Genomic DNA, 143,674 nt, shown 5'->3' with positions numbered 1-143,674 from the left:
AATCAGTGAAATCATCCCAAGTAAACTAAACAGGAAGGCTTGCCGAGAACTGGGCAGTTTTTGGAACCAAGCTGATATAGGGTCAACTGACAGTGCATCAATGACAGAGATATGAGTGTCTAAAGCTTTCATAGACTGGGTAATATTAAGTATACTGTCCAGAACATACACACAACATTCGGTTTTGAATAAAGCACAAGTTTCCCCTCAGGCTGCTGTTAAAATTCCAAAGTCATATAATTTTGTAAGGTCACCTGCCTAATCTGAGAAGTTTCCTAAGTTAGGAAGGTAAGGCATGGTAAGTATTATTGAAAGTTGCAGCCATGTGCTTGGCTAGGGCTTCGACTTGCAGCTCAATATCCATCATGGCACCTGTGAGGAAAATATAGCCTACAGGTAGAACCACAAAAATGCCCATTTTTGTCACGTATGCCGAGCCTTTACAATTTTCCAGTCAGATGAGAGAGAGTTCAATTTGGTGAGGATATGTCCTGGGAGATAAGGATGACCCCACATACACTGTCCAGTCCAATTATAAGGTAAGTATGGCCAGCCATGGGTTCCACAAGCCCATAACCATCCCCAAGGGGAAGGGTAGGCACCCATTTTTGGTGAATTATGTTGCCATCCCAACCAAATACAGTCTGTTAAAAGAAGGGTCTGGTTACATTGTTGAGGCGGCAACCATCCGATATCATGTGTTCCAGTGTGGTGGTGACTATTATTGCACCTTTCAAAACATAGAGATCCTTTGCCTGATACCAGTACTTTAACAGCTGTCATCTGCCTAAGTCCATCATGTACAGTATAACCTAAAGTTGGGGTGGAGTTTAGCTGTTCCCTAATGACATGAAAAAGTGCCTTTTTTTTCTCTCCATAGGAGAGGAAAGTACTAAGGTCTGTGTGGCTATGGTACATGGGAAAAGAGAGAATATGTTTACAATATTCAGTTTCCCAATCATAATAAAGTCCCCATAAACTTAGGTTGGCCAGTTGAATATGCAAGGGCAAACCAGAAGTAGAGGAAAGTGGCAATTCTCCACATACCCAACAGTTTGTCCAATTATGTAGAGAAATTAAAGTCTGTGCCCACTCAGCAAATAAGTTACTCTCTGTGTGATTCCAACTCATACCCAAAAGTAGGATGCCAATCCCTGTCTTTGTGTTACCAGTCCCTTTTGTTTATTTTGAACAGGAGCCAGAGGTCACGGGTTGATTCACGGGAGTAAGTGGTGTTAGTGTCTTGTGTTCGGTCGACCTGTGGGACGTCATAAGAAACAAGTTTAATTCAAGATAAGTGGACCCCGTTGTTTATTCCTAGAAGTTTAACTGCAGTTGGGATACTAAGAAGAACTTGCTAGGGTCCCTTCCATTTGGGGGAAAGTTGATCTGCTGGGGATCCTTCCTCCCAAGTTTTTAATGGGATACAGCTGGGTTATAATACGATTCTCTTCCTTAGTTGGGGAAGGAGTCTTTGGTTTCCATATCCAAGGAGTGTCTTTTGCACCTGTCCTGAGTTGATTACATAACTTTTTAGCGTGAAAGTATCTATCAGGAAGTCCGTAGTTAAGAAAGGCCTTCCATACATTATTTCAAAAGGACTGAGCTGCAGATTTCCCTTGGGGGGGGCCATTGGAACCTGTAACAAGGCTACAGGCAATAAAGACAGCCAGGTTGCTGATGTTTCCTGTTATAGTTTAGAAAGAGTCCTTTTTAGCGTTTGATTGGGCTCTTTCTACTTTCCCTGAAAACTGTGGCCTCCACACTAAATGAAGGCAGTACTGATTCCTAGGCCTGAAGATACATTTTGGAGTATTGTCACTGTGAAAGATGGGCCATTATCACTCTGCAATCTCATAGGCAAGACAAATCTAGGAATTGTTTCCTTCAATAGCAGTTTAGAAACCTCAATTGTCGGGAGCAAGATGGCCGAATAGGAACAGCTCCAGTCTCCAACTCCCAGCACGAGCGACACAGAAGACCGGTGATTTCTGCATTTTCAACTGAGGTACTGGGGTCATCTCACTAGGGAGTGCCGGACAATCGGTGCTGGTCAGCTGCTGCAGCCTGACCAGCGAGAGCTGAAGCAGGGCGAGGCATCGCCTCACCTGGAAGCGCAAGGGGGAAGGGGATCCGTTTTCCTAGCCAGGGGAACTGAGACACACAACACCTGGAAAATCGGGTAACTCCCACCCCAATACTGCGCTGTAAGCATACAGGCACACCAGGAGAATATATCCCAATCCTGGCCGGGAGGGTCCCACGCCCACGAAGCCTCCCTCACTGCTAACACAGCAGTCTGCCGCGATCTATCCACAAGGCAGCAGCGAGGCTGGGGGAGGGGCGCCCGCCATTGCTGAGGCTTAACTAGGTAAACAAAGCCGCTGGGAAGCTCGAACTGGGTGGAGCTCACAGCAGCTCAAGGAAGCCTGCCTGTCTCTGGAGTCTCCACCTCTGGGGACAGCGCACAGCTGAAGACCAACAGGGGAAGTAGCGGGAGCCGGTGCAGACGCGAACGACTCTGTCTGACAGCTTTGGGGAGAGCCGTGGATCTCCCAACGCGGAGGTTGAGATCTGAGAACGGACAGACTGCCTGCTCAGGTGTGTCTCTGACCCCTGAGTAGCCTAGCTGGGAGAAATCCCCCACTAGGGGCAGTCTGACACCCCACACCTCACAGGGTGGAGTACACCCCTGAGAGGAAACTTCCAAAGGAAGAATCAGACAGGTACACTCGCTGTTCAGCAATACTCTATCTTCGGCAACCTCTGCTGCTGATACCCAGGCAAACAGGGTCTGGAGTGGACCTCAAGCAATCTCCAACAGACCAACAGACAGTCCTTCTGACTGTCAGAAGGAAAACTATCAAACAGGAAGGACACCTATACCAAAACCCCATCAGTACGTCACCACCATCAAAGACCAGAGACAGATAAAACCACAAAGATGGGGAAGAAGCAGGACAGAAAAGCTGGAAATTCAAAAAATAAGAGCGCATCTCCCCCTGCAAAGGAGCACAGCCTATCGCCAGCAACGGATCAAAGCTGGTCAGAGAATGACTTTGACGAGAGGAGAGAAGAAGGCTTCAGTACATCAAAATTCTCAGAGCTAAAGGAGGAATTACGTACCCAGTGCAAAGAAACTAAAAATCTTGAAGAAAGAGTGGAAGAATTGACAGCTAGACTAATTAATGCAGAGAAGATCATAAACGAAATGACAGAGATGAAAACCATGACACGAGAAATACGTGACAAATGCACAAGCTTCAGTAACCGACTCGATCAACTGGAAGAAAGAGTATCAGCGATTGAGGATCAAATGAATGAAATGAAGCGAGAAGAGAAACCAAAAGAAAAAAGAAGAAAAAGAAATGAGCAAAGCCTGCAAGAAGTATGGGATTACGTAAAAAGACCAAATCTACGTCTGATTGGGGTGCCTGAAAGTGAGGGGGAAAATGGAACCAAGTTGGAAAACACTCTTCAGGATATCATCCAGGAGAACTTCCCCAACCTAGTAGGGCAGGACAACATTCAAATTCAGGAAATACAGAGAACGCCACAAAGATACTCCTCCAGAAGAGCAACTCCAAGACACATCATTGCCAGATTCACCAAAGTTGAAATGAAGGAAAAAATCTTAAGGGCAGCCAGAGAGAAAGGTCGGGTAACCCACAAAGGGAAGCCCATCAGACTAACAGCAGATCTCTCGGCAGAAACTCTACAAGCCAGAAGAGAGTGGGGGCCAATATTCAACGTTCTTAAAGAAAAGAATTTTCAACCCAGAATTTCATATCCAGCCAAACTAAGTTTCATAAGTGAAGGAGAAATAAAATCCTTTACAGATAAGCAAATGCTTAGAGATTTTGTCACCACCAGGCCTGCCTTACAAGAGACCCTGAAGGAAGCCCTAAACATGGAAAGGAACAACCGGTACCAGCCATCACAAAAACATGCCAAAATGTAAAGACCATCGAGGCTAGGAAGAAACTGCATCGACTAACGAGCAAAATAACCAGTTAATATCATAATGACAGGATCAAGTTCACACATAACAATATTAACCTTAAATGTTAATGGACTAAATGCTCCAATTAAAAGACACAGACTGGCAAACTGGATAAAGAGTCAAGACCCATCAGTCTGCTGTATTCAGGAGACCCATCTCACATGCAGAGACATACATAGGCTCAAAATAAAGGGATGGAGGAAGATCTACCAAGCAAATGGAGAACAAAAAAAAGCAGGGGTTGCAATCCTTGTCTCTGATAAAACAGACTTTAAACCATCAAATATCAAAAGAGACAAAGAAGGCCATTACATAATGGTAAAGGGATCAATTCAACAGGAAGAGCTAACTCTCCTAAATATATATGCACCCAATACAGGAGCACCCAGATTCATAAAGCAAGTCCTTAGAGACTTACAAAGAGACTTAGACTCCCATACAATAATAATGGGAGACTTCAACACTCCGCTGTCAACATTAGACAGATCAACGAGACAGAAAGTTAACAAGGATATCCAGGAATTGAACTCATCTCTGCACCAAGCGGACCTAATAGACATCTATAGAACTCTCCACCCCAAATCAACAGAATATACATTCTTCTCAGCACCACATCGCACTTATTCCAAAATTGACCACATAATTGGAAGTAAAGCACTCCTCAGCAAATGTAAAAGAACAGAAATTATAACAAACTGTCTCTCAGACCACAGTGCAATCAAACTAGAACTCAGGACTAAGAAACTCAATCAAAACCGCTCAACTACATGGAAACTGAACAACCTGCTCCTGAATGACTACTGGGTACATAACGAAATGAAAGCGGAAATAAAGATGTTCTTTGAAACCAATGAGAACAAAGATACAACATACCAGAATCTCTGGGACACATTTAAAGCAGTGTGTAGAGGGAAATTTATAGCACTAAATGCCCACAAGAGAAAGCAGGAAAGATCTAAAATTGACACTCTAACATCACAATTAAAAGAACTGGAGAGGCAAGAGCAAACACATTCAAAAGCTAGCAGAAGGCAAGAAATAACTAAGATCAGAGCCGAACTGAAGGAGATAGAGACACAAAAAACCCTCCAAAAAATCAATGAATCCAGGAGTTGGTTTTTTGAAAAGATCAACAAAATTGACAGACCGCTAGCAAGGCTAATAAAGAAGAAAAGAGAGAGGAATCAAATAGATGCAATAAAAAATGATAAAGGGGATATCACCACTGACCCCACAGAAATACAAACTACCATCAGAGAATACTATAAACGCCTCTACGCAAATCAACTAGAAAATCTAGAAGAAATGGATAATTTCCTGGACACTTACACTCTCCCAAGGCTAAACCAGGAAGAAGTTGAATCCCTGAATAGACCAATAGCAGGCTCTGAAATTGAGGCAACAATTAATAGCCTACCCACCAAAAAAAGTCCAGGACCAGATGGATTCACAGCTGAATTCTACCAGAGGTACAAGGAGGAGCTGGTACCATTCCTTCTGAAACTATTCCAATCAATAGAAAAAGAGGGAATCCTCCCTAACTCATTTTATGAGGCCAACATCATCCTGATACCAAAGCCTGGCAGAGACACAACAATAAAAGAGAATTTTAGACCAATATCCCTGATGAACATTGATGCAAAAATTCTCAATAAAATACTGGCAAACCGGATTCAGCAGCACATCAAAAAGCTTATCCACCATGATCAAGTGGGCTTCATCCCTGGGATGCAAGGCTGGTTCAACATTCACAAATCAATAAACGTAATCCAGCATATAAACAGAACCAAAGACAAGAACCACATGATTGTCTCAATAGATGCAGAAAAGGCTTTTGACAAAATTCAACAGCCCTTCATGCTAAAAACGCTCAATAAATTCGGTATTGATGGAACGTACCTCAAAATAATAAGAGCTATTTATGACAAACCCACAGCTAATATCATACTGAATGGGCAAAAACTGGAAAAATTCCCTTTGAAAACTGGCACAAGACAGGGATGCCCTCTCTCACCACTCCTATTCAACATAGTGCTGGAAGTTCTGGCTAGGGCAATCAGGCAAGAGAAAGAAATCAAGGGTATTCAGTCAGGAAAGGAAGAAGTCAAATTGTCCCTGTTTGCAGATGACATGATTGTATATTTAGAAAACCCCATCGTCTCAGCCCAAAATCTCCTTAAGCTGATAAGCAACTTCAGCAAAGTCTCAGGATACAAAATTAATGTGCAAAAATCACAAGCATTCTTATACACCAGTAACAGACAAGCAGAGAGCCAAATCAGGAATGAACTTCCATTCACAATTGCTTCAAAGAGAATAAAATACATAGGAATCCAGCTTACAAGGGATGTAAAGGACCTCTTCAAGGAGAACTACAAACCACTGCTCAGTGAAATAAAAGAGGACACAAACAAATGGAAGAACATACCATGCTCATGGATAGGAAGAATCAATATCGTGAAAATGGCCATACTGCCCAAGGTTATTTATAGATTCAATGCCATCCCCATCAAGCTACCAATGAGTTTCTTCACAGAATTGGAAAAAACTGCTTTAAAGTTCATATGGAACCAAAAAAGGGCCCGCATTGCCAAGACAATCCTAAGTCAAAAGGACAAAGCTGGAGGCGTCACGCTACCTGACTTCAAACTATACTACAAGGCTACAGTCACCAAAACAGCATGGTACTGGTACCAAAACAGAGATATAGATCAATGGAACAGAACAGAGTCCTCAGAAATAATACCACACATCTACAGCCATCTGATCTTTGACAAACCTGAGAGAAACAAGAAATGGGGAAAGGATTCCCTATTTAATAAATGGTGCTGGGAAAATTGGCTAGCCATAAGTAGAAAGCTGAAACTGGATCCTTTCCTTACCCCTTATACGAAGATTAATTCAAGATGGATTAGAGACTTAAATGTTAGACCTAATACCATAAAAACCCTAGAAGAAAATCTAGGTAGTACCATTCAGGACATAGGCATGGGCAAGGACTTCATGTCTAAAACACCAAAAGCAACGGCAGCAAAAGCAAAAATTGACAAATGGGATCTCATTAAACTAAAGAGCTTTTGCACAGCAAAAGAAACTACCATCAGAGTGAACAGGCAACCTACAGAATGGGAGAAAATTTTTGCAACCTACTCATCTGACAAAGGGCTAATATCCAGAATCTACAAAGAACTCAAACAAATATACAAGAAAAAAACAAACAACCCCATCAAAAAGTGGGGAAAGGATATGAACAGACATTTCTCAAAAGAAGATATTCATACAGCCAACAGACACATGAAAAAATGCTCATCATCACTCGCCATCAGAGAAATGCAAATCAAAACCACAATGAGATACCATCTCACACCAGTTAGAATGGCAATCATTAAGAAGTCAGGAAACAACAGGTGTTGGAGAGGATGTGGAGAAATAGGAACACTTTTACACTGTTGGTGGAATTGTAAACTAGTTCAACCATTATGGAAAACAGTATGGCAATTCCTCAAGGATCTAGAACTAGATGTACCTTATGACCCAGCCATCCCACTACTGGGTATATACCCAAAGGATTATAAATTATTCTACTACAAAGACACATGCACACGTATGTTTATTGCGGCACTATTCACAATAGCAAAGACTTGGAATCAACCCAAATGTCCATCTGTGACAGATTGGATTAAGAAAATGTGGCACATATACACCATGGAATACTATGCAGCCATAAAAAAGGACGAGTTTGCGTCCTTTGTAGGGACATGGATGCAGCTGGAAACCATCATTCTTAGCAAACTATCACAAGAACAGAAAACCAAACACCGCATGTTCTCACTCATAGGTGGGAACTGAACAATGAGATCACTTGGACTCGGGAAGGGGAACATCACGCACTGGGGCCTATCATGGGGAGGGGGGAGGGTGAGAAGGGAGGGATTGCATTGGGGAGTTATACATGATATAAATGATGAATTGATGGGTGCTGACGAGTTGATGGGTGCAGCACACCAACATGGCATAAGTATACATATGTAACAAACCTGCACGTTATGCACATGTACCCTAGAACTTAAAGTATAATAAAAAAAAAAAAAAAAAAAAAAAAAAAAAAGAAACCTCAATTGTCTTTTCAGACCAGGTAGGGAAAGCCTCAATCCTACTGGTAAAGGTGTCGATGAATAACTAAATATTAAACCCTTTACATGGGATAATCTGAGTATAGTCTACTTGCCAATCTTCACTGGGGTATGTTCCCCTAAGCTGAACAAGCCTTACTGAAGAAGGAGGTAAAGATTGGTTATTCAGATTATTCTGGGCACAGAGTTTACAGGCCCAAGTTACCTGCTTTACTGTTTTAAATAAACCTTTTACTTAAAAAAGATGAGACATTAACTGAAATTGAGAATCTCTTCCCAAATGAGTAGAATCATGCAAATGCTTAACTATTTCCCACTGGTTAGCACCCAGGATCAACAGTTTGTTGTCACTGATTACCCAGTCAGAAGAATCTTGAATTAAACTCTGACCTTTAGCCCATTCTTATTTCTCTCAGTATATCTCGGTTCTGTCATTACTGGGCTGGTAGGCACTAATATGCCTACAAGTCCAACTGGCTCCATTAACGCAGCGGCCTTAGCTGCAGCATCTGCAAAGGAGTTTCCCTTTGTCACACTACAGTCTCATTTTTGATGCCTTCTGAAACAGATTACACCTACTTCTTGGGCAGCAAAACAACATCTAATAGATTTAAATTTTCCAAGTGATGCTGCACAGAGGAGCCCTTAGCAGTTCCTCCCAGATAACAGCATCAGCATGAAGTACCAGGAAGTGTAAATGTTGATTCTTAAGTCCTTTTCCAGTTGCAGGGCTCTAATAAGAGCTACTAATTCTGCTTTTTGAGCCAAAGTAGAAGCTGGTAAGGCTTCTATTCAATTACCTCATGTTGACTGACAACTGCATACCCAGCTTTTCTGTTTCCCTGGTGCACAAAGCTACTTCCATCTGTAAGACATTCTACTTCAGGATTATCTAGAGGCTTAGCCTTTCAATTTGGCCAGCTGGAATAAATTTGCTCCGTAACTTGTTTACAAGAATGATTGGCAGGGTGCGGTGGCTCACACCTGTAATTCCAGCACTTTGGGAGGCCGAGGTAGGCAGATCACCTGAGGTCAGGGGTTCAAGACCAGCCTGGCCAATATGGTGAAACCCCAATCTCTACTAAAAATATAAAAATTAGCTGGGCATGGTGGTAGGCGCCTGTAATCCCAGCTATTCAGGAGGCTGAGGAAGGAGAATCACTTGAATCCGGCAGGCGGAGGTTGCAGTGAGCCGAGATCATGCCATTGCACTCCAGCCTGGGGAACAAGAGCAAGACTTCATCTCAAAAAAAAAAAAAAATGATATAGGGTGCCTGTGGGTTCAGGCAGATAGGCAGCTGGATTTAAAGTCTGGCATACTTAACAGTTACATAATGACTCAGACTCATCTATGAATTTTCCTGAATTTTTCAGAAAAATGGCCAAACTTCACTTTACATAGAGCCACATCAGACATAGAAAAGGGGACATGTGCTCTTATAGTGCCTTCTTCTCTGTTTGCCACTTGTCTAAGTGGACAAAGATTTCCCTTTGGAGATTAAAAAGAGGCTTCACTACATGTAGTACCTGCAAGGCTAGATTCTTCAGGAAGTGGTGGGTATAAAGTAGGACTAGACAAGTAAGGGGAAGGGGATGAAGGGGTTTCAATACAACTTCCAGGTGGACTAAAAGGAGAAGAGGCCAATGCACTGAATATTCAGAGCTGACAGAGGAGGTTCTGCTCCACCCAAAAATGCCCGCTGAACTTGGGGGGCTTGCATCAAGGGATCATCTATTATCCTAGTTTTTTTTCTTCCTTTCCTCTCATCAAACATGCACATGCCTGCTGCAGGGTTTTCTCCTGACTGAGCAACAAAAATACTTGAACATGTGGCATTTCATCCCATTTTCCCTTCCCTCTTACAAAACAAATCGAGTGGAAGTATAGTATTCAAGGCTGTAGTTCCAGTAGGTGGCCATTTTTCTTGTTTTTCCAAATAATATCAAGGTCAAATAGTATTATATGGAAGCATCAATTTCCTCTTCTTAAGCCCATTTAATTTAAACTGGTCCCAACATTCAAGAATACATTCTAACATTGAGTTGTTTGGAATCAACAGCATGGGTCCCATGAAGGAGGCAGGTGATGTTGGAAGAAAAGCTCCAAATCTACAAGACTGTTTTGCCACTGGCCAAGTTCCACTGAAAAGGATAAGAGAGGTCTTAAGGCCAGTTGCATTAATGATGAGATCCCTGCTGAAAACCGAATTCTCTTATTCACACAAGCCAAATAATATAGATGAGCTAAGCCATGTATCTTAAATAAACCATAACATGAAATCTGACAAAATAAATGTCAAATAAGGCAAACAAAATGAAGAGGATTTAGATGGGGATGACCAGAACAAGCGTGTTCTGGGCAACAATGGTAGCATGGATTGGACAAGCAAAGCCAATTTACCTGAATCCAAGAAAGGAAAGAATTTTTTTAGTGTGCAAATGAAACAGAAAAGCAAGGAGAAAAGTCCCCTGATTTCTATCTGTTTTAGTCTGTTCTCATGCTGCTAATAAAGACATCCCTGTGACTGGGTAATTTATAAAGGAAAGAGGCTTAATTGACTCACAGTTCAGCAGTGCTGAGGAGACCTCAGGAAACTTACAATCATGGCAGAAGGAGAAGCAAACACATCCTTCTTCACATGGTGGCAGCAAGAAGTGCCGAGCAAAAGCAAAAGTGGGGAAAGCCCCTTATAAAACCATCAGATCTGGTGAGAACTCATTATCATAAAAACAGCATGAGTGTAAACTGCCTCCATGATTAAATTACCTCCCACTGATTCCCTCCCATGACATGTGGGAATTATGAGAACTACAATTTAAGATGAGATCTGGGTGGGGACACAGCCAAACCATATCAATAAAGTGCTTCTTTATTACAACTAGTGGGCATAGCTGCAGCAAAACATAACCACATCTGTCTAATCTTATTGCTCATACCTGTTAAATACCAAATCTCAATCAGCAATTTTAGAGATGGGACCTTAGCAGCTAGGGTCTTAAAATAAGCCAAATATAATAAAACCAAATCCTGCAATGCCTTTTGTTCCCAATGTTTCAAAAGCAAGTGGACAGAAATCAGGAGGTACACAAAGGAAGAGAAAGTTCAAATCCCTAAGACCAGTTAAATGAAGTTTCCTGAAAATGACAGTGAAACTGAGACAGCAACCAAGAAATTGATCCATGCAGCAAAAAGGACAAGGCAGATTAATACAAAGAACATAGCAGTTAACATCCCATGGTGCCAAACCCATTTTTAGCCAAGAGGGATTTTACTGAATGGGGCCTCAACCCCCTAAATCTTGGGAGGGACTCTAATCTTCCTAAGTTGGGCCTTGAACCCAAGTTCGGCCAAGTGTCTTTGACTTTTATTAAGGGGGTCTTTAACCTTCTCTGTCTTAGGAGAGAGTTAAGTTGGGCCTCTAACCTAATCCCATCCTCTACCTAGGTAAACGCACTCCACTTACCCAAAGTTGGCCACTTGGTGTAGTGCACAGATTATTTTCCTTTGGGTCAGGGGTCTCTTCAGTATAATACCTTTGTGGTTCACCAGAAAAATGTTACTGGAAAGGGGTCCCAATCCAGACCCCAAGAGAGGATTCTTGGATCTTGCACAAGAAATAATTTAGGGTGAGTCCACAGTGCAAAGTGAAAGTAAAGTTTATTTAAAAAGTAAAGGAGTGAAAGAGTAGCTACTCCATAGAGCAGGGCATTCTCGAAAGTAGGAGGAGGAATGCACCCACCCTAAGTACAATACTTGTTTATGTATAGGATAACAAAAACAAAATCACAGGGATATATGCTCGACTACAGGGTTTGTGATAAAGGATTAATTTTCTTAATTATTATATTTTATAAGAATCAATATTATCTTTAAAGCAAAATTAGGAATGCTTTTGTTCTCAAGATATGGGGATATCAGGACATTCCTGGGCCTGGATCTGTTTAGTAAACATTATTAATCTGTTTCCTTAACCATAAACATCTAGAAGCTAGGAATGCCTAACCTCCTGGGAATGCAGCCTAGGGCCGCATTGAATGACAGCTTTTTCCTAGTCCTCATTCAAGACGAAGTCTCTCTGGTTTGAATGCCTCTGACATGCCCAAGAAACTCTGCTATGGCTTGCCTGTATCCCCACCCAAATCTCATCTTGAATTGTAGCTCCCATAACTCCCACGTGTTGTGGGAGGGAGGTGGTGGGAGATAATTGAATCATGGGTTAGTTTCCTCCATACTATTCTCGTGGTAGTAAATAAGTCTCACGAGATCTGATGGTTTTATAAGGGGTTTCCCTTTTTTCTTGGTTCTCATTCTGTTTTGTCTGCTGCCATGTAAGAATGCCTTTCTCCTTCCTCCATGAGTGTGAGGCCTCCCCAGCCACGTGGAACTGTAAGTCTCTTAAACCTCTTTTTCTTTATAAATTACCCAGTCTCGGGTATGCCTTTATCAGCAGCATGAGAATAGACTAATACAACCTCTGATCCAAATTTCTCCAAAGCTATCAACTTGGCTTTTTTAGTATGTAAACCTTCTTAAAGTTTCAAAATGAGGACTGAAGGAAATCAAAATATTTCACCCCAAAATGTATTTATCTGACATATTTTGCCATGGCTGTTCAGAGGGTCTGCAAATGAAGTATCCCTGCAAAGCTGTCTTTTGTGGGGAAGAGCTGCATCTGTAGAGAAAATCTGTATTGATGCAGCCAGGTTCTTTCTGAGGCCTTCCATTGTCTATATCAAGAAAAGATTAACTGAGAGTCTAACGACTTTAAAGGTCTGAAAGGCCGGGCGCGGTGGCTCAAGCCTGTAATCCCAGCACTTTGGGAGGCCGAGGCGGGCGGATCACGAGGTCAGGAGATCGAGACCATCCTGGCTAACACGGTGAAACCCTGTCTCTACTAAAAAATACCAAAAAAACTAGCCGGGCGAGGTGGCGGGCGTTGTAGTCCCAGCTACTCGGGAGGCTGAGGCAGGAGAATGGTGTAAACCCGGGAGGCGGAGCTTGCAGTGAGCTGAGATCCGGCCACTGCACTCCAGCCTGGGCGACAGAGCCAGACTCCATCTCAAAAAAAAAAAAAGAAAAAGAAAAAAAGGTCTGAAAAAGTATTCGCCATCTAGCCTCTCTGAGGTCTGCTACCTGTTAAGTTTCATCTATATAACAAGACCACCTTTGCTAGCCAGGCTTCCTCTTATCTCTCTCTTCCATAACAATATTTTGCCATTGTAACCTGTTTTGTCACAATCTAAGCCCCCATTCTTCCTGTAATCTCAATATGGTATATAAGCTTCTGAATCCTATTAGGGGTTGGAGTGATCACTCTGTGGTTCTCCCTTATGTACATGTTAAGAAATTTGTATGTCTTTTCTCCAATTAGTCTGCCTTTTGTCAGCAAATTTTTCAGTGAAACTTCAGAGGACAAAGCAGAAACTTTCCTTGGCATGTACCCCTAAATCTGTTTCCTTTTGGTATTTTCCATCTTACAGGCTGAGGCACCAAAGCCAGAATCCTGGAAGTCACCCTGATCTCTGGCCTCTCACTAATGCCTCACACACAATCTGTCAACTTCTTCCTAAACATCTCTTCAGTGTGGCCTTTCTCTCCAACCCCACTACCACTACCTTTCTAGACACCATCATTTCTCACCAGAATTTCCGCAATAGCCACTGAACTTGTTTTCCTGCTTCACGTCTCATATGCCTCAAACCTAGTAATCTCACACCCCTGCATATCCTCAGCACCTGGAACAGTGCTGGCACGAAGTAGACACAAAATCAATATTCGTTGAATTAACAAGTGAATGAATGAATTGCTATTGTAGGGAACAAATAAAAACTTCCCCTTTGCTCTCTCAAGTTTTACTGAAAAATCAACTGACAAAAGGTATATTAATAGAAATGACTTTCAGGCCGGGCGTGGTGGTTCACGCCTGTAATCCCAGCACTTTGGGAGGCCGAGGTGGGTGGATCACAAGGTCAGGAGTTCGAGACCAGCCTGGCCAATATGGTGAAACCCCGTTTCCACTAAAAATACAAAAATTAGCTGGACGTGGTGACATGTGCCTGTAATCCCAGCCACTTGGGAGGCTGAGGCAGGAGAATCGCTGAACCCAGGGAGGCGGAGGTTGCAGTGGGCCGAAATCGTGCCACTGCACTCCAGCCTGGGTGACAGAGCAAGACTCCATCTCCAAAAAAAAAAAAAGAAAGAAAAAAGAAATGACTGTGCTCAGAGAGGAGAGTCACAAAGTAATTACCCAAATGGGGTACAGAAGCTGATATACTTACTATCTTGAAGTTACAGAAAGAGTGGAAGCTCAGCACATAGCCAAAAACAGATTATGGTGTTAAATCGGTTATAGTAGCAAGACAGGGTGAGGGAGAGAGAGAGAAGAGGAGAACTGGCTAGCAAAGGTGGTCTTATTATGTAGATGAAATCTCACAGGTAGCAGTCCTCAGAGAGAATGTTTATAAACCTTTAAAGGTATCAGAGTCTCGGTTAATCTTTCCTAGACGGGACAAGTGAGGGTCTCAGAGAAAGCCTCACTGCATCAATGCAGATTTTCCTCTACAGATTCAATCTTCCCCACAAAAGGCAGGTTTTTAACTATTCTTATATGTTTAGCCCATCCAAATAACCATCTTGAACTATGTCAAGGAAATATATTTTGGGGTGAAATATTTTGGTTTCCTTCATTAGCCTCATGGAATTCACAGTACAGCTAAGAGATCAACGTCAAACAAGTATCAGTAGATATTAAGGGGGGTCCAAGCAGCATTCCTGGCTATCTTAGACTCTAAGATGAATTGGGGCCCTAATCCAGATGGAAGTCTCAAGAGTTGACTGCCTAGGGTTATGTTTAATAGTGGCCAGAGGAAAATAATTTATACAGATGAGACACACGAGGACAAATGTATCAGCTAACCTTTTTCTCTCTTAATGATGACCCCACTCATTTATAATGATATGTAAGTTGCTATGATGATTTGTGCAGAAAGGAATTAACTGAACTAGCTAGCAGAGAATTAGGTGTGATGGAATAAGATGGAACGAAGTTTATTTATATGTTAGATTTCTAAAACTTAATTGTAGATTCACATGCAAGTGTAAGAAATAATGCAGAGAGATCTTGTTTACTCTTCACCTTGTTTCCCCCAATAGTAACATCTTGTATAACTATAAGTGATACAGTTCACCAACCTTAGTTTTACATGCACACGTGTGTATGTATGTGTGCGCACTTATTTCTATGGAATGTTATCACATGTATAGATTCATGTGACCATCATTACAGTCAAGAACAAAATAGTTCCATCACAAGGTTTTTCTCATACTACCTACTATTTTAATAACGACATCTTCTTGCCTCTAAATTCCACTCCCTCCTTAATCCCTGGCAACCACAAATCTGCTCTCCATCTTTGTAATTTTGTCATAAACTGAATCACACAATTACTCTTGAGATAGATATTTTGTGTTCAGCATAATTCCCTTGAGATCCATCAACATTCTTATACTATTAGTTGTTCCTTTTTTTGCTGAGTAGTATTCCGTGGTATGAATGTACCACAGTTAAACTATTTATTCATCAAAGGATATTTGGGTTCTTTCTAATTTGGGGCTATTAATAATGCCACTCTAAAATTTGGGTGCAGGATTTTATGTGAATATACATCTTAATTTCTCTGTGAGAAATGTCCAGTAGTGCAATTGCTGGGTCATACAGTACTTAATATGTATAGTTTTTTAAAGAAACTATCAAACTGTTTTCTAGAGTGACTACAGCATTTTACATTTTCACCAGCAACGTATGAACAACACAGTTCCTAGTTTCTCTACATTCTTGAATTTGCGTTGTCACTATTATATATTTGAGCTATTCGAATAAGTAGGTAGTGAAATCTCAGTGGTTTTTAAAACATTTTCCTACTGGCTAATTATGTTGAACATTTTTCATAGGCTTATGCTATCTGTATATTCCCTTCAGTGAAGTGTTCTTTCATTTATGTTTGGCCCTTTTCTAACTGAATTGTCCTTTTACAGTTGATTTGGGTTTTTTTGTTTGTTTGGGTTTTTTTCAGGTGGAGTCACGCTCAACCCAGGCTGGAGTGCAGTGGTGCGATCTCGGCTTACTGAAACTTCTTCCTCCTGGGTTCAAGCGATTCCCCTGCCTCAGCCTCCCAAGTAGCTGGGATTACAAGCACGCATCACCATACCTGGCTAATTTTTGTATTTTTAGTAGAGATGGGGTTTCATATGTTGTCCAGGCTGGTCTCGAACTCCTGACCTCAGGTAATCTGCCCGCCTCAGCCTCCCATAGTGCTGGGATCGCACCTGGCTACAGTATTCTCAATACAGTTGAGTTCTGAGGGTACTTTATATATTCTAGATACAAGTCTTTTGTCAAATGTGTGGTGCCTTCATCCATTTTTGTTGCTATAAAAGAATAGCTGAGGCTGGGTAACTTATAAAGAAAAGGGTTTTATTTGGCTCACTATTCTGCAGGCTGTACTAGAAGCATGGCACCAACATCTGCTTCTGGTGAGGGCTTCAGGCTGCTTCTATGCATGGCAGAAAGGGAAGGGGAGCCACTGTGCTGAGATCACATGACAAGAGAGGAAGTATGAGAGAGGGGGAGGGTGCCAGGCTCTTTTCAACAACCAGCTCTTGAGGAAACTCCTTGGGAACTAGTAAAACCATAACTCATTCATTACTGTGAGAATGGCACCATGCCATTCATGAGGAATCTGCCACCATGACCTAAACACCTCCCATTAGGCCCCACCTCCAACATTCAGGATCAAGTTTCAACACGAGGCTTGGAGGGTCAAATATACAAACTATACCATGTGGTTTGCAAATATTTCCTCTTGCATATTTATGAAAATTTTCTCCTGGTAGCTGGTCTTGAAAGGCTGCATTGTCTACTCCCACAAGGTCTAATGATGATCCTGAGGTCAATAAGTTCTAAAAAACAGTGTTGTTGTTGTTGTTGTTGTTTTTTACCATCACTAGACTGGTGACCTAGGAAAAGGCAGGACCATTGCAGGTGAGTCCTATTTCTGTTAAAAGCTTATTATGGACTAAGTACTGGGTTAGGACCTAAAGGATTAAAAGGCATCCTCTGTCTTCAGAGGGCTAGTTTAGGGAAGGAGACATTTAAATAAACCAAATACTAACAATAACAATTTGGCATGCTAACTACTAAGATACTTTCCCCAGGATACACTTATCACAAGGGAGAGAATCTAAGATTAGGCAGCTTGGGAAGTCTTACTGGAGAAAGGCTTTCAAGTACAGTTTAAGGAAACATTTTTTCATAGTTCACAGCAGGTCCTTTTCCCATATTACAACATATTTTCCAACCTGTCCAAATTTAGTTCTACTCTCCGTTCACCATAAATTAATAAGAAAGGCATACATGTGGATGATGAGCACTCTGATGATTCTCTTTAGGGAGTTCCACATGGTGCTCACACGTTAATGTGTTTCTGTGTATGCATTTTGCAATACCTGCCAGTTAGCTCTAAAACAGTCCCAAGATGGATCTGAGCCCATGTGGTATCTTGGCACCTTTTCTGTAAAATGAAGATATTGGAATGTCTATCTCACAGGATATGAGGATAAAATAAAATGATAAAAGCTCTTGAAAGGTGACTGACACATAATAAATATTAGATATTTTTATTATCATGATGCAAAATCCATTCATGTTATCTCCAAGTCCACCATCCACACATTATAAGAATAGGGCAAAAGTTATATAGTAACAAACACGGAGAAGGCAAAGGATATCTTACCTAACTTTCCTAACAAGAGGGTGTGAAGATGTCATGACATCACCATGGATGCAGTAATGGCCTTATCTTCACATAGGAAAGTCCCAGGTGTTAGAAAAGGTGCTATTCATCATAAAGGTTTTAAGGGGAAGTGAAAGGGTAGTGAGTGCAAACAAAAGCTTGGGGCAGAATTGGGGCATCTACTTCAGTGGAGCATAACTCACTGTTAGTTTTCTAGCATAGTTTATGGGTCTTTCCTATATGATAGAAAAGTCCAGGCCGGGCGCGGTGGCTCAAGCCTGTAATCCCAGCACTTTGGGAGGCCGAGACGGGCGGATCACGAGGTCAGGAGATCGAGACCATCCTGGCTAATACGGTGAAACCCCGTCTCTACTAAAAAATACAAAAAACTAGCCGGGCGACGAGGCGGGCGCCTGTAGTCCCAGCTACTCGGGAGGCTGAGACAGGAGAATGGCGTGAACCCGGGAGGCGGAGCTTGCAGTGAGCTGAGATCCGGCCACTGCACTCCAGCCTGGGTGGCAGAGCAAGACTCCGTCTCAAAAAAAAAAAAAAAAAAAAAAAAAAAGAAAAGTCCAGACAAGAAGTGACTGGTGACCACATACAATAATGAATGCTAAAATTGTAATTTTTAAAATTGTAATCTTGTCTCTGTAATATATGGTCAGTGTTACAACACAATTATTATTTTACAGATGAGGAAAGTGAGGCTCAGAGAAGCTAAACCCCTTACTTATTCAAAATCACACAGCCAGTAATAGTCAAGGCTGGAATCCCAACTAAGCTCTGGCAGACTGAATCCTATACTTTCCCTACACCAAAGAGCCACAGGTACTGCTGGCTTCCTTCCCTGACTTCATTATTTTTGCCTAATATCAGTAGCATGGATCATTTATTCATGATTGCCCTCGGTAAAGCCATTTTCTTATTCATTTAGGGTAAGACATTGTTTTCTTTATTAATCAGAAGAGAAAATGGTTAACAAAAGTTTGTGTTCCTAATTGAAATGATTCTTAAGATGAAAAGATAGAAAAACATGAAACCCTGCTTAAAACACAAGGCTAAAATCAGAATTTGTGGAGATGGATCAATCCAACAGTAAAGAAATCAATTTTTCCTTCCTTGTCGTTACTCATGTTCATCCATCCTTTCGTTGGCATTAACACTGTTAGGCCTGACAAAAACAACAATTTACATATTAATAAAGTCTACAATTGTGCTGTGCAACGCAGTAGCCACTAGCCACATGTGGCTCTTGAACCCTTGAAATGTGCCAATCCTGACTAAGATGTGCCCTAAGTGTAAAATGTACACTGGATTCCAACTAGTATCTAAAAAACAGAGAAAATATTTAATATTTTAAATCACATATTAAAATACTATTTTTAACATAATGGATTAAGTAAATTTAAATTAATTTCACCTGGGTTTTTTTTGTTGTTTTTGCTTTTTTGAGACGGAGTTTCGCTCTTATTGCCCAGGCTGGAGTACAATAGTACGATCTCGGCTCACTGCAACCTCTGCCTCCTGCATTCAAGCGATTCTCCTGCCTCAGCCTCCCGAATAGCTAGGATTACAGGCATGTGCCACCACGCCCGGCTAATTTTGTATTTTTAGTAGAGACAGAGTTTCTCCATGTTGGTCAGGCTGGTCTCCAACTCCCTGCCTCAGATGATCCGCCCGCCTCGGCCTGCGAAAGTGCTGGGATTACAGGCGTGAACCACCGCGCCTGGCCTCACCTGTTTCTTTTCACTCATTTAATGTGGCTTCTCGAAAATGTAAAATTACATAAGTGGTTTGCATTTGTGGCTCCCATCATATTTTCATTGGACAGCACTGATACAAGATGAAAAAGAGGGGAGAGTTACATTGAAAGGTAGCACATTTTCTTGAAATTTCTGGAGGGGAAGGTTAAAGGGGAGAAAACGGAGCTTGTTAGCAGTAGGTGTGACCTACTGCGGTAAACACCTAGTGTGAATTAAAAAGGGGGGGTCACATATTTTGATTCTGTTTCTACTCCCTTCCCCCGATGCTAACGGAACAGGTGGCAGTCTCCCAGGGACCAGTCCTCAGCAGTCCGCGGGTCTCGGCCGGAGCCGAGTCGCTGAACACACCTGTGCGCCAGCGAACCCTGGCGCAGGGTCCACGCCCCCTCCCCCCGTGTTTTTATTTTCCGGGCGTCAACTGTCAGTCTCGCACGTCTCTCCTAAGAACTACCGAGTAGGCCGGGCCTGCCTGTGGTAAGCGTCCCCCTCACCCCTCATCCCCCCAGCCTGGCCCCGGGAACCCAGATGCCCCTGCCCGAGCCTGGCTGCGGGCCGACTGGTGGCCGAGACGCCACTGGGCGGGCGGCCTGCAGGGCTTGGGGGCCCGCCAGCAGCGAACGGGAGGAGCCGCGGGCGCGTCCCGGGCCTCCGGGCCGCAGGGGGCCGCTGTGACCCGCCTGCGCCCCTGCCGCGCCGAAAGGCGGGGAGCCGGGTTTTGGGGGAGAATTGGAAAGCCGAGGGTAGCCTCGGGGGGCGGGCGCTCTGGAGTGGCGGGTGCTCGGGCTGCCTTCCGCTCAGTCAGAAGCACTGAGCAGCCGAGCCGCCAAGCCAGGCCCGCCGCCCTCCTCCTCCATGAGGCCCGAGTGAGGCGCGGCGGCTACAGCCGACCCGCGGCGCCTTCCCCCCCACCCCGCGTCCTATCGCGAGCGCAGCGGCCCCTGGAGGAGGAGGCGGAGGAGGAGGAGCATGTCGGACGGTTTCGATCGGGCCCCAGGTGCTGGTCGGGGCCGGAGCCGGGGCCTGGGCCGCGGAGGGGGCGGGCCTGAGGGCGGCGGTTTCCCGAACGGAGCGGGGCCTGCTGAGCGGGCGCGGCACCAGCCGCCGCCGCAACCCAAAGCCCCGGGCTTCCTGCAGCCACCGCCGCTGCGCCAGCCCAGGACGGCCCCGCCGCCAGGGGCCCAGTGCGAGGTCCCCGTCAGCCCCCAGCGGCCTTCCCGGCCCGGGGCGCTCCCAGGTACGGAGCAGCTCTAAGGGCCCCAGTCCTTGGCGAACGCTTCCCCACGGCCTTCAACGCGTGCCGAGGCCCGACGTTGTCTGCGGTCCCCACCCCCGGTTCCCCGAAAGCATTTCCCGAGAGGGCCGCGTGACCGGGTAGGGACGGGCCCGGAACCGGGTTTGGAAGGTGTCTGCTGGAATCCTTTGTGCGCCCGGCTGGGGGAGGGGCCGGGTGCGCGGTCTAGGAGTTCGCCGTCCCGGGAGGAAGTAAAAATCGCCTCCCCTCAGCAGCCCTCTAAAGCGAGACCCTAGCAACCAACCACCTCTTTTTCACCGACCCCTTTAAAAAGACAGAGAGGGAAAAAGCTTGCAAGCACTCATTTAGAGGCAGGTATGCCCATAAATGAGTCACAGCAAGTCTATTGTTCCTTTTTGTAGGCTATCTGTACACATCTCGGCGATAACCATAAATTTCATGACGGTTCCTATTTAACGCTTAAAAACAGACGCTTTTCAGATGGTTTTTCAGTATATAGCAAGTTGTTGTATAAAGGAAGGAAAGCATCTAACGCCCCGTTTTTTTCTTTCTCAGAGCAAACGAGGCCCCTGAGAGCTCCACCTAGTTCACAGGATAAAATCCCACAGCAGAACTCGGAGTCAGCAATGGCTAAGCCCCAGGTGGTTGTAGCTCCTGTATTAATGTCTAAGCTGTCTGTGAATGCCCCTGAATTTTACCCTTCGGGTTATTCTTCCAATTACACAGTAAGTACCCCCTTTTTCCTACAACTCTGGGTTAATTTACTGGAATAATGTGATTATTTGTTAATCAGAGTATGTTTGTGCTTTCTGTACTACACCTAAAAAATTTTTTTATTGTGAATGTTTTGAATTATTGAACTCAGAATGAAGCAAAGCTGATTCAGGAATATATTTTGTAGTTATATTCAAGGTATTAGAATGTAAGCTTGAGAGTACACATCTGTGTTCTTTGTTTCTAGTGATTATTCCATTATGTTAAAATAGACATAGTTTTGGTCCTAATTATTGTATGCAGAAATGTCCTACGGGGTTGTGATAAAGTACTTACATAGGTATAAAGAACGTTTAAACTTTCAGTTTTTCTTTGTAACTTATATAACAACTTTAAAAAATAGTCACTTTTCTTAAATAGTCGTACAAAGCACAGTTGGAATATGTAGAAAGGAATTTGTTGTACTGGATAAACCCAGATGAGTAAATGCATAGGGATTAATTGTAGAGAAGTGGGAGGGAATCATTGAAGAAATGATTGATGATGCTTTAGCTTAAGTCCTGTCTTTCCTGTCTTCTTAGTTTTATTGAAGTATAGCAGAGAATACTGTACTTAAGTGTTAGCTCAGTTTCATAGAGTGAACACTCAACTAACCAGCATCACAGTCAGGAAATAGAACATTATCAACATCCCAAAAATTCCCTCTGTCTCCTTCCAGTTGTTCCTGATGTCCAAGTATAACCACTATTTTAACTTCATAGGATAGTTTTGCCTGTGTTCAAAGTTTATATAAATGAAGTCATATAGAATATTTTGTTTCTCACTTTCACTCAGTATCAAGATTACTCCATATTGTAGCATATAATTGGAGGTGACTTATTTTTATAACATTACATTTCATGAATATATCCCATTTGTCTGATGAACGTTGGTAGCTTTCACTCTTGGGTTATTATGAATAGGGCACATTCTGTGTCTTGCTGGCTGTATGCCTTTATTTCTGTTTGGTATATACCAAGGAGTGGAGTTGCTGGGACTTAGGGTAGCCAGCTTTAGTAGAGACCGCCAAGTAGTTTTCCAGAGATTGTTCCACTGTACATTCCGAGTAGTGTATGATTTACAGTTGCTCTACTTCCTGGTCGGCACTTGGTATTTTCTATTTAAGTTTAACCTTTCTGGTGGGCGTAGAGTATCTAGTTGTGTTTTTAATTTGTATTTCCCTTACAACTGATAATGGCACACCTTTTTTATTACCTCTTTTTGGTTCTCCTTCCATATTTTACAGTAAAAGTATAGAAAAGCTATGTTCCATGTTTTAGATACTCCATGATTCTTACACTGTATAGGAAAAAGCTTTGGGATTGGAAAGAAAAAGATATAACAGGAAAAGCAATTGATATAGGGTGCAAAAGGCCATCTATCGTGTGAGGTAGGAATGAGAGCATCTTGAGACTTGCCAGAAAATTGTATTTAGCTCACAGAGGAGAAGAACTATTAGAGCGCTATAAGTAGTTGAATAAACTCTTAAGGATGCTTGTTCTAGCAGCCACAAGCAGGTTCCCGTTTATTTTCTTCCCTATTGACTTGGGCTATTTTATGATAGCAGGGGTGTGTTTGTAACAATCGTGTATCAACTATCTTGACATGGTTCAAGTGACTTTGGGGCTGTAGAGCAGTATATAAAGTCATGTTAGTCCACTTACTTTGAGCCACTGCATCTTTTAGGCATTCCTTGCCATCCTCTTATAGATGAGCACCTCCTGTGCTCAATTTGCCAAAACAGATTGCAGCCTGGCACCTGGAAATCTGTGTGGCCTGCAGGTGTCTTCTCTAGCCCTGAATGGGTTTGTTTTTTCTTTTAGTTGTTTTAATTAATTACCAATACCTAAATTGGATATTAGAAACTTGAATCATAAAATCTGGCCTTAGTGGACTGGCATTGTGATACAGCAAAAATTGGTTGTAGCTGAGTAGAGGCATTCTCTTTAGATGGAGTCTGTGAGCTCTAATTTGCTTTCTGGCTTATTTCATTCATTTGTAATCTACCTGAATTCTACAGGCATTCAGGCTTACTACCCCTATTCTGGTATATTCTCTAGCCTTACTAGTTTACCCTAATCTTTACTGATAGTTAAGGCTAAAAGAGTTTTTCTCAATCCAATTAGTCACAGAACAGCAGAATCCTTTTTTCCCCCTGACTCTTAGGATGAGCTCTTGTTGCAAAGTAAATGTATTCTTGCGGTGGCCATAATCCAAAGTTAGCTACGTTCACTCACTTGTTCAACAGATAGTCAAGTACTTATCATGAGTCAAGCACCGGTGATATAGCAACAAACAAAATGGACAGAAATTCCTGTCTTCATGGAGTCTCTATTCTAGTAATCTCCTGTCTCAGTTTCCAGACATTTATTGAGTCTGCTTTTGTTCTACACATGAAAATCTGTTTCCTGGTATCCTTTTTCTAACAGCCTTTATGGTAGTCTTCTGCTGTGCTTTCTTAACTCCTTCAAGGCACCAAGCCCTTATATCTTCAGTTCTTCCTCTAATCCTGCTGCTAGAATTTCCTACTTTCCATACCTTCTTACCAGTGAGTTGCTATATCCATTTATTCCTGGCCATTGTTTCTTCTCAGACAAACCATTATGCCTTGAATATTTCATCACAGTTCACTTACCAGAGCCAAAAATTTAACAGGAATTCATAAAGCATTGATTAAGAGACAAGTTCCCTCCCTCCCCTGCAAAACGAGCTTTCTTTCTAAGAGAATCCCTCTTCAAGTTACTTCCCAGTTTTTCTTCTGCCTTGCAGTAGTATCATTCTCCAATAGGTAAAATTATTCACTGTCTCTCACTGTTCAAACCTCTGCAGTCTGATCTCCCTAATTATATTGATACTATTTTTGTGACTGATGTTCTTCTGATTTTTAAATTTATCCTCCTAAATCTCATTTTAAAACTTGGAGCACGGTAGGATCTCTTCAGTTTATAAGTCCCCATGTGCCAGGTCCTGTGCTAGGTGCAAAGGTACCTTTTTAGTCTATCAGAAGCTCCCTCTCATTTTTATAAGAACTAAATATTTAAGGTATAAATTTTGTTCTCTCTCTGAGCATAATCTCCTTCATTCCCAAGACTCAGCAATGATTATCCTCTTCCAGATTTCAACCTATGAATTTATTCTGTAGCATTTGTTGTTGTGAGCACCTCTTCTCCCCTACCTCTTTGGCTTCTGTGGCAGGGCTTTCTTTATCCTCCCAATTTGCAGATTATTCCTTTTCCCCTCAGATGACTGTTGGTGATGTTCTTTCTTCCATTTTATTACCTCCTCTGCTAATCCCACCTATTCCCTAGAATTTATCACTTATGTGCTAATAACCCTGACATCTTATTCTTCCTTTGAACTCGAGGCATACATTTTCATTTGTTTGACCACTTCCTGAGGACCTCACATTCAAATGCAAGTATAAAATCTATACACAGTATAAAAGTTATTTTTCTCATGCGAATCTCTTCTTTCTAACTAGCTGCTTACGTTAAGAGCTTGGTGGCATATTGACTCACCTCTCCTGCACACCCTTGCCTTAGTTCAATCCAGCTAGCTAAAGTAGTCTTGACTGTATTCACTCTCTGTAGTGTCTGATCAGTTTTCTTTTATTCCCACTGTTTTGTAATAGGTTCTCATCTCTTGACGATGTATATAGAGTACCTACCATGAAAAAGTACATTTTCTAATTGATACTGCTCCCAATCTCCCATAGAATTCTAAGAAAAATAAAACTTGAAAATATCCCTGTTTGGAAGCCATTTGATTCCACATTGAAGACTGAAGAAATTTGTGGCTTTAAAAAATCTGGTGCTAGAGAAGTAATGCAGGCTTTGATTCAAACACGTTGGAGTGCCTGTCTGTTCCAAATACTCTATCCTTCCTTTTTTGCTTAAAATGGCAGGCTCTGGATCCTCTGTTCTGCTATATTCAGAGCAGTTCTACTTTCTTCTTTTACTTATCAGATTTTACATTTTCTTAAAAGAGAGTTCTGTTGATTTAAAAAAAAAAAAAAAAAAAAGGATTGCAAATCAGTGTTCTAAGCGGCATTTTTGCCACAAAGAATGACATTTGATGGAAACAGGAAATTAGTACCTTCAGCTGGGACCCCTACCTTTGCCTTTCTCCTATTCCTTGTCATTAATAGTGGTAGGGTACTACAAGTCTATAAAACTAACAACTGTATATCAAAAACTTAAGACTAGTTTTTAGTTATGAAATTCCCACATGTATGTAGTTAACATTAAGTATATGAATGTGTACAATTATGCCTAACTGCTTTCACAATTTTATACTGTCAGTATTTATAATGGGAACATTTTCTCACTCTAGAGGTAAGTACTGTTGTCTCTTGTTTTCTTAAATGGCCATATGATATTCCATTATATAGATACATGATAATGTATTTAACCAATTCCTTGTTAATGGATTGTTACATGGATTTTTTGGCAATGAACATCTTTGTACATAAAGTCAAAATTGGGTTTTAAGCTTTTGTCATTTATTTTGAGTTTCACATAGAAGTTAAAAGTATAGGCTTTGTTCTGCCCCCAATTCTAACTTGTTTTGTGACCAAGCACAGTCACTTAAGTTGGTGCATGGTCCTTCCTTGCTCAAACCCTCTCCCCCATCCTGTTTTTCCTACTCCCTTAAGAACCAGTTTCCTTAATTTGGCCCCCAAAGCCCTCTAAGATCTCTCTCCTTATCTGCTTCATTGACCTCATTAGTTACCACCCTTCCTTAGCTTCTGTATTCTAGTTATTGTCTTTGTTTTTCAAAGCTATTAGGCCTCCTTGGGGCCTGTGTGCTTTTTATGCCCTTGGAAAGACAGAGAATGTCTTTCCTTAGATATTTGTATGGCTGGATCTTTTTTTCGTTCTCAGTTTATATATTAACTCTAAGAATCTTTCCTTGGCTTTTTGCTTTTTAATCATTTATTTTTATTTTATTTTTTATTTTTTTGTAGTACATTTCAACTTCTAAATATGTCTTCCATCATGGGTGATGAGCTCCATGAGAGGGGAGCCTTGTCTGCTTTATTCATGTCATGGCAGTATCCCATCCCAAAACAGTCTTTGGCACTTAATAGGCACTCAGCAGCCACACCATTTTGAATGAATAACCAAAATGACTTAACTACTCTGCCTGTTTCTTCTGTGAAGGGAGGAGGATAATGCTTACCTCAAAATTTTGTAGGTTAAACAAGAGGCAGGCAAAGCCCTTATGGTGTCTATCACATATCTTATATGCAGCTGGTGGCTATTAGCTTATTAATTGGAGTACCATCCTAGGTGCCAAGAAATACAGCTTTGTATCATTCTTTTTGGATGCTTTTTATACTTTAGCCCATTTATGTATGAATATATGGTTGTTGCGTTTGGAATATGACTCAGTATTCTCCTAGAAATTTAAAATGTAATTCATTTGTTGAACACTTTGTGCTTTACTATGTGATCTTCACCAGTCTAGGCAAATTTGATTAATTCACTTAATCCTCAGAGTCATAGCTATAATATCTATGATTAGTAAATAATTTCATCAATATTAATACCTCCTATTATAGTAGAGTGTTTAACTTGGGTTCAAATGTGTGACAAAAATTTAATGTAGTAGAGTTTATCTATCCTTCTATTCAATGAACACTGTACGTGAATGAAAAAGGCACACGAATCTGCTATTTCTACAGCTGGTTTTACTTCCTGAGTGCCTCTTATAGTACATGCAACTTTTGCTAAGTATCCCTTCAGTCTCTAAAGATACATAGGCCGGGCATAGTGACTCTCACCTGTAATCCCAGTGCTTTGGGAGGCCAAGGTAGGTGGATCATTTGAGGTCAGGAGTTCGAGACCATCCTGATCAACTGGTGAAACCCCATCTCTACTAAAAATGAAAAACAAAAAATAGCTGGGCCTCGTGGTGCATTCCTGTAGTCCCAGTTACTCCGGGAGGCTGAGGCAGGAGAATCGCTTGAACCTGGGAGGCAGAGGTTGCAGTGAGCCAGATCTTGCCACTGTACTCCAGCCTCGGCAAAATAAATAAAGCAAAAAATAAAGATACATAAAAAGTGTACGACATGACCTCCAAATGGTGGTCATTTGAAGTGGTAGCACTATAGTGGTCCGTTTTCATGCTGCTGACAGAGACATACCCGAGACTGGGAAGAAAAAGAAGTTTATTTGGACTTACAGTTCCACAAGTCTGGGGAAGTCTCAGAATCATGGCGGAGGTGAAAGGCACATCTTACATAGAGCAGCAAGAGAAAAATGAGGAAGAAGCAAAAGCAGAAACCCCTGATAAACCCACAGATATCTTGAGACTTACTCACTATGACAAGAATAGCACGGGAAAGACTGGCCCCATTGATTCAATTACCTCCCCCTGGGTTTCTCCCACAACACATGGCAATTCTGGGAGATACAATTCAAGTTGAGATTCAGGTGGGGACACAGCCATACCATACCAAGCACCAACAGTAGAGGAACAACTGGACAATTGGCAGTGTTGGTCTTTCTCCTAAGACCGTGTCCTGGGCCAGGCGCGGTGGCTCACACCTGTAATCCCAGCACTTTGGGAGGCCGAGGTGGGCGACACCTGAAGTCAGGAGTTTGAGACCAGCCTGGCCAACATGGTGAAACCTTGTCTCTACTAAAAATACAAAAATTAGCTGGGCGTGGTGGCACATGCCTGTAATCCCAGCTACTTGGGAGGTTGAGGTACAAGAATAGCTTGAACCCCGGAGGTAGAGGTTGCAGTGAGCCAAGATCGCACCACTGCACTCCAGCCTGGGCGACAGAACAAGACTCTGTCTCAAAAAAAAAAAAAAAAAAGACTTTCTCCGACATGGAATGTTTCTAAGGGTGTTTTGACCACATATGACTTTTTTTTTCCTCTGTGTACTCACTGACTTTAGAACTTAACCCCTTCACAAAATGCTTCTGTTTTGTAGTCATAACTTTTTTATGCCATTCTCCTGCCTCAGCCTCCCGAGTAGCTGGGACTACAGGAGCCCGCCACCTTGCCTGGCTAGTTTTTTTGTATTTTTTAGTAGAGACGAGGTTTCACCGTGTTAGCCAGGATGGTCGTGATCTCCTGACCTCGTGATCCGCCCGTCTCGGCCTCCCAAAGTGCTGGGATTACAGGCTTGAGCCACCGTGTCCAGCCGATGTGACTTTTCATTTGACTCTGTTTGGAGAAGGTTAAATTTCATCAAGCAATATAGTTATTATTAGATTTTAACTGTTTGGTAAAGTTTAAAGCGCTTTGGGTGGTGTTCCAGGCATTGAGATGTGAAAGTTGCTGCCGAAGTCTATTATCTTTTGTAAAACTCACCCACTCAGCCTCCTGCCATTAATGAAAAGGTTGGGAACTGCCAAAGGTGACGGTGGAAACAACATTAGCTGGAAACTACTGCTGCTATCAAGGTTTTGTTAGAAGCCTGGATGTAGCAGCCAAAAGGTCTCCTTCCATTTACACCATAATGAAATTTTAGTTACTCGAGCAACTTTGTGCATTTATTTGCCCTTGGGGATTAACAGATGATAAAACTTATTAGGTTTTTGGTTTCTTCCCCCCCAATAAAAAAGTTGTCAAACATCTGCAGAAATACAGAGTATTTGGTATAATGAATCCTCATGGCCTCAACAGTAAGCTACATGTGGCCATTCTTGTTTTTATATCCCTAGTCCATACTTCCCCTTCCATTTTGAAGCAAATCCTAGATCTTATTTCATTCGTAAATAGATCAGATTCTTAATTTTTATATTGGCACTGTAGTGATATATTGGTTTAAACTTTATTTCTCAGCCGTCTTAGAAGTTGACCTAGAATGAGAAGACAATTCCCTATTCGGCTAAACAGAACCTTTCTGCTGTTAATATTATAACATTTCAGCTTTTAGGCAAGGAAGAAAAATAGCTCAATTGACAATTTCATTGATGAACATAAATTTTTATCATGTGAAGGATCTTTAAAAAAGCATTTGTGCTAGAGACATACCACTTTGTGTGTTTCAGCCAGTTGCATAGATTAAAATTTTTTTTTCATTTTTGATCCATAGGAATCCTATGAGGATGGTTGTGAGGATTATCCTACTCTGTCAGAATATGTTCAGGATTTTTTGAATCATCTTACAGAGCAGCCTGGCAGTTTTGAAACTGAAATTGAACAGTTTGCAGAGACCCTGAATGGTTGCGTTACAACAGATGATGCTTTGCAAGAACTTGTGGAACTCATCTATCAACAGGTATGTTGGCTTATAGCATGGAATGACCTTCAGATAGCTTCCTTGAAGCCCAAGGATAGTGGCTACTCCTTGAGGGAGACCAGATTCATGATCACCTGCCTCCACACTTAACTCTTTATAGTTTCTGGGAGTTCTAAGTCTGTCTTGTATAAAATTCCTGTAGTTAGGGATCGAAGGGCAGAGCCAGACTGGATTGCAAGTTCAACTGTGTAGTCAAGGTTCTATAGGCAGTATTCACCTGTTTGGCCAAAGCTCTATACAGGCAGTATAGTATAGAAGGTGATATGGGCACTGAAAAGGAAGACTACATAAGTGCCACCCACCCACCCAAACCCTGCCCCTTGTTTTGCAGGCTCTGAGATTAGCAGTACCAGAAAAGACTGCAATTCTTTTCCCCTATGTGTCGAATTGAATAGTAGTATTAGAGTAGGGGAGGAAAAAATTAAGAGAATTTGCTTGCCTCATAAATAAGTCTTTAAAAAAAGAAAGTCAGACCATAAAACGTCCTGTCTTGAGTCTTAACATTTCTACTTGACTTTGCTTTCTTTTAAAATTTAAGGATTTCATCTTAATTCCTTGAAAATCTAATTTAGTCAGTTGAAATTGTTTCATTATACAATATTTAGTTTTGATCCCAGCATATTGGTCATTAATATATTAACACTTTTTTTTTTTTTTTTTTGGATGTGGAGCCTTGCCCTGTCTCCCAGGCTGGAGTGCAGTGGCGCAATCTCAGCTCCCTGCAACCTCCACCTCCTGGGTTCAAGTGATTCTCCTGCCTCAGCCTCCCAGGTAGCTGAGATTACAGGTGTGCACCCCCATGCCCAGCTAATTTTTGTATTTTTGATAGAGACAGGATTCCACCATGTTGACCAGGCTGGTCTCGAACTCCTGACCTCAAGTGATCAGCTTGCCTTGGTCTCCCAAAATGATGGGATTATAGACATGAGCCACACCTGGCCTCATTAATGCTATTTTTAAAGTGAAAAATACAGTAGACAACACTGGCTTAACAAACTTTCTTAGTGTGAGACTGGTCAAAAAAAATGGGCCATGATCAGAAATGTAAACTTTAGGTTCTTTAATTCATTGCTACAAGAGCAACTCAAATTTGGAATATATGGAAGGTAGATTATAATGCAAATTAATGATTATTTTCTATCCTAATGTTTCATTTGGCCGCTTTTCCAAGTTATTCTGGATGGTTACTGGACCCCAGGACTACCTAGCCAACTGTCAGGTTTGAGGAAGTACCTGAGATGTTAGGAAGACAGAACTGCACTGTTTGTTCTCATTTCTGCTTTTTGCCGATAAATGGATTGAAAAGGAATATGAGATAAGAAAATGAAACAAATATATTTATTTCTTGTTGCCTTTCTGGCTTCCTCCACTATTCAGTTTCAGTTACTCAGTAGTCTGCATTATACTTATTCAGGGCTGAACAAAGGGTCGGTAACCTGAGATAAGCTTCAACTGTTTCTCTGATTGTCAAATATGTAGTCAATATATTTAATGTTTTAATATTCTATGATCAATGATGCATAGGTTTATCAATAGCTGCTAAGTTTCATTGAGGTAATTTATGGAAATGTACTCATAGCCACCAACAACAAGGACGTATTATAAAAGATGACAGATTAAACACACATTCAGCTTTGATATCTCCCAAACACCACTAAAATGACACTATGGGGATTTTTAGAAGGCGGAAGCACATAAGGACAGAGAAGAGGAAAAGAAAAGCACTAGTTTTGAAGACTAGAAAGCAGGTGGGTGAGTGGTACCTGACTTGGCAGATCCAAGCCAGTGGTGGTAAAGCTGAGAATCACCCTGATTTGCAGTGCAAAACCTAAGAGGTTCTAGAATAAGGATGGAATGAGGCTAAAAGGATTGCTTGAGAATCTAAAAAGTTAGACCATCTAGATCTTTTTACACTGACCAGCCAGTTTGAAATTTTGTTGTAACCCTTCTTATGAAATTAACAAAGGAGGTACTCTGTCAAAAAGAGGAATTATGCCACAGATGAAGACATGGGAACTAGGAAAAGGAACTTTACAGGAGAGACTAAGTGAGCTGTCCAGATGATGGTTTAAAGGAGATCTCAAAACAACGGCATACATAGTAGGTCTGAAGCAGCCAGGCTTCACTGGACTAGGTCAGAAGAATCCAGGAAAGACTTCCATAATAAGATGAGCACACCTGCTGTAAGATATGAGAAGAAATTTACAGACTAGTAGTTTAGGGATAAATCAATGAGAAGAATATAAAAATGTAGGAAAAACTGAGTCTAGGGAAAACAAAGTTGTGCAAAAAAAAGTAAAAGCAGTGTAATGCAAGGTTCAGCTATAAATGAAAACACAGCAAATGAATAAAATCATAACCATACTGTGATAGTAGGAAACAGTAGAGTGGGGTGAAATTAAGCAGAGTGAAAGCTAAAAGCTCATCTTCCATGATGGGAAATTATAAGTCGAGTATCCCTTATCTGAAATGCTTGGGATTTCAAGCGTTTCAGATGTTGGGTTTTTTTAGATTTAGCATATACAGTATATAATGAGACACCTCAGGGAGGGTACCTAAGTATATTACAGCTGAAGGGGGTTGACAGGGTCTTTTTTCCTTTGGGGATGCTGAATAAATTATGTGTTGTACACCTGTGTTTTGACTGACCTGTCACATGAGGTCAGGTGTGGAATTTTCCACTTTTGGCATTATGTGGGCACTCACATTTTCTGATTTTGGAGGATTTTGGATTTTTGAACTAGGGATGCTCCAGTTGCGGTAAGAAATAAAAAAGCTAAAATATCTAAACTGAAAAAGTATGTAGTGTGGAGATAACGCGGGTTAAAATATTTTTAGCTGAAGGAGTCAAAAGTGGTTGTCTTTGGGAGTAAAACTGGTGTGTAAGTAGGGATGCAGGAAACTGTTGAATGACAAGCCTTGTGGAACTTGTCTTTAAATCATGTGTTATAACATTAAAAAGAAGCTAAAGGAAAACATGTAGTGCCAATAATGAGAAAAGTGTAAGTATGAACTTTAAGTCTTGGGTACCAGCTAAACACATGTCAGGAGAAATCACTCTTTCTCCCTTAATGTGACATGTACTGGCCCCATGTGAGCAAGGAAATAATTAAAAATAAAAATTACTAAGTAGACCCAACATAGGGTCAGAGGGGCAGCAGGACATTTGTTAGATCTCGATTCTATGTTCGATTACCTTTGTGGCCAAGTCCCGTAACTTTTTCTTTTTTTCTTCTTTTTTTTTTTTAAAGACGGGGCTTTGTTTTGTCACGCAGACTAGAGTGCAGTGGCGTGACCACAGCTCACTGCAGCCTTGAACTCCTGCACTCAAGTGATCATTCCACCTCATCCTCCAGTGTAGCTGGGACTACAGTGCATGCTACCGTACCCAGCTAATTTTTAAAAATTTTTATAGAGATGGTAGTCACACTGTGTTGACTAGACTGGTCTTAAACTCATGGCCTCAAGCAATCCTCTGACCTTGGCCTTCCAGAGTACTAGGATTACAGGCATGAGCCACTGTCCCCGGCTTCTTAACCTTTTAATGTGTGTTTTCTTACCTTATATTAGATTGTGAACTATGTTCTCTACTATTCTTTAGAAATTGCTATTAAACTTGCTGAACACTGCTTCGGTTATATCACACAGTCTTTGATGTGTAGTGTTTTCTTACTTTTTTTTTTTTTCTTTTTTTAAGTAGCTTAGCTGTTTTCATTTCCTCTTTACCCAATCATTCTTGGAGTGTTAAGTGTCAGTTGCTTGTGCCAGGTACCATTAATCACCTCTTTAAAGTCTAACTGAAGCTCAGAAAGGTTTATTGATATCCAAAGTCATGAAGAAGAATGCCAGGGAATCTTGTCCTGGAGTGCCAAACACTAAAGTCTGTGCTTTCCTGCCTCAAGAAGCCCCACTGCTCAACAGTTAGGCAATATTCTCATTCATAATTGTCACTGTGCAGTTGCGGCCATGTACAGATTTTCTGCAAAAAAAAAAAATGGGTTAGCACAGGAGACATTGTCTCTTTGCTTTCTGGTAGCCTCAGGTAACAGATGGGCTTTTTCCCTTTTTTTTGGAATTATTGTGGTTCTTGCTGTAAAGTTGGGAGGGAAAGTGAACTTAATTTCCTTAAGCCTAACAATGACAAAAGGCTTGTATATATGGTCAGTTTGGGGAGTCAATTTTTTCCTCTTTAGAATGTTGCTGTTAAGTATTCGCATTAATAATGATGTACCTATGTCATATTTCTTTTCTTCTTTTTAAAAGGCCACGTCTATCCCAAATTTCTCTTATATGGGAGCTCGCCTGTGTAATTACCTGTCCCATCATCTGACAATTAGCCCACAGAGTGGCAACTTCCGCCAATTGCTACTTCAAAGGTCAGTGTAAATGTGAAATTAAAGGAAAACTACTAACTATACTAGACTTTAACCATTCCTCAGACCATATATTATAGAAAGCTGCAGGAAAGAATAGGGCAGCCCATTCTTATGTGCATTATATTTGAAGTTTATAGTTCAATACACCAGTCTTTTTTCTGTAATGGTCTGTGAATTTGATTTTATGTTTAGAAAGGCCTTCCTTTTTCAAGATCTTAAAAATAAACACCTATGTAATTCTTATTACTGTGGTAGCTTTGGTTTGAATAAGGATTTAATTTTATTTAGATTAGAATAAAAGTGAATAATCCATTTTTCCTTGTTGATTTGAACTGCCACTTTTATCACACTGCATTATTTGGGTTTTGATTCTGGATTTTCATTCCATTTATCACTTATTCTGTTCCTTTTTATTACCATACAATCGCTATTAAAAAGCTTTTCTTTTTTTTTTTTTTTTTTTTTTTTTTTTTTTGACACAGAGTCTCACTTTGTCTCTCAGCCTGGAGTGCAGTGGCACAATCTCGGCTCACTACAACCTCTGCCTCCCGGGTTCAAGTGATTATTGTGCCCCATCCTACCCAGTAGCTGGGGCTACAGGCACCCACCACCATGCCCAGCTAATTTTTGTATTTTTAGTAGAGATGGGATTTCACCATGTTGGTCAGGCTGGTCTCAAACTCCTGACCTCAGGTGATCCACCCGCCTTGTCCTTCCCAAGTACTGGGATTACAGATGTGAGCCACCCCACCCTGCCAAAAGCTATAATTTTTAAAAACATCTTAGGGTAATTAGTGTTTTGTTCATTTTGTGGAATTTCTCTCCCCCCCCCCCGCCGAGACCGAGTCATGCTCTGTCACCCAGGCTGGAGTGCAGTGGCTCAATCTTGGCTCACTGCAACCTCTACCTCTGAGACTCAAGCGATTCTCGTGCCTCGGCCTCCCAAGTAGCTAGGATGATAAGTGCGTACCACCATGCCCAGCTAATTTTTGTATTTTTAGTAGAGATGGGGTTCACCATGTTGGCCAGGCTGGTCTCGAACTCCTGACCTCAAGTACTCATCCACCTCAGCCTCTCAAAGTGCTGGGATTACAGGCATGAGCCACCATGCCCAGCCTGTCGAATATTCTTTGCTATGCTTGTTTCGTCCAATGAACTTTAGAATCAGTGTTTGAAATTACACAAGTCTTGTTAGTATATGTTAGATATTTTGGAGATAATACTCAATTTATAAGCTAATTTAGGGAAAACTAGTTTTCTTATAATTTGATGTCTTCAATAACAAGGTTATCTTCAAATTTATTAGAGTTTGTCCATTCGTTTTTTTAAGTTACTTTTAATGGTTGCAAAGCATTCCATTGTGTGGTTAAACTGCACTGGAACAGAATAAAGATTCTAGAAGTAGACCCCAGAGACCTTTGAAACTTCAAGCTGTTGATAAAAAGATAAATTGTGCTGGTAGCATAACTGGATAGTCCTTTGGGAAAAAAAGATGAGTTCCTGTGTCACTCTCTGTGCTAAAATCCTAAATATGTCAGAGACTTAAAGTGAAATGATAAGCCGGGTGCAGTGGCTCACGCCTGTAATCCCAGCACTTTGGGAGGCTGAGGCGGGTGGATCACAAGATCAGGAGATTGAGGCCATCCAGGCTAACATGGTGAAACCCCGTCTCTACTAAAAATACAAAAAAAAAACCCAAAAAACTAAAAATACAAAAAAATGTATATATATTAGCTGGGTGTGGTGGCGGGCACCTGTGGCCCAGCTACACGAGAGACTGAGGCAGGACAAAGGCGTGAACTTGGGAGGCAGAGCTTGCAGTGAGCCAAGATGGCGCCACTGCACTCCAGCCTGGGCGACAGAGCCAGACTCCGTCTCAAAAATAATAATAATAATAATAATAATAATAATAATAAAAATACTTTGAATGGCCCAAAACAGTTTCAAAAAATACAAATGACAAAGTTATAAAAAGATATCTAACCATACTTATAATTAAAGAAACACAAATTGTAGCTTCTGTAAAGATTCAAAGTGGATACTTGTAGGCGGTGGGACACCAGGAATGCTCACTCATGTTTTTCAGTGCTTCTCACCCCCCGCTGTGCCTTAACGTTACCTGGATACTTAAAGCCGAGATCCTGTCTGAACCCTTTGAAATTCTGGTGTAATTAGATGATGTGGAGCTAGGGCATGGTTTTTTTTTTTTTTTTTTTTTTTTTGAGACGGAGTCTCGCTCTCGCCCGGGCTGGAGTGCCAGATCTCAGCTCACTGCAAACTCTGCCTCCCGGGTTTACGCCATTCTCCTGCCTCAGCCTCCGGAGTAGCTGGGACTACAGGCGCCCGCCACCTCGCCCGGCTAGTTTTTTGTATTTTTTAGTAGAGACGGGGTTTCACCGTGTTAGCCAGGATGGTCTCGATCTCCTGACCTCGTGATCCGCCCGTCTCGGCCTCCCAAAGTGCTGGGATTACAGGCTTGAGCCACCGCGCCCGGCCTAGGGCATGGTTTTTTAAAGCTTCCCAAGTGATTCTACTGTATAGCTATGATTGAGACCCACTCTTCTATTCTCGTTGACTGTTAACCACCATATGTGCTTCTGTAGTACTGTAATCCTGTCAAAGATAATAATGTAAAGAAAGCAGAGCATAGTTCTGCTACCTCTTTAAAAAATATATACGTACTTTGAAAAAGATGGAATGGAAGTTACCTTCACAGCAGTTATCTCTTGTTTTTAGTGATATTACAGGTGACTTTGTTCTTTATACTTTTTCTGTTTTAACCTTTCCAAAATAAACATACGTTGCTTTTATAATTGAAAATCTTTAGCTTAAAACGTTTGACTTTTCACCTAGTCAATTATGTAGGTATTTATGTTTGCATGTACATAATCGTTTCCTAACATACAATGTCATAGCATTTTATGAAAAAAGTTATTTCATCAACTCTTGCCAACAAAGTTGTAACAGAAAGAAAAGCAGCCAACAGGTGTTTTTACATAACTGATTTGGCATTAATTAACAGATCTCTTCCATTATTAACCAGAATGTACTACCTATAAATATCCCAACTTTTTTCTGATGAGGAATTTAATATGTACAAGGTAACAAATATCTTACCACTTTTGACTCAAACAGAAGATGTTGCTCAGTTAATATACCTTGTAAACATTGGAATTGGCCACATAAGCACAGTAAGCTGTGCTGGGGTTTTGTGGTTGACAAACTGACCCAGAGTCAATTACTGAACAAGAGGTAGTTTATGTTTTCTTTATTAAAAATTTTTTACAAAGTCAGCCTAAACTGGCTGCATGGAAACCATTCAGTACCCATAGCTTTTCCCTTTGTCTTTAAAAGGAAAACTGTCAAAACCAGTTTTATAAAACAAGTTACTTTCCCAGAGTTTTCTCACCTTATCAATAAAGATTAAAAATACTTAATAACAAAATGATAAACTTTTACAGTCCATTTTTAAAATCTATTTTAGTAACAATATCTGACACCATAATTCACTTATGAAGGCAGTGACAGGGTTATTGTGCCTAGTTACCTTATAGGAACTATGACTGACAATAAGCTCCAAGAAGAGGATTTCTTCTTTTTGTCATCTGTGTGAAGCAAATGGGTCAAGTTAGGGGCAAACAGAACAAAGAAAAATCAGTTATTTGAAGCTGTCAGTCTCATTGGAAATAGAGAACAAGTCCGGTGCTTTCTAATTTTGGTTTTTGTTTTTGTTTTTTGAGGCGGAGTCTCGCTCTGTCGCCCGGACTGGAGTGCAGTGGCCAGATCTCAGCTCACTGCAAGCTCCGCCTCCCGGGTTTACGCCATTCTCCTGCCTCAGCCTCCCGAGTAGCTGGGGACTACAGGCGCCCGCCACCTCGCCCGTCTAGTTTTTGTATTTTTTAGTAGAGACAGGGTTTCACCGTGTTAGCCAGGATGGTCTCGATCTCCTGACCTCGCGATCCGCCCGTCTCGGCCTCCCAAAGTGCTGGGATCACAGGCTTGAGCCACCGCGCCCGGCCTCTAATTTTGGTTTTAATAGGGGAATTTTTTCCTCACATGAATACTTCTCTGATACGTATAATAGAAATTACAAGAATAATGGACTTAATTCATTTTATTTTCAGTTGGAGGCTGTGTGCATGTGTGTGTGTGTGTGTGTGTCTGTATTTAAAGATCCTTTTCAAAGTTGTAGTGTAAAAAAAATTTACAGAGACATGTAAAATCAGTGCTTTCTTAGTAAAAAACCTGTAAGACAAATAAGGTGAGGCTCCCTCTCCTCTCTTTGGTGCTGCCAGTATGCTGTGAATCTGATTATACCTGTGTTGCTTAAACATATTACAAATTTGATAAAAATAGTTGAAAATAAAACTATCAGTTTTTTCAAACTGGGAGTCTTAGTACAAAAAGATGGTGTGTAATCTAGCCTCTTCAATAAGCAGGAACAGTTTCTTTATTGTAGAAAGAGCATTGGGACATTGTCCTTGCCTCTTGCTGTGGACAACCAAACTGACAAATGGTTATCTTGTTTGACTATTTAAAAAGCAAAGCAATGTGAGATTATAAAAGATATGTCTTTAATTAGATGTCGCACTGAATATGAAGTTAAAGATCAAGCTGCAAAAGGGGATGAAGTTACTCGAAAACGATTTCATGCATTTGTACTCTTTCTGGGAGAACTTTATCTTAACCTGGAGGTGAGAAGTTTTTCTTTTGTTAAGTACTAACAAGGCCTGAGAACATAAGTTGATCTCAATGAGGAATTTGTGTTCATATTGTACCTTTACAACATGAAGAGTGAAATGAAGGAGGAAAGAAAACATGTTTCAGCACCTACGTTTACTGGACCGTCTGTCCATAACATTTGCTCATGGGCAGGATGTTGGGAAATAATTACTGAGGTAAAAGTCTGCATACTTTAGGAAGCTGTGGTTTACATGCAAATTTAAGTTCTTGAGATATCAACAGTAATACCTTTTTGAATTCTTGCATCTTATATGTTAATACGTTTAGTATGTTGACTTTTAGATGGTGGTTCAAAGCAATTTACTCTGCAGAACTCTGAGTGAAAAGAGAGACTAGAGTCTCTAGGCTTTTCACTCTAATTCACCCAAATAGTTTTTTTAAAAATATTTATTTTTTTAATTGACAAATTATCTTTATGGTACATAACACTTTGATATATGTATACGTTGTAGAATGGCTAAATCAAGCTATTTAACATGTATTTACATTTTTTGTGTGTTAAGAACACTTAAAATTTTTAGCAGTTTTCATGTATACAATATATTGTTAACTATAGTCATCATGGATGTACAAGAGATCTCTTGAACTTATTCCCCCTAACTGAAATTTTGTTTCCTTTGACCAACATCTCCCCAATCCCCCAACCCCTAAGAATAGTTATTTTTTGTCCTATTTTATATATTAATCCTCCACATAAAAATGCATTTGTGCAAAGTCTACAGCTAAACATATTTATAAATTTGGGTGGTATACTTAAGTATGTGCTTGTTAGTAGGCAATAGAAGTGCTGCATTCAGCACAGCATTATTACTGTGTAATGGATTTGCCTGAATTCTTTTTTTTTTGGCGGGGACAGAGTCTCGCTCTGTTGCCCAGGCTGGAGTGCAGTGACATGATCTCGGCTCACTACAACCTCCGCCTCCCAGGTTCAAGTGGTTCTCCTGCTTCAGCCTTCTGAGCAGCTGGGATTACAGGCACGTAACACCACGCCTGGCTGATGTTTATATTTTTAGTAGAGTTGGGGTTTCACCATGTTGGCTAGGCTGGTCTCAAACTCCTGACCTCAGGTACTGCCCGCCTTAGCCTCCCGGAGTGCTGGGATTACAGGCATGAGCCACCACGCCCAGCTTCTGCTTGATTTTTTAAATTAGTGAATTTCAGATATAAGCTTATACCTTCTTATACTCTGATTTGAGAACCTAAGATCATAAATGCCATAATATCAGAAACATCATAAAACAATGTGAATCTATCAAATGTGCATCTCAGTCATTGTATCTAAAAGGTCTATGTCCAGTCCAGAGCCTTACTATGCCTTTTTATCACAGGTGGACTTAGTTTTTTGAAAATCTTATGCCATGTTCTTTTTCAGTCTAATTTTTGTTTAAGCCAAAATATGAACAGCAGTCTAAAATAAGAATACTGTTGAGCATTTTCTATATGGAGGTAATGATGCTAGGTCTATGGGGGATGTAAAGGTAAGGTTTAGTTCCTGCACCTAAAATTCTTCTACCCAGTGATACAAAATACATATACCACTCTGATGCAAAATAGAATATTTTAAAATATTTTAAAAGCAGAATAAAATGCTGTGTGTTCAAAAAAAAGTGGTTGTTGAACAAACTAGAGAAAGCTTTATGAAGCAGTAACATCAAAGTGGGCTTAAATTATGCTGACTCTGTGATAAATGGATATTAAATTTTACCCATAGCTTACCAGTTTTATTAGAGGTCTTAGTTACATATAAAGTAATTCTAAGTCTGTGAAGATATCAGAGTGTGTTCCGATGACTTTTGTCATTTAGCTAAAACACTTATTTTGCCAATGCCTTGTTCATTTTTGTATCTGTATTATATTTTTGGCATCATTCCTTTTGTTTTTTTCTCTCTTTTTTTTTGGTCCCAAAAGATCAAGGGAACAAATGGACAGGTTACAAGAGCAGATATTCTTCAGGTTGGTCTTCGAGAATTGCTGAATGCCCTCTTTTCTAATCCTATGGATGACAATTTAATTTGTGCAGTAAAATTATTGAAGGTAGGTTTTTTTTTTTTATTTAACTAATTTACCTCTTATGATTTAGAGGAAGGGGAGTCTGTATAGTATACAAATGAATTCAAGATTAAGTTATTACTTTAAGGTAAATACTGACATTTTACTTTTTTCCAATTATTTTGAAAAAGCAAGATATACTTATTATGTAATATATGAAGCAAGTTCAGAAGTGAAAAATGGAAGTCCTTTACACCATTTCCATGTGCAAATTCTGTCTTCTTCCCTTCTTATCTCTGTATATGTGCTCTTATTAAATAAGATCTTACTCTTTTTGGCTTTTTTTTTTTGTTTTTGCCACCTAATGAAACATCTTAAATTTTTCCATGGCACACACAATAAAAGAGGTATCTTTTATTGAATAACTTCCTAGTATTCTGTCATATGCATATGCATTGTTTATCCATTCCATAACATTTATCAGTGTTTATTGATGAATATTTGGATTATCTTCAGTTTAGCCACTGCAAGATTGCTTGTAATATTTCCTCTTGTCTTTATATGTGCAGATACTTTTGTAGGTTAAATTCTTAAACACAGATTTGGTGGGTCGATGAGCATACGTACTTTACGACAAATAATGGCTAATTTGCCTTCCAAATGCTGAACCAGAGTATAGCCCTATCAGCAGAATGAGTATATCTCTTCCTACATCCTTGTAGTGATGGATATAATCAATCTTGGTTTTTGTTTTGTCATAGATGATTCTAAGCATTTCTTCATGTTTGTTAGCCATTTGCTTATTACTTTCTATAAATTACCTGTTTAAATTCTTAACTCATTTATTTCCTGATGAAATGAGTGTTTGTGTTTTTTTTTAATTCAAAGCTTCTATGTTTGTTGCATGTTGTATATTTCAAAAAAGTGATATGTTCATTAAAATCTAATAGCCTATCTTAGTCATACAGGGAATATAAAAGTCGTTGACATAAAACCCATGATTAAAGTTCTGCTATCGTTTATTTTTTTAGTTTCCCTCAGTGAAGAGAAATATAGAGGGCGGTAGAGATCACTGAATATTAGATGGTAGAGAAGAATTAGGAATATTAAACTCGCTAAATTCATCTTGTTTAGGGAATGCTTGAACTGTTACTGATACCTTTTTAGAATTTCTGTAATACGCTATGGAATTTCTTATTTTACTGACACCTGCTTTTTTAGTTGACAGGATCAGTTTTGGAAGATGCTTGGAAGGAAAAAGGAAAGATGGATATGGAAGAAATTATTCAGAGAATTGAAAATGTTGTCCTAGATGCAAACTGCAGTAGGTAGGAAAAGAAGTAATGTAAATAGCCAGTACATCTCAATGTCTTGCTTTTTCTTTGGAGATTGTTTTTTAATTTGCTGTACTTCAGCAGGGTAGTTGATGGCTAATGGATATGCAAAAATACTTTCTTTAAAGGAATAATATTTTACCTGTACTTTCTGCTCACTAGACATTTTTGTGATAGACGTGTCAGACATTTTTGCTCAGAAGTTGAAAAAGCTAATTTTCTTACGTTAAAATATGAATTAAATGAAAAATAAAATCCAGATATTAACTGTCCAACAAATAAAAGTACTACTGTAAGTAGAGTAGGACACATAAAAATGTTGTTTGAAGGATAGCCACTGCCTTTAAGGTCCATACAGTTATAGTTACATGGAACATAATTCAAGACTGTTTTTTTAAATGAATTTATGTCATATAGGAAATGTCTAGAAAATCAAGGCCTCAGATATACATGTTAAATTAAGGAAATAAAGTTTTAGGAATTTGAGATATTTTAGGGTCTGACAGCCCTTATGGTGTATACACTAACTCATTTTCAACTTTTTTCTACAGAGATGTAAAACAGATGCTCTTGAAGCTTGTAGAACTCCGGTCAAGTAACTGGGGTAGAGTCCATGCAACTTCAACATATAGAGAAGCAACACCAGAAAATGATCCTAACTACTTTATGGTATGCCACTGTTTGTATTTTAAGTTTTGCTTATTGCTTGAATTCAGTTTTGGAAATTAGCAGATCTACATAAAGCTGTTCTCAGAATTCAGTGCCTAATAACTGTCTTCACTGGCTTTGAGTGACATGGCAACCATCAGACTGGGTAAAAAAGAGAAGAGACCTAGAATTCTCCAGTGAAAGGGTGGACTAGAGAAAGATCTATCCAGTGGCAAGAGAGATTGACGAGGCTTGGACTTGAGCACAGGGATGCCAGGAAGCAGCTTTTCCAGAGAATTCATAACCAAGGACCTGCATCTCAGACTTTTACTTTGCATGTTGTAGTAAAGAAAAATAATATAAAAATGGTTGGCCAGGCGTGGTGGCTCACGCCTATAATCCCAGCACTTTGGGAGGCCGAGGCAGGCGGATTACCTGAGGTCAGGAGTTCGAGACCAGCCTGACCAACATGGAGAAACCCCATCTCTACTAAAAATACAAAATTAGCCGGGCGTGGTGGTACCGGCCGGTAATCCCAGCTACTCGGGAGGCAGAGGCAGGAGAATTGCTTGAAGCTGGGAGGCAGAGGTGGTGGTGAGCTGAAATCATGCCATTGCACTCCAGCCCAGGCAACAAGAGCGCAACTCCATCTCAAAAGAAAAGGTTACTAGGCCAATGATGCCCCGAAGCGCCTGACATGAACAAACGAAGCAGCTGTGGAGGAATGTTCCTCCAACCCTGGTCTTGGAAATTCTTTAAAAAAAGAAATGGTGGGGTTGGAGGAAACCACAGCTAAAAATGCACTGACGCTAAATGGCAATACACAACAGAACAGTTCACTGAAAGACAATAGACAGCACTGTTAGAACCACAAGAAATTGAGATAATAGAATGGAAATCTGAAAACCATAGACTTTCTCAGTGAAATGAAAATGGCTACTAGGAAGTTAGGTTCTTTTGCTTGTTCTTGCATTATCAGGTGCAGACGAGTTGACATCAGCCATGCTTCATTATTGTACTTATAAAAATCAATTCTGAAATGATTACATATTTTTATCACTTTGATTCATCCTAGAATGAACCAACATTTTATACATCTGATGGTGTTCCTTTCACTGCAGCTGATCCAGGTATGTTGTCTCACAGTCATTCCCTCCTCCCAATTGTGTTGGTAAAGTAGTAAATTTACGGAAAACCACATCCTCACCAGCACAAAATTATAACTTTTTGATGTCTTCACATCATTCTAAAATACCAGTGTAATCGTTGGTCTAATATAGAATGCTCTTCATAGTGACCACTTGAACCATTTCAAATGAAAGTCTGATTCCACATATAATGTTTTGTCACCTTACAACAGAGGATGGGAAGGATTCTCAATTAAATGCAACTATTTTAATTTTATATTTCCTCTGACATTTTTTTATAATCTTAAATTTTCAGGTGATTAGATGTAGGGGAAAGACGGTTCTAGTTCACCGCATAGTCAGCAACATATATTAATATGGGTTAATACTTGTTGACACGAGGAATTACACATTTCATTAATACTTGGTGTGTGAGAATTAATTAAAATCGAAATCTCTGCACATTTCCTCTTCTGGAAAAGGATCATTTATAGAAAGATTGCCTTAGTTGTAATAGATGGGACTGTAGAGTGAGGAAGAGAAATTTTTCCCATTTGGTACAAACTGCAACCAGCTTATGGTTGGAATTTTTTCATTTGTTTCCACCGGATTCCAAGCATTGACTGTCCTGTGTCTCTAGCACAAAGAAGTTTCTTTAGGGCACGGAGTAGAATTAAGTTACACGTTACGGGCATGTTAAACTTCACTAAATGTTACTAAATTGTTTTCCAGCATGATTATGCCACTTAACATTCCCATCAGCAGCACATGAGGGTTCCTGCTCCTCATCTTTGGCAATACTTTTTATTAAACTTAATTTGTATCCATCAGATTGTATGAAATTCTATCTTGCTGATATTTTATTTTCCTGACAAGTTATATTGAAGTTTTCTTGTTCCCGTTGACCTTTTTGATTTCTTTCTTTGAGAATTGCCTGCTTATGCTCTTTGCTCATATTTCTGTTGGATCATTTGTCTTACTGCTTTGTAATTACTTGTGTAGTCTAGAAAAAAGTGATTCTTAGCTGAGGGTTTCGGTTACCTTCTTTCTCTTAGTATTTGTCTGTCTTTGCATTTTGTTTGTAATGTCTTGTCATGTAGAACCTTTGAGTTTTAATGTAAACAAAATTTCAGTCTTGTTTGTACTTTCTGTGGTTTAAGAAAGTTCCCTTACCACTTCTATTTGCTTCTAAAAATCATTGTTGCTTTTTATATTTAGGTCTTTAATCTACCAGTGCAATTTTTATATAGGAGGATATCATAGGAATTAAGTATCTTTTCCATTGCCTGTTGTCTCAACAATAGGTATTAAGCCATCCTTCCTTTCCTAGTTAAGCCCCCTTTGTTGTATACCATGTAACTCTTCTATAAAATTGTGTGTCTTATTCCTGTGTTTGTGTGAATCTTTTTTTCTGTTAATCTCTTTCTATGCCAATACTACACTTAGTTATTTTTACCTTACTGTGAATCTTGCTGTCTGGTAAGACAAATCTTTCCTCTTATTCTTAAAAATTACCTTGATTTATTTTGATTGTTTTTGTCTAACCTGTTTGTTTCTAGTACTGTTTGATTTACAGAAATTCAGTTTGGTTTTTCAGTTTCTTTTCAAGGAAAAGAAGTAATGTAGACAGCCAATAGATCTGTTTCTTTTTCTTAAGGGTTTTTAAATCTCCTGTACTTCATGAAAGTAAATGAAATCTTAGTTTTACATAAAAATCAAGCTGAATTTTATTTCTGCATTTTGTTCAAATAATCTTGACCTTTTCTCAGTTTCAAGTTAATTTTTCTCATTCTAAACATGCTTACTTCTGTTTTATATTTTTGTTTTATCATCTTAATTATAACCCTTGTTATTTCTGATCATCACACATAAAATTTTTGCCTTAACTGTCTTTCTTAAACTTTTAGTTGGAAATGATTTCAAACTTACAGAAAAGTTACAAAAGTAAAATTGTACAAGGAATACCTTTTACCCAGGTGTACTTTTTGTTAACAGTTATTTGCTTTATCATTTGTGCTCTTTCCACACACTTTTTTTTTCTTTTGTTTTTTAGAGACGGAGTCTCACTCTGTTACCCAGGCTGGGGTGCAGTGACGTGACCTCGGCTCACTGCAACCTCCACCTCCTGGGTTCAGGCGATTCTCCTGCCTCAGCCTCCCAAGTAGCTGGGATTCAGGTGTGCACCACCACACCTGGCTAATTTTGTATTTTTTTTTAGTAGAGACGGGGTTTCACCATGTTGGTCAGGCTGGTCATGAATTCCTGACCTTGTCCACACATTTTTTTTTCTTAAACCATTTGAAGTTTCATATTAATATGACCCTGACTGAATGCTTCAGTGCTTTGTCTTTTTTTTTTTTTCTCATGAAAAATACTATGACTTGGATTATAGGAACCTCTATCCAAAATGGTTTTACATTTGCTTCTGCCAGGAGCCACAGAGTAGGTATCACTGACTTGGACAAATTTTTTATTTTCTTGTCATAGGGGTTCTTTATGTAGGTAGTAGGAATTTGAGGTGCAGGCCCATTGTTAAAAATTCTCTGGGGAACCAATTTCTACAAAGTGCCCTGTCCCTACTCCAAACCCAGGCAGAGACGACCAAGCTTTCCTGCTGTCTCGCTTAGATAAAACAGCACTGAGATATTTTTGGGGTTTTTTTCCTGATTCTCCTTTTGTTTAAGTTACCAGCCTTTTGAGGGCCCCAGGTTTGTGCAGGTGAGGTAGGCATGGAGCATGGATTTCATCTTCCTGTTTCACATGGGGCCCAAGACCTTGCTTTCTGACTTTCTGTGGGTTTTAAAATCCAAGCCCCTTAGTTGCTGAGACGAACATCACCTGTCAGCCTCCCAGCTGCAGCAGCTGCAGTTTATGTATGGCTTTCAGTTCCTTCTTCATTTATGACCTGGTGACTTGGTTCTTCTTTTCTGTCAACTCATCCATACATTTAAAAGAATGTCTTAGCTAGTACCTGAAGCATTTGTAGCAGGAAGGTTTTATTGTTAAAACTGTCTCTAAATTGTCAAAATTGAGTATCAGCATGTCCCTAGCCCTTGAAGCTGGATTTAGAGTTTTATACAGACTGACACAGTCTTGGAAAAACATGGCTTTTACACAGTCTAATATAATTGCAAAATTTCCATTGGCTTCTGTTCATAAGAAACTAATTATAAGATAACTAGTCTTAATATATACGGATTCATTTTTTTTTTTATTCAGAGGTTAGGACTTCATAAAGAAATACTTTCCTTAAAAGGTACCCAGTAACTCTTCCTAAGACAATTGGCAGATAGCTGTGATATCACCGGTATTACTTTGGAGGATCCAATGAAGGGAAAGTTGGCAGAGCTGAAACATTTACCAGGTAGCTGCCTTCCCCATCTCTCTGGGAAGAAAGGGAAGGAAAATCCCCCATTGTCAAAACTTTTGGTAGGTTAACCTCATCTGAGCAACAGACCATTTGTTGTTACCTGCTTACTTTACCAGATAGCTTTCTTTACTTCCTTGTGGAGGAGTTCAGGGGGAGCTGGAAACCAGTAGTATTTGATTAATATCTTTCCAATGAAAGGAAAAACAGGAGTATGGAAAGACTGTTCTTTCCCAACAGTTATATAACCATTATTCTGTCTGATGGAAAGCAGCAGTAGAGAATGTAAACAGTACACATTGGCCATGAATGTACATCACCTACAATGGTTGTGATTTCCAACTTATATTTATAGTACTTTATGTAATTACTTTAAGATTTCTGAGCATGCAGGGGGGCAAAAGTCATAATATTAAAAAACATTTAGGGATGATTGGTCATCTCATGTGATTTTTTCAGCATTTAGTTTTTCTCCTATGTTGTCTTACAGATTACCAAGAGAAATACCAAGAATTACTTGAAAGAGAGGACTTTTTTCCAGATTATGAAGAAAATGGAACAGATTTATCCGGGGCTGGTGATCCGTAAGTTTTCTTTACTTACTAACTTCATGAAATTTCCGTGTCTGATTTGTAGGTGGAAATTAGACGAAGCAGCTCGTGAAAGAATGGTGTTTGGAGCCAGGCGCAGTCGCTCACGCCTGTAATCGCAACATTTTGGGAGGCTGAGGAGGGCGGATCACTTGAGGCCAGTTTAAGACCAGCCTGGCCAACATGGCGAAACCCTGTCTCTACTAAAAATACAAAAATTAGGCAGGATCACAGAATCACAGCTACTTGGGAGGCTGAGGCATGAGAATTGCTCGAACTTGGGAGGCAGAGGTTGCAGTGAGCTGAGATCTTGCCACTGCACACTCCAGCTTGGGAGACAGAGCTAGACTGTGTCTCAAAAAAAAAAAAAAAGGCATTTTGATATTTTGATTTGATAGTGCTATGTGGTAGTGGTTATGTGTTAAAAAGTTTCAGAAAATTGTATTAACTCACAGACTAGTTCTGAAAAATGTATAGTTGAGGAAAATAACCATTAAAATATAGTATGCCTAAGCATAATTTTTTAAAAATAGATTCTATTGTATCTAGACTTTAAGAAGCTCTAAAACGTACTGTAAGATCTTGGGCAACTTCTGTGTCTGCTTCTCCATCTATAAAAGAAGAATAGTAGTACCTGTCCTTGAGCCTTTTTTTTTTTTTTTTTTTTTTTTTTTTTTTTTTTTTTTTTTTTGAAAACTACATGAGAATATGTAAATACTTAGCCTTCTGGCACACAGTAGATGGCTCAAATCTTAGCTATTAAAGGATAAGAGTACAGAAAACAGATTACTATGTAAAAATGTTTAAACTGATAAGATGTTAATTATAGGACTGTTTTTACATCTGTTTCTTCACCTGCCACTCTTTAAAGATCCCTTGGCCGGGCGCGGTGGCTTAAGCCTGTAATCCCAGCACTTTGGGAGGCCGAGGCGGGCGGATCACAAGGTCAGGAGATCGAGACCCTCCTGGCTAACACGGTGAAACCCCGTCTCTACTAAAAATACAAAAAACTAGCCGGGTGTGGTGGCGGGCGCCTGTAGTCCCAGCTACTCGGAGGCTGAGGCGGGAGAATGGCGGGAACCCGGGAGGCAGAGCTTGCAGTGAGCTGAGATCTGGCCACTGCACTCCAGCCCGGGCGACAGAGCGAGACTCCGTCTCAAAAAAAAAGAAAAAAAAAGATCCCTTTAACATATTACTCAATTACCATCAGATTGCACTACATTTTCTTATAGAAGGACCAGGAACTTGTGAGGTTTAGTCCCAATTCCATTAACAAGTTGTGTATATTTGGACAAGCTACTTAGTTTCTTTTCTTCCTAAGTAGGAGATGAGAATAAATTGTATCTTGAACTTTTTTTTTTTTTTATATCTCATCTCCTATGTTGTAGATTTTTTTAAAAAATGAACCTCTTTTATTCTAGTGATTTTTTTTTTTTTTTGAGACGGAGTCTCACTCTGTAGCCCAGGCTGGAGTGCAGTGGCCGGATCTCAGCTCACTGCAAGCTCCGCCTCCCGGGTTCACGCCATTCTCCTGCCTCAACCTCCCGAGTAGCTGGGACTACAGGCGCCCGCCGCCTCGCCCAGCTAGTTTTTTGTATTTTTTAGTAGAGACGGGGTTTCACCGTGTTAGCCAGGATGGTCTCGATCTCCTGACCTCGTGATCCGCCCATCTCGGCCTCCCAAAGTGCTGGGATTACAGGCTTGAGCCACCGCGCCCAGCCTTCTAGTGATATTTTATTTATGGGTCAGTTTGAGATCTAGAAATACAATTGTTGCCATACTTCTATATCCTAGTTTAATAGAAAACAAAAAAATACAGGGATTTAAGGACCCAGGCATAACTAGGAAAGTTCCGTCTACCTGGGTATACCGCTAGAAGATAAAAGTTGTTCTTGGCATTGAACTTCAGGTTATCCTCTTAAGTTTGTTTGGTAAGCATCATATTCTCTTGCCCTAATGAGCTCATGGTTATTTAAACACATTGCCCTGTATTAGAAATGGGGAAGAAACAGAAAAGAACTCATCAGCAGTTGGTAGGATTGGCAAGATTGTTTTTTCATGCTTGTAGGTGGAAGGGATTGGATTATTGGAGGGGTGGGGAAGGTGTAGATAGAATCATGTTGTGGAGGAAAAGTGTAGAAAAGGGGGTAAGACCTGGAGTCAAATTCTGGCCCCGCCACACACTTAAAATTTTACATTGTTCATTTAACCTTCCAGAGTCTCTCTATTCTCCATCTCCAAAATGAAGATGATCGTAACGCATATCTTTTTAAGATGGCTATGGACATTCAGTAAGAATGTGTAGATTAAATCCTTCATTGTACACTTTAAATCTTTCCCCCCGTAATTAACTATGGGAAACCTTGCTTTCCACCATTTTAAACTACCTAATAGTTGGAAAAAAATCTGGAATAGATGATCTCAAAAGTAGCTTCCTATGAAAATCTGATTCCAAATCAACGGGAATGTGACTAAATTGTCATCATGGGAATAACCCAGCAGAAATCATAGCAGGAATAGCACTTTCTGTTATTAAGTAGACATAAAATATTAGTGCATCACTAGAGGTGAATGGCATATTTGAAATTATGTTCTATTAATAGTTATATTCTAATTGTTTATTGGTAAGGTACATTTATTAATATCAATCTTGAGCCCCAAGTTTATATGTCAAGCCTTTGATTAACTTTCAAGTTATAGAATTTAACTTATGTCTGAAAGTATATATATGCTTTACTGTAATTTCAGATACAAGGGACTCAGAATCTGTAAATTTTTACCTATCAAATTAAGCATTTGGTTGTCCGAAGACTGCTATTAATGTAATTCTAAAGTTAGGCTTGTGTTCTATTATAACTCAGTCTAGGAAAGTTGTATTACATTCTTTTCTTCATGATTTAGCATCTTATTTTCTGAATTGAAAAACCTTACACTCTTATGAATCATCTTTGCTTTTACAGATACTTGGATGATATTGATGATGAGATGGACCCAGAGATAGAAGAAGCTTATGAAAAGTTTTGTTTGGAATCAGAGCGTAAGCGAAAACAGTAAAGTTAAATTTCAGCATATCAGTTTTATAAAGCAGTTTAGGTATGGTGATTTAGCAGAACACAGGAGAGCAAGAAAATGTGTAACACCTATACCAAATTAAGGATGTTGAGTTATGTTACTAACGTATGCAACTTTAATTTTGTTTAACACTATCTGCCAAAATAAACTTTATTCCCTATAACTTAAAATGTGTATATATATATAATAGTTTATTATGTACAGTTAATTCTACTGTTTTGGCTGCAATAAAATCGATTTTGAAATAAATGAAATGTTGAAAATTTTGCTAGTTGGTTAGATGCTTATCCTTTAAATTCTACTTTTCTTGAGGGGAAAAAGTCTTCGTCTGGAAATACATATTACTGCAAAAATGTAGCATCCTTTTTTAGGTAGGAGTATTATGGCTTTCATTTTAGTTTTTACGTTTAGTGTCCCAATGAATTGAATTTCCAATATGAATCATAATCTTGAAAATCTTTAGCACTAAAGTCTTGGAATATATCAACAACTGACTTACATATGCAGATGCTATTTGATACCAGGGGCTTTTTAAATGTCATGGGGCGGGGTGGGGGAAAAACCCTAACTTGGTGAACTCCCAACTAAACAACCAAGACTTCACTGAAGATTTATTCCAATTCTAGAATTGTTCTTTTTTTTTTTTTTCCAACTGACTAACTTCATTACTTTAAAGCCTAGAACATTATTCTGCTTTATTTATATGGCTTTCTCACTTTTATTTTGTAGCATGGGTTGCATCAACTTTTTACTAGAGAATTTTACTAGATATTTGTCATTCAAGTTTTCATCTGCTTTATAATTGATACACCTTGAGGGTCACTTTTCTAATACTTTTACTATAATGTGGTACCACCTCAGCCCTAATAAATAATATTTTTACCTAATGTCAGCTCTTTTTCCAGCTAACTAAAAACTATGTATAAAAGGATTGCTTGTAAATATGCATGTAAATAGTTCTGTTAATAACGCACTGTTTTACATTTGGTACATCTGTGTCTGCTAATACAGTTAGCTTTCTCACTTTTCTGCTTGTTTGTTCAGTCTGAATTAAAATTAGACTTTGAAAATAAAGCTTAAATAGTTCTGTTTCCTCTAAATTTTGAAGTAGCATCTGGTATTTTAAATAATTTGCTTTTGAACTTGTTTATATGACATAATGAATTTACTTAATGGTTTGAAATCAAATCAGAAGATATTTTATTCATTCTCTGAATAAGAATTCATTAACAAGTCTACCTTGAAAAACTAGCAAATATAAGACATTAAAACTTTAAAATTCCTTCTGTAAAGGAAATATGTATGTAATTGTGGTTTTCGGAAGTTGTAGTAATAAATATTTTTTTCAAAATGGCTCCTGTAACATGGCAGCTATTAACATAATCTGCAGTTCTCTAAAGATAGCACTGACTCTAATATTGGAGGGAGAGGACGTGTAGAGAAGGGGTGGTACCTTAGACCAGGGACAAGGAATGCTAACTGCATATACTTGAAACTTCTAGCAGCTGCTCTGTGAGTCACCATCCAGTATTTGCTCTACTCACAGTAGCTACCAACAAGATCAATATCTGTTCCCGGTATTACTCACGCTTAATTTTTAAAAAAGCACAGAAACCTAGCGTCTTAAAACAATCGTTTTATTATGCTCATGGACTTACATGGTTCAGGAACTTGGAGAGAGTACAATGGGGATGGCTTTTCTCTATTCTATGATGTCTGAAGGCCTAGGCAAGGAAAACTAAGGGCTGAGGGTAATTTGAACATCTGAGAGCTATAATCATCTGGATTCATGGTACTGAGATGACTTAAAGCCAAGACTAGATTGGAATGGTTCACCAGAACTGTCTACACTTGTCCATGTAGCTTGGACTTCTAACAGCATGTTGCCTGGATTCTGAAGGGCCATTTCAAAAGACCCAGAAAGCAGCTGCATTTGGAAGTTATACGGCATTAGTTTCATTATATTCTCTTGGTCCTAAGGGACTCACTAAAACCATATCAGATAAGAGGCCATCAAGGAGCATGTGGCCATATTTTAAAACTGATGGCTTGAGCCTGGTGGTCTTTGGTTGACCAGACTTTGCATAATTGACTACAACAGTACATAATGAAGAGTTGCCCCCGTCCAAAATTTTTGGGCTTTAGAATTGTCATGCCTTAAACAGAAACGTGTCAGTAAGTCTTGAGGAAAGATCATTTTTCAATGAGCAAGGACACAGAGCTGCTAGTAAATATAATTTTGTGTCTGGCAACAAAACGCAAATATTGGTCTTAACCTAGAAGTCATGTCATCAACTCTGACCCTCTGTCTTTATGTTGTTAATGCTCTCCAGCCATAGACTACCAGGAACACACCTGTACCTGAACATGTTGAGCTTATTGGGTTTTGTTTTTGTTTGCTTTTTGTTTGTTTGTTTTTTGAGGCAGAGTATTGTTCTTGTTGCCCAGGCTGGAGTGCAGTGGTGTGATCTCAGCTCACCTCAAACTCCACCTACCGGGTTCAAGCAATTCTCCTGCCTCAGCCTCTCAAGTAGCTGGGATTACAGGCACGCACTACCATGCCCAGCTAATTTTGTATTTTTAGTAGAGACTGGGTTTCTCTAGGTTGGCCAGGTTGGCCTCGAACTGCCAGCCTCAGATGATTCGCCCATCTGGACCTCCCAAAGTGCTGGGATTACAGGCGTGAGCCACCTCGCCCAGCCTGAGCTTATTTTTGCAGTGAAGAACATACACCTTGTGGGAGTTGTGGGGTGCATCAGTAAGAGTGTGTTAGAAAGAACCTGTGATAGGATTTGGGCTTTGGTTTGGTGATTTAGGGGATGGTCTAAGAAACTTAAGGTTCATTCTAGGCTGAGTCTTGCCAGAAAGCAAGCTTAATTCTATAATTAGGTACTTTATTAAATCTTTAGGGAGGACAGATGCATATGGATTAAGTTGTACTTTAGGGGGAAAAATCATTCACATTTAATGAGAGGAGGATGTTTGGTATGAAAGTAAACTTTAGGACTCAAAGTGGCTTAAACTGAAAAAAAAAAAAGCTCCACCACTGACTGTAAGGGGGACAGGCAGATAAAGGCAGCTGCAAAGTTAACATGAAGTTGTTGGGTCCTGCGGCAGCTATAAAATACCATCATGACTCCCTCCTTATGTGACCACTGCTTTGTTGTCTATGACACCCTTAGACTTACTTTGCTATAACCCATCTACTACTGGATACCCAGTTGCTAAACTTGTCCTCACCTCATTGCAGCACCCTAGTTAATTCTCACATCTAATCTTGCTACAGAAATAGCATCCAACCCAGAACTGGTCTCCTTTCCCTTATAGCTTGCTCAGAACCCTACATTGGGAACCCAAACCTTACCAAAGATGGCACCCCCTGCCCTTTTGTGGAATGCACCATCATTGCTGCTTCTGGTTCCCTGCTTGCAAATCAATAAATGGTTTTGTCAGAAGACAGGCTTGAGCCTGGTGATGTTTGGCGGACTAGACTTCAGCAGATGTAAATAAGCTCACGTATGCTGCTGCTGTATTGTGTCAGCCTGGCAAAATACCAGCCCTGGATGAACCCAACACTCCTTCTGCATCCTTGCAGCTGGAGGTCATGTTTCTGGTAGGTTTTTATCACTGTAAATTCATGTTCAGCACATTGAGTTAGGCTATCAGTACTGCCAACAATCTTAATGTGCTTCTCTTCAATCCTTCTGTAACTATTTCAAATCCTTTTCACTCTAAAGGCCCTTTCACCCCCTAACTAATTACTTCGCAGGGAAAAAACAAAACAAAAAAAATGTGATACCTATGTACACAAATGCATCTGCATTCACTTCATCCCTCCTCTTCCTGTACAGGAAGAATCCCTCCTCTTATTAAAGGCCAGTTACTCAACATGTGCTGGAATCCTATCTCCTCGCGTTCTCTCATGGAGTCTATTGTTACTTGGTCTGTATTTTTCCTCTCTTTCTCCATTCGCTCTTTGCATGGATTGTTGAACACGCCCTTCTCATCAGAAGAAATCTGCTTCTCATATTTCTCTCCAACCACAGTCCTATCTCTGCTTCACAGTCGGACTTCTCAAGTGTCTTCCCATGTTTTCCATGTCCTTGCCTCCTATTTGCGCTTAAAACCCACTATGGCTCCTGCCCCCAGTATATACAGTGGCCCTCACTAGAGTCACCAGTGACCTCTATGTCACCAAGTTCTGGAGAGACTTCACTCTTAGCTTATCCTATGGCAACATGTGACATTGTTAAGTGACACTAAAATTGAAAACCTCAGGCCGGGCATGGTGGCTCACACCTGTAATCCCAGCACTTTAGGGGGCTGAAGGCCAAGGCAGGTGGATCATGAGGTCAGGAGATCGAGACCATCCTGGCTAACACGGTGAAACCCCATCTCTACTAAAAATACAAAAAATTAGCCGGGCGTGGTTGGGGACACCTGTAGTCCCAGCTACTCAGGAAGCTGAGGCAGGAGAATGGCGTGAATCTGGGAGGCGGAGCTTGCAGTGAGCCGAGATTGCACCACTGCACTCTAGCCTGGGTGACAGAGTGAGACTCTGTCTCAAAAAAGAAAAAGAAAAAACCTCTAGGCATTTAGGACATAGTTAACTTGCTTTCTATCTTTATGCTGTTCCTCATCAATGCTTTTGTGGGCTTCTCTTCCTTTACCTAATCTGTACCTACTAGTGTTCTTCAAAGTTCAGTCCTAAACATTATTTTCTCGTGTCACAATAGTCTTGGACTATGTCATCTTCTCCTGTAGCTTCAGTTAGCAGCTATCAGCCAGTGACCTCCAGATTTGTTTCTATCTCCTGATTGCAGACCTTTACTAATTCACCATTTCCACCAGGTGAACTAACAAAATTTAAATCATGCTACCACTAAATTTGCTCTTCCTTTTAACATCCCCCTTATCAGTAGCACTGCCATCTATCCACTTGTCCCAACCAGAAACCCTGGCATTGCCTGTGACTCCTACCCCTCCCTTAGCCCCAAAGTGCAACCATCACCAAATATAGAGTCAGTCTCCTAAATATTTCTTGGAGCTGTGCTCGTCATCTTCACTGCCCAGGTCCTGCGTCCAAGCTGCCATGATCTCTACTGTTGCTTTTTCAAAAGCCTTCTACTGAGCTATCCATATCAACCCTTGCATCCTATAATCCTTTCTCCACTTCGCAGTTCCAAGAATCTTTCTAATGTACAAATAGCATCACAAAACTCTGCAGTAGACAGGATTTCTATATAGGAGGTTCTTAGACATTGGAAGGTAAAAGGTGGGGGTGGGAAAGGACCTAAGTTAGCATTATCTAATACAAACTGATGTTACAGGTCAATGAAAATGTGATCATCTAAGGATGCCTTTATTTACACTTCATGTAAGATATCAATTTGCATATCAGCCTTTTTAAAATGGAGGTAAATTAGGGGTTTAGGTTGCCCCCATCCTGTGGTGCTGCCACGTTTGCTTAAACACCTTGTTTTTTTGTTCCGTTTTGTTTTGTTTTGAGATGGAGTCTTGCTCTGTTGCCCAGGCTGGAATGCAGTGGCATGATCTTGGCTCACTGCAACCTCCCCCTTCCAGGTTCAAGCAGTTCTCCTGCCTCAGCCTCCTGAGTCGCTGAGATTACAGGTGCCTGCCACCATGCCCAGCTAATTTTTGTATTTTTAGTAGAGATGGGTTTTCACCATGTTGGCCAGGCTGGTCTCAAACTACTGACCTCAGGTGGTCCGCCTGCCTTGGCCTCCCAAAGTGCTGGGATTACAGGTGTGAACCACCAGGCCCGGCCTACTTAAACACCTTGTGATAAACAATTATACCTCAATAAAGCTGTTTAAAAACAAACACAAAACACTACTTGGCCAAAAATAGAGACCTCTTTTTTTCCTAATTTGGTGTCAGAGAATATAAATTTTGAGTCCATAAATCCCTAATGTTCTGTAGTCTGCCTGCCTACCTCTATATCCCACTCCAGGAATCCCTCCCATTCAGGCCTGTTTCCTCCCTAACTATGCTTAAACCACACTTGCTTTCTTTCAGTCCTTTTAAAGGGAAAGCTCTTTTCCCTTGGGCCTCACAGCCTTAACACAGGGACCTTAACCTCTGCTTGAAATACTTTTCCGCCTGCTTTACCTGACTAACACGTACTTAAATTTCAAACTTCAGTGGAAATATTTTCTAAGCTTAGGTTAAATCTGCTCATTACAGGTATACCATGGAGATATTGCTAGTTCCGTTCCAGACTACCACAATAAAGCAAATATTGCAATAAAGTAAGTTAGGAATTCTTTGGTTTCCCAGTACATATAAAAGTTTTGTTTATACAATACTGTAGCCTATTAACTGTGCAAAAGCATATTTTTAAATGTACATACCTTAATTTAAAAATTCTTTATTGCTAGAAAATACAAATGATCATATGAGTCTTCAGTGAATTGTAATCTTCTTGCTGGTGGAGGGTCTTGCCCCAATGTTGATGGCTATTGACTGATTCGGGTGGTGGTTGCTGAAGGTTGGGACAGCTGTGGCAATTTCTTAAAATAAGCCAACAATGAGGTTTGCCTCTTCCTTTCAAGAAAGATTTATCTAGCATGCAATGCTGTGTGATAGCATTTTAATCACAGTAGAACTTCTTTAAAAATTTGAGTCAATCATCTTAAACCCTGCTGCTGTTTTATCACCAAAGTTTATGTAATATTCAAAATCCTTCGTTGTCAACAATACTCAGCATCTTCACTAGGAGTAGTTTCCATTTCAAGAAATCACTTTCTTTGCTAACCCATAAGAAGCAACTCAGGCAGGGCGCCGTGGCTCATGCCTGTAATCCCAACACTTTGGGAGGCTGAGGCAGGTGGGTCACAAGGTCAGGAGTTCGAGACCAGCCTGGACAGCATGGTGAAACCCCGTCTCTACCAAAAATACAAAAAATTAGCCGGGCATGGTGGTGCATGCCTACAGTTCCAGCTGCTCGGGAGGTTGAGACAGGAGAATTGCTTGAACCCAGCAGGCAGAGGTTGCAGTGAGCTGAGATTGTGCCACTGCACTCCAGCCTGGATGACAGAGCAAGACTCCATCTCAAACAAAAAAGCAACTCATCCATTCAAAGTTTATCAGGAGATTGCAGCAATTCAGTCACATCTTCAGGCTCCTCATTCTAGTTCTCTTGCTGTTTCCATCACATCTGCAGTCACTTCCTTCACTAAAGACCTGAACCCCTCAAACTCAACCATGAGGATTGGAATAAACTTCTTCCAAACTCCTCTTAATGTGATATTTTGACCTCCTCCCATGAAGCACAAGTGTTCTTAATGGCATCTAGAATGGTGAATTTTTTTCCAAAGGTTTTCAATTGATTTTGCCCAGATCCATTAGAGAAATCACTGTATGGCAGCTGTAGTCGCACGAAATGTATTTTTTAAATAATCAGACTTGAAAATCAAAATTACTTCTTGACTCATAGGCTGCAAAATGGATGCTGTGTTAGCAGGCATGAAAACAACATAAACCTTGTACATTCTCATCAGAGCTCTTAGGTGACCAGGTGCATTGTCAATAAGTAGCAATATTTTAAAAGAAATCTATTATTCTGAACGTCATTTTCAACAGTGGGCTTAAACTATTCAGTAAATCATACTGTAAACAGATGTGCTGTCATCCAGGCTCTGTTGTTTCTTCAGCACAGGCAGAGTAGATTTAACATAATTCTTAAGGGCCTTAGGATTTTGAAATGGGAAATGAGCATTGGTTTCAACTTCCAGTCACCAGCTGCATTAGACCTTCACAAGACAATCTGCCTGTCCTTTGAAGCTTTGAAACCAGGCATTAATTTCTCTCTGGCTATGAAAGTCCTGGATGACATCTCCCACTAGAAGGTTGTTGCATCTACATTAAAAATCTGCTGTTTAGTTTGGCCACCTTCATCACCGATCTTCGTTAGATCTTCTGGATAACTTGCTGCAGCTTCTACATCAGCACTTGTGGTTCACCTTGCCCTTTTATGTTACAGAGATGGCTTCTTTCCTTAAACTTCATGAACCAACTACTGATAGCTTTAAACTTTTCTTCAGCTCCCTCACCTTTCTCAGCCTTTGAAGAGAGTTAGGGCTTTGTTCTGGATTAGGCTTTGGTTTAAGGGAATGTTGTAGCTGGTTTGATCTTCTATCCAGACCATTCAAACTTCCTCCCTATCAGTAATAAGGCTGTTTTGCTTTTTCTTATTATTCACATGTTCACTGGAGTAGTACTTCTAATTTCCTTTAAGAATTTTTTCTTTATATTCACAACTTGGCTGTTTGACAAAAGAGGCTTAAGCTTTCAGCCTATCCTGGCTTTCAACATGCCTTCCTTACAGGCTTAATCATGCATTTCTAGCTTTTGATTTAAAGTGAGAGACATACAACCCTCTCACTGCTTTTGCGTGGGACACCGGAAATAAAAATCAAAGAGAAGCCCAAGGGATTCCCCACAAGGAACCACCCCTCCCGTTCCTACACTTCTTCCTGCTCCACCCTTCGCAGGAAGCGCGGAGAGGGCAGTCCCCGGAATGGAGGGGCGGGACTTCCGGTCTTCCCTGCAGCAGAGCGGTGAAGCGGCTCCTGCTAGTGCTGATTTTGAAAGGCTTTTGTGCTGTTTGCGTTTTCTCTTAATGTTGGTGCTGTCTCTGCTTTCCTTTTACCTGGCGGGGGTCTTGGTCAAAACACTCCCTGCGACCTTACTCTTCTAGGGTTGTGATTTTTTTCTCTCATCAAGAAATATCACTTGGTAATTTGTCAAACTCAAGAAACCCCTGGAAAAGCAGTCGTGGGCAGGCGCAGAGGGTACGGCTTCCAGAGCATTTTGGCAAATCAAAGCCAGGGACCGTTGCTGGGCCTCATTTCCTCAACTTTTCGGCTCCGAACTGCTGTGAGTGGAAGACTTTGGGTGGTTGTTTTGATAAGGTTCCTTCTGTAACTAGAGACTATAGCATTTTGAAAGAAATGAGATTCTCATTCATGTCAAGAACAGACTTGTGGATTTTTGAGTGTTAAACATACCCTGAGGTAATGTGGTGGGTGGTGAGAACGCAAACGGGAACGAGACAGTAGAGATGAGAATGGCCGTGTGGGTTGGAGCCCGGTTATACTTTCTTAAGGTATGCCAAGAACCTTAGTCATTACATTGTTTTCTTGTGTATGCTTGATTAAACTTAGAAAACCGCCTCAATAAAGCTGTTAAAAAAAGAAAAGAAACGAAAAAACATTTGGCCAAAGATAGACTTTCTTTTTCCCAAATTGGAATCAGAAAATGTCTTCCACCTATGTATCAACACCCGTTTTTTCCCCTAAAATACCAAGTAGATATATCCGATATATACGTGTGTGTTTATATATATCTGTAATCTATATTGCCATTTGATAAGTACGTAAACAAGTGATGTAAAGCAGTTGGTATGGTCTGACTTGTGGAAAGTTACCTGTGACATCAATACTGGAGATGGATTGGAGAGAGAAGAAATTTCAGACAGTTGCAGGAGTTGAAGGGAGAGTCTATGGCCTGAAAAAGAAAAAGAGGTAGAGAGAGCCAGGTTCCAAAGACAGAAAATCAACAGGACTTGTTTACAGGGGCATGGAGTGGAAAGTCAAGTTTTAGAATATTGGCTACTAGCAGTGAGACAGCATTAATTCAAATTGCAAATTCAGGAGGAGCAATTTACTTACTTTTCGTCGTTCAAATATTTATCGTGCCGTTACTATTTGCCTAATACTTTTTTTTTTTTTTTTGAAACGGAGTCTCGCTCTGTCGTGCAGTGGCGCCAACTTGACTCACTGCAAGCTCCGCCTCCCGGGTTCACGCCATTCTCCTGCCTCAGCCTCCCGAGTAGCTGGGACTACAGGCGCCCGCCACCATGCCCGGCTAATTTTTGTATATTTAGTGGAGACGGGGTTTCACCATGTTAACCCAGATGGTCTGGATCTCCTGACCTCGTGATCCACCCGCCTTGGCCTCCCAAAGTTCAGGGATTACAGGCGTGAGCCACCGCACCCGGCCCTTTGCCTAATACTATTTTAGATGCCAGAGATACTGTTGCATATAAGACAGATAAGGTGCCTGCTTCAGTTGAGTTTATATCCTAGTGAGAGAAAACAAAAAGCAAGTAAATAAATAATCAATTTTGATGATAAATTCTGTGAAGAAAAAACTTGAAGAGGGATGACAAATGATTGGGAGATGTTTGGGAGTAACTTTAACTTAGTTGATTGTTAGGCGCTTGTAGGAGTTACATTTGTGCTGAAACCTTGATGATGATAAAGAACCAGTCTTGTGATGAGCCAAGGAAAAGACAAGGCAGGCAGAAAGAACAGTGCAAAGATTCTAAGATGGGAAAGAGCTTGTTTAAAGAACATTAAAAATGCCAGTGTATCTAAAGTGCCCTGTAGAAGTAGGAGAGAGTTGAGAAATGACATTTGGAGAGGTAGATAGGACCAGATTGTGTGACCTTTGTAGGCCATAGTTTTAGGAGTTTGGATTTTATTCTAAGTGGAAATGGAAGGTATTAGTGGGCTTTAAGCCACAAAGTGATAGATGTGATTTTCATTTTAAAAGATCCCTCTGAGTACTACTGTATGCAGACTGGATTTGAGGGAAGAGATGAGAGTGAAAGTGCAATTAGGGTATATTAGGAGTGATTAAGTTCCATTTTAGTTACGTTGAGTTTGATTTATCTATGGGACAGGGACATAGAGAGCAGTCTAGCAGGCAGCCACCTGAAAGCTCTGTGAGAAGTCAGTTACATTTAGAAGTTCTCTAGAGAAAGAAAATAATTAAAAGTTCTGTGAATCTCCTCAGGAGAGACCATGTGGTTAAATATTTACTTATATCCTGTCATATCCTCAGAAGATTACAGATGATATCACCTACAGCTGATTACATACATTAAAGGGGTAAGGTTAAAAAAAGACAAGGTGGGCCGGGTGCGGTGACTCACGTCTGTAATCCCAGCACTTTGGGAGGCCAAGACGGGCGGATCACGAGGTCTGGAGTTCGAGACCATTCTGGCTAACATGTTGAAAACCTGTCTCTACTAAAAATACAAAAAATGAGCCAAGCGTGGTGGCATGCGCCTATAGTCCCAGCTACTCAGGAGGCTGAGGCAGGAGAATCACTTGAACCCAGAAGACAGAGGTTGCAGTGAGCCCAGATCGCACCCCTGTACTCCACCAGCCTGGCAACAGAGTGAGACTCTGTCTCAAAAAAAAAAAAAAGACAAAGTGGGGCATAAAAATGACATGAGTCTTATGTTAAGAAGAGATATATGTGGACTAAGGTCAGGTCTTGAAGAATCCTTGATTTAAGGGAATAGTGAAGAAGAATGATTAAAAACAGGTAGAAGTGAAGAAGAAAACTGTGGCAGCCCAATGTTGGGGGGAAAGAGTTTGGCGCAAGGGAATATAGGCAATGCTGTTACACGTTGATGAGGTTTAGTAGGATGAAGACTAAAGTCATTGGGTGTAAGAAGACATTGGTGACCATTGCAAAACAATGTTAGTAAAGAGATAGAGGTGAAAGCTGGATTGCAATGGATTGAAGATAGATAGGAGAGAAGGTTGGTAGGGAGTGAATACTACACTTGACCTGTTTATAAGTAGGAAATACGGATAAAGTGGTGGAAGTGTTTTCTATAGAAAGTTATTTTTTTTTCTGGCAGGTAAAACTTGGGATTACCTGGGTAGTAGAAGGGGTAACGTAGAAGGGGATGGGGTTAGTCTTAGAAAGGAATAAAATCGTTTCATAAGATTGATGGAGTGCCTGCAAGGCAGCATCCACAGTGCTAGTTACTGTCATATTTGTTTTCTAATTTAATCCACACAACAGTCCCGTTACTACTACCATTTTACAAATGAGAAACAACCTGAGACTTACGGCTAGCTAGTAAATGGTAAGATGTGAATGAAACCCAACTCTTTCATTCCCCTTCTGTCACTGCTATATGGAGAGCATAGGTGAAGACAGAGTATTTTAGAGGTAGAGAAGAGGAAATTGAATGCAGTTAAATAAGGACAAATCCAAGACAATAGGAGATTAAGTTGCTCGTTAGTAATAAAGAGCTATTTCTTTAATGCTAGGGTAGAGACAGGTTTCCAGGTATTTGGATTTCTTCTTCAGGGTCCTTTTCCCATAGGCCTAATAGTTACCTTCTGCCCGTCTTTTGAATTTGTATTACAATTTGCTGCATTCTTACCGCAAAGGTGGAATTTGCTTACTATTTCAAATTTGAAATGAGATAATGAGCATATAATTTATAGAAATTAAATTTCTTTAGGCCAGGCACAGTGGCTCATGTCTGTAATCCCAGCACTTTGGGAGGCTGAGGCAGGCAGATCACAAGGTCAGGAGTTCCAGACCAGCCTGACCAATATGGTGAAACCCCGTCTCTACTAAATTACAAAAATTAGCCAGGCATGGTGGCATGTACCTGTAATCCCAGCTACTCAGGAGGCTGAGACAGGAGAATCACTTGAACCCGAGAGGTGGAGGTTGCAGTGAGCCAAGATCACGCCACTGCACTCTAGCCTGAGCAACAGAGCAAGACTCCATCTCAAAAAAATAAAATAAAATAAATTTCTTCTTGGTTGTGTTCCTGCATTGGAGTAAACTTCTAGAAATTATAAGCTTCTAAATGGTAAGCATATAATTTACAAAATTTAAATTTCAGTGTAAGTGAAGCTATTAAAATTATAAAGACAGTTATCGCTTTATCTCTTCTTGGTTATGTTCCTCCATTGGAGTAAACTTCTAGGGGTTAATTAAGGCATTTTGTTAAGGATGTTAATTTCAGATGTATCAAGTGTAGTTAGTATTTTTCTAACAAAAATAAATGCAATGGCAATGTCATCTTCTTAGAAAATGCAACCATTTATTTTGATAAAACTTTTGTACATTAAGAGAACTATTTGTGCTATTGTGTTTCCTATTTCATTCAGTCTTTGACTTAGAAGGACATCTTATTCTGCCATAGTAATGGCAGCCGAACTGCGAATGATACTTTATGAAGATGATTCAGTACAAGTACAATATGTTGATGGTTCCACGTTGCAACTTTCTCCCTGTGGCTCTGAATTTTTATTTGAAAAGTCACCTCCTGTTTCAGCACATCCTTTAGAACAACCAGAAAGAATTCGTCAGAGGACACATTTTGTCATTAGCACTTACAGAGTAAGTAAAGATATCACATAAACAAATTTTTTGTTTTTACAGACAGGTTTTTGCTCTGTCACCCAGGCTAGAGTGCAGTGGCACTACCATAGCTCACTGCAGCCTCAAACACCTAGGCTCAAGTGATTCTCCTGCCTCAACCTCCTTTTATAAGCAAGTTACTCTAGGACTACAGGTGTGCACTATCACACCTGGCTAATTTTTAAGTTTTTTGTAGAGCATTGTCTAGCTATGTTGCACAAGCTGGTCTCACACTCCTGGCCTCAAGTAATCCTCCCATCTCAGCCTCCCAATGTGCCAGGATTACAGGTGTGAACCACCATGCCTGGCCAAAACTACTCTTTGAATACCAAAATACTGTTGATGTGTCTAGAATATGAAAAGTAATTAGTGTCATAGATTATACTGTACTGTCATTTTTAATTGATTTTCAAATCATTTTACATTAAGGTTACATTTTATATTTCTTTTCATAGGAGCAACTACAGCGAGCCCTAGATTTTCGAAACTCTTCAGCTACTTGCCCTTTTTTATCTGAAACCATCATACCTTCTGAAAGAAAAAAGGTGATTTTTTTAACTTCATTTTTGTTAGTATTATTTGAGGACAAGTAACTAGAAACAGGTAATTTAATGTTTAGCCTTTTTTTCTTTTTCAGGACACTTGGGGATACATTTTTATAAAACATTGAAGTTACATAGTTTATCCCCTTGCCATTTTCTTTGTATCCAAGGATTATAATCAGAATCTTTTAGATTGGTGACTTTTTCATTCTCAGAGGTCTCAAAATTAAGAAATTATGTGACCATTTTCAGTAACAGTGTGGTATTTGTTAATGTATAGTAGAGATCTGTAACTATGGGTATGACCTTTATTATTTTGCTTATATAGTATTTTATTTGGACTTTTAGGAATAATAATAACAACTGTAATTTACTGAGGGTTTACTATGTCCATCAACTGTGAATAATACTGGAAATATTTAATAACACCATACTGATCAAAATGGATGTCCATCCAATCAAAACAGGTATATTGGCTAGATCGCAGCTTTTTTTTATAGGCAAGGAAATCATGTCTCAGAGAGTTTACCTCATTTGTCTATGGCAGTTTTCTAAGTGGCAAAGTCAGGATTTGAACCTAGTCTATCTGACTCTGTAAACTCTGTTTCTCAACTACTTTCTGCTGTCTTTCTATGCTGTCAAGATGCTTGCCTGCCGACTGAGTAATTTTATATTGTCTTGTGGCAAAGGAGCCATAAAAAATTATAAGTTGTAACTTAGTCTAGAAGGGTAATTTTCCATTGTGTCTTTTGAGTCACTTTATTCACTGAAACTGCCTAGCTTGTTGCTGATGCTGCAGCAGGATTATTAGATAGTCTAATTCTAAAAGAGGACTTTGATGACTGGATCCTTACAAACCAGCTTTGCTGCCAATAAATACAGCAATTTTAGTGTCCTAACATTGTACACATAGATAGCATGGTAAATTTAGGAAACTTTCTTGACAATAGTTTGTGTAAATGTAAGGTTTTACATAAATGGAATTAAAATGCTAAATGCTTGGCAAAATTAATTCAGTAAAAATCTCTCATGCAGTATCTACTATTTATATCTTATATGAAAAGACACAACCAACACTGTTACTTGTTATGAGTCTGTTATTAGTCAGGATCAATTTTTCTTTGAGTAATTAAACTTTTTTAAAGTTTCCTCTAAGCCTCCTGAAATTTATTTTAGTGTATGGTGTGCCAGGTACTACCTAGGATGGGTACTTTATACATGTTGCCTTATTTAGTCCATGTGATAACCCTGCAAGACAGAATTCCCCAAATGCTGTTCAGTAATTCTAGTACTAGTTTAAATAATTTTCTCTTTTCCCTCTTGCTCTGAAAAACTTCTGTTATCGCATATAACATTTTAAGATATGATTGAGTTTGTTTTTGAATTTTCTGAGTTGTTCTGTCAATAATTTTTATGCTAGTCCCATACCATTTAAGCTATGGTTGCTTTTTTTAATTTCTTTTATTTAAAACTTAAATATTTTTAGCTAACATTGCTTTTAATATAATATATCATAGTGCTGGTCTTCCCTTATGTCTAGTTTTTTTCAGAGTAAACTTTTGCAGGGTGAGAGGAGGGGTACAAATCTGTTTATCTCTAATTCATTGTACATTTAAAACCAAAATACATTGAACACTAAATATGATCATTTCTCTCATTTTGTGTCTGTGTGTTTTACATCTCTTTTTTTTAAGGGAGATAATCTTAACAATATCAGATATTCTCTGGAAAATCATATATAGGCTGAGATCTGGCCCTCCATTTTTTCATTCTCTCTAGATAGTAAAAGACAAATATTTAAGAGCTTTATTACACAATACTTAAATATCAAATGTATGGAAAAATTGGACTGTTAACAGAAAATACTCACCATCTCTTTTTCCCCCCTCGTTTCAGTATATCTTCATTGACATCACAGAAGTGAGATGGCCCAGTCTTGATACAGATAGTACCATGATATGTATGGAGAGTGGCATTGTGAAGATAACATCTTTAGATGGTCATGCATACCTCTGCCTGTCCAGATCTCAGCATGAATTTACAGTACATTTTTTGTGTAAAGTTAGCCAGAAGTCAGACTCATTTGCAGTGTTGTCAGAAACAAATAATAAAGCCCCAAAAGATAAACTAGTTGAAAAAGCTGGCAAAATCTGTATACATGGAAATTTATCAGGACAGAGACTGAAGAATAAAGAAAATGAGCTTCATTGCCAGATCATGAAATCCAAAGAAACTTTAAAGAAGATGAGTTGTGTAAATGGAACTGAAGGGAGGGAAGAGCTGCCTTTGCCTGGTATGAAGCACACATGTGTATACACATGGGTCAAGCAGTGCTGGTCTGTGGCTGCCTGTCCAGAGGAATGGAAATATCCTTTGTCTTTAGCACTTCATTTTCATAATAAAATCAACAGTATGTCTAAAATTGATGCACATATAACTCAGAGTAGATGTTTAACTTCTGATATTTCAGAGGAAAGAGGAAAAGTGGTTTCCGTTCTTCCCAGGGCACTGCCACTCAGCTGTCCAGTTCCACACCTGCACAGGTAATGCAATAATGGCTATTAGTCATGAAGCTTTTATCAGAACCAGTCTTTACCTGGATAATTTTATCTGATACCATTCATAAGGGAAGTTTATCTCATCCAAAATTTTGCTTTTAACTGATAGTAAATAATTTCCCTAGCAAATGTGTTGCTTATGTTTCTTACTCTGTGTCCATGTATTGAATGTAGAAGGCTGAGTCTACATTAGATACTGTGCTAAGTCCAGTGACTGCAGAGATGACTAAGACACAGGCCCTGCTTTATAGCAACTTAGAATCTAGTGGAGGTCACTGTATCTAAAAAGATTATTAAAGTATGCTAAATGGTGAGACAGGAGTCTGCACAGGGCTCTGTGGGCCCAGGGGAGCACCTGCTGCTGCTCACTGGAGCCCGTGACCTTGCTTGCTGGAGTGTGGATCTGACACAGTTCTTTTGTCCATACCTAGCTTCAGAGGCTACCCCTCTCTTTGGTTCACTGACTATAAATATGTTATTTTCAAAATGGGTACACATGGAGCAGCTTCTGTAAGGCTAAGTATAAAACTTTTACCTCCACTAAGGATTGTAGATTTGTAACATCAACTTTGTAACATCAACTTTGCATAAATAGTGCAGTAATAATGATAATAACTAACACTTACAAAACACTCATGTGCCAGGTACTGTTGGACTTTACCCGTTTGATTCTCAAAGCAACCCCGTGAAGTTAAAAAACGTATCATCCCTATATGTGGAGGAACTTGAGACACAGAAATGTTAAATAACTTGAGGAAAGGTACACAGCTAGTACTTGTAAAATTGAGATTTGATACCAGGCAATCTCTGAGTATACATTTGTTATTTAAAACAAAAATATGGGAATGACTGTTAGGCTTGTCATGATTATCTGGTTAAAATGAGAAAAGTATTATGAGTACACATCAAAAGGGAATTATGCTTCAAAAGTAATGATTTTTCAATAACTTATCACTATGTTTAGGTTGAAACCTATGATCCTTCACATAGCTTACCAGGTCTTTTGTGATCTGGTCCCTTCCTATATCTGTAATCCTCAACTCTTTCACTTCTCTTGCCCTTGCTTTCTCTATTCTTGCTAAGCTGGACTTCAGCAATCCCTAAAATGCTTGCTCAAGCACTCTCTGACCACTGCACCTACTCTTTACTCTGCAGGAGCACTCTCCCTTTCTCTCTCTCAACTGTCTAACTTGTGCTCATTTCCAGGTTTCAGCTAAAACCTAACTTCTTTAGAGTGGTTTTCCTGAAGACCCTAAACAAGTTAAGTCCTATATAATTCCATAGCATACAGTACTTGCCTTTTCTTTATACTCAATGTTTATTATTTAATGTCCCTGCTGAGGGCAGGGACCATGTCTCCTTTTTTTGATTGTTATATCCACAGTGTGTATAGCATAGTGCTTGGCCCACCATAGATATTTTAGTAATTTTTTTTTTTTTTTTTTTTTGAGATGGAGTCTCACTCTGTCGCCCAGGCTGGCATGATATTGGCTCACTGCAACCTCCGCCTCCCAGGTTCAAGCGATTCTTCTGCCTCAGCCTCTTGAGTAGCTGGGATTATAGGCACATGCTACCACGCCTAACTAATTTTTGTATTTTTAGTAGAGATGGGGTTTCACCATGTTGGTCAGGCTGATCTCGAACTCCTGACCTCGTGATCTGCCCGCCTCGGCCTCCCAAAGTGCTGGGGTTACAGGCATGAGCCACCGTGCCTAGGGAATCCAGGCTAAATTGTAAATGTTAGTTAAACTGTTGATTTATGTAATTGTGCTGAGATTCAATAATAAGATCATTGAAAATCCTGAAAAAACGTGGAAAAAGAAGACTTGCTTTTACATTTCATTAATATACCTTCATATTAATTTTTATTTTTTGATCTAGTGAGTTAAACAAGAAATTAATCCTGTTACAGTAGCACCATTTTGTTGACTTCTAAAGGCAATTATATTGAGCAACCAGAAGTAATAGCTTGTATTTTATCCTTCACAGGTGGAATTTTTGGGATTCACTTTTACAGAGACAATCCGATGAATATTCCTATCCTGAGCAAGTAAAAATGGTTTGGTACAAAGGTGTTACATATAGGTAAGGCACCTATGTTGGCTCCTGTGTTGGAGTTAGAGCTGTTTATTGATGTCACAGAGAAGATTGGACTAGCCTTGTAGATAGGCTCTCAGAAGAGGACACAGTTCTGCTGGGGCAACTGTGTTCCTGTATTTGATCCTGAGTTTTACAGGTCTCAAAACTAATGTTATTAGTGCACATGAGGGTCTTGTGACTCACTCACATTAACCATTTTTATAAGACTTACATGGTACCTCCAAAGCCAATGAGGGATCGGTTTGCTAGTGAATGTAACATTCATATCAATTATTTAGGATACCCCTTCCAAGCACTGGAGGATCAAGTTGTTTAAAATAGTCAAAACAGAATTGCTTGAGCATGGAATTACAGAAGGTAGATCACGTAAGGGAGATTTTTAGCCTTCATTCACAAAGCAAATGCTCATTGAGTGGCCGCTCTGTGCCAGCACTGTTCCATTGAATTATCCCTACCCCACAACAAAGGACACCCTTCTGGTGACTAGAATACTAGTGTTAGCCAGATTGAGAGTTTCACTTCCATGAATAATGCTAGAAGAGCACTGCTAAATTTTTGAAGAGTGAGGGGGCTCTCCTTTTCTATGTGAAGACCTATTCCTTCTAACAACATATTCTAACATATATGTTAATAAAATTAACTTGGATTAAGTTTCTATGTGTTATATACCCAGTACCTTGATTTTACCTGGCTGCTCCAGGTACAGCCACCTTTTCTTAGGGATAGCCCCTTGTACAGATGGCTAATCTTATCCATAAAATATTGATTCCACTAGTTTCATTAATCTATGTATTTTCAGGCTCTGGAAATGTTGTATTTAACTCCTATGCAATAGACTTTGCTTTGGTGACCCTTATATGCCAGCCTTGTGATTAGCAGTGGGGATATCAAGAAGATGATAAGACAAAATGCCTGAATTCCAGAAGCTCTTAGTTTAGTTATTGAAATAAATGCATAAACCAATTCTATTTATCTTTTTGTGAAAAAGTTAACTTAGCTGGTTGGGTTCAGAATATGAAATTATCTGCTTCATTGGACAGGGAAAAAGACTGTGCTTCTTTGCTTAGATTTTGTTGTTTCTGTTTTTTGATGGCTATCTTCATGCATGTTTTAATCTCAAGTGGAAAAAAATTTTAATGGTTATTTCTCTTTCTTAGACTTACCCATCAAAATATGAACTCAATAGAGATTTATCCTGGAGATGGATCTGTTTTCAAATCAGAAGGGGCTTATTTTGGGAAATATTTTACATATTATTCCATTCAAGAAGGATCAGAAGAGGTAAGCCAACAATGAACTCAACTCAAGAAGAGTTTTGCTGTATAGCTCTTTCTAAATAATTCCAAATATGTATGGGAAATTTGGTCATTATATAACATTGCTTGCTACTCCCCAGTCAATATAATCTTACTGCCAGCATTGGTACAGTAATTATTAACCACCTTATTTTTACTGTATTTTCACCTGCTATCTCCATTTGCCTAAGCAGTTCGCATTTAAATCAGAAACTTTCTTTTGTCATAGACTTTATCGATGGAAAATGCTGAAACCAGGAGCATTACTTTGAGTTAATACACTACTTTGAATTAATATTTGTACATTAAAAAGCAAAAGAACATTCTTTTTTCCCCACCATGTAATTGTGTATTTTAAGCACCTCTTAACTTCTAAATCTTTATGTACAACTAGACAGTTGAACGAGATTGTTCTCTGTTGCTGAAAACAGTGAAACATAATATGATATAATTACCAGATCATAGTCATAATAACGTCAATATTTTATTAATGAGTTTTAATTTGCTTATTGCCACTTAGATATTTGACATCCACCCTTGCATAGCAATCACTATAGTATCACACTACTTTGCATGCTAGAACAAAATAAGTATGTTTTCTCTCTTCATTACAGAGTGGAATATTTAAATACTAATCAGATTATTAGAATCCCTAGGGAGTACAGTTAAAAATTGAGATTTTTTTAAACTATGGAAATTTCAAACATATATAAAAGTAGACAAATATAATGGACCTCTATGTACCCATCACCCATCTTGTTCATTTATACTTCCTGCTGCTCCCTCCACTCCCTGTTTATTTTTAAGTAAATCCCAACCAAATATTGTTTTATTCATAAATACTTTAGTATATATTGGAACAGATTCCTAACTGGGGCCTATCTCTAGGAAAGTATTTAGTAAATAAATAGTAATTGAACAGTAACTCTTTGGCAGGCACTCCAGTAAGCACTGACGAAGATGAAGATGAAGAAGAGTTCCTGCCCTAAAGAGTTCACAGTCTTGTGTTCAGTTAGAGAAGCAAACAAGCAAATGAGATACAAGTGTGCCTAGTAACATGTATATGTATATATGTGTATATGTGTGTGTATATAGTACATCAGACAATCTAGTGAGCAAGAAACAGAGTAGGTATGCATAGTCACATTGCTGACTGCTGTATATCAGGGGTTTGCAAAATTGCAAGATAAGAGGAGTGTATCTTCCTGGAGCTTCAATACTACTCAAAGCTGTTGTGGGAGGGGGTGATAGTTTTTATACTAAAGCAAATATATCGAGTAGAAGTGTGAACTTTTGAGTTAAAATGCGTTTGTGGTGGACTGCCTTGGGCTTCACTCTCCAACCTCTGTGTGCAACACATTCACCCTTCTCTGTCTGCTTTAGTGCAAAGATTTAGAAACAATTGACACTCTTTTGGGGATAAAGTTGTTTGCTCCTTACTTTAACCCAGACTCCAAAATAAATTCCAGATGAATTAAAGAGCTAAATGTAAGAAACCAAACTTTGTAAGTGTTAGAAGAAAATATAGAAGAACAATGTTTAAAATCTCTGGGTAAAGGAGTTTCTTCTTAAGTAGAATACAGAAAACCAGAAGGCATAAAAGAAAAGTTTGACAAGCTTGAAATCTTCAAACTTATGTTAAATTATAAATATTTAGGGTGGGCACAATGGCTTATGCCTGTAATCACAGCATTTTGAGAGGACAAGGCTGGTGGATCACATGAGGCCAGGAGTTCGAGACAAGCCCAGCCAACATGGCAAAACTTCGTCTCTACTAAAAATACAAAAATTAGCTGGGCATGGTGGTGCATGTGTGTAATCCCAGCTACTTGTGAAAGCGAGGCATGAGAATCGCTTGAACCTGGGAGGCGGAGATTGCAGTGAGCCAAGATCACACCACCGCACTCCAGCCTAGGAGACAGAGCAAGAATCTGTCTCAACAAATTTTTTTTAATTAAAAAAAAAATTTTGAATTTCTGTTAAAAAGATAAGCAAAGGCCTGGAAGATATTCCACACTGTAAATCAGTAATAGACAAAAAAAAAAACCCAAAATATCCTAATAGAAAAATGGGCAAGGGGTAAAAATGGATTTAGCCGTAGAAAAGATAATGTAAATTAAAAAGTCATAATATTTGAAAACATATTCAACTTTACTACTTGCATCAGGGAAATGCAAAAAATCAATGACATACATTTTTCCCTTACCAAATTGTCAATAACTAAAAAGACTGATTGCATCTTCTGCTGGGAAGGGTGTGGGAAAAGGGGTGCTTTCATAGTGTTGGTTGGAGTGGTAATTGGTTCGGCTTTCTTAAAGGACAATTTGATAACATCAAATGAAACTGATGAGAAATTCTGCTTCTCAGTATCTAGCCTAGAAAAATATTTGCACATGTGTTCAAAGAAGCATGGCCAAGGGTGTGTATTGTGGCATTATTTGTAGCAACAAAAAATCAGAAGCAACCTAAATAAATGTTCATTAATAGGGAAATGGTGAAGTGTTATTATCAAATTATGGGAATGGTGTGCAGTAGTTGAAAAGAATGAGGTAGATGTTGATGCATAGAGTAATAGATTCTGGAAGATCTCAAAGATATTGTTGAGTGAATAAAGAAACTTGCGTTAGAACACGTACAATGATATCTTTTGTGTAAAGAACAAAAAATAAACCCCATACCTGTATAGTACTTTCTGTAATACACATGCACAAGCACAAGAAAGGATCCTGGGCAAATACACACTGAAGTAGCTACCTTTGGGAAGGAGTCTGGGATTTTGTGAGGGAGGAGAAGTCTGAGAGGACTCAATTTTCATACTTTTTGAGCTTTTTTTTTTTTTTTTAACAAAAATGTAATATATTATTTATTGTGTAATTAAAAATTGAAATAGGAAAGATTGACAAGTACTCACAGTGTAAGTACTTCCATAGAGACAAGAACTTGGTGCTTTGGGACCACGTAAGAAAGGGCACCTGACCCAGCATTTGAGGCTCCAGAAACAACTCCTGAAGGAAGACTTGGCTAAGCTAGGATCTGTAATTCCAAAGGAGGAGTTGTACAAAAGACAAATGGAGGTAGGAGGAGCATATAGCTAAGGGAACAATTTAACTCTTTGCATGGCTGGCTTCTTGTCACTCAGATTTCTATATAAATGTCATCTCCTCACAGAGGCTTTTCCTGACTATTCAAGTTAAAGAAGCTACCCAAGACACTCCCTATCATGACATCCTCATCTTTTTTCTTCAAAGCACTGAATATTGGGTGACATTTTCTTAATGATGTATGTTCATTGTCAGCCACACTAGAGTTAAGCCCTGTCTTGCTCAACACATTATTATTGCTGGTTCTTAGAACAGTTTATAAATGGCACCGAACTGGACAAAAGAGCCTGGGGCAAGTGTGGAGTGTTGAAGGAAGTGAAAATGTTGTGGTTTGGTAGGCCAAAACATAGATGGGATGCTAGGGGAAATGTCCAGAGAAGAAGCCAGATTACTAAGATGGCCAGCTCATAACTGGAGCATAAGAAACCTCACTGCATTTGGGGAATCACTGAAGGATTTCAAGTAGGGAAGTGACATCAGATTTTTGTTAGATTATTTCAGAGGAAGATGAACTGGGTGGGAAAGAGGTAAAACTTGAAGCTGTAGAATCAGTCAGAAGACATGTATAATAGTTCAAGTGAAGGCCAGGCAGTGGTAGGGAAAATGGAAAGAAATATTAAGGAGACAGAACTGATTGCTGACTGGACACTGAGGATGAGGAAGGAGTTGAAAGCGATGCCAAATTATTAATAAACCAGTGAATGGTGGTGCAATTTTTGGTGTGAAACCAACATTTTTATCAAATCTAAATTTTTTTGATGATGGCTTTTTTTTCTTTTGAGCCTACCATGAGATGTCAGGTAACGAAGGATTTGAGATTATTAAAATTCAACTGTGTCTCAACCCCACCTGCCTAATAGATTATAAGACACTCTTAATTGTAAGATGGATCCAGATTTCAGAGAGGTTAAATTGTGAAAAATAAACATTTTAGAGTTGATGAAATAGGGTCATGGAAATAAGAACCCAGAGGGAACTCAATATCTAGTAGAGAAAGACATAAATAATTAAAATGTGGTATTCTGAGTGCCTCCCATGTGCTAAGCACTCTGCTAATAAATGACGATGATACAGACATGAGCAAAACAGACACAGCCCCTTCCTTCATGGAGCTGTATTCTAACGGGGAAAACAGACATTAAGTAAAAAACTATTAAACTGAAGTTGTAATTAAGACCAAGAGGCAGGATTAGAGGGAACTGTGCTTGTGGACATAACTAGGGGATTTATTCTAGCCTATGGGACCTCTGCAATAGCTTCCCTGAGATGGAAGGAAAAACAGGTGTTAGCCAGGCAAACGGAGGTGCTGGAGGAAGGAACTGAGTTCTAGATAGAGGGAACAACGTGATAAATGACATACCAAAGGTAAATACAGCATAAAGAAAGTGAAAGTGCAAATTTTGAAATAACACTAATTCCAGTTTTAACATGGTGATGTTGAGATGTCTGTTTTGATAGCCAAAAGAGAAGCCCAATAGAGATTTAGATAGTCAGATAAAAGGACAGAGACTTTTGTTTGGAACATATTATATGCTAAATTCTGTCCCAGGAACTTTATATGTGTATTATATCATTAATCCTCAGATAAATCTGGATGGTAGGCAGTATCCCCATTTCACAGGCTGCAGGCACTGAGGCTTACAAAAGGTTGTATAGCCTGCCCATCATTATAGTTGGTAAGAGGCAGACCTGTGATTTGAATCCACATCTGTCTGACTTTGAAGCCTATCTTCTTCCCCTAATGGTAAAGAGTATGAGCTGCACTCTCTTGGTGGTTTAAATCAGATCTCTACTGTTTCTTAGCCCTCAGTCTCAGTTTTCTCATCTGAAAAACAAGCATTAATAGTTATCTCAGAATTATTTTAAGAAATAAAGGAGATAATCTGTGTAAAGTGAGTAGGATAGTGCCTAGTACATAGCATCTACTCCACAAATGTTAGCTGTTGCTATTATGATATTTTATGTGAACACAGCTTTGGACCCTTTTAGGATTATCTAAAAAGAAATCAACAAGTTGGAAGAGAAGGCTGGAGACAGAGTCCTGGAAAACACTAACAAGTCTGAGGAAGAGGAAATTCAGAAAGAATTTTAAAATAACAATTTTTTTCTAATTTCAGTAACCTCAGCCTGTAAATAATTTTTTCTTCCACAAACTATAGCAATAGTTCTTCCATTAATGTAGCAAAATGGTATATTCATTCAATTAAAATAGTATTTTTTTAATCTATATAGCCATTTCTTTTTGTCTTAAGGGAAAGGGGTGGCTCATGATAAATTTCCTGCTAATGTGTAGGAAAATTAGTTTGGTTACCATGTTAATGTAAATATAGCTAATATTTAAATTGCATAATAAGTTATAAGTTGTTAGAATTTAATTTTTGGGCTAGGCATAGTGGCTTATGCCTGTAATCTCAGCACTTTGGGATCCCTTGAGCTCAAGAGTTTGAGACTCATCTGGATAATATAGTAAGACCTCGCGTCTACAAAAAACTTAAAAAATTAGCCCGGCATGGTGGCATGTGCCTGTGGTCCCAGCTACTCAGGAGGCTGAGGTGGGAAGGCTTCTTGAGCCACAGAGGCTGCAGTGAGCTGTAATCGCACCATGGTACTCCAGCCTGGGCAACAGAGTAAGACCCTGTCTCAAAAATAAATAAATAAAATAAAATAATAACTTTCGAATGAATAGGAGTAATTCTATATTTTTAAAAAATGGGAAAATGAAAAAGCATCATAAAATACCATGGTTTTATGGGCTTCAGTTTGTTAAAGTAACTACTCGTCACTATTGTAAAAACATATTTCAAGGAAAAACAGCTAAGTAATAAAGGCAAAAATGTATTATTAATGAAATTTTTCATTTTAACTAATTTTCAGAGAGAAGAGAAAACTTACTCAGTAAATAACCTTCCTCCAGATAGACCAGGAAGTCCATTCTCTGTTGGTTCTCTAATTAAACAGGCAACAAGGTAAGTTCTTCCCATTCAATTGAATCAAATGTTATGTGTCTAAATATCTTGGCACATTTTCTTGTGATTAAGGATGAGATTAAGAATTGGCAGGTACAATGGAAATATATGCCTTCGGTAAAATTTGTCAACTTTTTTGGTGTCATAACTTATAAAATAAGGTAATTTTTATGTCATTTATTAAGAGTACTTCCGGCTTTGTAATTTAAATACGGAGAAATATCCATATATAGTGAGCAAGTGCTGAGAGGAAGGAAGTGCTCTTTCTCTGCATAAGTGTGGCATCATTATTGTTCCTTGAAATCAAGTTGGAGATTTGATGATATATTTAATATGTTTATACTTCTTTATTATCTTCAGAGTAATGGATTTCTGAGAGTATGATAAAGCATAGATTGGTTCTTTGGTTCATGTTTGTAAAATTCTCTCAATCTGTGACACCCAGAAGAATGCAAGTGGACTGTTGTATTGTTTCTTTTTATAAATTTATGTACGAGCAATTTCCAAAATAGATTTGAAGAAGCATATTCTATAATTTGATTTCCTAGGGATAGTTGATTCACATCCCTACCATTTTTAGGCTATGTGAAACTTTCCAGGTGGTGTGAATCTATCACCTCTTAAAAAGGAGTTTCTGAAAATTCTGTCCATGGAATCATTTCATTGCTAAAAATTAGAGGAATAGCCTTAAGGAGGTAAGATTATCACAAAGGGAAGCAACAGTAGTTCCCTTCTAGGGTCTTAAGGATTTCTTGAGAAAAAAGAGTTCCCAACACATTTCAGTGGAAATGATTTATGGATCATCTAAAATGTTGTATGGCAGTGAAAATGGGTTGCTAGAATTGGAAAATGTCATTTGCAAATGTTTAAGTAGTAGTTTTCGTGTTCACAGAATTCTTCAACATTGTGTGAAGATGAGACTTTCTTTAAGCCATAACTATCATATATGCTGCTGGAAAATGGTATGTTAAAATTATTTTAAAAGCAAGATATTTTTAAATTGTTTTATTGTTTGTATCCATACTTCTGAGTTCAAACAGCTTTCCTCTAAATTATGTGAGAAATTCTTTGTAACATTAATGTTGGTTTGTTCAGAAAAATACCTACCTAGTAGACAAACACTGAAAGTTCAGGCTTTAATGTTATAGTTTTATTGTATATGGTTTGTTTTTGTTTTTCATGAAGAGGAAAGGATAGGGGAACTGACTGGATTTGAAGTATGTAAAAATCATTATAAACCATGATATTATAGTGTTCTATATTTTCATAGCTGTAGAAATAAATTCCTTAATGCTGACTTGGAGGAAGTGATTCTCAGACTTTGATTTCTGTATATATATTTAATTACAAATCTATAAGCTCCTAATTTTTTTCTATATTGGATATAAAGTTCAGAGCAGAACAGTGACTTTACAAAGATATTAGAACTTAATCTGCTTGAAAAAAAGACTGTTTTTGGTATTCACTTCTGGAAAAGTTAAAATATAAGGATTTTACAGTATTCGACTTCTGAATAAGTACCCGAAATTGCCTCAGAGTCATTAATATTCATTTAAATCTTGTTCTTAGATAACTCTATTTCCTGCTATTTTTATTTACTTGGTTTTAGGTACCTGTTATAAATGATAGCAATATACTGCCTTTGGTTTTGAAAGAGTCACTCATACCCAGCGTGGGAAGATTTCTTGCCTACTCTGATGACAAAGTACATGCTATCTTTTTAGATGGCATTACTCTAACCCTAAATTGGAATTTTAGCTCTCCTATTGAGAAGAGACAGGTGGGTATACTTCAGACTGAAATCTATTTTTTACTGGTTATCTGTGGAAAAGAGAACAAAGAAAATAAAGTACCACACTATTTCAGTTCATTTTTTGAAGTATAAAATCTGTCAAGAAGCTTTACTGATCTCTTTGGATTTCCTAGCAAATATCAGAATGATTTGACAAGTTTTCTAAAGATAACTGATTATAGAGAAAGGGATTAGTATTTTCATTTGCTTTGATAATTACCTATATGAGTGGTGGTTAAATAACACCCATATCTCATGTAAACAACATTTAAATTGTTGCATCTTTAATGATTCCTCTACTTATTTCTTTAAGTTAATGAAGTTAGAATAGGTTGTTTATGTTTTTGTTTTCAGTTCTAAAATGATAAAACTTATCTTTCCACTTCTTAAGGTAAATCAAGGTCTTAACTTGGGTTGGTGTAAGTTAACTTTTCCTGATGGACAAGATCAGTTAATTCAAATTGAACACCCTGAACCATATGAAAGGTACTGAAAAGCAATTTTAAAAATTATTTTTACGTTTTACTTTTAACTAACAGAGAAGAAGCAATAAACATTATTTAAATGTTATATATATTTTTAGTTTTTCCATGTGGATAATAATGAAGGCATTTCAGTCATTTCAGAGTTGAGAGTTGTACTTGTGTTTAGTGTAACTAAATAGATCAAGTCAGCTTTTTTTTTTTTTTTTTGAGACAGAGTTTTGCTCTTGTGGCCCAGGCTAGAGTACAATGGCACGATCTCGGCTCACCGCAACCTCCGCTTCCTGGGTTCAAGTGATTCTTCTGCCTCCGCCTCCTGAGTAGCTGGGATCACAGCCATGTGCCACCATGCCCGGCTAATTTTTGTATTTTTAGTAGAAATGGGGTTTCTCCATGTTGATCAGGCTTGTCTTGAACTCCCGACCTCAGGTGATCTGCCCGCCTTGGCCTCCCAAAGTGCTGGGATTACAGGCATGAGCCACCATGCCCAGCCTTCAAGTCAGCTTTAATCATTTCATTTGTATTCAAGTAACTTTTCAAAATGAAATGTGTTATAGACATACTGATTTGCTGTGGAGGTTAGATATGGTCAGCTATGTTAACAATTAACTAATCCTCTAACCAATATGAAATAAGGTTTGCAACCACAAATAACTAAAATTGTGTATATTTCTATAAAGTGGATAAAATTACCCAATGATTATTCTTAAAATGGGGAAGATTCTTCAGCTTTTTATGAATTTTTTTTTCTTTTGGTTTATCTGTTACAGTAATTCTACTTGTGATAGTCTTGACATTTTAGTGATTCTACTTGAGAATATTCACAAAAGAATTGTTTTTTATTACCTCTTGAATGTATTTTTCTGTTGGGTTTTATTGTGTTTCAGTCTAAGTGCTCATTCATTGGTATTAATGATTTGCCTCAAAAAAGATAGTTTCTTTAGCAAACATTTCTGTTGATTCAGCCAATCATTTCAGATCATTCATTTCATTAAACTTGATACTTGTTTTAGATACCTAGTAAGTTATATATAATTATACATATGCGTACAAGCATATGTGTGTATGCATTAGCGGGCATTTTTTGGTTTAAATTTTAGTAAGCAATTGCTCACTTAGTCATATCATATGTCGACATTTTTTGATAAAACTTAAACACATTTTACTTTGAAAAACTAAAAGAATTAGAACATTTAAAATTGAACTTTAAATGAAATTCAAATATCACCTTTATTTTGATTCTTAAATGTCATTTTTATTAATCAAAAATATAAGTAAATTATTTTATTCTTAATGAATAATGGAAAAAACTTGGCTTTTCTATGACCAGTGAAAAGTATTTTGTGAATTGCCCAGTAAATGCTTCACTTTAACATTTTTTCTTTATCCTTTTTTCCCAAATTGTCTTAATGACTTTACATTTGTTTATAACTTTATAATGTATTCAAGTTCATTTTTCAAGTATTTCTTTTAATGTATTCACTTTAGATATGTGACAACAGTAACATCATGGTGCAGGAGACTGACCCAGACTACTCCCAGAGAGATGCCCACTCATTCGTCATCTTCTGTTCTCCAAGAAAATTGGTATTTTTATTTTAAACTTAATCTGTTTAGAAGAGCCAATACTTTAAAAAAATTAAAGTGTCAAATGGTAAACTGAGACTTTTTTCAGACTAGTCCCAGAGAGAAACCCACTCATTTGTCATCGTCTGTTCTCCAAGAAAATTGGTATTTTTCTTTTAAGCTGAATCTGTTTAGAAGACCTAATACTTTTAAAAAATTAAAATTGTCAAATGGTAAACAGAGTTTTTTCCCCAAAAAATTTTTCGTAGTTTTGAATATGTTTAACTCCTAAAGTATTTTTGATAGCCTAAGCTTGAAAATAATTTATTTCTAATCAGACTTCTAATTTATTACATTTCATCATATTCTGTTTTACCTAAAGGTAAGAAAACCTTTCTTTAAAAACTTAACATGAAAATGAGTGGCTCTTTTTATGTGACAAATTCATCCTGAAAACTTCATGGAAAAATTTAAAGGGGATTCTTAAATTTTTAGTAATGTTAAAGGAAATAAAAGGTTTAATAACATAAGCTTTCAGAAAAAAATTGATTTTTAAATAATTTCTGTCATATTAGTTACTTCCCCCAAATTAACTGGCAGATCAAATAAAGCAAGTATTTTAGTTCCTCCTGTGTGCTTTTCAGTGTGCAGGGTACTAGAACTGGGCTTCATAGAAACTTTTTGTGAAAATATAGAAAATAGAGGAAGAAAGGTCATTAGAAGATTAGTGTCACTGAGAGTCTAACCTGAATATATTGGAAGACAGGGATACCAGGAACAATTTAGGAAGCTTTTTAAGTAAGTTTTGTGAGGTGACCTAACATAGTGTAGTGAAACAAAACGTAAACATTAAGCCTATTTTTGTTACCTTTTCCTAAGTCATTTCTTAGAACAAATCATATCAGTAAGTGTTATTTGAATATCTCAGGTATCTAAGGATCCAGCTTTGCGGATCCCTCATCCTTTAGCTGTAGCCTGTTTGGAAGTAGAAAACGTGCTAAAGTAACTAGCAAAAAACAGTTGTGATGGAAGGAAAATTGTACTTGTCTATAAAACTGGTCCCTTTGCCATTGCTTAGCTCACAATTTGTAAAATATCATCAGCCTTTTTATATGAAAGCTGAGAAGAGGCTGTCAATACACACTAAAAACTGCAAGTAGAGATTGGTGATAGCAGCTAAAGGTGAAAGCAACTAGGAACAGCAGAGGCAAGATAAAGAAATTGAGGAGTAGCTCCATTCCCCTTATAAAGCCTTAGGTATCTCCACCTTGGTTTTTCTTATCAAAGAGGGTAGCTTGAAGGAAGAAACAAGATTGTACAATAAAAAGCTACCTAAGTTGTATTCTAGTATTTTTTTCCACCACACCCTCCATTATTAGCTTATTAATTCAACTTTTTAGTCAACAAATAGTACATGTTTCATAAAAAGTTCATTATGTGAGCAACAATATTAAAGGTTGTATTGTTTCTTACACCCAGAAAAATGTGTCTTGGGTTTTAAAAAAAAAAAAAGATATTTTGCAATAATGAACAATCAGCTGACTGTTGGAGTAAGTTGTATCCAAGTTTTTTGCCACAGATGTTTAAAATTATGAAATATTTCTTTTCATTCTCCATCCATAGGCTGGAGTACAAGGGAAAAGAGTACAAGCTGACAAGGAGGTGCATGTGATCTGTTTTAGTAAAACCAATAAAGCAGACAAGTCACACACCCTACTATGAACTGTGAAGATTTTTCTAGTGACTTGAATATTTTAGACTAATGTCTTCATTAATTTTGCAGAGAACTAGTCAAGTTACAGTTTGTAGTTGTATGCCATTGCTCATATTTCATTCTAACTTGATAAGAAAAAGGATAAAGAGGCCAGGCGTGGTGGCTCACGCCTGTAATCCCAGCACTTTGGGAGGCCAAGGCGGGCAGATCACGAGGTCAGGAGATCGAGACCATCCTGGCTAACACAGTGAAACCCTGTCTCTACTAAAAATACAAAAAATTAGCCAGGCATGGTGGCAGGTGCCTGTAGTCCCAGCTACTCGGGAGGCTGAGGCAGGAGAATGGCGTGAACCCGGGAGGCGGAGCTTGCAGTGAGCCGAGATCTCACCACTGCACTCCAGCCTGGGTGACAGAGCGAGACTCGGTCTCAAAAAAAAAAAAAGAAAGAAAGAAAAAGGAAAAGGATAAGGAACACACACTGAGGAGTTCCGCTGGAGATGTATACATTCGCCCTCTACTCCATACCAGTTGCCCCACTATCTTTCCATAGAACATAGTAAAAGCTAATGTTCATCATGTTAACCCTCTGTGCTTAAAAAAAAAAATGAAATAAGTAGGTAGTCTACTCCAGAAAGAATTTAATTAAAAATGGTTGTTTTAACACATAATTCAACTATTTAAAAACTTGGATCTCCCATACGATCCATTCCCAAAGAGTTCCATATAAACGAGGTATTAATATATGCACAAGTACAGAAAAATAAAAAATCCTTTCTTCTGAGAGAAACAATCTAGGTAGGAAAAGCAGGAAGTTAAATAGTTCAAGAGAAAAGATTACAATTAAGTATGTGATTAATTAATATGTTTAGGAATTCAAGGAAGGAGAAAGCACTTCTTTCACAGAAGGAATGGGATTTTAATAGGTTTTTAAAGTTTGAGTAAACTTTAGGGAGGAAAGTAGAGTATATGGTAGGTTAGTACTAAGAAGTAGCAGGAAGGCCCATTATCTTCAAACGTCAATATTTGATTATAAATTACTTGAAGTGGATTTACAAGAGGTAGACTTTTATTCACTTAGCTTTAAAGGCACTCACTCAGTAAGTATCAGTTGAGTCAAGTTGATTTGTTGCTAAATAAAGGTAACATAAAAAGAATTCTTCTGGCCGGGCACGGTGGCTCAAGCCTGTAATCCCAGCACTTTGGGAGGCCGAGACGGGCGGATCACGAGGTCAGGAAATCGAGACCATCCCGGCTAACACTGTGAAACCCCGTCTCTACTAAAAAAATACAAAAAATTAGCCGGGCGAGATGGCGGGCGCCTGTAGTCCCAGCTACTCGGGAGGCTGAGGCGAGAGAATGGCGTAAACCCGGGAGGCGGAGCTTGCAGTGAGCTGAGATCCGGCCACTGCACCCCAGCGTGGGCGACAGAGCGAGACTCCGTCTCAAAAAAAAAAAAAAAAAAAGAATTCTTCTGTGTTCTTCCATTTAAAATTCTACCTTTATGAAAAAGAAAAAGTCAGGTATGCTTATTTGAAATATCATGAATACAAAGGAATCAGACAACTGAATGAATTTTTTTTTTTCCTTGGACAGGTCTGTTGCTTCTGAACTTGAAAAGATACAGAAGTTTAACTGTATCCTTTAAACAGAATGCACTGTCCTACATAATTACTCTCTTTCATTCTAGGCTTAATTCATGACTTCAGTACTTTGTGAATATTAATCTATACTTAATATATTGCTAACCTTTATTGAGTCAGCAAATACTTAAGATTGTAATTTAAGATGGATCTTGTCCATAGAAGGTATAGCATGTTAACATTTATACTTTTCTTTGAGTTTAAATTGGGTAAAGAACAGTTAATTAGGGTTAAGGTCTCCTTTGGAAACTTTTTCACTTACATAATTATAAAATTATAGCTGTATAAGACCTCTTTTTTTAATGAAATATTTCGTTCTGTACATTCTCACCCAATTCATCTAAATTTGTTTTCTCTTGTGATTTTTCTCTAATCTTATTCAAATAAGTTCTGTAGTGAACAGGTTTTTCACTCTAAATCTTTTAAAATTAAAAATAGACACTACACAGATTCCTTATAATCCTATCATCCTACTCTTTAATTCCCATATCATTTCTTCATTTAAAGAAATGTTACTGAGATTTTCATTATTTCCTCCTTACCACCAAACCTCCACCCAGACACACACATACACACTCTGTTCTCTTTCCCCCTCCTTTATACTCTAACTAGTTTCTTCATTTACAAGGAGCAGACTTGATAAGCCTTGCAGTTCTATTATGAATCCAAGAGGTCTTCCAGCTGAGAAATATTTAATATGAAGGGTATGCTTTCTGAATATAAAGATATTTATATAATGAAACATGGGGAAAACCCCCTTAACTAAGCAACTTAGTGCTACTAGAGAATAGTGGTATCCTAAACCAGATTTCTAACAAGAAAAATGAGCCGTCTTCTGATCATTATAAACCAGGATCTTCAGAAACCTTGCTAGGAGAAGTTAATGAAAACAGAGTATCAATAGCATTGAAAAAAACCTCTGAAATCCTTCACGATATTGACTGTCTTCTATCAAACTCTAAAAAGTGAAAAATGGAATTATTACAACATATTATTAAAAGTTTTAAGCATGTTGTTTCAAGTGACTGGTATAAAATTACTAGTAAGCCAAGATATTGTATGTATTACCCCTACACAATGATTGTGAAAGAACTGACATTTAACTTTGAAGGTATTATTTAACTTGTACATTTTTAAAATATGTATTTGTATTTTATTAATAAATATCTTGAAGTTTTGAACTGTTTCACAATTTATGAGAAAAAAATTTGTAATGTTATGAAGTTGTTGCTGTTTTTATCTTGTGGAGCATTCACTATTAATCTTCAGATTGTTCATTTTGTTTGCTTTTATTGTTGACATATGGTCTTGCTCTGTCACCCAGGCTGCAATGCAGTGGTGCAATCATAGCTCACTGCAGCCTTGAACTTGTGGGCTCATGGGATCTTCCCACCCAGCCTCTCGAGTAGCTGGAACCACAGACATGCACCACCACACCTGGCTAATTTTTAAAAATATTCTTTGTAGAGACAGGAATCTCCCTATCTTGCCCAGGCTGGTCTTGAACTCATGGCTTCAAACTATCCTCCTACCTCCATTTCCCAAAATGACAGGATTACAGGTGTGAGCCACTGGACCCGGCCTCTTTTTTTTTTAATATGCAGAATTGTGCGTTTTTTCACTTGCTATTTGGCCCCTTTACTCCAAGTATTTTTCAGTAGAGCTATGAGACTAGAACCAGATCTGAAAAAAATGGAGACAAGCAACATTGTAAACTAAAAATCAAGCACTTTGGCAAAGACTGTATCTAAACTGTCTCATGAACCAGATACTTTCTTTTGAACACAGGAAAAGATTTATGCTGTAAAGTGTTTAACAGAAATGAGCTCACCAAAAGTGCTATTTATTATAAGCTTGTCTATTAGGAAAGAACAAAACCACATATCTATAAAGACGTCAAGATTACACCAAACACAACCAGAAATGTTCTAATTTTCTGATTTGTATAAAAGACCTGGCGTTTCAAATGAAAGGGAAGCAGTAACAGAGAAAACAAGAAAAATGGGGAGAAGAGTGTAGATCAGGAATGATAATGTCACTAAGTTAAAGGGGCACAATGCCTTTTTTTAGTTCCTCTGACACTGGATTCCTTCACATTTCAATTCTCAAGTACCATTTCCTCATAAGGGCCTCCCATACTACCTGACCGAAGTTAGCGTCTCCCAAGTCTATTATATCACCCCACTTACTTCCTTTACAGTACTTATTACAATCTGTCTACCTTGTTTCCTTATGGCTCACACCCTCCACTAGAACTTGAGCTCCATAATCATTCTGTGGCACACTGAGAACACTGTTTGTATAAATGAATCAGTAAGCTGGGCACAGTGGCTCACGCCTGTAATCCCAACACTTTGAGAAGCCAGGGAGGGGGTATCACTTGAGACCAGGACTTCAACACCAGCCTGGGCAACATAAGCGAGATGCCCATCTCTACAAAAAACTTAATTACTTTCACAAGGGCATGTGCCTGTGGTCCCACCTACTCCAGAGGCTGAGGCTGGAGAATCCCTGGAGCCCAGGAGGACAGGGCTGCAGTGCGCTATGATTGCACCACTACACTCCAGCCTGGCTGACAGGGGAGACCCTATCTCAAAAAAAACAAAAAAGAAAGAAATGAATAAGCATCTACAAGCAGTAGACTGACTACAGAGAAAAGAACTATTATTAATTACATTGTCTGAGTTTGCATGAAGCCATCTACTTTGTTCCTCAATAGCTCTGTAAGGCCTAGATTGTAAGACTTGTACCACACTGCCAAAAGGGTAATGCCAAATTACTGCATTAAGAAAGAGAAAATTTGTCCTTAACATGGCTAAAAGCACTCAAAATTGTAAATACATTTGCTGAGAGATATTTTAAATTCTCATTTAAGGTATGTGGGGGTTAAAATATGTTTAATTTTCCCTGTCAGTTGGGTCTTTTACATTGGCTAAGAACCAAGAGTGTGACAAGAAATGAGTTCTATGATTGAGAAACTCTGAGATTCTGGGGGTGGCCTAGGAGTTTGCTTTGAGATTGAAGTTTATTTTCTATGGTCAACTATATAATTACGATGATACCACCCCTTGCTTTCCATCTGACACTTGGTTTGAGAAACTGTAAGTAGGAAAGGGAAAGAAGAATGTCCCTCCTTGGGCCTCTTCTTTTGGGCCCGTGCTTTCTAGAGTCAAACGTCAAGCTGGTATTTCCTTGGTGCTAAGAGAGCAACCACCACTCTGAGGCAGAGACGGGATGGGACCTAGCCAAAGTCCCAATAAACAAACTGTATCTTGTAAGCGCGATTTAATTAGGGTCAAACTACTCTGTATGGACTTGCTTTTTCGACTTCTAAGGATTTAGTAGTCATGATTAAGTGTTCTAGTCACGCTACTGCGGTCTACAAACAGCTCCACAACATCCGCCCACATCGTGGCAAAGAATCATCAAGAAATCCCCAAGGGGGCGCTGAGGCGCTACCGAGGAGCGGCCGGTCAGCCAGGTCGCGAGGTCCCAGTCTGGTGAAAAGCTCCGTTGCCCACCCTGAGGGGTTCGCGGAAGGAAGCTGGCAGTATCGCTGCACCTTCGAGACGCGACGGCCGAGGCTCCTAGCTCAAGCTTCTGGCAGTAAGGCCTGTGTGCCTTGCATTCGGGGAGGCCACTTCTCAGTCACCAGCTTCCTGGCCACCACTTGGGGGCGTCGTAGGGATGTCGGCAGCTACGTTTGCCGCACGGCTCCGACTAAACTGAAAAACGAATCCTCAAATTTGACAAAAGTTAACTAAGAAGGCACTTTCCTCCTCTCACCCTGACGTCTCAAAAGTTTCCTTTTTAGGGGTCAGGGCCTACAGTGGGCGAGGAGAAACGAGGTATCTACCCACTGCACCAAACAGTACTCCTACGTCACCGCCTTTCGACTTGGAGCTGGCTAGTATCCCGGCGTCCTCTCGGCCGACGCTGCGGTCTGAAGCCACTCTGGCCTGCAGCCGACGTCTCTATGGTTTCGACCGAGGGGAGGAGGAGAGGGGCGGGGCCGCTGTTCGAGCTGCTGCTTGTTTGAACTCAAAGAGACCCCGGGGTGGGTACGGCTGAGCCGCTGCGAGGGACTGAGGGGAGGGGGTGGGGTGGACGCCGCGGAACTGCGTCCTGAGGTGGGAGACCGGAGGTGGAGACCACCGAGTCTGATGTCTGGAGGGTCTGGTTGCGGGTCGGAGGGCGTGCTGGAACAGCCGGCACGCGGGAGCCAGGAGCCTGCTGGGTGCGTGTGACCCACGAGCTGGCACTGTCCCGCGGCCCTGGGGTCTGCGAGGAGCCCTGGCGCCGCCCTCCGGCTTCGCTCTTTTTCTAGATACCTAGAACCCCAGCCCGCCGCCTTGGCTCCTCGCCCCTGGCCTTTTTCTGGCCCAGAGTTGGTTTCCGCGAGTCTTGCAGGAAGAGCCCATTGCGGTCCTTAAGCGGTTGTAAGAGCCTTTCGCGCCCCGGAGCCCTTGAGGCTTGAATGCTGAAAGTGTGATATGGTGCTTTCCCTGCAGCCTGGCCCATTTTTTAAAATGATATTTAAAAAATTATTCCATCACACCAGACTCAGAAAAGGATGTCTGGGAACTTCTGAGGCTTGAAACATGTTGAAATATAGAATTTCGTTTTATTCGTAATGGGCATAGGAACTAAACATTTTAAGTGCAGACATCTAATGGCTATAAAAAGTTTCAGTGAAAGTAAGCAATATTTGTGTTTCCTTTCTTTGTCAGTTGCATCAGATTTGGCATCTGCTTTTGATATTTTTCCATTAAAGAAATTAAATATATTAAGTTTACAACTACAGTTAAGTGAAGAGGTCTTACTGGTAAAGCATAATAAAGGCGGTTTCTAGAATTTGGACCGTGTTTTGACCTTAGGTTTTTGCATATAACGTGTAAGGTTGGTGGGGAGGAGGGAAAGTTAAAACAGATGACATTTACTTAGAGAATGTATCAGCTCTTACTTGTTTTGACAGAAATAATGTCTCAGATTATTAGCAAACAATACATGATATCGTATAATTAAAGTGACCAGCTAATCATATGTTTGTGGAATTCAGGAAGGAGAAAAGTATTGCTATGTATACTCTGAAGGCCCCAAAGTTAGTGGTATTTGCTATATGGGGGATGGGGTGTGACAAAGTTTGGCCATTGCAGAAAGTGGCTTCTGCGAGTCATAAGGAGGAATTTATAATATGTCAGTTATGTCAGAGAAGCCATCCCAAACAGTATATTTAGTTCATAGGCTGAGGATTTATTATGTGATTACCCCTTGTATTAGTAAAATGGAATATTTATTAAATACCTTGAGCACATTGGATTTTAAGCATGACAAGTTTAAAAGAGATCACTACTCTTAAGGAACCTTCTCCACAAAAGTGAATATGTAAAATAAACTTAAAGCTTATGAATTTAGGAGGTTCGGGAGTCCGTTTTATTTGTAGGGGGAGGAATAGGAAGTGGAAAAGGAAAAAGTTTAAGAAGAAAAATGGGTACGCTTAGGTGTATATTTCAGAGACAATAAGTAATACAGGAAGAACGCTTAGTAAATTTCTCTTTTTCTAATACTCAGAATCTAAGCCAGATGCTAAATATCTGCACCAAAAGTTGTAGTAGAATAGATGCCAGAAATGTGGGGTTCTGGAGCTGCAATTATACCTTCCTTAAAAATAGAAATAGTACTCTTCTACATATCTCTTCTGTAATAAATTACACCAAAACGTAGAGGCTTAAAACAGTAGAAAATAGGGGCCGGCTCACGCCTGTAATCCCAGCACTTTGGGAGGCAGAGGCGGGCAGATCACGAGGTCAGGAGATCGAGACCATCCTGGCTAACACGGTGAAACCCCATCTCTACTAAAAATACAAAAAATTAGCCGGGGAGGTGGCGGGCGCCTGTAGTCCCAGCTACTCGGGAGGCTGAGGCAGGAGAATGGCGTGAACACGGGAGGCAGAGCTTGCAGTGAGCCGAGATCATGCCACTGCACTCCAGCCTGTGTGACAGAGCCAGACTCCATCTCACCAAAAAGAAAAAAAAGTGGACAATAATTTTATTCTTTCTGCGGGGTCAAGACTTAGCTGGCAGTTCTGGCCCAGGGTCTCATGAAGTTGCAGTCAGGATGTCGGCAGGGGCTGCAGACATCTGAAGGGTTGACTGGGGCTGAAGGATCTGCTTCCAACTTCACTGTGAGCTTCTTCCTTCCTCTTTCATCAGCAAGCTGTTTTGTACTTTCCATTGATAAAATGCATTCACATTATACACATTATGTATAATATATGTGTTCCTATTTGTAAATCGTGATACAGTTATTTGTAAACAGTAAATTTTGCTTGTTGAGGTCGCTTTAAATTTGGATCATCATGTAAATACTTCAAGTAATCTTTTGATTTTTCGCTTTGCTCATGACACTTTATTAGCAAACTAATCCTTTTAAAATCTGAACTCATCATGTAAAATGTAGGGTTAGTAGGTTCAGTGTGGTAGTTTATGCCTATAGTCCCAGCACTTTGGGAGGCCAAGGTGGAAGGATCACTTGAGGCCAGGAGTTGAAGACCAGCCCAGGCAACACAGTGAGACCCCATCTCTACAAAACACTTTAAAAACAAAAATTTAGCCAAGTATAGTTGTGCATTTCTATAGTCCTAGCTACACAGGAGGCTGAAGCAGGAGCCCATGAATTCAAGGTTACAGTGAGCTATGATCATGTCACTATGCTTCAGCTTGGGCAACAGAGATACCTTGTCAAAAAAAAGAAAAAAAGTAAGGTTATTAACATTTAAATATATGTTGTGATTATTAAAAATTGCTTCATGAGGGAAAGAAAATATAATGCACTGGCTTTATAAGGACGTCATGAAATTTGCAGTTAAGCGGATATTGGCTTTTTGTTTTTGTCTTCCTTCTGGAATGAGGGTTGAAAATAAATTGGTAATTAGGTCAGGCTCAGTGGCTCACTCCTGTAATCCCAGTGCTTTGGGATGCTGAGACAGGAGGAACACTTGAGACTAGGAGTTTGAGACCAGCCTGGACAACGTAGAGGGACCCTGTCTCTTCAAAAAAAGAAAAAATTGCCCAAGCTTGGTGGCACTTGCCTGTAGTCCCAGCTACTCGGGAGGCTGAGTCAGAAGAATTGCTTGAGCCTTGGAGTTAGAGGCTAAAGTGAGGTACGACCTCACTCACTCCAGCCTGGGCGACAGAGCAAGACTTTGTCTCTGAAAAAAGAAAAGAAAATTTGTGATTACATATAAACAAAGGTTGAGTGGCAGCAGAGCTTTTGTGTTAGGCATCTGTATAGTCTGTGCCCAGCCTAGGTTTTTCTCATACCTGAATGGCCTTCTTTCTCCTTAGGGCTGACTTACAGGCCATACTTTACTGAAGGAGGGGAATATTGCTGCTGCTGCTGCTGCTGCTCTGGGTTGGCCATTAATTCAAGTTTTCAGTATCCCACTTTCAGTCCAGCTAAGTGGATAAGGGCATTTATTTTTAGTTGAAAGGGACATTTTATCAACTTTAAAGTTATATGCATTAAATATTTAAATATGTTGACTTCTTTCTCCATTCAGGTGTTGAATGTTTGTTTTCTAAAGGAGACAATGATTCATAATTTGTGACACTATAAATCCTGAGGTTTATAGAAAGGATTCATGACTTTGTAATGGAGGTGTCTTTTGCATTTTTTGTATTTTGGTCACATCTCTTGGTTGAGAGTACCTGGAAATCATTATTTCCAGATTCTGGAAGAATCTGTAGAAAATAATCCATCTTAATGCTTTAGAGAACAATTTTCATTATTGCAAATAATCAAGAATGAGCATCGTTGTAGACTCCATTATCATTTAAAAAATAGTTGTTATCTGCAAAGTAAGTATGCTTCACATAAGGAATCTGCGTAAGTTATTTCTTGTGTCCATTATTACATAACTGAACAAATTGTTTTTATATTATACAATAAATTTGATTTATGCGATTGGATGTAATTTTATTAATACCAATTAGTGTTATATATTTAATGTATTTATTAATATATATACTGTTATAAATTTTTAATTAACTTTTTAAACTTACACTTTTAAGAGGCTGACTTTAACGATCAAATATGAGTTGTTGGCCAGGCGCCGTGGCTCAAGCCTGTAATCCCAGCACTTTGGGAGGCCGAGACGGGCGGATCACGAGGTCAGGAGATCGAGACCATCCTGGCCAAAATGGTGAAACCCCGTCTCTACTAAAAAAAAAAATACAAAACCTAGCTGGGCGAGGTGGCGGGCGCCTGTAGTCCCAGCTACTTGGGAGGCTGAGGCAGGAGAATGGCGTGAATCCAGGAGGCGGAGCTTGCAGTGAGCTGAGATCCGGCCACTGCACTCCAGCCTGGGCGACAGAGCGAGACTCCGTCTCAAAAAAAAACAAATATGAGTTGTTTAATTACTTCTGGCTTTAACTTTTCAAAGTAGCTTTATTGGTTTTATGGTCATAAGACATTGAAATTTTTCAAAAATTCAAAAAAGGAAAAAAAGTAATGATTACATTTGTAAGCCCACCACTGAGAAACAAACCAAATGAACAGCCTTCCAGATTTTTTAATAGACCCGTACATATATTTTTTAAGAAAAATGTAATTTTTTACATATTATTTTATAGGCTATCTTTTAAAATTTAATACTTACTGAACATCTTTCTGTGTCAGTAAATATGAGAATAAGTATTTTTAATGGCTGCATATTTGTGGAATTTATTTAACTAGAGCCATATTTCAAACATATATATTGTTTTAAATTTTTTCTTGTAAACAGTGCTATGCTGAACATTCATATGTAGTTGTTTGTATTAATCTAATTATTTCCTTATTTTCCTAGAATTGGAAATGTAGCATCAAAAGTGTTTGCTTATTTTTTGTGGTTTTTGATACATAGTCAAATTGACCACTAGAAAGGTTATATCGATTTACACTCTTGCCAATAATCTTTGAGAGTGATCATTATTTCCCGACTCCTATCACAGAGTATTAGTAATCTTTTGTCAGTCTTACACTGAAATCTCATTGTTATAATTTGAATTCAACTGATTACTAATAAAATTGAAATCTTTTCATATTTTTTGACCATTTTGTATTTCTTTTCCAAATTGTCTTTTCATGTACATTGCCCACATTATTATTGGGATGCTTATATCTGTATTAATTTTAAGAGCCCTTAATACATTAGGGCTACTAATCTTTCTCGGTCATAAATGTTCTAAATTTCCTCCATTTATTTGTCTTTAACTTTGCCATGCAGAAACTTTATTGTGTAGTCATGCCTATCAGATTTTTAAAAATAATTTTGAGCTCTTCTAGCTAAAAGCTTTACATTATTGTGTAGTCATGCCTATCAGATTTTTAAAAATAATTTTGAGCTCCTCTAGCTAGCTGGACTATGTATAATTCTGTTTACAAATTCATATAAATGTCCTACATTTGATAACCCAGTTGATTACAAAAGCTACCTAACCATGAAAGTTTTCCAGGCAGCTAGTCAACCACACTGATTCCCTTTCTTAATTTAATCAGAGAAATGGTCTATATTGTAAAACATATGGGTGTGACATTTTAAAATCTAAAGTTGTTTATATAAAATTACATTATACAGACTGAAAGTTGATTATCCAGTCTAGGTTTTGTCTGATGATTGATTTTCTTCAGTGGTATTTAGTAATTATAGGCTTTTCTACCTACTGATTACCAGTATGGACAGGTCATTTCCTGTTCAATGTAATATATTTGGGAGGTTCCTCTTCCAATCCATTGTGAAGGAAGATAGAACCCATGTTCTTCTATATAGATGTTCTTTTACTTATGATGGTGTCCATATCCTGATAAACCCGTCGTAAGTCAAAAATTTCATAAGTTGAAAATACATTAATGCCCACAAACCCACTGTAGAGTCAAAAAATAATAAATTGAACCATCGTAGGTTGAAACCATCTGTATATACTGAAAAGGCCACATACTGTACAGTCTTCTCCAGTCTTGCAGCTTGAGTGTGGTCATATGACCTAGATTTAGCCAATCAGACACATACCTTACCCCGCTCCGAATTTTGTATTGAGAGCAAGGAAACAAATACTGCCAAGAATCTTTTATAGCAGCAGTAGACAGGGCAGCACTGGCAGCAATGCCATTGGTAATATCTGCTGACAGGAGTTTGGGCAGTGTAAGCTGGGCTTCGTGGCAGGGAGATCTTCATCAGACCAGTTTGTCTGGTGTCATTTTAACTGAAGTTCTTGAGGGATAGTTTTGAAGCCTGGTTTTCAAAACCTGACAAGTCTGTGATTTCCCAGTTTCCTTATTTGTTGTTGTTTTTCAGACAGGGTCTCACCCTGTCACTTAGACTGGAGTGCAGTACGGCGATCGTAGTTCTTTTTTTTTTTTTTTTTTTTTTTTTTTGAGACGGAGCCCCCCTCTGTCGCCCAGGCTGGAGTGCAGGGGCCAGATCTCAGCTCACTGCAAGCTCCGCCTCCCGGGTTCACGCCATTCTCCTGCCTCAGCCTCCCGATTAGCTGGGACTACAGGCGCCCGCCACCTCGCCCGGCTAGTTTTTTGTACTTTTTAGTAGAGACGGGGTTTCACCGTGTTAGCCAGGATGGTCTCGATCTCCTGACCTTGTGATCTGTCCACCTCGGCCTCCCAAAGTGCTGGGATTACAGGCTTGAGCCACCGCGCCCGGCCGCGATCGTAGTTCTTTACTGCAGCTTCAAACTCCTGGACGCATGTGATCCTTTTACCTTAGCCTCCCAAGGAACTAGGACTAGGGTGTACACCACCACACCTAGCTATTTTTTTTATTTCTAGTACAGACAGTCTGTGTTGCCCAGGCTGGTTTCAAACTCCTGGCCTCAAGCAATCCTCCTGCCTTGGCCTCCCAACGTGCTGGGATTACGGGTGGTAGCTACCACACTTGGCCCCAAAAATTTTAATAAATTTTTTTTTTTTACTTATAAAAAAACTGTTTTTGTTCTTCCTTGCACTTAGAACCATAGCTGATAATGAGATCTGGGTCAAATATTACATCATTCCTCTACCAATTTGGAATTATGTACACATTTCTCCCCACCGTATACATACTGGGTCTGGTTCTCAATTTCATATTCACCTTTCTGTACTCACATCATGCTACTTTTTTTTCAAAAGTTTATTAGCATGTGCTCTTTCAAATGAAATTTAAATTTTGTGAAGTTCCTAGAAGAAAATCCCTTTATAATTTTGATTAAAATTGCATTAAATTTATAGATTAATTTGGAGAGAATAACACCATCAGTGTTGTCTTCTTTTTTTTTTTTTTTGAGACGGAGTCTTGCTCTGCCGCCCAGGCTGGAGTGCAGTGGCCAGATCTCAGCTCACTGCAAGCTCCACCTCCCGGGTTCACGCCATTCTCCTGTCTCAGCCTCCCGAGTAGCTGGGACTACAGGCGCCCGCCTCGTCGCCCGGCTAGTTTTTTGTATTTTTTAGTAGAGACGGGGTTTCACCGTATTAGCCAGGATGGTCTCGATCTCCTGACCTCATGATCCGCCCGTCTCGGCCTCCCAACGTGCTGGGATTACAGGCTTGAGCCACCGCGCCCGGCCCAGTGTTGTCTTCTTATACAAAAAAAAAAAAAAAAAAAAAAAAAAAAAAAAAAAAAAAAAAAAAAAAAAAAAAAAAAAGGTCTGGCTTGTGTATCAGTTAGGATCCATCAAAGAAGCAGAACTACTTTGTGAGCTAAAGACCTATGGAATTGTGGGAGGTGGTAGAGCAGGCTGCAGACTTGCCTCTGAGTCTCTTGTTCTGCCTGATGTTGCTGCAGATCAACTAGACTGGCAGTCAGGCAGGGATACTGGATGTGGATGAGAGAAAGGACAAACTGAAACCCTTGGGGACAAAGTGGAATCTGCATCAGCCTCTCACAAACCCTAGTTTTGATGCTTGAGTAACCTGCAGGAGAGGATGACACTTTCAATGTCAGAGCTACACTTGTGGGCCCAGGATTTGGAGAAGTGGACAGAAGGTCTGATGGGAGTTGAAGGAGCTGCAGGTCCAGCTTCTTCTGCATGCCAGCAAGGTGAGCTAACAGATTAGCAGCACATACAGGCTTCACAGTGTGCTCTGCATTGACCTTTACAGTGTAAAAAATATGACTGTTGCTTCATTTGTGACTTCTGTATAATGTCTCCTATAGCCAACAGTACCCAGAACTATATAAGGAAGGGAATTCTGGGAAATGTTTTTAATCCGAGTTGGCTGAGTTGATACAGTACAAAGCCATTAGAGCTCTAGTTAACTGATCTTTTTCATCTTTTAATAACGTTTTGTCATTTCATTCTTGCTATTTTAATTCTTGGCATTTTGAGTTGCTGCTATGAATGTTCATTTTCCCATCTTTCTTATGATTATTGCTATTATGTTGAAAAATGTGGTTACTTCTATGAACTAAAACAATTTTTCAATTTAAATTCCAACAGTTTTCTGTTGGTTCTCTTGGGTAGGCAGTCATTTCACCTGCAAACCAATGTAATTATCTTTTTCTTCCTGATAATGTAATGATACATTTTCTTCCCTCCATCTCTCGCCTTTATTCTTTTTCCTCATTACATTGATTAAAACTGCCGGAACAATCTTATAGTAGCTATACTGTTTCTGACTTTTTTTTTTTAAGTTCTGGAGTACATGTGCAGGACGTGCAGGTTTGTTACATAGGTATACAAGTGCCATGGTAGTTTGCTGCACCCATCAACCTGTCATCTACATTAGGTATTTCTCCTAATGCTATCCCTCCCCTAGCCCCCCACCTACCAACAGGCTCTGGTGTTCCCCTCTCTGTGTACCCTCCCTGTGTCCGTGTGTTCTCATTGTTCAACTCCCACTTATGACTGAGAACATGCAGTGTTTGGCTTTCTGTTCTTGTGTTGGTTTGTTGAGAATGGTTTCCAGCTTCATCCATGTCCCTGCAAAGGACATGAGCTCATTCTTTTTTATGGTTGCATAGTATTCTGTGGTATATATGTGCCACATTTTCTTTATCCAGTCTATCGTTGATGGGCATTTGGTTCCAAGCCTTTGCTATTGTAAACAGTGCCACAGTAAACATACTTGTGCGTAAGTCTTTATAGTAGAATGATTTATAATCCTTTGGGTATATACCCAGTAATGGGATCACTGGGTCAAATGGTATTTCTAGTTCTAGATCCTTGAGGAATCGCCACACTGTCTTCCACAATGGTTGAACTAATTTACATTCCCACCAACAGTGTAAAAGTGTTCCTATTCCTCCACATCCTCTCCAGCATCTGTTGTTTCTTGACTTTTTAATGATCCCCATGTTAACTGGCATGAGATGTGGTTTTGATTTGTATATCTCTAATGACCAGTGATTATGAGCCTTTTTTCATATGTTTGTTGGCTGCATAAATGTCTTTTTTTCTTTTTTGAGACATAGTTTTGCTCTTGTTGCCCAGGCTGGAGTGCAATGGCGCAATCTTGGCTCACCACAACTTCTGCCTGCTGGGTTCAAGCGATTCTCCTGCCTCATCCTCCCAAGTATCTGCGATTACAAGCATGCGCCCCCACACTTGGCTAATTTTGTATTTTTAGTAGAGATGGGGTTTCTCCATGTTGGTCAGGCTGGTCTCGAACTCCTGACCTCAGGTGATCCGCCTGCCTCAGCCTCCCAAAGTGCTGGGATTATAGGTGTGAGCCACCACACCCGGCAAATGTCTTCTTTTGAGAAGTGTCTGTTCATATCCTTTGCCCACTTTTTGATGGGGTTGTTTGCTTTTTTCTTGTATATTTTTTTCTCTGTAGATTCTAGATATTAGCCCTTTTTCAGATGGATAGATTGCAAAAACTTTCTCCCATTCTGTAGGTTGCCTGTTCACTCTGATGATAGTTTCTTTTGCTGTATAGAAGCTCTTTAGTTTAATTAGATCTCATTTGTGTATTTTGGCTTTTGTTGCCATTGCTTCTGATGTGTTACTCATGAAGTCTTTGCCCATGCCTATGTCCTGAATTGCCTAGGTTTTCTTCTAGGGTTTTTATGGTTTTATGTCTTATGTTTAAGTCTTTAATCCATCTTGAGTTAATTTTTGTATAAGGTGTAAGGAAGGGATCCAGTTTCAGCTTTCTGCATATGGCTAGTGAGTTTTCCCAACACCATTTATTAACTAGGAAATCCTTTCCCTTTCCCCATTGCTTGTTTTTGTCAGGTTTGTCAAAGATCAGATGGTTGTAGATGTGTGGTGTTATTTCTGAGGGCTCTGTTCTGTTCCATTGGTCTGTATATCCGTTTTGGTACCAGTACCATGCTGTTTTTGTTACTGTAGCCTTGTAGTATAGATTGAAGTCAGGTTGCGTGATGCCTCCACCTTTGTTCCTTTTGCTTAGGATTGTCTTGTCTATCTATGTGGGCTCTTTTTGGTTCCATATGCATATGAACTTTAAAGTAGTTTTTTCCAATTCTGTGAAGTCAGTGGTAGCTTGATAAGGATAGCATTGAATCTGTAAATTACTTTGGGCAGTATGGCCATTTTCATGAATGATTGTTCCTATCCATGAGCATGGAATGTTTTTCCATTTGTTTGTGTCCTCTCTTATTTCCTTGATCAGTGAGTGGTTTGTAGCTCTCCTTGAAGAGGTCCTTCATATCCCTTGTAAGTTGTATTCCTAGGTATTTTATTCTCCTTGTAGCAATTGTGAATGGGAGTTCACTCATGATTTGGCTCTCTGTTTGTCTGTTATTGGTGTACAGGAATGCTTGTAATTTTTGCACATTGATTTTATATCCTGAGACTTTGCTGAAGTTGCTTATCAGCTTAAGGAGATTTTGGGCTGAGACAATGGGGTTTTCTAATTATACAATCATGTCATCTGCAAACAGAGACAATTTGACTTCCTCTTTTCCTAATTGAATACCCTTTTTTTCTTTCTCTTGCCTGATTGCCCTGGCCAGAACTGTGTTGAATGTAAAATTAAGTTATTATTGACTGTATAACTGTAGTTACCCTGTTGTGCTATCAAGTAGTAGGTCTTACTCATTCTTTTTTTTTTTTTTTTTTTTTTTTTTTTGAGATGGAATCTTGGTCTGTCGCCCAGGCTGGAGTGCAGTGGCGTAATCTCAGCTCACTGCAACCTCCGTCTCCTTGGTTTGAGTGATTCTCCTGCCTCAGCCTCCCAAGTAGCTGGGATTACAGGCATGTGCCACCACACCTGGCTAATTTTTGTATTTTTTGTAGAGACGGAGTTTCACTGTGGTGGTCAGGCTGGTCTTGAACTCCTGACCTTGTGTCTGCCCACTTCATCCTCCCAAAGTGCTGGGATTACAGGTGTGAGCCACTGCACCCAGCCCTCTTTTTTTTTTTTTTTGTACCCATTAACCATCCCCACCTCTCCCTATTGCCCTCCCACCACCCTTCACAGCCTCTGGTAATGATCCTTCTACTCTCTAGATCCATGAGTTCAATTGTTTTGATATTTAGATCCCACAAATAAGTGAGAACATGTGATGTTTGTGTTTCTGTGCCTGGCTTATTTCACTTAGCAAAATGTTCTCCAGTTCCATCCATGTTGTTGCAAATAACTGGATCTCATTCTTCCTGGCTAAATGATAGTCCATTGTGTATATTCACCACATTTTCTTTATCCATTCATATGTTGATAGACACTTAGGTTGCTTCCAGATCTTAGCTATTGTAAACAATGCTGCAACAAACCCAGGAGTGTATATATCTGTTTAATATACTGATTTCCTTTCTTCTGGGTATATACCCAGCAGTGGGATTGCTGAATCATGTGGTAGTTCAATTTTTAGTTTTTTGAGGAACCTTCACATTGTTCTCCATAGTGGCTGTACTAATTTACATTCCCACCAACAGAGTACAAGGGTTCCCTTTTCTGCATATCCTCATCATCATTTGTTTTTGCTTGTCTTTTGGATAGAATCCATTTTAAATGAGGGAGATGATATCTCATTATAGTTTTGATTTGCATTTCTCTGATGATCAAAAATATTGAGCACCTTTACATATGCCTGTTTGCCATTTCTGTGTCTTCATTTGAGAAATGTCTATTCAAATTTTTGGCCCATTTTTTTGATTAGGTCATTGTATTTTTTTCCTGTAGAACAGTTTGAGTTCCTTATGCATTCTGGTTATTATTCCTTTGTCAGATGGATAATTTGCAAATTTTTTTTCCCATTCTCTGTGTTTTTTTTCTTCACTTTACTGCTTGTAACCTTTGCTGTACAGAAGCATTTTAACCTGATGAGATCCCATTTGTCCATTTTTGTTTTAGTTACCTGTGTTTGAGGGATGTTGCTAAAGAAATTTTTGCCCACACCAATGTCCTGGAGATTTTCCCCAATGTTTTCTTGTAGTAGTTTAATAGTTTGAAGTATAGATTTAAGTTTTTTAATCCATTTTGATTTGATTTTTGTATATGGTGTGAGATAGGGGTCTGCTTTCATTCTTCTGCATATAGATATCTAGTTTTCCCTAGTATAGTACTAGGGAAATAGTACTAAATATCTAGTACCATTTGTTGAATAGACTGTCTTTTGCCCAGTGTATGTTCTTGGCACCTTTGTCGAAAATTAGTTCACTGTAGGTGTGCAGATTTGTTTCTGGGTTCTCTATTCTGTCTCATAGACTGATGTGTCTGTTTTTATGTCAGAACCATGCTATTTTAGTTACTAGCTCTGTAGTATAATTTGAAATCAGGTAATATGATTCTTCTCATTTTGTTCTTTTTTGCTTAGGGTAGCTTTGGCTATTCTGGGCCTTTTGTAGGTCCATATAAATTTTATGATTTTTTTTTTCTGTTTCTGTGAATAATACCATTAGTATTTTGATAGTGATTGCATTGAATCTATAGATTGCTTTGGGTAGTATGGACATTTTAACAATATTGATTCCTCCAGTCCATGAACATGGATTGTTTTTCCATTTTTTGGTGCCCTCTTCAATTTCTTTCTTCACTGTTTTATACTTTTCATTATAGAGATCTTTCACTTCTTTGGTTACTTCCTAGATATTTAATTTTATGTGTGGCTATTATAAATGGAATTACTTTAAAAATTTCTGTTTCAGATTGTTCACTTTGTCATATTGAAATGCTAGTGATTTTTGTATGTTGCTTTTGTATCCTGCAACTTTACTGAAGTTGTTTATCTTCTCTCATTTATCTTCCCTCTTTTTTTCTTAGTCTGGCTAAAGTTTTGCCAATTTTGTTTAACTTTTCAAAAAACCAACCTTGTGTTTCATTGATCTTTTGTATTTTTTTATTTCAATTTTTTTAATTCTCTGATCTTTATTATTTCTTTTATTCTACTAATTTTGGGCTTGGTTTGCTCATGCTTTTCTAGTTTAATAGTTTTAATAGTTTTCTTGTCATGTCTTTAGGTTTTTCCAAATATAGGATCATATCATCTGCAAACAAGGCTAATTTGACTTCATCCTTTCCAATTTGGATGCCTTTTATATCTTCCTCTTATCCGATTGCTCTAGCTAGGATGTCTGTTACTGCTGAATAACAGTGATGACAATGGGCATCATCCTTATCTTGTTCCAGATCTCAGAGGAAAAGCTTTCAATTTTCCCCCATTTGGTGTTGTGAGCGCAAAATATCTGAGACAGGTCTCAATCAGTTTAGAAAGTTTATTTTGTCAAGGTTAAGGATGTGCCCGTGACACAGCCTCAACAGTCTGTGATAGCATGTGCCCAAAGTGGTCAGGGTACAGCTTGCTTTTATACATTTTGGGAGTCATGAGACATCAATCAGTTATGTGTAAGATGTATGTTGGGGCCAGGCGCAGTGGCTCACACCTGTAGTCCCAGCACTTTGGGAGGCTGAAGCGGTGGATCACTTGAGATCAGGAGTTCAAGGCCAGCCTGGCCAACATGGTGAAACCTCATCTCTTCTAAAAATACAAAAATTAGCTGGGCATGGTGGCGTGCGCCTGTAATCCCAGCTACTTGGGAGGCTGAGGCACAAGAATCGCTTGAACCTGGGAGGTGGAGGTTGCAGTGAGCTGAGATTGCACCACTGCACTCCAGCCTTGGCAGGGCAGAGCGAGACGCCATCTGAAAAAAACAAAACAAAAAAGACATATGTTGGTTCCTTCTGGAAAGGCAGGACAACTCAAAGGGAAGACTTCCAGGTTGTAGGTAGATAAGAGACAAAAGGTTGCATTATTTTGGGTCCTGGCCCAGCCTTTTACTGAATACACAATTTTGTCTGACTCACTGAATCTACCTTTTTACATAAACAGGGCAAAGGAAGCAATCAGATATCCATTTGTCTCAGGGGGATGATTTACTGCCCTGCACCTGTGAAGATAAACCATCAGTTTACATTGCCAGGGTGAAATTCTGTGGAACTGTTTCGGGGTAAAGATCTTGAGATCCACAAGGAATTTCCTTCTGAGCAAATTGTGAGGGAGGTATGTAGCTTTTTATCTTTGTAGCTATCTCATTTGGGAATAAAATGGGAGGCAGGTTTACCTGACATAATTCCCAAGTTTACTTTTCTCTTGACTTAGTGATTTTGGGGTCCCGAGATTTATTTTCCTTTCACAGTATGATACTAGCTATGGATCTGTCATGTACAGCTTTTATTATGTTGAGGTATGTTCCTTCCATACCCAGCTATTTTTAAGGTTTTTAAAACAAGTAAATGTTGAATTTTACCTAGCCCTTTTTCAGCGTCAATTGAAATGATATATGGTTTTTGTCCTTCATTCTGTTGATATGATGTATCACACTGATTGATTTGCATATGTTGTTGCATCCCAGGGATAAAGCCCACTTAGTCATGATGAATGATCTTTCTAATGTATTGGTGAATTCAGTTTGCTAGTATTTTATTGAGAATTTTTGCATCAATATTCATCAGAGATATTGGCCTGTAGTATTCTTTTTTTGATGTGTCTTTGTTTAACTTTTCCAAAAAACAACCTTGTGTTTCATTAATCTTTTGCATTTTTTAATTTCAATTTCATTTATTTCTTCTCTGATCTTTATTATTTATTTTGTTCTACTAATTTTAGGCTTGCTTTGCTCTTGCTTTTCTAGTTAAGATGCACTGTTAAATTGTTCATACGAAGTTCCTCTTTTTTGATGTCGGCATTTATAGCTGTAGACTTACCTGAGTACTGCTTTTGCCATATCCCATAGGTTTTGGTATATTATGTTTCCATTATTATTTGTTTCAAGAAATTTTTAAATTTCCTTCTTAATGTCTTCATTGACGCACTGGTCATTCAGGAGAATATTGTTTTATTTCCATGTATTTGTATAGTTTCCAAAATTCCTCGTTATTAATTTCTAGTTTTATTCCACTGTGGTCAGGGAAGATGCTTGATACTAATTCAATTTTTTTTCATGTTTTAAGACTTGTTTTGAATAGTCTATCCCTGAGAATATCCGTGTGCTGAGGAAAAGAATGTATATTCTGCAGCTCTTAGATGACATGTTCTGTAAATATTTATTAGATCGATTTGGTCTATATTGCAGATTTAGTCTTGTGAACCCCAAAAATTTGAGACAGGTTTCAGTTAATTTAGAAAGTTTATTTTGCCAAGGTTGATGATGCACCCATGACACAGCCTCAGGAAGTCCTGATGATGTGCCTAAGGTGGTCAGGGCACAGCTTGGTTTTCTACATTTTAGGGAGACATGAGACATCAATCAATATGTAAGAAGTACATTAGTTCCATCCAGAAAGGCAGATACAGCTCAAAGTAAGGCCCCCCCATGGAGAGCTTCCAGGTCACAGGTACGTGAGAGACAGATGGTTGCATTCTTTTGAGTTTCTGATAAGTCTTTCCCAAGAAGGCAATCAGAATATGTATCTATCTCTGTGAGCAAAGGGATGACTTGAAAAGAACGAGAAGCAGGTTTGCCCTGAATGATTCCAGCTTGAAACGACCCAAGATATTTTCCTTTCACAGTCTGATGTTTCTTTGTTGATTTTCTGTCTGGAAGATCTGTCCAATGCCAAAAGTGGGGTATTGAAGTATTCAGCTATTATTATATTGGGGCCTATCTCTCTCTTTAGCTCTAATAATATTTCCTTTATATATCTGGGTGCTGCAGTGTTGGGTGCACATATGTTTAAAATTGTTATATGCTCTTGTTGAAATTACATCTTTGTCATTATGCAGTGACCTTGTCTCTTATACTTTTTGTCTTGAACTCTATTTTGTTTAGTATAAGTATAGCTACTCCTGCCCTTTTTTGGCTTCCATTAGCATGGAATATCTTTTCCCATCCATTTACTTTCAGTCTATGTGTGTCTTTATAGGTAAAGTGTGTTTCTTGTAGGTAACAGATCAATAGATCTTGGTTTTTCATGCATTCAGCTAGTCTATGGCTTTTGGTTAGAGAGTTGTTTAATGTTAGCTTTGATAAGTAGCAACTTAACTCTTGCCATTTTGTTGTTTATTTGTTGATTGTTTTATAGTCTTTTCTTCTTTCTTTCTTTTTTTTTTTTGAGACAGAGTCTCTCTCTGTTGCCCATGCTGGAGTGCAATGACGCAATCTCAGCTCACTGCAACCTCCACCTCCCAGGTTCAAGCAATTCTCCTGCCTCAGCCTCCCAGGTAGCTGAGACTACAGATGTGTGCCACCACACCCAGCTGATTTTTGTATTTTTAGTAGATATGAGATTTCACCATGTTGGCTAGGCTGGTCTCAAACTCCTGACCTCAAGTGATCCACCCGCCTTGGCTTCCCAAAGTGCTGAAATTACAGGCATGAGCCACTGCATCTGGCCTCTTCCTTCTTTCTTTCCTTCCTGTCTTCCTTTAGTTAAAATGATTTTCTCTGGGGATGTGATTTAGTTTCTTGCTTTTTATTTTTTGTGTATTCATTGTATGTTTTTTGGTTTGAGGTTATTATGCAGTTTGTAGATACTCTTACAACCCCTTAGTTTACCTGATAACAACTTAACACTGCATAAACAAATAAACAAGCAAAAAGAAAACTAATAAAAACTCTTATGTTTTAACTTCATCCCCCCCCCCCCCCCCCCCCCCCCCCCCCGCCTACAGTTTCACTTTTTGTTGTTTCTATGTATGTCCTTTTATACTGACTGTGTCTTGAAAAGTTGTAGGCATTATTTTTGATTGGCTCATCATTTGTTCCTTCTACTTAGAATAAGAGTAGTTTGCATTCCACATTTACAGTGTTATCGTATTCTATGTTTTTTGTGTACTTGCTATTACCAGTGACTTTTGTACCTTCAGATTATTTCTTATTTTCATTAACATCCTTTTCTTTCTGACTGAAGTTCTCCCTTTAGCTTTTCTTATAGGACAAGTCTGGTGTTGATGAAATCCCTCAGTGTTTGTTTGTCTGGGAAAGTTTTTATTTCTCCTTCATGTTTGAAGGATATTTTTGCCAGATATATTTTTCTAAGATAAAAGTTTTTTTCCTTTAACACTTTTAAGATGTCATACCACTCTCTCCTAGCCTGAAAAGGTTTCCACTGGAAAGTCTGCTGCCAGATGTATTGGAGCTCTATTGTATGCTATTTGTTTCTTTTCTTTTGCTGCTCTTAGGATTGTTTCTTTATCCTTGACCTTTGGGAGTTTTATTATTAAATGCCTTAAGGTAGTCTTCTTTGGGTTAAATCTGCTTGGTGTTCTACAAGCTTCTTGTACTTGGATAGTGATATCTAAGTTTGAGAAGTTCTCTGTTATCCCTTTCAATAAACTTCTACCCTTATGTCTTCCTCTGTCTCATCTTTACAGCCAATAACTATTAAATTTGCTTTTTTGAGGTGATTTTCTAGATCCTGTGTGTATGCTTCATTGTTTTTTATTCTTTTTTCTTTTGTCTCCTCTGACTGTATTTTCAAATAGCCTGTCTTCAAGCTCACTAATTCTTCTGCTTGATCAGTTTTGCTATTAAATGACTATGGTGCATTCTTCAGTATGCCAATTGCATTTTTCAACTCCAGAATTTCAGCCTGATTCTGTTTAATTATTTCAATCTCTTTGTTAAATTTATCCAATAGAATTCAGGATTCCTTTTCTGTATTATCTTGAATTTCTTTGAATTTCCTCAATACAGCTATTTTAAATTCTCTGTCTGAAAAGTCACATATCTCTGTTTTCCAAGATTGGTCTCTAGTGCCTTATTTAGTTCTGTAGCAGGATGAGCTGCGGACAAAACCCCTCAAACACTGAGATAGTGAAGGCAGTGGCTTTAATCAGCTGGGAGCATCAGTAGGCTAGTGTCTTAAAATCTGAACTCATCAGGTGCTCAACTTCTGCCCCTTTTAAGGGCTCACAACTGTAAGGGGGTCCGCATGAAACGGTCATGATCGATTGAGCAAGCCAGGGGGTACGTGACAGGGCCTATGAGCACCAGTGGTCAGAGTAAAACAGAACAGAATGGGAAGTTTCACAGTGTTCTTCCATACAATGTCTGGAATCTATAGATAACAACACTTGCCAGGTCAGGGGTCGAATTTTAACTACCAGGCTTAGGTCAGGCAGGTCTAGGCCTGGTTTCAGGTCTGGTTCCTTGGTTTCGGGTCTGGTTCCTAGGTGCTGGGCTACCTGCCTTTAGTTTTGCTTCTCTTTCCTTTTCTGAATATAAAACAATATAAAACAATATGAGAGGCTCTCTGTTTTCCCTCATTTCCCCCCTTTGAGACTCTCACCTTTTATTAGTGGGAGTTCTCACTCTTATTTTTGCTACTTATGTCTTCTTGTGCAATACATTGATAGTGATTCATATAGTACAGTTGTGCTGAAACATTTTGGTGAACTAAGTAGCAATGAAGCTTTTTATCATTTGAAGAAGTACAGGTAACAATCAAGGGAGCAGTTAGCAGGTTCTTATTGCTATTATAACTTCTATTATAAGAGTTTTAAATCCTCCTAGTGCTGGGAACTAATTTCTAAACATGGCCCTAGGATCAAATCCATGCCATACTTGCATGGGCACATGTGTCAGTTTTGTTATCTCTTTAACTATGTCTTCAACTACTTACCCCTGATCTTCTATGTATAGACAGCAATTAGTAAGGTTACATTTTCCACAAACGCTTCCTTCAGCTGCTAGCAAGTAGTCGAGAGCTAGTCTATTTTGATAGATAGCATTCTTCATCTGAGTTTCTTGCTGGGCTAGAACAGTCAAGGCTTGACCGGTTTTATTAGTGATGATTTCTAAAACAGCTTACAACCATATGATTCGGTTGAGCATGTAAATGGGGGTCTGGTATCCCTGTGAGCTGTCTTGTGCCTAAGTAGCAGGCTTATAATATTGTATGATTCTCTTAGGGGGCTATTCATTATTTTTCAATTTTTTTATAGCTATGCTTTTCTTTTTGTGGGAAGCATAGACAGGGAAGTCCAGGAGTTCACCTGTTTTTATGGGCAATAGGAAGAAAGATGGTTTAATAGTGCTAATAACACAACTAACTGTCCACTGATCAGGCAGCTTAGCGTAGGTTCTATGTCCATATATCCAGTATAGCCTAGTGGAGGCCATCTAGTCCCAGTGGGATTCTGGGTGGGCTTAAACAGTCTGCAACTTTGGAAATTTACTGAATGGATTTTTATCTGTGTGGTTTGAACTCCACCATGTAACTGTTTTTGTGGTACCATTATACAGTTTTTGCCCTAGGCAACTAAGTCATCCTACAGAATGAATGAATTCTTTCCTTTTTCTAGCTATGCAGTGTTGTCTAATAATTGAAACTTTTAGAACCTAGAAATGATCGGGGTGATTCTTTAGGGCCAGGAATTCACCAGGAACTGGGTCTGTAGGCAGATTCTCAGGCTTCTTATGGCCATTGATCTTCTATTACAGTTCCTCCATGAACATAACGTTTAGAGACTGGGCTTCATTCCTTGGATAGAATAGCATTATGCAAACAAGTTTCTTTTAGAGTCCTGGTACACTTATAATAACCATAAAATAATAGGACTGTAGCAATCTTTTGTCCTACCTCAGTGACTTGATGTATATACTGGGAACAGTCCTTAGTCTGAGGAAGGTCAGTTGAAGTCCTTACTGTACAAGTCCAAATTTTAAGGAAAATGAGTCCCGCGATGAGTTTCTTCATGCTTTGGCCATGCGTGGACCAGTCAGCTTCCGGGTGTGACTGAAGCAGGGCTTGTTGTCTTCAGAGTCACTTTGTGGGGGTTGGCGAAACTGCTCCCATCCACATACAGCTCCCAGTCTATTGATGTTTAAGGATGATCTCGGATGTTGGGCCCACTAGAATAAACTGAGTCCAATACCTCTACACAGTTATGTTTAACTGGGCTCTCTGATACCAGGAGTAAGGTGATAAAGTTTAGGGTGTTGCAAACTTCAATGGTTATGCTGGGATTTTCACAGAGCAAGCTTTGGTATCTAGTTAGTCTAGCATTCATTAGCTATTGATGTCCTTTGGTATTTATTAAAGTCACCACAGCATGGGGGGACTTTTTGTTTAGGTTTTGCCTAAGAGTTAGCTTATCTGCTTCTTGTGCTAACAGGGCCATTACTGCCAGGGCCCTTAGATATGGGGGTCAGCCTTTGGAAACCTCGTCTAATTGTTTTGAGAGATAGGCCACTGGCCTTGGCCAGGGCCCTGCTGTCTGGGTTAAAACTCCAACTACCTTTTTTTTTTTTGACACATGGAGTGTAAAAAGTTTTGTCAGGTCAGGTAGCCCCAGGACTGGGGCAGACCTGAGTTTTTCTTTTAACTCATGAAAAGCTTGTTGCTGTTGGTTGTAATAGATGTAGTTCATCTAATTTACATTTTTATTAACTGTCACGCACTCAAATATTGACTTAAATCCTGTAGCTATTTGATTTCAAGCTTTAAATTGATCTGGTATTTCTCGTGGGACTCCAATTGCGTCTAAATGGATGTGAGAGTTGAAAGATCTATAAGAGGCTTCTCTTACTTTATGATGTCTTATTTTTCCTCCCTCTGGTTGATGAAATGCCAGGGTAAAAGGGATAGCCTATTGGACTAAAGTATGAGTGCCACTCTAGTTGTTCAGCAGAGTGCCCAGTAAAGGTCCACCACAATACCACCACACATCCACTCAGGGATGAACAAGGGCTGACTGATTGATAAGCTCTTGAAAATTGTTAAGCTCATCGCATCCCTTCAGGTCTCCAAGGAATGCTAAGTTTCCTTCCTGTCATGAGAGACACGAAGTGAACTTAGTGTTGGGAGACAGAGACTGGATGGCCCTCAGGGGCTGACCCGCAGGGTGCCAGACTTTGGGATATAGCAGAGAGAGCTTGGCATGACTTATTACTCCAGGTTGTAGAATCCTGGAAAAGAGCTACCATGCAGCCCACACCTGGTCGACTGCAGGACCACCTTAGTGGAAGGGGGACAGTCAGGGCCTCTGGCCTGCCATGTGCACAAGCATAACAATTGCTTTTGTTTAAAGTGCAGATGGAATATTTGATCCATTTCAGTCAGGCATTTGCATCTTGGTATGCTGTCTTAATTGCCAAAGTTTGTTTTAAGTTTTTAAGTTTTATGATCTTCTAGTAAAATAAATGTTTCCTTTAGCACCTATTTTTATTAGTTTTTAAACCAAAGAAAGCCAAATACTATTTTACATTTGACAATGCTTTTTGTATGATTTTTATACTAAATAAGCTAAATTTTACCTTTATATTAGTCTGTTGTTAATGTTGAACTTAATTTTAATAAAACCTTGTAGACATATTTATCTAATTTTTAATGTTTGACCATAAGGTAAGATTTTATAGACTTTTTTTAACCTTTTATAATTTTTGTTAGAGTAGGTTGGTGCTTTAAGAAAAATCTGTTGCATTTTTACCTTAATGTCCAGTTCACAGAAAAACTGGATGATACCTTTTTAACTTTAGCTAATATGTTTACACAGAGAATTTTCTTTATAATTAATGTTTTAAAACTTCTTAAACTTTCAAAACAATATTTTCTTAACCTTTTAATGTAGGTAAAAATCTTACACCTCCTTATAATCCTTTTACCAAAGGTATATTTTACTTTCCTTATACACTTTGCACATAAACTGTTTCTTCAGTAGTACTCAGGAGGCCTTATTACTTTTAAATTACACAACATTTTTTGAATAAAATTTTTTATAACATTTTTTCTTTCACAACTTTCGCAGACAATTCTTCAACATGTCTCAACTTTCTGACTTATTACAAACATTTTTTTCTTTAAACAACCAGTTAATTTATTTCAGGACAAGAATTTACCATATAACACTCTTTTTACATAAATTCTGTCTCCTCCCTTTTTTTTCCTTTTTTTTTTTGTGAAGATAGTCATTCTTTTTTTTAAAGCAAACTTTCTTTATGTCTGTGGACTAGACTATCTAAGGCCACAAGATTAGAAGTTACTATAATACATGTTACACTGTTAACTTTTGTTGAAAACCTTGTAAGTTTGGGATTTCATTTATCCTTTGCTATTAATAAGACTTGGTTAGTCTAAATTAACTTAGAATTGGTATAGATGGCCTTTTTGTTTATTTTTTATTTTTTCCTGTTAGCAAAACAGCTGCCACTACAGATTGAATGCATCTAGGCCATCTGTGGGTTACTGGGTTAAGGATTTTTGATAGGAAGGCCTCAGTGCTTTCAGGATATGCCCTTGTTTACACTGACAACAAATTGGCATTAGAGTATTACAGAGTTACAGAAAATACCTTTAATTATCAATTATAGGTTTTAAATTTACCTTGGCTTTTAAAGGAATAGGGTATACTGGTTTTTTCTTAACTACTTGTCTATTTCTCTTTCTTTTTCTTTCTCTCTTTCTCTTTTTCTTTCTTTCTCTTTTTCTTTCTCTCTTTGACTTCTGTCTCTCTTTCTCTCTGACTTTCCTTTTGCCTCTGTCTCTTCCTCTCTTTCTGCCTCTCTCTTTGTCTCTCTCTCTCTTTTCTTGACTCCTTCTTTGTCTCTCTGTCTTTTCCTCTCTTTCTTTGCCTCTTTTTCTCTCTGTCATTTTCCTCTCTTTCTCTCTGCTGGTCTTTCCTTGCCTCTGCCAGCCACTTACGCTGCTGTTCTCTTAACTACTGTGGAAGGGAAGTGGGTCTAAAACCAGTTGTAACTGTCTGTGTATGGAAACTGGTCTGGGTACCCTGGCTTACAGGTTACCTTGTGCCATACCTTTGAAACAAGGGACCTGTCCAGCCTTCCTTCTGATGGCCAATCCACCTCTAATGCTGGCCAGTCTATTTCACACAAGTTCCAAGTTTTCCTGGTGTCATAGTAACACCGTAATCTCCCTTAAATCCTTTCTTGAAGTTTTTCAACATAGTTCCTAGTCGGACAGGCTTACTTTGTGCCTGACCCATGTCTCCTGTAGACAAAACACCATGCTTACACCACACGCACACAACAAAACAAAGAATGGGTAAAAAGGGCACACACATACTTTTACAGTTTATTCCAAACCAGAATCAAAACCAAAATCAGAATATCAAGAAATCCAAGCCAGGTCAAAACCAAAACCAAAGTATCAGGCAATACAAGTCAAGTCAAAAACAAAAACCAAAGTGCCAGTACAGGCACGTCGTGGGTGATCAGGCCACGCTTCCACTCAAATGGAGTAGGCAAGTTCCCAAGACCAGTCCTGTCAAGCAATTCAAACTAAGTCAAAACCAAAACCAAAGTGCCAATAAAGACATACCATGGTTGATCAGGCCCCGCTTCCACTCAAATGGAGTGGGCAAGTTCCAAAGACTAGTCTTACCAAGTTTTAGATGTCCGAACTCCAAGTGCCAGTTCCTTCCTTGTGTTCAGCCACTGCGTTGATCCTCCACGGGGACCTGCCACACACTGCTCTGGCGAGGTGTCCCACCAGGGCAAATGCCTACCCGGGAGCACTCTCAGGATCCGCGTTGCTCAGGCTGGTCAGAGTGCCCCACAGGGATGTCCCACAGGGCAAGCTAAAGCCACCTAAGGAGCTGCCTGGACCATCCGCCAATCACCTCACTTCCCAGTCAGGGAACCAAGAAATGTAGCAGGAGGAGCGGTGGACCAAACTCCTCAGACACCAAGATAGTGAAGGGAGTGGCTTTAATCAGCTGGGAGCATCGACAGGCTAGCGTCTTAAAATCTGAGCTCATCAGGTGCTCAACTCCTGTCCCCTTTTAAGGGCTCACAACTCTAGGGGGTCTGCATGAGAGGGTTGTGATCGATTGAGCAAACCGGGGGGTCCGTGACAGGGTCTGCGAGCACCGGTGGTCAGAGTGAAACAGAACAGAACGGGAGGTTTCACAATGTCCTTCCATACAATGTCTGGAATCTTTAGATAACAACACTTGCCAGGTCAGGGGTCGAATTTTAACTACCAGGCTTAGGTCAGGCAGGCCTAGGCCTGGTTTTGGGTCTGGTTCTTTGGTTTCGGGTCTGGTTCCTAGGTGCCGGGCTACCTGCCTTTAGTTTTGCTTCTCTTTCCTTTTCTGAGTATAAAACAATGTGAGAGGGTCTCTCTCTTCCCTCAGTTCATTTGGTGAGGTCATGTTTTCCTGGACGGTGTTGATGCTAGTAGATGTTCTCCAGTGTCTGGGCATTGATGACTTAGGCATTTATTGTAGTCTTCATTGTCAGGGCTTATTTGTACCTGGCCTTCCTGGGAAGGTTTTCCAGATATTTGAAGGACTTGGGTATTATAATCTAAGCCATATCTGCTTTAGGGGGCACTCCAAACCCAGTAATGCTGTGGTTCTTGCAGACTCATAGAGGTACTGCCTTGATGGTCATGGACAAGATATGGGAGAATTCTCTGGATTACCAGGCAAGGACTCTTGTTCTCTTCCTTTACTTTCTCTCAAACAAAGAGTCTCTCTCTGTGTTCTGAGCCACCTAAAGCTAGGGTGGAGTAACCCAAGCACCCCTGTGGCCACAATTACTATGACTGTGCTGGGTCAGACCTGAACCCAGCATGGCACTTGGACTCACCCAATGCCTGCTATTTTCACTTCCTGGCTACTGCCTGTGTTTGCTCTACACCCTGGGACTCTACAATCAGCCAGTAGCAAAGCCAGTCAGGCCTGTGTCCTTCCTTTCAGGGCAGTGAGGTCCCCCAGGCCCTGGTTGGGTCTAGAGGTGCCATATGGGAGTCAGGGACTAGAGTCAAAAACCTTAGACGTCTATCTGATGTTCTGTTGCACTGCAGATGAGCTGGCACTCAAACTACAAGATGCAGTCCTTCCCACTTTTCCCTCCCCTTTCCAAAGACAGAGGAGCCTGACTCCATAGCCACCATCACCCCAGGTCACAAAGAGTACTGCCAGAATACTGCTGATGCCCCTTAAGGCACAAGATTTCTTAAGTCAGTTTGTGGTGGATGCTGCCTGACCTGAGACCCACCCTTTAGGGCAGTGGGCTCCTCTCTGGCCCAGGGCAGGTCCAGAAATGCCATCCAAGAGTCAAATCCTGGAATCAGGGACCCCAAGAGACCACTTAGTGCTCTATCCTCCTATGCCTGTGCTGGTACCTAAGGTGAAAGACAAAGTCCCCTTTAGTTTTCCCTCTGCTTTTCTCAAACAGAGGGAGTTTTTTTCTCATAGCCACCACAACTGATAAAGTGCTGAGTCTCACCTGAAGCCAGCAAGTCTCAGAGGCTCATGCAAGACCCTTGATGTAGTACCTGGGTATCACTGCTGGTTGTTCAGGTCCCAAGGGCTCTTCAGTTAGCAGGTGATGAATGCTGCCAGTTTTGGGTCCTGTCCTTCAAGTCAGGGGGTTCCCTTCTGGCTCTGAGTATGTCTAGAAATGACATCTGGGAACTAGGGCCTGGAATGGGGGCCTCATGACTCTGACCTGTGCCCTGTCCTGCTGTGGTTGAGCTGTTACTCTCCTCAAGCAAAAAGAAGGGGTCTCTTTTGTAACCTCAAGATGTGCAGCATGGGGTTAGGTGAGGGTGATGCCAGCACGCCTTTGGCTGCCCCAACTGGTGTCTCAGTATGTCATGTGCCCACCCAGTTCACTGTCTCTGGGCCTAGTTCAGCTCTAGGACTCACCTAAGGGTTTCAGTCCTTATGGCCTACACTGCCTTTCAAGTTTACTTGGACACAGAGGGCACTGCAGCCCTCAGTGGCGAGGTTTGCAGAAACTCAAATTCGTACCGATGGAATGGGCATTTCCCCTCTGGCTTGGGCTAATTTAAATGTTCCCTCTGTGGCTGGACATCAACTGAGTTTAGTCTGGTTTTCCTTTCCAGGACAGCACTGAGTTCAGTGCCTCAAAACTGCTGTGTTCTCCCTCCCTCAGTGCCCAGAGATGCTCTCTGCCCCACTCTGCCACTTCTGGGGTGTAGGGGAGGGGTGGCGTTAGTGACTCAGGACTATTTTTGCTTTTTTGTGTTTGTTTGTTTGTTTTTTACCTCTTCTGTGCTTCTTTCAGTGGTGTGAAGTTAAAACCAGGTACTATGAGTCTCACCTGATTTTGGGTTCTTATGATGGTGTTTTTTTTCTGTGTAGATAGTTTTTAACTTGTGTTTGGGGATGATCAATGGAGCCTTCTATTCTGCTATTTTGCTCTGCCTCTCTAATTCAAATATGTGGTTAACTTTTATAGGGGTTCCATGAACATTTGAAAAGAATGTGTGTTGTTTATAGCAGGAGTCCCCACCCCCAGGCCATGGACCAGTATGGGTTCATGGCCCATTAGGATCCAGGCCGCACAGCAGGAGGTGAGCGGCAGGCTGGCAAGTGAAGCTTCATCTGTGTTTGCAGCCACTCTCCATCACTCACATTACTGCCTGAGTTCCACCTCCTTTCAGATCAGTGGCAGCACTAGCTTCTCATTGGAGAGCGAACCCTATTGTGAACTGTGCATGCAAGGGATCTAGGTTGCGTGCTTCTTATGAGAATCTAATGGCTGATGATCTGTCACTATCTCCCACCATCCTAAGATGGAACTGTCTGATGCAGGAAAACAAGCTAAGGGCTCCCACTGATTCTACATTATGGTGAGTTGTGTGATTATTTAATTATATATAACAATGTAATAATGATAGAAATAAAGTACACAATAAATGTAATGCACTTGAGTCATCCCAAAACCATCCCCCTCCCCAGTCTATGGAAAAATTGTCTTCCATAAAACCAGTCCCTGGTGCCAAAAAGAATCGGGACCACTGCTTCATAGCATATGAAGTTATACACCTGAGTATGAAATAAAATGTATAAATTATATTATTCAGATTATACCTTTTTTTGACCATTTAATTTTTTACTGCTATGTTGTTTGACATGTAAGCATCCTCTTACCCCATAGAACTTTACTGCGATGTGAATATTTTATCCCTTTCAGTTCTAATTCATCATTTTTACCTTGAATTCTGTGTTTGCAGTTAACATTACCATTGCTACTTAATTTTGTTTGTATTTCTTAGACATATATTTTCTCATCTCTTTATTTTCCATATTGTTAAGACTTTTTGTTTGAGGTGTTTTGTTTTGAACAATAACTTAGTGATGTTTTCTTTTGCCCCAATCTGATTATGTTTGTCTCTTTATAGAGAAATTTAACACATTCACATTTGTTGTGGTATTTGTATTTTATTTGGTCCCTATTGCTTTTTGCAGAGTAGCAGGTGAACTGGGGGGAAGTAAGGTTTTTTTTTTCTTTTCTGTCTTGCTGTATTGATCAAATTTTCTTTATTTGTCTCCCTTCCTGCTAGAGATTGAGAAGTTCTACTACTCAGTTTCCCCTGCCCCCAAAATGATACATGAGTGTATAATTTCTAAGGTAAAACTTTTAAAATTCACGGTTGCCACATAGGTGCCATAATTTAACTATGCGTAGAATGCTGCAGTCTATGATCTTTTTCTCTCAGAGTTCTGTAAGTGTTACCTCACAATATTCTGACATTTAGGGTTGATGATAATCACATTCTCTTTCTTTTGAAGATAACTTTTTTTTTTTTTTTTTGACATAGAAACTCTAAAGCTTTTCTCTTTATTTTTGGAAATTTTTTTTCAATGCCCAACTCTTTGTCTTATGTTTTCCCCTTAAGCTTTGGAAAAATTCTTTGCAAATGTTCTCATTTACTAATTTTGATGTTTGAAAGATTCATGCCACTATGCATTGCTTCAGTGCATAGTAGACTTTGCACTGAGTTTTTATTTGGGTAATCAACTTTTTCATTTCCATAGTTTCTTATTTTCATATTTCTCCTTTTTAAACAAAAGCCTGCTGTTTTATAATCAATGTACATTCCTAACTTTTTAACATTTTTGTTGGAGTATAATTAACATGTAATGAACTGTATATGTTTAAAATATATAGTTTGATACGTTTTGACATATGTATGAAACTGTGAACCATGAAACTATCACCACAGTCAAGATAATGAACATATGCATCCCTTACCAAAGTTTCCTTATGCTCCTTTTTAATCATTCCTGCCTCTAGACTGTCTTCAGGAAACCATGGATCTGCTTTCTGTCACTAAAAATTAGTTTGTATTTTGTAGAATTTTAAGTAAGTAGAATTACACTATGTGCTCTTTTTAAAAACATATTTCTAGGCCAGGTTCAGTGACTCACGCCGGTAATCCTAGCACTTTGGGAGGCTGAGGTGGGAAGATTGCTTGAGGCCAGGAGTTCCAGACCAGCCTGGGCAACATGGTGAAATCCCATCTCTACAAAAAAATCTAATAATTAGCCAGGCATGGTGGCCTGTGGCTGTGGTTCCAACTACTCAGGAGGCTGAGGTCGGGGGATCTCATGAGCCCAGGGCATAGAGGCTCCAGTGAGCCATATTCACACCACTGTACTCCAGCCTGGACAACAGAGCAAGACCCTGTCTCGAAAAAGAAAGAAAGAAAGAATTTTTTTAATTAAATAAATACAAATGGAAACATATAGCCAGGCATGATGGCTCATGCCTGTAGTCCCAGCTACTCAGGAGGTGAGGCAGGAGGATCACCTGAGCCTAGGAGGTCAAGGTTGCAGTGAGCCAAGATCAAGTCACTGCACTCCAGTCTGGGCAACACAGTGAGACCCTGTCCTCAAAATAAATAAATTTAATTTAAAAATTTCTAGGCCAGGAGCAGTGGCTCAAGCCTGTAATCCCAGCACTTTGGGAGGCCGAGACGGGCGGATCGTGAGGTCAGGAGATCAAGACCATCCTGGCTAACACGGTGAAACCCCATCTCTACTAAAAAATACAAAAAATTAGCCGGGCGAGGTGGTGGGCACCTGTAGTCCCAGCTACTCGGGAGGCTGAGGCAGGAGAATGCTGTAAACCCGGGAGGCAGAGCTTGCAGTGAGCTGAGATCCGGCCATGCACTCCAGCCTGGGTGACAGAGCAAGACTCTGTCTCAAAAAATAAAAAAAAAAAAAAGAAAAAAATTTCTAAATGAAAATTTCAAACATACAGAAAAATAGAGAACAATATAATGAACTACAGTACATCTATTACCTACATTTATAATATTGTTTTGGTGGTTCATGTATCTAATTTTTAAAAGTAAATTGGCTTTATTTTTAAGTTTTTGTAAGTTTTTCTAATTAATAGACTTTATAAACTGATATGGTTTGGATTTGTGTCCTCACCCAAATCCTATGTCAAATTGTAATCCCCAGTGTTGGAGGAGGGGCCTGGTGGGAGGTGACTGGTTCATGGGGGCAGATTTCCCCCTAGCTGTTATCATGATAGTGAGTGAGTTCTCACGAGATCTGGCTGTTTAAAGTGTGTAGCACCTTCCACTCCACTCTTCTACTCTGGCCATGTAAGACGTGACTCCTTCCTCTACCTTCCGCCATGATTATAAGTTTCCTGAGGCATCCTCAGCCATGCTTCCTGTACAGCCTGCAGAACCGTAAGCGAATTAAGCCTCTTTTCTTTGTAAATTACCCAGTCTCAGGTAGTTCTATGCAAGAACAAACTAATACATAAACCTGAACAGCAGTTTTAGGTTTACAGAAAAATTGAGCCAATATTATAATGAATTCTTATAGATGCCCTTTGCCCTGCATACATTTTCCCCATTATTAACATTTGCAATAGTGTGGTATATTTGATACAAGTAGTGAACCAATATTGATATGTTATTATTGACTAAAGTCCATACTTTACATTAGGGTACATCCTTTGTGTTGCACAGTTCTCTGGGTTTTAACTGTGTAATTTTTGTTTGTTTGACAACTTTCACTTACTATAATTATTTCAGGATTCATTCATGTTTTTATGTGTATCATGTGTTTGTTCCTTTTTGTTCTACCTTTTGTTTATTCACATGTTTATGGACATTTGAGTGTTTCCAACTTGGAACAAATTCAGATAAAGCTGCTATGAACATTCACGTGTAAGCCTTTGTGTACACATATGATTTGGGAAAATACCTAGAAGTGGAATGACTGGGTTATATGGTAAGAGTATGTTTAACTTTCTGAGAAGTTGGAAAACTGTTTTTCCAAAATAGTCATACTGTTTTTTATTCCAACCAGCAGCGTATGCGTTCTGGTTGTTCCACATCTTTGTCAATATCTGGGATTGTCAGTCTTTAATTTTAGTCATCTTAACAGGTGTGTTTGATATCTCAGTTTTTAAATTTGTATTTCCCTAATAATTAATGGTGATGAACATATTTCTTATTCTTATTGTCTATTGTCTATCTGTATATCACACATGGTAAGGTACCCATTTTCACATCTTTTGTCCATTTTTGTATTGTCTTTTTTTAATTACTCTGTTTTGAGAGCTCTTTATATATTCTGGATATAAGTCCTTTATCAAATATAAGATTTAAACATTGTTTTCTCTTTCTCTTAACATTGTCTTTCAAAGACCAGAAGCTTTTAATTTTGATAAAGTTCAACTTACCAATTTTTTAGTGGATCAAAATTTTGGTATTGTATCTGATAACTCTTTGCGTGACCCAAGGAGACAAAAATACTTTATGTTTTTTTTCCAGAAATTGTATCTTTTTATGTTTTATTTACATTTAGATTTGTGATTCATTTTGAGATAATTTTTGTATGTGGAGTAAGATATGGATTCAGGTTTATGATTTTTGCATATGGATATCCATTTGTTCTTGCACCATTTGTTGAAAAGAATATTCTTCCTCCACTGATTTATCTTTTCACCTTTATCAAAAATTATTTGACCAGGCTGGGCTTGGTGGCTCATGCCTGTAATCCCAGCACTTTGGGAAGCCAAGGATCACTTGAGGCCAGGAGTTCCAGACCAGCTAGGAGTCTGAGGCCTCTCTAGAGATAGGGAGACCTTGTCTCTTTGAAAAAAAAAAAAAGGGCATGGTGACACACGTATGTGGCTGTAGCTACTCAAGAGACTGAGGTAGGAGGACCTTTTAAACCTGGGAGGTAAAGGGTACAGTGAGCCATGACTGTGCCACTACTCTCTAGTGAGGCTGTGTCTCAAATAAAAAAAATTGGCCAGGCACAGTGGCTCATGCCTGTAATCCCAGCTCTTTGAGAGGCTGAGGTGGGTGGATCACTTGAGGTCAGAAGTTCAAAACCAGCCTGGCCAACATGGTGAAACCCATTTCTACTAAAAAAAAAAAAATTAGCCAGGCATGGTGGCAGGCACCTGTAACCCCAGCTACTTGGAAGGCTGAGGCAGGAGAATTGCTTGAACCCAGGAGGTGGAGGTTGCAGCGAACCAAGATCACACCACTGCACTCCAGTCTGGGTGACAAAGCGAGACTCCATCTCAAAAAAAATAAAATAAAATTGACTAGGTATGTTTGGTTCTATTTCTGATCCCACTCTGTATTCTGTTTTGTTAGTCTGTATGTTTGTCATTATACCAGTACTACACTGTTTTGATTACTATAGATTTTTTTTTTTTTTTTTTTTTTTTTTTGAGACAGGGTCTCTGTATTGCCCGGACTGGCATGCAGTAGCACAATTACAGCCCACTGCAGCCTTAACCTCCAGGGCTTAAGCGATCCTCCCACCTCAGCCTCTCAAGTAGCTGGGACCACAGCCATGCGCCACCACGCCTGGCTAATTTTTTATTATTTGTAGAAACAGTGTCTCCCTATGTTGCCCAGGTTGGTCTCGAGCTCCTGGCCTCAAGCGATCCTCCTACCTCAGCCTCCTAAAGTATTGGGATTACAGGTGTAAGCCACTGTGCCCAGCCTACTGTAGCTTTATAATAAAACTTAAAATAAGGTGGTATAAGTAGTCCTCCAACTTAGTTTCTATTTTTCAAACTTGTTTGATTCTTCTAGGTCCTCTGCAGTTTTCAAATATATATAATGAGCTATGCATAGTTTTTATTGCAGAACAGAAGTTGATTCATTACGAATAAATCAGTTATTCTTTAGTCTCAGGATTAAAACAAAACAATGTAAAAGAAAAAACTTCATGTGTCACACTTTAGGTAGACAGATATTTTCTTGCTAGGTAAATAATGTCAATATTCTGTGCCACATGAGAACTGAGCATAGAATTATGATTGCATTTTTATATCAGTTAAGGTCATTTGGTTCAAGGCAACAGAAATGAAATGGGGATTTATTGGGAAAATGCTGGGGTAGCTCATCAAAGTGGAGGGTGAGCTGCAAGATCCAGGGTAGCTCTGAGAACCTTTAGACATTCAACGTAAGTACTCACTGTCTTCATGATTCTATTAGCCTTTCTCCTTTGTGTCTCTCTGAGATTTTATTTTCCTAGGCTATTTCATGTAGTGGAGTCCATGGCCTCCAAGAAGAGGAACTTTCTCTACCAGCTCCACTAAGAAAAATTTTGGAAAGGAATCTGATTGGCTCAGCCTGGGCCACTTTCATTACTAAATTAGTCACCTTTATTAGGGAAATGGAAAACTCTAATTGGTGAGCTCTGGAGTTTAATGTGAGAAAGTTTTCCCAAACGAAGGGATTACTGTTGTCAGAAGTACTGAAAGTAGTTGTTGGGTACACAAACCCAATGGATATTCACTACCATGTACTATACACAGCTGAGAGAGAGAACTATTTGATGACTTCAAGCAATAGATTGCAGTTGGTGGGCTTTCTGAAATTCTCCTTGATACATACCATTTACCTTGTTTTTCCTAAAAAAAAAAACAAAAAACAAAAAACAAAAAAAAACTAATCTATTCTCCTTAGGCTATGTGGCATATTATATATAACATGTAAAAGTTGCCAGTATTTACATCTTGGTTTTATATGTGAGAAATTATTGCTGATACTGTTTTGTTTAAATATTATATGGCAGTCCATAATCTTCATTCATATTTTTCTCTACTTTCTCCTTTAGGGTGCTGGAAATGTAAACAAGAATAGACTGTTCATTCCCGATGGCTTTTAGTCTATACTAACATATTGTTTGTCATGGCATCCGAGACTGAAAAGACCCATGCTTTACTGCAGACTTGTAGCACTGAATCTCTTATTTCCAGCCTTGGTCTGGGGGTATTTTGCCTCGTAGCTGACAGACTTCTTCAGTTTCCTACAATTCAGCAAAATGACTGGCTTCGTGCTCTCTCAGATAATGCCGTACATTGTGTAATTGGCATGTGGTCATGGGCAGTAGTCATTGGAATAAAGAAGAAGACTGACTTCGGAGAAATCATTTTAGCTGGATTTTTAGCCTCTGTTATTGATGTAGACCACTTTTTTCTAGCTGGATCCATGTCTTTAAAGGTAAAAAGCATAGGCTTAATTTTTCTGGTATTTAATTTCCTTAGCACTGTTTTGCTGATCTTTACAGCATCATTTAGAACTAGAGAGGATTTGTCTTAAAATAGGAAACACATTCATTTAACCTTTTTGATCACTTAGTACTTCCCTAAAGATGCACACAAATACGTTGCTAATCAAATTATTTGCCATCACAAACTGCTATGGATTCACATAGAGCAAAGACCCATGAACTGTATGTACCTAAAGAGTTCAGTGCTGGCTTACAGAGGATGTGTTTAGCCAGGTCTTGAAGAAAGTATTAGCAAACCGGTTTAAATTAACAGGGGTCATTCTCAAGGCTATCCTAGTTCTTTTTGTATCAGTGTACTTTCTTCAGGAGCACACTTAATATTTCCCCCTTATTCTTTATGTTTTACAGTTAGTATGCAGCTCCTAAGTACTCCATAAAAGTTGAATAGCTTTAAGATGATTCCCAGTCCTGAGGAATGACTTGAACAGATTAATTCCCCCAGTCCCTTTTGGGGCCAAAGGCATGTATTTCAATTGGATTGGTTAGAACACGGTCCCTTGTGGAGAAATTGAGGAATTTCATTGAGGCATTCAGAAGTTTAGTTATATAGCTCACAAATGAACTAAACTTAAATGTTGGTTCAGATAATATTTTCTAAATGTCAGAAGATTTGCCTACATTTTATGTGTTTATGATCTATAAACATTTCAGGAAAGAAATCTAAACTCATAGAGCAAGGACTTTCTATTTCATTCACCCCTGGCCTAGAACAATGCCTGGCTTACCTAGTAGATATTCAGGAAATATGAGAAAAGTGAATGAGAAACATTCACTTTTTCCTATTATATGTCGGGTACCAGGTATTTCTCAGAAATTGTTTCACTTATTTAGAAATTTAATCAGTAAAGAATCAGTAATTGCTAATTAAAGACAAACTTTTGTGCTATAAGTAGAGTTAACATAACATTTTGTTTAAATTGAAATAAGAAGACTTGAGTTTGAATCCTGTTTTTCTGGTGTTAGCAGAGTACTTTCTTTTTTTTTAGTTTTATTTTAAATTTTTATGGATTTAGGGCCACAAGCATAGTTGTATAATGTGTATGTATTGCATAGTGGCAAAGTCTGAGCTTTTAGTGTACCCATCACTCTAATGCTATACAAATAGTATTTTATCTCTCACCTCTTCTCACCCTCCCACCTCTTGGAGCCTTCAATGTCTATTATTCCACTCTGTATGTCCATGTGTACCCATTGTTTAGCTCTCGCTTACAAGTGAGAACATGTGGTTTTTTACCTTACTGTTTCTGCATCATTTCACTAAGGATAATGGCCTCCAGTTCCATCCATGTTGCTGTAAAAGACATGATTTTATTATTTTGTATGGCCAAGTAGTATTCCCTCTTGGGGTCTCTAATGTCTATTATTTTACTCTGTATGTCCATGTGTACCCATTGTTTAGCTCTCGCTTACAAGTGAAAACACGTGGTTTTTTACTTTCTGTTTCTGCATCATTTCACTAAGGATAATGGCCTCCAGTTCCATCCATAAAATCAGACACGATTTTATGATTTTTGTATGGGCAAGTAGTGTTCCATGGTGTGATTATATATCACATTTTAATCCAGTCATCCACTGATGAACACTTACGTTAATTCCATGACTTTGCTATTGTATATAGTGCTGTGATAATCATACAAGTGCATACATTTTTTATATAATGATTTCTTTTTTTGTTGTTGTTTTTTGAGATAGGGTCTTGCTCTGATGCCCAGGCTGTAGTGCAGTGGTGTGATAACGGCTCACTGCAGCATCAACTTCTTGGGCTCAGGTGATTCTCCCACCTCAGCCTCCTGAGTATCTGGGACCATAGTTCACATGCCACCATGCCAGGCTAATTTTAAAAACATTATTTGTAGAGGCAGGGTCTCCCTATGTTGCCCAGTCTGTTCTCAAACTCCTGGGCTCAAGTGATGCTCCTGCCTCAACCTCCCAAAGTGCTGGGATTACAGGCATGAGCCAGTGTGCCTGGCAATAATTTATTTTATATAATAACTTATTTTCCTTTTGGAAGATATTCAGTAGTGGGATTGCTGGATCAAAAGGTAGTTCTACTTTTAGTTCTTTGAGAAATCTCATACTGTTTTCAGTAATTTATATTCCCACCAACAATGTATAAGTGTTCCCTTTTCTCTGCATCCTTGCCAAGATCTGTTGGTTTTTGACTTTTTATTAATAGCCATTCTGATGGTATGTGATGGCATCTCATTGTGGTTTTAATTTGCATTTCTCTGATTATTAATGATATGGAACATTTTTTCATGTTTGTTGGCTGCTTATTTGTTTTCTTTTGAAAAATGTCTGTTCATGTCCTTTGCCCACTCTTTGATAGGGTTGTTTTTTCTTGTTGAGTTGTTTGAGTTCCTTGTAGATTCTGGATATGAGCCCTTTGTCAAAAGAACCCTATTTTCTCCCATCCTGTAGGTTGTCTGTTTACTCTGTTGATTATTTCCTTTGCTGTACAGAAGCTCTTCAGTTTAATTAAGTTCCCTTTTCTTCTTTAAGTTTAACTTCTTCATCTGTAATATGTGGATTATAACATTACTTACCTTGTGGGGTTGTTGTGAGGATTAAGTAAGCATGATAAGTGACATGGCCTAGTAAATATTAACGGTAAATGGTCCAGGCGTGGTGGCTCACGCCTGTAATCCCAGCACTTTGGGAGGCTGAGGCGGGCGGATCACGAGGTCAAGAGATCAAGACCATCCTGGCCAACAAGGTGAAATCCCGTCTCTACTAAAGATACAAAAAAATTAGCCAGGCGTAGTGGCAGGTGCCTGTAATCCCAGCTACTTGGGAGGTTGAGGCAGGAGAATTGCTTGAACCCGGGAGGCATAGGTTGCAATGAGCTGAGATCATGCCATTGCACTCCAGCCTGGGCAAAAAGAGCGAAACTCTGTCTCAAAAAAAAAAAAAAAAAAGGAAAAAACAATAAATAAATAAAACAATAATGAAGCATTATAAAATATGTGATTCATAAATGTATTCATCTAGAATTTATTCTTTTATAATTTTTAAAAGCATTTGGGCTGCATAGCATATTTATCCTTTAATTCACTTAGAAGCACTATTGTTAAGAATATGAGCTATAGAGTTAGACAGACCCAGGATCAAATCCCAGCTATGTCACTCATTAACTGCACAGTATGGGGGAAGTGACTAGCCTCACTGCCTCAGTCTCCTCTGCTGTAAAATGCTACCTACCATATAGAGTTGTTATAAGGATCAAATGAGATAGTGCACATAAAGTACAGCATAGTGCTAGTATTAATCATTATTTTTGAATTAAGTATTAAAATATTTTACATTCACCATAAGGTGGTATGTGATTATCAGTAATAAATATCAAACCTGAATAAGTATTCGTGGCAGTGATCTACTTTTACTTCTGTGATTCTATGATAATTCCATTTTCTTTCATTAGTCATCGTTTTTCTATTAATAAAAAAATCAAAGGCCAGGCACAGTGGCTCATACCTGTAACCCCAACACTGGGAGGCTAAGATGGGAGGATCGCTTGAGATCAGGAGTTGAAGAGCAGCTTGGGCAACAGAGTGAGACTCCATCTATACAAAAAATAAAAAAACTAGCCAGGCATGGTGGTGTATGCTTATAGTTCCACCTAATCAGGAGGCTGAGGCAAGAGGAACACTTGAGCCCAGGTGTTTGAGATTACAATGAGCTAAGATTGTGCCACTATACGCCAGCCTGGGCTTTGAGACAGCAGAAGTCTCTGTCTAAAAAAAAAAAAAAAAAAAAAAAAAAAAGCTACATTGATGTTTTAGAAATCAGCAAACAACAAGAATTTCCAGTTTCTTTTTTAGCAGCTATTAATATAAATAGATGTTAATTCACAAATAAGAATGTAAAGAATCAGTATGGCTGTGAATATATCCAGAGCATAACTCAACATCAGGTTATTGCTTTCTTGCAAGTAGTGATTACCATAGGCTCCTTAATCTCATCCTATTGAAAATGTTGTACTTCCTATTAAAGGTGTCGCCAGTCTTTCCAATCAGTTCTATGATTTATATTTTACTCATATGGATTATAAACTAAACCTTTATTACTATAGTATGTGAAAGTGCTTTTGTTGGGGGGAGAAATCTGATGCCAGTGTAATACTATTGCGTTTGCAAGTTATTTTACCTTTTGTGTGGACCTTAAAAACTGTTCTTTTATCATTATTACAGTAACAGCTCTACTAAATTGTCTTGAAGCTTAGCTTTGAGTCAGTTTTTTAAGATGGGCTCTTGTAATAGATTTGCATTTTTATTTTTAGTTCTCTTGGATCATAGCTTTAAATACTAGTTCCATTCTATTCCTTTGTTTTTCTTCTTTAGGGACTTCAGTTATACATATGTTCTTTCTTTTTGCCTGTATTCTATTTCAGCCATTTTCTACCTGACTGTTTTTACCCTTTTCCTCATACTATTTTTATTTTCTTGGTTAGTTTCCTGCATTTTTTCTTTTCTTTTCTTTCTTGAGACAGAGTCTTGCTCGGTTGCCCAGTTTGGAGTGCAGTGGCGCAATCTCAGCTCACTGCAACCTCTGCCTCCTATGTTCAAGGGATTCTCATGCGCCAACCTCCTGAGTAGCTGGGATATGGTGGCATGCATCACCATACCCAGCTAATTTTTGTATTAATTTTTTCAATGTGCCTTATTAAACTTTCATTTGACCTGTTCTCCCTTGGACACATTGCAATATCGTCATTTATTAGATTTTGTTTTTTTCCATACTGAGTTTAATCAATTATTATCTTTTTTAAATCTACTTTTTTTTCCATTTTTGAACTTCTGATTCGAGATTTTTTTTTTATGTCCCCACATGGTTGTTTGAGATTTAATTTAGTTTGGAGTCTTGTGATACAATTTTCTTATGTTTTGTGTAGTTTTTAAAAAATTATTATTATTTTTTTTTGTATTTGTTACTAGGAACAGGGTTCAAGAGATTTTTTTTTGGGGGGGGGGGGGTGTTTTTTAGACAGAGTTTCACTCTTGTTGCCCAGGCTGGAATGCAATGGTGTGATCTCAGCTCACTGCAACCTCCCCCTCCCAGGTTCAAGCAATTCTCCTACCTCAGCCTCCCAATTAGCTGGGATTACAGGCATGTGCCACCATACCCAGTTAATTTTGTATTTTTAGTAGAGATAGGGTTTCTCCATATTGGGCAGACTGGTCTCGAACTCCTGACCTCAGGTGATCAGCCCACCTCAGCCTCCCAAAGTGCTTGGATTACAGGCGTGAGCCATCCCACTCGGCCTGATATTTTTATTCTGTTTTCTATTTTCCTCCTATACTAGCTTTTTACAGATTTGCTCTATTTTATCACTTTATTTACATGATTCTTTATTCTAACATATTCTTGGTTAAGGCAGTGTTGGCAAAAGGACCGATGATGAACTTAACATATTGTGGATACAGAATTTAAAAACAAAGGTGAAGACAAAAGTAGAATAATAATACAGAAATGGTACATGTTCTGATGAAGTAGAAGTAAAACAAAATGTGGAGGAGGAGGCAGGGAAATAGGAGTGTAAAATAGACTCTTTGATGTTCAGACTGTAGGTGAGAGGTAAAGAATACTAGTTTGAGGAGAGGGTCTATAGAATTCCTTGTTCAAGGGTGGTCTGATTTGACAGTGGGACAAGGTACAGTCTCTTTAATGAGTAACTTTTTTTCATGTGGTGGGAACACTGTCTGATTTTTATTTGTTTGTTTTTTTGACAGGAAACTACATTTCTTCCTTTTACTACTTCTTTTCCTTTTCACCATCTAGTCTCCAAAGGGTGTCTCTCCCTTTCTTACCATCGTCTCCCCCAGAATCAATACCTTTCAGAGTCTTGAAGGTCCACTTTTAAGTCCTTTCCCTGCAGTTAGTGCTCTGACCTGCTAGGACACTCTTCAGTATTTTCACACTTAAACTGATCTTCCTAGTGATAATTTTAGATCAACAGTATTTTCACACTTAAACTGAACTTCCTAGTGATAATTTTAGATCAATCTTAGGTTTCCCCTCTTCTATCTTCAATATAGTTTTTCCTGACTTGGATGGAAGTGTTTGAGAGAGAACCCACTCATCTGGTGTTTATTTTAATACTTATGGGTAATTTCAAATATAGGCATTCTCTGGCTTCTATTTATGCTGGGGGTTTGAGATTTTGTGTAGTTTTATTTGCCCTTCATGTTTTAAAATATTTTTAGAGGATATGTGCAGAGATTCAGATTTAGACAATCATCACTATTCTCAGCTTTATTTTTGTTTAGGGATTATCTCGCTGCAAATTAGTCTTTAAAGCAGGTGGGAACAAAACCCTACTCGTGAATCATTCAGGGATTAAGCCTGAAATTTTTATTGGTTCAGATATTGAGTATATTTTTTGGTAGTGGTTTAGAAATTTACTGAAGTTTGCCGGACGTCATGGCTTACATCTGTAATCCCAGCACTTTGGGAGGCCAAGGTGGATGGATCACCTGAGTTCAGGAGTTCGAGACCAGCCTGGCCAACATGGTAAAACCCCGTCTCTACTAAAAATACAAAAATTAGCCAGGCATGGTGGCAGGTGCCTATGATCCCAGCTACTCGAGAGGCTGAGGCTAAAGAATTTTAACCCAAGAGGCAGAAATTGCAGTGAGCCAAGACTGCGACACTGCACTCCAGCCTGGGCAACTGAGCAAGACTCTATCTAAAAAAAAAAAAAGAAATTTACTGAAGTTTATTTAAATCAATTTTAGAATATGTATTTAAAATAATATAATTTTTCTAAATATTGTAAATAAATTCCGAAAGTGTTTATAGCTAATATAAAATGGATATAACAAAAATATTTCCCTTTTGCCTTCATTAACTAATATTTTATTTGGTTGTGAGATATTTTTTCAGTGCTCTTAAAGACCCTGGATAATTATATAAAACTTCAAATTACACAAACCATACACTTAGGATATAAATTATGTTCATATTGTGAATTTTCTAAGCAAATAATGGGACATTTAAAAAATTAATCACCACATTCCTGAGAACTTGATTTTATTTTTAATGTAAAGGATATCCTGCTCACACTTTTATAGTCTTTATATATATATGTGTGTGTGTGTGTATATATATATAATTTTGGTATATGTATTCTGAAGTGGCATAGAACATGTTTCTTTCGCATGTCCAATAGACTCTGGAAAATATTTTAAAATATTAAGAAGCATGTATAAAATTTTGTTTTGCTAGAAGGGAAATGATACTCGCTATTACTTTGCTCCCTCAGGCTGCTTTGACTCTTCCGCGAAGACCTTTCCTTCACTGTTCTACTGTGATACCTGTTGTAGTTCTGACCCTGAAATTTACTATGCACCTTTTCAAGCTCAAAGACTCATGGTGCTTTCTTCCTTGGATGTTATTTATATCCTGGACTTCACACCATATCCGCGATGGGATTCGTCATGGTTTGTGGATATGCCCATTTGGAAAAACTTCTCCTTTGCCATTCTGGCTTTATGTAATAATCACATCATCTTTACCTCACATCTGTTCATTCGTTATGTATTTAACAGGAACCAGACAAATGATGTCTTCAAAACATGGAGTTCGTATTGACGTCTGAGGTAACCACACGGCAGTCTTAGAGAAGCAAATGGCTCAGATGATGATAATTAAGAGTAGCCAACATTAAAGTTAATTTTTAAAAACACAGTTAGGTGTTTATATTATTTAATTATTATAATTCTGGAATCCTCTTGCTCAGGAAGCATGTACAACTTTTTTAAAAATTATACTTGTTATTATTGTACTTCTCTCTTCTATGACAACTCTAGTACAATATTAGAATTTCATTTATTCCACAATGTGTTTTTATTGTTTTTTTCTGTTTATCTGGTTTTACTAGTAGTTCTGTTAGATTAACATCCTGTTCATTTTCTGGAAATATACCTGGAATTTAGTCCATTTCCTAGTGAAAAACAGTTCAAATTTTAGGGTAACTAATTTGTAAAGAGTTAACATTATATTTGAATCCACATTTTCTTGAGATATTGAAATAGTGAAATCACCAAATAAATAATATCAATCATTTAACTATACAAATGTATAGTTAATGCTAACATGTATTTATTTTCATATATGTTGATCCTGACTGAAATTTAATTTGCAGAATGCTTTATGAGTTATGATTGCTGGCAAAATCTTCAGAGCACTTGTGACACATCATTATAATATCCAGTAGCTAACATTAGATCTAGCTTATTATTTCAGAAATTAATTTAGGAAATTATTAAAACATGTTGACTATAGTAACACTTTACTGAATTAGTATTTTTTTAGTATCTCTAGCCTAAAATCTCATGTGTTGTGTTTTAACTGTTTTGAAAAACATAGCTACATTTAATATTTGTTAATAAATAACATTAACAAAATACTGATATTTGGATCATAACCATAACATTTGAATTCATACAAAAAGTAATGACCAGTAATGTCATTTCAAATGTAAATTCCTGAATGTACCACTAAAATTGTTTTAGTTGCTATCAGTTTGTTTATATACTATTCTAAAATATTTTACTAGTTAAATAATTTTTTAATCTGCCTGATACTGAAAGACAGCATATATTTTTTTCAAAATAAAGTTTTAGGAAATTTGCTTTTTCCTTTTTCTTTCAGGTTGATCTTCTATTAAAATGATTCCTGTTTATTAGAGAAGGAAAATTTAGTTACTATACATCTTATATTTGCACAGTTTATTAAAGTTAGTGCCCTGAAGTTACCTACTTTTCTTTGTGGCATATGTGGCATCTGCTGTCTTCAGATTTTCTTACAGTTTTGTGATTTATAATGCTAGTGATTGGTGTGCCTTATTCTGTGAGGGAGGATGGAGGGTTCATAAAGCAATGCCTTATCCACAGCAGATTTTCTTGAATATTAAGTTAAACAGAATTCTGTATAAATTATTATGAAGGTTCAAGCTCTTTAGGGGAGTTTTTTTTCTTGTTGTTAACAATTTGGTTGCAATCTATTATGTTTTGCAATTGACTAGATATTACAGTCTACTTATTTTTCAAGAGTAATTATTGTATAAGTTTGGTTAGTATAATGGTAAATATTATATAGTGGGGCTAAATTTGATTAAAGTTTTTTTTTAAGCATCTGACTTCAGAAATCCGTGGAAATAAAGTCTGTATCTTGTGTAACAATTCCAGACTAAATTGCAAAACCTTTTCTACTTTTTCTTTCTTCATATTAAACAAATAAATATTATTAAAAATATAGGGCCTTATTTAAGAATGCTACATGGTGACAGGACACAGTGGCTCATGCCTGTAATCCCAACACTTTGGGAGGCCAAGGCCAACACTTTGGGAGGCTGAGGCAGGCAGGTCACTTGAGGTCAGGAGTTCAAGACCAACCTGGCCAACATGGTGAAACCCCGTCTCTACTAAAAATACAAAAATTAACTGGGCATGCTGGTGTGCACCTGTAGTTTCAGCTACTCGGGAGGCTGAAGCAGAGAATGGCTTGAACATGGGAGGCAGAGGTTGCAGTGAGCTGAGATGGTGCCACTGCACTGCAGCCTGGGTGACAGAGGGAGACTGTCTTAAAAAATAAAAATAAAATAAATAAGAATGCTACATAGGCATTTTTTGGGTTGTCATAACTTTCCTTTATTAGAATGGGAATGCACTTTTGAACATAACTCCTTGCTTAAACAATACTGCACATTTTATGTGTGGGTTCATCTTGGTTCCTACCTCTACCATCAGAAATCTTCCTTGTCCTCTAAATCAGCAGTCCCCAGCCTTTTGGCACCAGAGCCTGGAGGGACTAGTTTGGTGGAAGACAATTTTTCCACAGATGGTAGGGGAGGGGTGGGGGTGTGGATGGTTTTGGGATGAAACAGTTCCATTTCAGATCATCAGACATTAGATTCTCATAAGGAGCTTTCAACGTAGATCCCTCACATGCGCAGTTCACAATAGGATTCCTGCTCCTATGGGTCTCTGATGCTGCAGCTGATCTAACAGGAGGTGTAGCTCAGGTGATAATGCTCGCTCACCCACCACTCACTTCCTGCTCTGTGGCCCAGTTCCTAACAGGCTATGGACCAGTACCTGTCCACAGCCCAGGAGTAGGGGACCCCTGCTCCAAATGGACCCCAAAATTTGTGATTGCAATGTCTGGAAAACCAGCAACCACCTCCCCATGCCTGCACTTTCTTTTTGCTTCTAGTGAAAGAATTTGTGTCAATACAACATTGTGTTTGAAAGATAGATTGTACTTTATTTGCACGTGTGCATTTTTCTCCATCTTCTAGAATAACTTCCTTCACCTAGTGTTTGTCTCTTTGCTGTTTCACTGATCCAACCTCCCAGTCTACCATTCTCTTATCTTGAGTTGTGTTATTCATGCTGGCTTCTGGACAACTTCTACCACTGAACTATGTTCTACTCATCCTCCAAACCCAGCTTTCTTTCATGGCAGGCTTAAGAATCCCTGTTGTGGAGAATGCAACAAAGATACTCCTCAAGAAGAGCAACTCCAAGACACATAATTGCCAGATTCACCGAAGTTGAAATGAAGCAAAAAATGTTAAGGGCAGCCAGAGAGAAAGGTCGTGTTACCCACAAAGGGAAGCCCATCAGACTAACAGCGGATCTCTCAGCAGAAACTCTCCAAGCCAGAAGAGAGTGGGGGCCAATATTCAACATTCTTAAAGAAAAGAATTTTCAAACCAGAATTTCATGTTCAGCCAAATTAAGCTTCATAAGTGGAAGAGAAATAAAATCCTTTACAGACAAACACAGGCTGAGAGATTCTGTCACCACCAGGCCTGCCTTACAAGAGCTCCTGAAGGAAGCACTAAATATGAAAAGGAACAACCGGTACCAGCCACTGCAAAAACATGGCAAATTGTAAAGACCCTCTATGCTAGGAAGAAACTGCATCAACTAACAAGCAAAATAACTAGCTAACATCATAATGTCCGGATCACATTCACACATAACAATATTAACCTTAAATGCAAATGGGCTAAATGTTCCAATTAAAAGACACAGACTGGCAAATTGGATAAAGAGTCAAGACCCGGCCGGGCGCGGTGGCTCAAGCCTGTAATCCCAGCACTTTGGGAGGCCGAGACGGGCGGATCACGAGGTCAGGAGATCGAGACCATCCTGGCTAATACAGTGAAACCCCGTCTCTACTAAAAAAAAAAAAAATACAAAAAACTAGCTGGGCGAGGTGGCGGGCGCCTGTAGTCCCAGCTACTCCGGAGGCTGAGGCAGGAGAATGGCGTGAACCGGGGAGGCGGAGCTTGCAGTGAGCTGAGATCCGGCCACTGCACTCCAGCCTGGGTGGCAGAGCGAGACTCCATCTCAAAAAAAAAAAAAGAGTCAAGACCCATCAGTTTCCTGTATTCAGGAGACCCATCTCAGGTGCAGAGACACACATAGGCTCAAAATAAAGGGATGGAGGAAGATCTACCAAGCAAATGGAAAACAAAAAAAAGCAGGGGTTGCAATCATAGTCTCTGATAAAACAGACTTTAAACTAACAAAGATCAAAAGAAACAAAGAAGGCCATTATATAATGATAAAGGAATCAATTCAAGAAGAAGAGCTAACTATCCTAAATATATATGCACCCAATATAGGAGCACCCAGATTCATAAAGCAAGTCCTTAGAGACTTACAAAGAGACTTAGATTCCCAAACAATAGTAATGGGAGACTTTAACACCCCACTGTCGACATTAGACAGATCAACAAGACAGAAAGTTAACAAGGATTTCCAGGAATTGAACTCAGCTCTGCACCAACCAGGCCTAATAGACATCTACAGAACTCTCCACCGCAAATCCACAGAATATACATTTTTCTCAGCAACACATCACACTTATTCCAAAACTGACCACATAGCTGGAAGTAAAGCACTCCTCAGCAAATGTAAAAGAACAGAAATTATAATGAACTCTCTCTCAGACCACAGTACAATCAAACTAGAACTCAGGATTAAGAAACTCACTCAAAACCACTCAACTGCATGGAAACTGAACAACCTGCTCCTGAATGACTACATTTAAAGCAGTGTGTAGAGGGAAATTTATAGCACTAAATGCCCACAAGAGAAAGCAGGAAAGATCTAAAATTGACACCTTAACATCACAATTAAAAGAACTAGAGAAGCAAGAGCAAACACATTCAAAAGCTGGTAGAAGGCAAGAAATAACTAAGATCAGAGCAGAACTGAAGGAGATAGAGACACAATAAACCCTTCAAAAAATAAATGAATCCAGGAGCTGTTTTTTTTGAAAAGATCAACAAAATTGATAGACTGCTAGCAAGACTAATAAATAAGAAAAGAGAGAAGGATCAAATAGACACAATAAAAAATGATAAAGAGGATATTACCACCAACCCCACAGAAATACAAACTACCATCAGAGAATACTATAAACACCTCTATGAAAATAAACTAGAAAATCTTGAAGAAATGGCTAAATTCCTGGACACATACACCCTCCCAAGACTAAACCAGGAAGAACTTGAATCCCTGAATAGACCAATAACAGGCTCTGAAATTGAGGCAATAATTAATAGCCTATCAACCAAAAAAAGTCCAGGACCAGACGGATTCACAGCTGAATTCTACCAGAGGTACAAAGAGGAGCTGGTACCATTCCTTCTGAAATTATTCCAATCAATAGAAACAGAGGGAATCCTCCCTTATCCATTCTATGAGGCCAGCATCATCCTGATACCAAAGCCTGACAGAGATACAACAAAAAAAGAGAATTTTAGACAATATCCCTGATGAACATCAATGCAAAAATCCTCAATAAAATGCTGGCAAACCAAATCCAGCAGCACATCAAAAAGCTTATCCACCATGATCAACTTGGCTTCATTCCTGGGATGCAAGGCTGGTTCAACATACACAAATCAATAAACATAATCCATCATATAAACAGAACCAAGGACAAAAACCACATGATTATCTCAATAGATGCAGAAAAGGCGTTTGACAAAATTCAACAGCCTTTCATGCTAAAAACTCTCAATAAACTAGGCATTGATGGAACGTATCTCAAAACAGTAAGAGCTATTCATGACAAACCCACAGCCAATATCATAAAGAATGGGCAAAAGTGGAAGCATTCCCTTTGAAAACGGGCACAAGACAGGGATGCCCTCTCTCACCACTCCTATTCAACATAGTGTTGGAAGTTCTGGCCAGGGCAATCAGGCAAGAGAAAGAAATAAAGGGTATTCAGTTAGGAAAAAAGGAAGTCAAATTGTCCCTGTTTGCAGATGACATGATTATATATTTAGAAAACCCCATCATCTCAGCCCAAAATCTCCTTAAGCTGATGCAACTTCAGCAAAGTCTCAGGATACAAAATCAATGTGCAAAAATCACAAGCATTCCTATACACCAATAACCAACAAACAGAGAGCGAAATCATGAGTGAACTCCCGTTCACAATTACTACAAAGAGAATAAAATACCTAGGAATCCAGCTTACAAGGGATGTGAAGAACCTCTTCAAGGAGAACTACAAACCACTGCTCAATGAAATAAAAGAGGACACAAACAAATGGAAGAACATTCCATGCTCATGGACAGGAAGACTCAATATCGTGAAAATGTCCATACTGCCCAAGGTAATTTATAGATTCAGTGCCATCCCCATCAAGCTGCCAATGAGTTTCTTCACAGAATTGGAAAAAACTACTTTAAACTTCATATGGAGCCAAAAAAGAACCCTCATTGCCAAGACAATCCTAAGCAAAAATAACAAAGCTGGAGGCATCACGCTACCTGACTTCAAACTATACTACAAGGCTACAATAACCAAAACAGCATGGGACTGGTACCAAAACAGAGATATAGACCAATGGAACAGAACAGAGCCCTCAGAAATAATACCACACATCTACAATCATCTGATCTTTGACAAAACTGACAAAAACAAGAAATGGGGAAGGATTCCCTATTTAATAAATGATGCTGGGAAGACTGGCTAGCCGTAAGTAGAAAGCTGAAACTGGATCCCTTCCTTACACTTTATACAAAAATTAATTCAAGATGGATTAAAGACTTAAATGTTAGACCTAAAACCATAAAAACCCTAGAAGAAAACGTAGACAATACCATTGAGGCCATAGGCATGGGCAAGGACTTCATGTCTAAAACACCAAAAGCAACGGCAACAAAAGCCAAAATTGGCAAATGGGATCTAATTAAACTAAAGAAATTCTGCCCAGCAAAAGAAACTACCATAAGAGTGAGCAGGCAACCTACAGAATGGGAGAAAAATTTTTACAATCTACCCATCTGACAAAGGACTAATATCCAGAATCTACAAAGAACTTAAACAAATTTACAAGAAAAAATCAACCCCATTAAAAAGTGGACAAAGGATATGAACAGACACTTTTCAAAAGAAGATGTTTATGCAGCCAACGGACACATGAAAAAATGCTCATCATCACTGGCCATCAGAGAAATGCAAATGAAAACCACAATGAGGTACCATCTCACACCAGTTAGAGTGGCAATCATTAAAAAGTCAGGAAACAACAGGTACTGGTGAGGATGTGGAGAAATAGGAACACTTTTATACTGTTGGTGGGACTATAAACTAATTCAGCCATTGTGGAAAACAGTGTGGCGATTCCTCAAGGATCTAGAACTAGAAATACCATTTGACCCAGCCATCCCATTACTGAGCATGTACTCAAAGGCTTATAAATCATGCTGCTATAAAGACACATGCACACGTATGTTTATTGCAGCACTATTCACAATAGCAAAGACCTGGAACCAACCCAAATGTCCATCAGTGATAGACTGGATTAAGAAAATGTGGCACATATGCACCATGGGATACTATGCAGCCATAAAAAAGGATGAGTTCATGTCCTTTGCAGGGACATGGATGAAGCGGGAAACCATCATTCTGAGCAAACTATCACAAGAACAGAAAACCAAACACCGCATGTTCTCACTCATAGGTGGGGATTGAACAATGAGAACACTTGGACACAGGGTGGGGAACATCACACACTGGGGCCTGTCATGGATTGGGGGGCGGGAGAGCATTAGGAGATATATCTAATGTAAATGACAAGTTAATGGGTGCAGCACACCAACATGGCACATATACACATATGTAACAAACCTGCACGTTGTGCACATGTACCCTATAACTTAAAAGTATAATAATAATAATAATAATCCCTGTTGTAAATAGGTAAAAACTCCCTTTTTTGTTTATTTTATTTTATTTATTTTGAGATGGAGTCTCGCTGTGTTACCCAGGCTGGAGTGCAGTGACATGATCTCGCCTCACTGCATCCTCTGCCTCCCAGATTCAAGTGATTCTCCGGCCTCAGCCTGGGATTACAGGCACCTGCCACCACACCTAGCTAATTTTTGTATTTTTAGTAAAGACAGGGCTTCATGATGTTGGCCAGGGTGGTCTTGAACTCCTGACCTCAAGTGATTCACCCATCTCGGCCTCCCAACAGTGCTGGTATTACAGGCATGAGCCACCATGTGGCCAAAATTCCCCTTTTTATTTTCACCTCTTTAACTTGGCCCTTTCTCCTCTGAGGCAGCAACCTTCCCACTCTGTCCCTTAGGCAGACACCCTTGGCTCCTGTTTCTTTTGGCTGGTGGAACGATTACTTAGTTTGGCCCATTTAACCAACTGGTCTTTGCTCACCACTGTCAGAGTTCTCAGTTTTTTTCGTTTGATAGCTCACTATGTTGCTCACTTCAAATTCTCCTCACCTTCTAAGACTCACTTTCCCCTTCTTTGATGATATGAGCAAAAAGGATCCCCTTTTTCCTTTTATTCCAACCCTTGCTTTTATCTTTCCCAGTTATAGATGACCTGCCTGAAACCTGGACTTGTGCATTCCCCTATTCTATGCCACGACCCTCATTGCCACATCACATCAGCCATTTGTCAGTAGAGTGGGCCCCTGTACCTCTATCTTAGATGATACTGGTCACCTCTGAGATCTTAAGCTTTGTTTCCTTTCTCTAGACCAGTAGTTCTCAAAGTCTACCATACATCACAATCACATTCAGGGCTTGTTAAAACTTGGACTGCTTGGGACCCATCCCCAGAGTTCTGATTTGGTAGGTCCTAATCACTTACATTTCCAACACATTTCCAATTGAATTGATGTCAGTGCTGCTGTTCAGGAATGATATTTTGAAGACCACTACTCCAGGCCCATCCTGCTTCTTTAACTTCATTTTCCTCATCTCTCTGTCTTTTTTTTTTTTTTTTTCTTTTTTGAGATGGAGTCTCACTCTGTCACCCAGGCTGGAGTGCAGTGGCACAATCTTGGCTCACTGCAAGCTCCGCCTCCCGGGTTCACACCATTCTCCTGCCTCAGCCTCCTGAGTAGCTGGGACTACATGTGCCCGCCACCGCTCCTGGCTAATTTTTTGCATTTTTAGTAGAGACAGGGTTTCACCGTGTTAGCCAGGATGGTCTCGATCTCTCGACCTTGTGATCCACCCGCCTCAGCCTCCCAAAGTGTTGGGATTACAGGCGTGAGCCACCACGCCCGGCCCACTCTTTGTTTAATTGAGCCAGCTGCTCTGCCTTATCAATATCTTTAATTTTTCTTAAATGTCCCTCATCACCAAGTCCATCAGCCCTGTGCTGGGTACATTTAACTCTGCCAAGGCCCTACCTGTACAGTGGTATAAGTTCAGGCACCCATCAGTGCAATGTACAGTGCAGTATAAATTACTGTGCACTTCCTCGTGTATCATACAATTAGTCAATCCAGAATAGTCTATGAAGATGGCTTCTCCCGGTTCTACTTTAGGCCACATGTCTTTGAAGTAGTTATGGAAGAATGCTGACTTGGTTTACTACAACTCATGCAATCTAACTTCAGCCAGGTACTTGATAATGTGTTGCTCACTACTGAACATTGTAGTGTAATATTGTAACACGGAATGTCTGCTACATCACAGCTTTCTGATAGTGGGATAGACTTGGGTGGGTGCTTAAGCATAACTGATCATACTGATCTCATGACCCCACTCTATTCTCTTCCCTCCCCCACACTGACATACCACAGGAGGGTGCCCTTGACCCTTGACCCAAGTGTTGTCAACTGACAGCAGGTTAGAATCTTTGGAGATGGCCTGATAAAGAAGTTTTGACCAATTCCGTAGAGAAGAGAAAATACCTTGGAACCTTAGAGAAGAGAAAGCAGAGAGAAAGAGAGAAAGCAAGCCACAAAGTATGCAGAACTGGTAAAGGTTTACATTTTCCTCTTTTTTTTTTTGAGGCAGAGTCTCGCACTGTCGCCCAAGCTCCGCCTCCTGGGTTTGCACCATTCTCCTGCCTCAGCATCCCGAGTAGCTGGGACTACAGGCGCCCACCACCACACCCGGCTAATTTTTTTGTATTTTTAGTAGAGACGAGGTTTCACCATGTTAGCCAGGATGGTCTCGATCTCCTGACCTCGTGATCCGCCTGCCTCGGCCTCCCAAAGTGCAGGGATTACAGGCTTGAGCCAGCACGCCCGGCCTTTTTTTTTTTTTTTTCCTAAGAGTAGGTCTTGCTCTGTCACCCAGGCTGGAGTGCAGTGGCATGACTGCAGCTCACTGCAACCTTGACCTCCTGGATTCAAGCACTCCTTCCACCTCAGCCTCTTGAGTGACTGGGACTACAGGTGCAAAATCATGCCCAGCTAATTTTTTAATTGTTTTTTTTTTTTTTTTTTTGTAGATGCAGGGTCTCACTATGTTGCCCAGGCTTGTCTCAAATTCCTGGCCTCAAGTGATCCTTTTGCCTTGGCCTCCCAAAGTGCCAAAGTGTTGGTGTGAGCCATTGCACCTAGCTTGTGTTTTCAACTTATTTGAAAGCTGGGGGGATTTTTCAATCCATCCTATGGACTTTTATTGAAGGATACACTATTCTACTAAGAGTTTCAGTTGATGGACTCTGTTTCTTAGAGCTACAGAATGATGAGTGAGGTCATTCAGCCCTGTGCTCTGCCTTCAAATTGGATGAGCCCAGTGACTGTCAAGCCTACTTTTACAGCTTTCAAGAGAATTTCAAATTCTTTCTGCTTTTTATATCCTGCTCCAAAGAAAACACAAGGATTTTTTTTCCCCACATTATCTGTATGCATAGTCTGCACATACAGTCTGATTTGTGGTATGACAGAGCTATAAGACTCATTGGCACCTTGCACAATCTTATGGCAACAACACAAACATCAGGATGATGGAGTAGGTGACATACTCAAACCTCTGAGTGTGAAATTCTGTAGAATCTTTCAGATATAACTGTGCCATATTTTAAGTGCCATGGCCTCCTGAGCATGGATAATGATGTATATTGTGTTGCATTTTAAATTCTCCCTGAAAAGAAAACTTAGCCACCTAGCAATCTATTTCATATACCAGATTATGAAGCAGTAAAATGCAAATATGATGAGTCTTAAATGTCTACCCCACAAATTAGAAACCAGTAAAGTCTTCTGATTTATGGGACATAGAAGTGACTCTCACTCCTTGATGGCCGGTGTGGGTGCCATGCTGAGGAGTTTAGCTACCACAGCAAGCACTTTTGACAATTGTGCTGTTTTCTTCCTCGATATATATGGCTGGATCTCCGCGGAAATGTACGGGACTGAAAGCAATTATGCATCATTTGGCAAGCAGTGTTCACTATTTTATATATTTTGTGCCCTCTTCTGATGTCATCACACATGCATGTAGGGGAGACAGAGGAATTTAATGGGATTTTACTAGTGTGCCAGAGCATCTTGCCAAATGTCTGTCATGTTAGATGGTCTGTGATGTACTAACTACAAAATATAATACATACATGGCCAAACAATAATGTGTTTGGCCAGGTGCGGTGGCTCATGCCTGTAATCCCAGCACTTCAGGAAGCCGAGGTGGGCAGATCACTTGAGGTCAGGAGTTCGAGACCAGCCTGGCCAACATGGTGAAACCCGTCTCTACTGAAAATACAAAACTTAGCCAGGCATGGTGGCGGGTGCCTAAGAATCCCAGCTACTTGGGAGGCTGAGGCACAAGAATCACTTGAACCCAGAGGCAAAGGTTGCAGTGAGCTGAGATCATGCCATTGCACTCCAGCCTGGGCGACAAGAGCCAGACTCCATCTCAAAAAAAAAAATAATAATAATAATAATAATAATAACGTGTCTGTCAAATGTTTTCTATTTGTTTTCCTATGGTTTTTCCTTTGGGCCCAAATCATGACCTTAAAAAAAGAAAACACTGCAAAGTTCTAAGCTAGAGCCCTTAAGGAATATCTTAATTAGTAATTTCTTCTATGTGACTCATTATGTCTGTTTCATGTGATAAAAAGACATACTGAACTTAATTCTAGTGAAATCTGCAGATGTGGTAAGAGGTTGATTTTCATCTAGTTGTGTTATGAATTTATAGATATTTTGTGATTGGAGTACTTTTAACTTCTCAGTTACATCAAGAAATGCTTATTTATGGCCGGGCGCAATGTCTTATGCCTGTAATCCCAGCACTTTGGGAGGCGGAGGCAGGTGGATCACCTGAGGTCAGGAGTTTGAGACCAGCCTGACCAACGTGGTGAAACCCCATCTCTACTAAAAATACAAAAAAAAAAAAAAAAAAACTAGCCGGGCGTGGTGGCGGGTGCCTGTAATCCCAGCTACTTGGGAGGCTGAGGCAGGAAAATTGCCTCAACCCAGGAGGCACACATTGCAGTGAGCCAAGATTGCACCACTGCACTCCAGCCTGGGCAAAAAGATCAAAACTCCATCTCAAAAACAAAAAAAAAAAGAAGAAAGAAAAAAAAAGAGAGAGAGAGAGAGAGGGAGAGAGAGAGGGAGAGAGAGAGAGAGAGAGAGAGAGAGAAAGGAAGGAAGGAAGGAAGGAAGGAAGGAAGGAAGGAAGGAAGGAAGGAGGGAAGGAGGGAAGGAAGGAAAGAAAAAGAAAGAAAGAAAGGAAAAGAGAGAGAAAGAAAAAAAGCGTATTTCTGATTATTACAAATTATTACAAGTACTGTATTTGTTATACAATATTTGTAATTGTACTGTATAATGTAATTGTATTAGAAACAATCTATTAAAATGTAAATCTCAAAACATTTAATGTAACTAAAATGCAAAATAAAACATCAACAAGGGTTTTTTGAAATTCCCAGTTTGGTACATTTTAAAAAGATTGATAATAGTATTGGCAAGATGTGTAAGGAAATGGGCACTGTTGGTGAAGCAATACAGTCACATTTTCTTGCTAGAGATAAATTTGGTAACATGTTTTAAAAGTACAAGCCATTTCACTCAGAAATTATATTTTAGGAATTTATTCTAAGAAATAAACAAGTAAGTATACAAAGAAGAGGGATTTCTATTGGTTGCTTCAGATGGCAAAAATAAAATGAGACAAAACTGAAAGTCACCTGAAAGTCTGACTAGAGGATTAGTAGCCTAAGCTATTGTGCAAACAATGGAATACTAATGGCTAAATCATTTCAATGAATGAAGTAGATATATGTAATGATATGCAAAAATGTCTGTATGAAATATTTTTAAAATACAAGCCAGTTATAGAACAAGATGATTCCATTTTTGTAAAATAGGCATATACATGTGTATAGTGTAGAAAACAATTCTGAAACCTAGCTACCAGGCAACTTACAATGGTCATCTCAGGAGCTGGGGGAGTGGGTCATGGGGAACTTCTGCTTTTACTTTATATATTGTATCATGTTTTACAATAAGCATGTATACTTTTATATGACATAGAGGTATCTCCATTTCCTCTCACAAATGCAATTCTCAGTCTACGGAGCAGGTCTGGCCTGACACCAGCGCCTGACTCTCCCTGCAACACATCTCAGACTGGTGCTGATTGTTCTGATGGGTCAGTGAGCTGAGCTACTGATAAGCTACTCTGTTTCCACATTGGATTCATCACCTCAGTTAAGCCCACATAGCTGTCTGTCCTTATTATTTAATTTGTTATTTCATCAGACTCCAGCTACATACCAAGATCTATTCCAAGCCAGAAGGTTCACAGCCATTTCATTGACCTGAGAAACTCATGTTAATAATCAGTCTCCACAATTACTTTGCACTTTGCATAAATCAAAGGTTCTACTACCTGCATCTCCTTGGCATTTCTTTACTTGCTGGAAATAACAATAATAATGAAAGGGTATATGAAGCGTTTTACCATTTCTTCTGACTTTGCAAGGAGTTAGTTTGACTTACATATACAGTATTGCAATTAATGTTGCTGCTTCAAGGTCTGGGCAACATTCCAATTCCATCAATCCCACAATTGCCTGAACAGCAGGGGAATGTCACTTTAGAGGTCTAGCACATATTATGATCTTCCTAAGACCTCTGTGTGAGCCTTCAAAGAAGGTGGTCATCTGAATTCACACCACCTTACTCATTTGGTATTAATTGGTCTTATATTGAGCACTGCCCAAGTTTCCAGGTCAGTGATATTGACAGCATGCTTTCATAAAGTGGAAGGCAGAGAGAAAATTTTCTCTAAATCTCTGGGTGATACTAAATAAAGTCTGAAATGTGGGACAGTGGTTACATAACAGGCACATGTAACATATCTTAATGACAGTAGTAAAGTATTCCTGAGAGTACTATTAGGAACACATTGTATGCTGCAGAGGCCCTGTTTCTCTTGGAAAGCCATGTGTAAATACCACAGTTCCCTCTTCCTGGAGGTCCACAGCTGATTGCTCAATGTCTGACAATAGTCTCTCAGTGTTAGGCGTGGTTCCCTAGCCAGCAGAGACTCTGGTGTTTCTCTAGATTCTAAA

General features: G+C 39.2%; 3 protein-coding genes across 18 annotated transcripts; all 3 read left to right on the top strand.

Moving 5' to 3' along the window:
- The first annotated feature begins 19,806 nt into the window (after positions 1–19,806).
- Positions 19,807–52,279, top strand: PAIP1 (poly(A) binding protein interacting protein 1). 4 transcript variants are annotated; one of them, XM_010363141.2, is made up of 11 exons: positions 19,807–20,165; positions 21,499–21,668; positions 29,753–29,938; positions 34,223–34,335; positions 38,918–39,029; positions 40,987–41,112; positions 42,289–42,395; positions 42,953–43,070; positions 44,125–44,179; positions 48,034–48,127; positions 51,094–52,279. In XM_010363141.2, the coding sequence occupies exons 2-11, from the start codon at positions 21,570–21,572 to the stop codon at positions 51,185–51,187; spliced, it is 1,104 nt and encodes a 367-aa protein (XP_010361443.1). In that variant the 5' UTR covers positions 19,807–20,165; positions 21,499–21,569; the 3' UTR covers positions 51,188–52,279. The 4 variants fall into 4 exon arrangements, with proteins under 4 accessions (XP_010361443.1, XP_010361442.1, XP_010361441.1 ...); XM_010363140.2 differs by lacking the exon at positions 19,807–20,165 and adding an exon at positions 20,339–20,685; XM_010363139.2 differs by lacking the exon at positions 19,807–20,165 and adding an exon at positions 20,403–20,925.
- A 7,478-nt stretch (positions 52,280–59,757) lies between these two features.
- On the top strand, positions 59,758–85,360 carry C3H5orf34 (chromosome 3 C5orf34 homolog). Of its 8 annotated transcripts, XM_030927351.1 has the most exons (14): positions 59,758–60,106; positions 64,165–64,396; positions 64,873–64,962; positions 66,856–67,252; positions 67,430–67,502; positions 69,507–69,602; positions 70,775–70,898; positions 76,888–76,979; positions 77,872–77,941; positions 78,589–78,759; positions 79,163–79,257; positions 80,742–80,840; positions 84,127–84,167; positions 84,949–85,360. In XM_030927351.1, exons 2-14 carry the CDS (start codon positions 64,202–64,204, stop codon positions 85,140–85,142), a joined length of 1,737 nt encoding a protein of 578 aa, XP_030783211.1. In that variant the 5' UTR covers positions 59,758–60,106; positions 64,165–64,201; the 3' UTR covers positions 85,143–85,360. The 8 variants fall into 8 exon arrangements, with proteins under 8 accessions (XP_030783211.1, XP_010361440.2, XP_010361438.2 ...); XM_010363138.2 differs by lacking the exon at positions 64,165–64,396 and adding an exon at positions 65,308–65,426 and having other exon boundaries at positions 66,856–67,502; XM_010363136.2 differs by having other exon boundaries at positions 66,856–67,502.
- Positions 85,361–88,104: 2,744 nt separating this feature from the next.
- On the top strand, positions 88,105–131,465 carry TMEM267 (transmembrane protein 267). 6 transcript variants are annotated; one of them, XM_030927995.1, is made up of 4 exons: positions 88,177–88,230; positions 102,440–102,610; positions 121,385–121,770; positions 129,102–131,046. In XM_030927995.1, exons 3-4 carry the CDS (start codon positions 121,459–121,461, stop codon positions 129,435–129,437), a joined length of 648 nt encoding a protein of 215 aa, XP_030783855.1. In that variant the 5' UTR covers positions 88,177–88,230; positions 102,440–102,610; positions 121,385–121,458; the 3' UTR covers positions 129,438–131,046. The 6 variants fall into 6 exon arrangements, with proteins under 6 accessions (XP_010361434.1, XP_030783855.1, XP_010361435.1 ...); XM_010363133.1 differs by lacking the exons at positions 88,177–88,230; positions 102,440–102,610 and adding exons at positions 91,736–91,833; positions 96,097–96,241 and having other exon boundaries at positions 129,102–131,465; XM_030927997.1 differs by lacking the exons at positions 88,177–88,230; positions 102,440–102,610 and adding an exon at positions 114,772–115,116 and having other exon boundaries at positions 129,102–129,279; positions 129,388–131,042.
- Positions 131,466–143,674: the final 12,209 nt, after the last annotated feature.

Source organism: Rhinopithecus roxellana, chromosome 3, assembly GCF_007565055.1.
Source record: "Rhinopithecus roxellana isolate Shanxi Qingling chromosome 3, ASM756505v1, whole genome shotgun sequence".
Taxonomy (NCBI): Eukaryota; Metazoa; Chordata; class Mammalia; order Primates; family Cercopithecidae; genus Rhinopithecus; species Rhinopithecus roxellana.
This window is presented reverse-complemented; position numbering and strand designations above follow the sequence as displayed.

Coding starts and splice junctions, on each gene's coding strand:
- C3H5orf34 (XM_010363136.2), top strand. CDS start 64,202: ATGGCAGCCGAACTGCGAATGATACTTTATGAAGATGATTCAGTACAA. Junction 69,603..70,774: donor TACAAAGGTGTTACATATAG/GTAAGGCACCTA, acceptor TCTCTTTCTTAG/ACTTACCCATCAAAATATGA. Junction 79,258..80,741: donor CACCCTGAACCATATGAAAG/GTACTGAAAAGC, acceptor TATTCACTTTAG/ATATGTGACAACAGTAACAT.
- PAIP1 (XM_010363139.2), top strand. CDS start 20,658: ATGTCGGACGGTTTCGATCGGGCCCCAGGTGCTGGTCGGGGCCGGAGC. Junction 21,669..29,752: donor GTTATTCTTCCAATTACACA/GTAAGTACCCCC, acceptor TTTGATCCATAG/GAATCCTATGAGGATGGTTG. Junction 43,071..44,124: donor ATGATCCTAACTACTTTATG/GTATGCCACTGT, acceptor GATTCATCCTAG/AATGAACCAACATTTTATAC.
- TMEM267 (XM_010363133.1), top strand. CDS start 121,459: ATGGCATCCGAGACTGAAAAGACCCATGCTTTACTGCAGACTTGTAGC. Junction 121,771..129,101: donor CTGGATCCATGTCTTTAAAG/GTAAAAAGCATA, acceptor TTGCTCCCTCAG/GCTGCTTTGACTCTTCCGCG.